Consider the following 121896-nt stretch of genomic DNA (forward strand, 5'->3'; position numbering starts at 1 on the left):
CTCTGGGTATGGGGGGTAGATCTTATACTGCTGCAGCCAGGCTAGAGGGGACTCATCCCTCCAGGTGAGACACCCCTCCCACCTGGATATATGGGAGGAGCTCTTATACTGCTGCAGCCAGGGTAGAGGTGATTCGCCCCTCCAGGCGGCAAACCCCTCCCTCCTGGGTGTCCAGGGAGCTTGTATAACACAGCAGCCAGGGTAGAGGGGACTTGCCCCTCCATGTGGGAGACGCCTCCCACCTGGGTGTCAGGAGAGCTCATATACCACAACAGCCAGGGTAGAGTGGACCAGCCCTTCAAAGCGGGAGACACCTACTACCTGGGTGTCTGGGAGAGCTCCTATACCTCCACAGCCAGTGTAGAGGGGACTCGACCCTCCAGGCAGGAGACCCCTTTCACCTGGGTGTCAGGAGAAGCTCCTATACCGCTGCAGGGTAGAAGGGACTCTACTCTCCAGGTGGGAGACTCCTCACTCCTGGTTGTCATGGGAGCTCCTATAAGGCAGCAGCCATGGTAGAGAGGACGCACCCCTCCAGGCGGGTTACCCCTCCCATCTGGCTATGGGGGGGTGCTCATATAGGGCTCCAGCCAAGATAGCGGGGACTTCCCTTACTAGCGGGAGACAACCTGGTTGTCAGGGGAGATCATATACCCCTGCAGGCAGGGTAGAGGGGACTCCCCACTCAAGGCGGGAGACCCCTCCCACATGTGTTTGGGGGGGGAGCATGTATATCGCCTTAGCCAGGAAAGGGGGGACTTGCCCCTGGGGGAGCTCCTATACCACCTGGGTGTCAGGGTGAGCTCTTATACCGCCACAGCCAGGGTTGAAGGGACTCCCGCCTCCAGGCGGAAAAACCCCTCCCACCTGGGTGTCTGGGGAGCTCATATACCCCTACAGCCAGTGTAGAGGGGATTCGCCCCTCCAGGGGGGAGACCCCTCTCACCTGGGTGTCCTGGGGGGGTCCTATACGGCTTCAGCCAGGGTAGCAGGGACTCTCCCCTCCAGGCATGAGACCCCTCCCAACTTGGTGTAGGGGGGAGCTCCTATACCCCTGCAACCAGGGTATTGGGGACTCCCACCGCCAGGTGGGAGACCTATCATAACTGGGTGTCTGGGGGAGCTTTTATACCGTGGCAGCCAGGCTAGAGGGGACTCGCCCCTTCAGTTGGGAGACCTCTTCCACCTGGGTGTCTTGGGGAACTTCTATACCACTGGAGGCAGGGTAGAGAGGACTCGCCCCTCCAGGCGGGAGACCCGTCCCACTTGGGTGTAGGGGGGAGCTCGAAACAGGAACAGCCTGGGTAGAGGGGATTCGCCCTTCCAGGCGGGATAACCATCCCACCTGAGTTTCATGGGGAGCTTATACACTAGAGGGGACTCGCCCCTTCAGGCCTGAGACCACTCCCCTCTGGGTAGAGAGGACTCACCCCTCCAGGCAGGAGACCCATCCCACCTGGGGTGGGGGGACCTCGAAACAGGAACAGCCTGGGAGAGGGGATTCGCCCTTCCAGGCGGGATAACCATCTCACCTGTGTTTCCTGGGGAGCTTGTACACCTCCCCAGCCAGGGTAGAGTGGACTCCCCTCAAGGTGGGAGACCCCTTCCACTTCGGTGTCAAAGAAAGCTAGTATACCTCTGTAACCAGGGTAGAGGGGACTCGCCCCTTTTCCACCATGTGACCAGCGCACTGGTTTCATTAATGAGGTTCTTGGCATAAAAGTTAACTAGTGAGATGGAAATAAACACACAGACTCAGTTACCTTTTTCTATGACCAGGTCCGAGATGGCTCCCCCTCTAGTTCCCATCTCGAGCCACCCGGTAGGGCAGCAAGGATTACTCAGGGCTAACAGGAGAGAGAGAGAGGGAGCACGCCAGGGAGTAGCCTTTTATTGGGAAACAAGAAATTCAGGGGAGAATTCCATCCAATGAAGGTTGAGGGGGGCCGCACTCCAAGGTCAGGGACAGTGATTGCCCCCCCCCCCCCCCCCCCGTCAGTGGTCAGTCACACCCCCACAGGGACAGGCTCTCGCACCAGGAGAGGGTCGGGAAAGCTGCGACACAGTTTAGCCAGAGCGCCTCAGACCCAAACTGGGAGTTGCCCAGTCACGTGTGAGAATGGCTCCCCACACCCCTTCAGGCGGGAGACCTCTCCCCTGTGAGTATAGGGTGGGAGATCTTATACTGCGGCAGCCAGGCTAGAGGGGACTCGCCCCTCCAGGTAAGAGACCCCTGCCACCTGGGTATGTGTGGGGAGCACTTACACTGCGGTAGCCAGGATAGAGGGGACTCACCCCTCGAGGCAAGAGACCCCTCCAACCTGGGTGTGTGTGGGCCTCATATAAAGCTGCAGCAAGGGTAGCAAGGATTCGCCCCTCAAGGCAGGGGACCCCTTTCACCTGGGTGTCTGGGGGAACTCCTACACCTCCGCAACAAGGGTGTAGGGACTCGCCCCTCCAGGCAGGAAACCCTTCCCAAGCTGGTATCAGGGGAGCTAGTATACCGCCCCAACCAGGGTAGAGGGGACTCACCCCTCCAGGAGGCAGACCCTTCCCACCTGGGTGGGTGTGTGTGTTTGGGAACTCATATACCACAACAGCCAGTGTGGAGTGGACCCGCCCCTCAAGGCGGGAGACCCCTCCCACCTGGGTGTCTTGGGTTGGCTCCTATACAGGCACAGCCAGGTAGCAGGGACTCGCCCCTCAAGGCGGGAGACCCCTCCCACCTGGGTGTCTGGGAGAGCTCCTATACCTTCACAGCCAGTGTAGAGGGGACTCGCCCCTCCAGGCAGGAGACTCCTTTCACCTGGGGAAAGCTCCTATACCGCGGTAGGTAGGGTAGAATGGACCCTACTCTGCAGGCGGGAGACTCCTGACTCCTGGTTGTCATATGAGCTCCTATAAGGCAGCAGCCATGGTAGAGGGGACACACCCCTCCAGGAGGGTTACCCCTCCCATCTGGCTATGGGCGGGTGGTATGCCGGGGTCCAGCCCTAGCGGGGTCCAGGGAGTCCTGAAGATGAGTGGCTTGGCGAAAAGATGAGACAGGAGTCGTTTCCTTGGAGCGAGAGAGAGAGAGAGAGAGAGCGATCTCTACTGAAGCTTTCTCTGGATCATCTTTTATTACAATTTTTCTCATCATTATAGATTCAGAATATGTCATTGATTATACAATTTCAAAACTTTGCCAAGACATTTCCTTAACCATAATGTAACATCAACTTACATTTTTCAGGATGTGACTTTTAGTTATTAATCATTAATAAAATACATCACTAATTTACATTTTTTCAGATTTTCCCAAGATGTACTATTTTCTTTTCTTTTTTTTTATTGTTGGTTGTTCAAAACATTACATAGTTCTTGATATATCATATTTCACACTTTGATTCAAGTGGGTTATGAACTCCCATTTTTATCTCCTATACAGATTGCAGAATCACATCAGTTACACTTCCATTGATTTATATATTGCCATACTAGTGTCTGTTGTATTCTGCTGCCTTTCCTATCCTTTACTATCCCCCTCCCCTCCCCTCCCCTCCCCTCCCCTCTTCTCTCTCTACCCCCTCTACTGCAGTTCATATCTCCCCCTTGTATTATTTTTCCCTTTCCCCTAGCTTCCTCTTGTATGTAACTAATGCCAAACTACGTAACCAGACTCTAAGTCTCCTAACCTATCATTAACCTTTAAGTTTTAAAGTACACCTGCACTTTTATTTCTAATCTAAAATTCCCATCTAAAAAGTCCCTTTAAATCTTATACTTAAAATATCCTAAAGTTTATAAACCATTCTTAAAACATATCAGAAACCCATACAACTAAAAACTTAAGAATTCTAAACCCAAGAATCTAAATAGAATAATACTTCTAACATTATTCTAAAAATATGCCTTATAAAGCTACTTTTAATTAATTCCTAAATTTATTCTTATAAAACTGGTTGAGCTGCTTTCTCAAAGAGTTTCTTTGTTTCTCAGTTAAGGTGCACTAGTTGTTATATCTTTATAATCTTTCTCAATAAAAAGTAAGTTCTAAACATCAGTCCACTTTCTGACAATATTAAATAAGCTCATCATAAATCCCTATGTGAAGTAAAAGAGGGTTTATAGAAATGAAAAGAATATATCCTTATATGTCTTAACTTTCCTAAATGTATAACATAACTTTCCTTAATCAAGAATGAAACTACATATGGTGGGTTTTGTACAATGAGCATAATGATTAGGTTTTCTAGGAGGCCGGAAATATGGGCTTGGGTTCTAATTGATATAATCAATGTGGTGCCTAAAATTCTCGTGACCTTTCGGAGAATGATTGTTGTCCATTATCAGTTTTGCCTCAATGTGCTGAGATAGTAGAGCAGCTTTCTACTTTGTCCTTGATATGCTGAGGGATAATAGAACAGCCTTCAAGGCATGAACTACCTGTTATGTTCTAGCCATCTGAAATTTAATTTGGTTTGACATTTAACATACTCATGCCTCCTGTCAGGAACATGAGCATGAAAATGAAAAGTCCCAATTACATAAAAAAGGGTCTCATGGTTTCCGTTTCCCACCAACCAGCGCGGCTTTGCCAGCATCCATCCTCACTGTGACCTTGTCAAGGCACTGGGAGAGCAGCTTTGCCAGCACTTATTTTCACTGTGACCTTGTCAAGATAGTGAGAGGGGGATCGCCTTCACCAGGGATATTCTTATACCGCTGCAGCCAAGATAGCCGGGACTCGCCCCACTAGGCGGGAGACCTCTCAATCTGGTTGTCAGGGGAGATCATATACCGCTGCAGGCAGGGTAGAGGGGACTCCCCACTCAAGGCGGGAGACTCCTCCCACATGTGTTTCGAGGGGAGCTTGTATACCGCCTTAGCCAGGGAAGAGGGGACTTGCCCCTCCAGGTGGGAGACACCTCACACCTGGGTGTCTGGGGGAGCTTGGATATCTCCCCAGCCAGGGTCGAGGGGACTCGCTGCTCCAGGCAGGAGACCCTTCCCAACTGATGTCAGGGGGAGCTTGTCTACTGCCACAACAAAGGTAGAGGGACTCGCCCCTCCAGGCAGGAGACTCCTATCACCTGGATTTCTGCAGGCAGGGTAGAGGGGATGCTACCCTGCAGGTGTCTGACTCCTCACACCTGGTTGTCATGGGAGCTCCTATACAGCAGCAGCCAGGGTAGTAGGGACTTGCACCTCCAGAGAGGAGACCCCTCCCACTTGGGTGTCTGGGGGAGCTTGTATTCCGCCTTAGCCAGGGTAGAGGGGACTCGCCCCTCCAGGCGGAAGACCCCTTCCACATGGGTGTGGGGGGAGGGAAGGCTCCTATACAACTGCCACCTGGGTAGCATCAACTTTCCCCTCCAGGTGGGAGACCCCTCCATCCTGGCTGTAGGAGGAGGCTCTTATACCCCCGCAGCCAGGGTAGTGAGGACCCGCCCCTCCAGGCAGGAGACCACTCCCACCTGTGTGTCTCGGGGAACTTGTATATCACCTTAGCTGTGGTAGAGGAGACTCCCCGCTCCAGGCGGGAGACCAATCCAACCTGGCTGTCGGCGGGAGCTCATATACCACTGCAGCCAGGGTAGAGGATACTTACCCCTCCTGAGACCCTTCCCACCAGGGTGTCAGGGGTAGCTCATATATCGCCACAGCCAGGATAGAGGGGACTCGCCCCTCCATGCTGGAGATCTCTCCCACCTGGGTGTCTGGGGGAGCTCTTACACTGCCACAGTCAGGGTAGAGGCGACTCACCCCTCCAGGTGAGAGACCCCTCCCACCTGGGTTTCAGGGGAGCTTCTATACCTCCGCAGCCAGGATAGAGGGGACTCAACCCTCCAGTCGGGAAAACACCTTCACCTCGTTATCGGAGGGAGGGAGCTCAATTACGGCTGCAGCCAGGGTAGAGAGGACTCGCCCCTGCAGGTGGGAGCCCCTTCCCACTTGGGTTCCTGAGAACTCTTATATGGCACCAGACAAAGGAGAGGGGACTCGCCCCTCCAGGTGGAAGACCCCTCCCACATGGGTGTCAGGGGGAGCTCTTATTCCCCTGCAGCAAGGGTAGAGGGGACTTGACCCTCCAGGTGGGAAACCCCTCCCACCTGGGTTTCTGCGAAGAAGTTGTAAACCCCTGCAACTAGGGTAGAGCAGACACGCCAATCCAGGTGGGAGACCCTCCTACCAAGGTGTCTGTTGGGGGGACTGTATATAGAACTAGCCAGGGTAGAGGGGACTCACCCTTCTAGGTGGGAGACCCCTCCCAACTGGGTGTTGTGGGACCTCCTACACTTCCCAGCCAGGGTAGAAGGGATTCAACCGTCCTCCTCCCACCTGGGTGTCTTAGGAGGTCATTCATTGCTGGAGCCAGGGAAGAGGGGACATGCCTCTCCTGGCGGGAGACTCGTCCAACTTGGGTGTCAGGGAAAGCTAGTATACCACTGCAGCCAGGGTAGAGGGGACTCGCCCAGGGTAGTGGGGAGACCCCTCTCATCTGGGTGTCAGGGGAAGCTTGTATATGCCTGCAGCTAGGATAGAGGGGACACACCTCTCCAGGCAGGATACCCCTCCCACCTGGATGTCAGATACATCTAGTATACCACTGCAGCCAGGGTAGAGGGGACCCACCCCTCCAAGTGGTAGACCCCTTCCACCTGAGTGTCCTGGGGAACTCCTATACCACCGTAGGCAGGGTAGAGGGGATTCTAACCGCCATGTGGGAGACCCCTTTCACCTGGGTGTCAGGGAAAACTAGTTCACAAATGCAGCCAAGGTAGAGAGGACTCGCCCCTCCATGCGGGAGACCCCTTTCATCTGTGTATGGCGGGGAGCTCTTATACTGCCACAGCCAGTGAGGTGATTTGCCCCTCCAGGCGAAAGTTCCCTCCCACCTGGGCGTCTGGGAGAGTTTATATACAGCAGCAGCCTAGTCAGGGAATGCTAGGGTAGAGGGGACTAGCTAGCCAGGGTAGAGGGGACTCGCCCCTTCAGGCAGGAGACCCCTCTCATCTGGGTATGAGGGGTGGGGGAGCTCCTATACTGCAACAACCTGGGTAGAGCGGACTCTCCCCCCGAGGCGGGAGACCCCCTCCCACCTGAGTATTGTGGGGAGCTAGTATACCACCCAAGCCAGGGTAAAGCAGATTCGCCCTTCTAGTCGGGAGACCCCTCCATCCAAGGTGGCGGGGGAGCTCATATACTGCCGCAACCTGGGTAGAGGACTCGCCCCTCCAGGCAGGAGACCCCACCCACCTTTGTGTTGGGGGAGCTCCTATACTGCTGCAGCCAGGGTAGAGGGGACTTGCCTCTCCAGGAAGGAGACCTCTCCCACCTGGGTGTTGCAGGAAGCTTGTATACCACCTTATCCAGGGTAGAGGGAACTGGAGGTGCAAATCCCCTCTACCCTGGCTGTGGTGGTATATGAGGACCCCCAAAACGCAGGTGGGAGGGTCTCCCACCTGGAGGGGTGAGTCACCTGTACCCTGGCTGTGGCTGTTTTGAGCTTCCCGCGACACCCAGGTGTGAGGGGTCTCCTGCCTATAGGGGTGAGTCCCCTCTACCCTGGCTGCAGTGGTATAGGAGCTCCCCCTGACACCCATCTGGAAGGGCGAGTCCCCTCTCTCCTGGCTATGGTGGTATATGGGGAGAAAGGGGTGTAAGGGGAGCTGGTGGCACAGGGAGAGGAGGGCTCAAGACCCAGGTTCCCTGCTGGGTGTCAGGATTGAGGAGCAGGGCCTGGGCTGAGGGAGGCCAAAGCCCCCAGGCAAGGGGCACTGCTACCTTTTCCCAAAGGGAGCCCACAGGGCCAGACATCCCAGTTCCAGCCCCTGACCCTGGTGAGCATCCTGGGAAAGGGATCTGGAAAAGGGGCCCAGCATTGTCAAGGACAGAGGGCCCAGCGTGAAATGCTGGAGGAAGGGTGTTTCTGAGGTGCCAGGCAGGACCGCAGAAAGGATCCCAGGCTAGGGACCTAGAGGGGGGCCCAGGCCAGGGGAGAGCAGGGAAGGGTGGGAAAGGGCAGGCGGGGGCAGCACTAGGGTTCTGAGGTGCAGGGAAGCCAAGGGGAGCTGGGAAGTGGCCCCAGAAAGGGCCTCAGTTCAAGCCCAGGGAAGCACGGAGCAAGAATGGCCCCCAGAGGCTCAAGTGGCAAGCCAGGCCAGGGAGTGGAGAGCCAAGGGCCAGCGCTGGAGCAGGGGGCTCAGGACAGTGGACAGGCCTGGGGAGGGAAGGCAGGGAATCCAGTAGGGGGGAGGCAGGTTGGAGGCCCAGCGCCACTGCCAGGTGTCAGGGTTCCTGGTGCTGTCCCAAGGGCCTAGGGAGAGCAAGTAGCCCAGGTGAGGGTCAGCGTTCTTTTTCCCATAAGGCGCTCTGGCCCAGATGAATATCAAGGGCCAGGGACCAGGCCAAGGGGGCCTGGCAAGGGTTGGGGGCTGGGAGGAGTGCAATGGGAGGGCACAGTGGGGGGTTGTGGTGGTTGCAGAGAGGGGCAAGAGCTAGGATGCAATCAAGGAGCCCAGGTAAGGGACTGACCCCACCAAAAGGTATTAGGGACCCAATGAGCAGGAGGCCCGAGCTCCAAGAAAAAGCGCTAGAGGAAGGAGAGGTAGGATCAGCGCCAGGATGAGGAGACAGAGGGCTGCACAAAGGGCACAGAGGGGAGCGCGCTACGGGGCCAAGGCAAGGGGCCCCCAGGTCAGACGCTACAGGAAGAGACGCCACAGAAAGCCACGAAACACAAGTAGCACAGTAAGGAGCTCAGGCTGGCAGCCAGGCCAGGGGACTGTAGGGCAAAGGGTCAGGGTGAGGGAGGGCTGGGTTGGCTTAGGGGCGACTTCAAGGCTAGAGGGCAGGAGAGGGAAGGGAGGGGATCACCCATCGCAAGGTCATCGCTAGGCCCAAGTCCACTGCCGGTTGTCAAGTTTGGGTGGCAAAGGGGGCCCAGGAGAGGAGCAGGGCTGTTTTTCTACAGGGAGCCTTAAGGGCCCAGAGGCCAGCCAATTCCACTCCTCTGTCCCAGGTGAGTAGATCCTCAGGGAGAGAACAGGACCAAAGGAGGGCAATGTGAGAGATACATTTGGTCTGTGGTTGAGGGGGTGGGGAGCCAGCAACCAATGGAGGAGACCAGGCTAGGGAGAAGCAGGGGGAGGGGAGGGTCCTGGCAATGACAAAATACCACAGTACAAGGGGAACAGAGAGCAGGAACAGGAGGGGGTGCCAAGCAAGGAGCCTGAAATCAAGGGACAGGGACAGTGTCCCTGAGAAGGGTGACCGGGGACTCCAGCAAGGAGCCAGGCCCAAGAATGGGGACCCAAGTGCCAGGACCGGTCCTGGGTCCCATGAAAACAGACATGTCTGGGAGGGGAGCAAGGGGAGCAAGGGTAGTGGGTGGTGAAGGGAGAGGAGGGCTCAAGGCCCAGGTTCACTGCTGGGTGTCAGGATCGAGGAGCAGGGTCCTGGCTGAGAGAGTCCAAAGGGCCCAGGCAAGGGGCACAGCTACATTTTTCCAAAGGGAGCCCCCAGGCCAAACACCCAGTTTTAATCCCCTGGCCCTGGTGAGCATCCTGGGAAAGGGATCTTGAAAAGGGCCCAGCAGGAACAGGAACAACAGGAGGGATGAAAGAGGGTACAACGTGAAAGGCCAGAGGATGGATGTTGATGGGGTTGGGGCTAGGACTCCAGAAAGGAGCCCAGGCTAGGGACCTACAGGAGGCCCCAGCAAGGGGTGGGCAGGGAAGGGCAGGGCCAGGCAGGTGGGCGGCAGGGTTCTGAGGTTCAAGGAAGCCAAGGGGAGAAGGGTAGTGGCCCCAGCCAGGCCCACAGATCAAGCCCAGGGAAGCAAGGAGAAAGAAGGGTCCCCAGGTTCAAGCGAGGAGACAGGCCAGGGAATGGAGAGCCATGGGCAGGGGGCTCAGGACAGTGGACAAGACTTTGGAGGGATGGCAAGGAATCCGGCAGGGGGCAGGCAGGCTCCTGGTCAAGGGCCAGTGCCATGTGTCAGGGTTCCAGGTGCAAAACCAAAGGCCCAGAGAGAGCAAGGGGCCCAGGCAAGGGGCAGGGCTCAGTTTCCCATAAGGTGCCCTGGCCCAGATGAGAATCCAGGGCCAGGGACCTGGCAAAGGAGGCCTGGCAAGTGAAGGGAGTCAGGAGGAGGGCAATGGGAGGGCACAGCAGGGGGTCTTGGTGGGTGCGTGGGGGGATAAGACCCAGGACCCAAGCGAGGTGCCCAGGCAAACGACCCACCTGACCAACTGTGGATGGGGACCCAAGGAGCAGGAGACCTGCAAGCACCAGGGGAAAGCATGAGGGGAAGGGAAGGAAGGGCTGCACCTGGACCAGGAGACAGAGAAAAGTGCAAGGGGCACCTAGGAGAGCACGCTGGCAGTCCCAAGCAAGGGGCCCCTAGGTCAATCCAGCAGAAAGAGATTCCGTGCTTCACTAAGTGACATGAGGAACACTCTCAGAGGCGCAGGTGAGCGCCAAGGCCCGGGGGCCTGGAGCGCAAAGGGTGAGGATTAGGGAGGGCTAGGTGTGGGTAGGGGCAGCATGCAAGGTGAGAGGGCAGGGAAGGGAAGGGAGGAGATCTCTCAGGACTGGGTTGGACCAAGTCACATGTTAACTGCCAGGCCTCCAGGTTCAGGAGGCGAAGGAGACTCAGGTAAGGAGCACTGCTGTGTTTCCCATAGGGAGCCTTAAGGGCATAGAGGCCAGGAATTCTACTCCTCTGCCCAGGTGAGTAGATCCTCAGAGAGGGACCTGGACCAAAGGAAGGTCAAACGGGCACTGGTAGGGATACCTAGCATACGAAGGTTGTGGGGGTGGTCGGTTAGCAGCAAGAACCCATTCAAGGAGCCAGGCTAGGGAGAAGCAGGGAAAGCGAAGGGTCCCAGCAGTGCCAGGATACCACAGCACCAATGGAACAGAGGAGAGGCACAGGATGGGGCCAGTAAAAGGGGCCTGAAACGAGGATCAGAGGCAGGGTCCTCAAGAAGGGCAGCCAGGGCCTCAAGCAAGAAGCCAGGCCGGTAATGGAGAGCCAAGTGCTGGCACCTGGGGCTGGGTGACTGAAAAGGAAAATGTATGGAGAGGGAAGGGAGGGGAGAAAAGGAAAATGTATGGGGAGGGAAGGGAGGGGAGAAAAGGGAGCAGGTGGGACAGGGGGAGGAAGGCTGAAGACCCAGGTCCACTGAAGGGTGTCAGGATTCGGGAGCAGGGCCTGGACTGAGGGAGGCCAAAGGGCCCAGGCAAGGGGCAGGGCTACGTTTTCCCAAAGGGAGCCTGCAGGGCCAAGAGGCCAGGTGGAGTCCCCTGGCCTGAGTGAGCACCCTGGGAAGAAGATCAGAAAAGCTGGCAGGCAGAGTCAGAAACAGGAGGGCCAAAGGAGAGCACAGCATGAAGGGCCCCGATGGGTGTGGGTGGAGTGGGGGCTAGGACCCCAACAAGGAGCCCAGGCAAGGGACCTAGAAGAGGGCCCATGCCAGGAGAGACCAGGGAAAGGCGGAGTCGGTAAGGCGGGCTGCACTAGGGTACTGCAGTACAGGGAAGCCAAGGGGAGCAGAGAAGGGGCACCAGCAATCGGCCCTCAAACAAAGCCCAGAAAAGCATGGAGCAGGCTAGCTGGCAGGGGAGGGAAGGGAGCGGATCGCTCAGGGCTGGGTTGGAGCAAGTCTCATGTTAATTGCCAGCCCTCAAGGTTCAGGCTCGGGAAGGGACACAGGCAAGGGATGGGGCAGTGTTTCCCATTAGGGAACATTCAGGGTGCAGAGGCCAGCCAGTTCTACTCCTCTGCCCCAGGTGAGTAAAACCTCAGAGAGGGACCTGCACCAATTGAGGGGAAAAAGAGGGCACTGTGAGATGATATCTCGAGAGCGGAGGTTGGCAGTGGGTTTATTGGGAGCCAGGACCCATTGGAGAAGCCCATTAGGAGAGAAACAGGGGGGAACTGAGGGTCTGCTCAGTGCCAGGATACCACAGCACCAGTCCAACAGATGGAAAAGTATAGGAGGTGGCCTGTAAAATGTGCTAGAATGCAGGGGGACAGGGACAGGGTCCTCCATAAAAGTTGCCAGGGGCTCAAGAAAGGAGTAGGTCCTAGTAATGGAGAGCCAAGTGCTAGCACCTTGGGCTGGGTGAATGAAAAGAGAAATGGATGGGGAGGGGAGGGAAGTGAGAAAGGGGAGTGGGTGGCGCAGTGGAATGAAGGCTGAAGGCCCAGGTCCACTTCAGTGTGTCAGGGTTTGGGCACAGGGGACAGGCTGAGGGAGGCCAAAGGGCCCAGGCAAGTGGCAGGGCTATGTTTTCCCAAAGAGAGCCCCCAGGGCCATGAGGCCAGGTCAAGTGCCCTGGCCTGGGTGAGCATCTTGGGAAGGGGATCAGGAAAGCTGGTCTGGCAGAGACAGAAACAACAGGAGGGGCCAAAGAAGGGCACAGCCTGAAGGGCCACAGGATGGTTGTGGGGGTAGGGGCTAGGAGCCCAGGCAAAGGACTTAGAGGAGGGCCCTGGCCAGGGGAGAGCATGGAAGTTTGTGGCTGATAAGGCAGGTTGCACTAGGGCACTGCAGTACAGGGAAGCCAGGGGGAGCAGGGAAGGGGCCCCAGCAAGGGCCCTCAGACAAAGCCCAGAAAAGCATGGAGCAGGCAGCAGGCAGGGGAGGGAAGGGAGGGGATTGCTCAGGGCTGGGTTGGAGCATGTCTCATGTAAACTGCCAGCCCTCAAGGTTCAGGCACTGAAAGAGACCTAGGCGAGGGTAGGGAAGTGTTTCCATTAGGGAACAATCAGGGTACAGAGGCCAGACAATTCTGCTCCTCAGCCACCAGTGAGTAAATCCTCAGGGAAAGACCTGGACCAAAGGAGGAGCAAAAGAGGATGCTGTGAGGCGATACCTGGCAAATGGAGGTTGGGGGTGGGGTTGGTGAGCAGCCAGGACCCATCAGAGAAGCCCAGGTTAGGGAGAAGCAGGGGGAACGGAGGGTCCGGGCAGTGCCAGGATACCACAGCACCAGTGGAACAGAGGGGAGGTACAGGAGGGGGCTGGTAAAAGGGGCCTGAAACCAAGGGACGGGAACAGGGTCCTCAAGAAGTACGGCCATGGGCTCTAGCAAGGATCCAGACTCAAGAATGGAGACCCAATGCCAGGACCTGGGCCTGGTTCACATGAAAACAGACCAGGCTTGGGAGAGACAAAGGGGAGTAAAGGGACGGGTGGCACAAGGAGAGAAGGGCTCAAGGCCCAGATTCACTGCTAGGTGTCAGTATTGAGGAGCAGGGACCAGGCTACAGGAGGTCAAAGGGCCCATGCAAGGAGCATGGCTACCTTTTCCAAAAGTTGGCCCACAGGGCCGAACACCCAGTTCCAGGCCCCTGGCCCTGGTGAGCATCCTGGGAAAGGGATCTGGAAAAGGGGGCCAGCAGGGACAGGGACAACAGGAGGGCACAGCGTGAAAAGCCAAAGGAAGGGTGTTGGTGGGGTGTGGGTCAGGACCAAGAAAGGAGCCCAGGCTAGGGACCTAGAGCTGGGCCCAAGCCAAGGGAGAGCAGGGAAGGGCGGGGCCAGGTAGGAGGGCGGCACTAGGGTTCTGCAGTGCAGGGTACTCAAGGGGAACAGGGAAGCAGCCCAAGCAAGGTGCCCGCAGTCTAATTCCAGGGATGCACAGAGCAAGAAGGGCCACCAGACAGTCAAGCAGGGAGCCAGGCCAGGGAATGAAGAGCTAAAGGCCAAGGCTGGGGCAGGGCACTCAGGACAGGGGACAGGGCTGGGAAGGGAATGATGGGGATCTAGTAGGGAGGAGCCAGGCTCTAGTGCACAGGGCCACTGCCAGGTGTCATGGTTCTAGGTGCCGGACCAAGGGCTTAGGGAGAGCAAGAGGCCCATGTGAGGGGCAGTGCTTTGTTTCCCACAAGATGCCCTGGCCCAGATGAGAATCAAGGGCCAGGGACCAGGCCAAGGGGGCCTGGCAAGTTCCGGAAGGACTGCGACAGGAAGGCATGGAACAGGGTCGTGGTGGTTGTGGAGAGTGGCAAGAGTCAGGACCCAAGCAAGGATTCCAGTCAAGGGACCAACCCACCCAAAAGAGGACTGGGAACCCAAGGAGCAGAAGGCCCACTCTCTAGGGGAAAGCGCTAAGGGAAGGAGAGGAAGGGGCCGTGCTAGGATGAGGAGATAGAGGGCAGTGCAAAGGGCAAGCAGGGGAGCTAACTAGGGGGTGCAAACAAGGGTCCCCCAGGTCAAACCCAACAACAAGAGACACAGGAAGCCACTCCACACAAAGAACTCAATCAGGGGCTCAGGTGAGCAGCCAGGCCCGGGGAATGGAGCGCTAACCATCAGGGTTAGGAGAAATGGGTTGAGGTAGAGGCAACATGCAAGGCTAGAGGGCAGGGGATTGAAGGGAGGGGATAGTCAGGGCATGGTCAGCACTAGGCCTTCAGTGGGCAGTGGCCAACCAATTCCACTCTTCTACTCCAGATGTGTAGATCCTCAAGAGAGGGACCTGGATCAAAGGAAGGCACTGTGAGGAGATATCTTGTGTCTGGAATTGGGGGGGTCAGTGGGGAGCCAGGACCCATTCTTGGAGCCTAGCCTAGAGAGAAGCAGTGGGAGGGGAGATTCTGGGCAATCCTAGGATACCACAGTACTGTTGTAGGGTCAAATGAGGCAAGGCACTGAAAATTGCAGGAAACAGTTTTATGCAGCCAGGCTCAGAGGGCACAGCTTTTACTGTAATCAATCAATCCCATGAGCCCCGATTTCAGGTAGTTTCAGAATTTTATACCCAGCATGTAAGGGGAGGGGCTCAGAAGTTCACAGTCTGCAGAAGTTCACATAAAAAAAAAAACAGCTTTTTGTTTCACTGTTTTGGGCAAGCTAACTCTTCAAGGACAACGCCTGAGAAGGGGAGAGCTTCTTTTCCCCATTTTTCCTCTCCCTGCCAGTTGTTACCATGGAGCCCAGTTGGTAACATATCTTAAAAATGTAGACATCTCAGTGAAGCCCAGCTCAAGGCCAGTAGCCTTGTTTGCACATTTGTACAAACTACTATACTGAATATGCTTGTGAAAAACTAGTAAGAGGGGTCCCGCAGCTGGAGTGCTGGTATCTTCTCTGCCACTGGCCAAGTAAAACAGGGCAACAGGAAAATAGGAAATTTATCTACATTGAACTCTTTTGTAGAGACTCTTTTGCTGAAAGTCCTAAAATCAGCCATGGTGAAGAGTTCTTTAGAATCCTAGGGAAGACTTTTCTGTGGAGAAATGGGTTGCCACTTCATTTCCCCCCTTTAATGATGCTCCCCATAAATTAGTGCTTTAAGTTTAAGAGCACCATTACCATTAGATTGGATTAAAGCCTTATATAATGTCAAAACCTTAGTTGTTTTCATCCTTTCAACAGCAGCTTCTATAGTGTTTTTAATGAATAGTGGAGCCAAATATGGGAGCAATAAACAGGTTAACAGCAGAATATTCACTATACCAGTTAAGCTTTTAAATCTATCAAGAGTTGACAACCATCTCCCAAAAGCGTGTTTGGGACCCAAAGTTTAATGCCCTTGTAGGTATGAACTAGCACATGTGCTAGTTCTCTTGTGTTGTTGGCTACATTCTTAACTCTTTGTCTATTGTCATTCATTTGGATGCAACAATTTGAGCTGTTGAACTCTCCACATATTTCTCTTTCCTCAACCAGTAAGTAATCTAATGCCAAGTGGTTTTGATAGCTAGCCACTTGCATCTGGTCTGTTGTGTAGCTAGGAGGTCAAAGGCTGTGGCAATCTGATTAATAATCATTTCTAGTACAGCTTGTAAGTGAATAATTCTGTTTTTTTTTTTACTCAGGGTCCAGTCAGTAGCAGTTACTGTTATCAAACCAGTAGCAAAAACCAGAGAATTATGTTTATATCTAGAAGCAAGGGGGTGGCAATGCATTATAGTATAAGAACTATCTTAGAGGTTGAAAGAGTTCATTAGTCCTGATGGGAGGTTCATCTTCCACCGTGCATTTTTCAGCCAGTCACTCCCATGAGACTGAAGCAGGGCCATAGTCTCCTCAAGCTTCGGCCGTGCATTTACCAGTCAGTTTTCCAGAGTGACTGGAGCAGGGATGTTGTCCTTCTGACCCTCAAGCTTCTCCGGTGCTCCTTTTTTTTTCCTAGCTATTCAGCTTCAAGGGCATAGCAAGCATCTGGAGTGCATATGCAATCCGTAGCTGGAGGCTTGAGTCTGGTGTAGTCAATCCAGGGACCTATTTCTGCAAACTTAACTGCAGTTGGGGTGGATAAAATAACAGGGAAAGGGCCTTTCCAAAGAAGTTTAGGTGTTTCAATATTCCATTCTTTGACCTGGACTCAATCTCCAGGCTTGAAGGAGTGTGCACCTGTGGTCAAACTTAGTGGCAATCTTTTTCTAACCCATTGGTTGAGAACCTGTAAAGTTTTCCCTAAGGCCTGAAGCTGTCATCTCAGGGTGAATATCTCAAGATCTTAAGTCTCCCAATAATCCCCTAATAAGAGGGGAGCCTCATGTACATTATCTTATAAGGAGAGAATCCAGTCCTCTTAGTGAGAGTGGATCTAATCCTCAACAGTGTAATAGGGAGAAGTTCATCTTAATGTAAGTGAGTTTCCTGACACAGCTTACCCAATTGAGACTCAAAGTCCTGTTCATCCTTTGAACTTTACCAGAACTCCACAGCCTATAGGCAGTATGTAACTTCCATCTGATGTTTAAACTCTTGGTCAGTAATCATATCACCACTGCCCAAAAGCTGTCCCATTGTCTGAGTCAATTAATAGAAGCATCCTAGTTATCTCACTAGCCTTTTCAGGGTGGGTGGGTAAGGCTTCCACCCAGTCAGAGTAGGAAGACACAAAAACCAAAATTACTTATAGCTCCGTGAGCGTGGTAGTTCAGTAAAGTCTACTTCCAAGTCTTCAAAAGGTGCTCCTCCTATAGTCTGGATTCCTGGTGGGAGCTCTGGCCCCTGACAAGGATTGTCATGAGCACAAACTTCACATTGTTTTCAGATCATCCTGGTGATGTTTGTGAGCCAGGGGACACAGAAATGTTGACTCAGTACTGTCTCAAGTGCTGTATGTCCAATGTGTTCTCCTGTGGAACTGTTTGATAAAGGCTGGGGCTAGAATCTCTGGGATGGCTCTGCTGGCCATCAGAAAATCTCCATCATCCTCCTGGGAGAAAATTTTCTTTTTCAGTCTTAAACCATTTATTTTCATGTTGGGAGTATATTGGCTCCCATTCTGTTAGATAGTCAGCCAGGCAGAAGGGCAGCATTTAAACCTGGGACTGGATTTTCTTCTCATTTCTTGCCGACAGCTAAACTGGCCTCTCTGTCAACTCTCTGGTTGGCCTGGAAACCACCACTGTGGTGACCTTGGCAATATATAATCACAACTCTCAGTGACCTTGGCAATATATAATCACAACTTTCTTGGGAGCCCACAGTGTATCCAAAAGTTTAAGAATTTCTTGCTCATACATCATGCCTTTTTCCCCTCCTGAGTTAATTAGCCCCTTTTCCTTACATAAAGCCCTATTAACCTGAAGGATAGCAAATACATATTTTGAGTCTATGTAAATATCCACACAGACTCCTGCTGTCAACTGAGGTGCTTGAGTCAAAGCTATAAGTTTTGCTTTTTGTGGCAGAGGTTCTATCTCGACAGTGGAGTCCAGAGTGACCACTGCATATCCAGCAAAACATACCCATCTTTTATAAAACTGCTTCATCTGTGAAGTACTCCACATCAGGGTCCCTGAGGGCTGGTATGCCAAGTGTGGTCTGCTGGAGAACATTTCATCCATGACTTCAATACAGTTGTGATCAGGTTGTCCAGGTCCAATGGGCAGCAAGGTTGCTGGGTTTAGAGTCTGGATGACTTCCACACGGATACATGGGTTTTCACATAACATGCCCTGGTATTGACCATTAGTCAACCAATATTGTCCTTTGTCCTCTAACAATGTCAAAACTGAATGAGGAAGCCTGAAAACCAATTTTTGTCCCATAACCAGTTTATCAGCTTCCAACACCAGAAGATCTGTGGCTGCAAGGGCCCATAAACAAGGTGGCCAGTCTTTGGCTCCAGAGTCCAGCTATTTGGACAGATGTCCATGTCAAGACTCCTACAGCCATTCCAGACTGTTCATGGACGTACAGAAAGAAAAGCTTTGTGAGGTCAGGGAGCTCTAGTCCAGATGCACTGGGAGTGCTTGTTAAATGTCCTCAAAGGCCTTTTGCTTAGTTGGCCCCCATATTACAGGATCCCATTCTCCCCCCCATGTGGCTTCATAGAGGGGCTTGCAATAACTGAAAGTTGGGGATCCATATATGGGTGAATCTAGTAGCCCCCAAGAATTCTCTAGCCTGATGTCAGGTTGGAGGGAATGGAATTGAGCAGATCATCTGTTTCTTTTGAGGCCCAGGGGCTATTGTCTGTTCTGTTGCTGAGTCAGATGATAACCAAAGTATTTGACCTTTTTCTTGATAGATATGGGCTTTTAAGTCAGAGTCCAGTGCTGTCCCAAGGATGGTGTACTCAAGCCCCTGGGAGGAACTGCCATTTAGGGAAGGGGAGCTTACATAGATCCTTTGGTGCTTTAAGATGCAGAAAATTTTTTTATTATCTCCTGATGCAGGATCTTGGCTGCTGGGATTCTCCAATTCTCAAGTCTAATGTAAATCTTAGCAGAGATTGATGACCTGGGACATCATTTGTATAAAAGGCACCTATGCCAATCTTGCCGTAGGCTGTCTGCCAAGGTTGGAGGGCAGGTTTCATGCAGGTCCTGGTGTGGCAGCCACATTGTGCTCACCTAGGTGTTGCTCTTTGTCTGCATGGCTTTCTCCTCTTGTCAGGTGGGAGCCTGCTCTAATTGTATATAGTAGCTGTCCCACTTGTGTTTTTGTTCACTGTGCCTGGGTGCATGGGGCTCTGTGGCCCTTTCTGTTGGTGGCTCACAGCGTGTGGCTTGGAGCCAGGGTGGCATGACCTTTTGGAGTGGGCACTCTATGGCCCATTATTGGCTATTAACATGAATATATTTCTGGTTCATTTTGGGGCTTACCCGTCATCGGAAAACTGACCTTTAGGCGTCAGCCTTCTGTCTTAGGTTGATACCACTGCAATTGGATCATACCCGTCACTGACTAACCATATGTTGAATTGGACAACCTACCAGGCACGGTTCTTAAGCCACATTGCTTGTTGTTTAATTAATCAAAAGGGGGGAGATGCTGAGAGCCATTAGCCAAGTAGGTATGACAATCTCCTTGCCAGCGTACCCCATGTTGCTTAGTGGAAGGACTCGTGGAAATAGGACTTGCCTTAGACATTTTGCAGTGACATTGCATGTAAGGTGACCTTGCTCAAGGACCAGGGCGGATCCGGGTTTAGGGCGGATCAGGGTTTAAGGCTCTCCTTGGATTTAGGGCGTTCCCGGTTTAGGACAATCCGGGTTTAGTGCAGTTCCAGGTTTAAGATTTTTCCTGCTGGGAAAAAGGCGTATCCTGACATTGTTTTATTATATGTCTGGCTTGTTCCTTAGTTATTTTAAAACACTTTTGTAAAGTATTAGCATTGACATGGAACCTTTTATGAAAATTTATAACTTCTTCTATTGTGGAGAAAATATGTATGTCATGTGTAGATTTATCTGCTAATTCATTGCCCAAACTAAGGGCTCCAGGAAATCCTGTATGTGCCCTGATATGTCCTATAAAGAATGGATCTTTTCTGTCCCAGATTAGACATTGTATAGTGGAAAACAAAGAGAAAACAGTAGAGGAAGGGGAAATCCTACCAGCATCTTCAAGGGATACTATAGCATTAACTACATACTGACTATCAGAAAATAAATTAAATACAGAATCTTTAAACATCACAAAAGCTTGTAATACTGCATTAAGCTCTACCTTTTGAGCTGATTATTTGGGTACTAAAAATGTAAAAGTTTGATCAGGGGTAACTATTGCTGCTGTACCATTATTTGACCCATCAGTGAATATATTTGGAGCATTCATGGTAGGGTTTGGGTTTTTTTTGTCATTTTTGAAAAAACTACAGGATGTGAAGACCAAACAGACAACAAAGGATTAGATGGTAAGTGATTATCAAATGAAACATTAGATTTACACATGATTATTGCCCAAGTATTCAACTCATTAGCTAACTCATCAATTTGATCCATAAAATATGGAGTAATAATTTTATAGGGAGAAATCCCAAACACTCCCTTTGCTGCTCTAATTCCTTTGAGTATTAATTGTCCTACAGCCTCAGGATACCTAGTAAGAAGAGTGTTAGGAGAATAAGATAAATGTATCCATAATAATGGACCTTCTTGCCAAAATACTCCTGTAGGAATATTTTTTGTTGGTAGTACAATAAATAATAAAGGCAAACTTATATCAGTTCTATCTAAATGCATATTTTCCATATACGTTTCAATAATTTTTAATGCCTTTCTTCCTTCAGGCGTTAACATGCAGGGTGAATTTGGATCTGATGGACCCTCTAGGTTATCAAATAAAGGTCCCAACTCTCCTGATGGTATTCCTAGATAAGGCCTTATCCAATTTATGTCTCCTAAAAACTTTTGAAAATCATTAAGTGATTTGAGTTGATCTACTCGTATTTGAATTTTTGGTGGACGGACCATGGTTGAGGATAATAGAACTCCTAAATAATTAATTGGAAAATTTAATTGTACTTTATCATTGCTATCTCTAGAGTATAATTTTTTAATAAGTTTGTAAGTGTGGCATAACATTCTAGCAATGTATTTTTATCTTTATGTGCTAATAATACATCATCCATATAGTGAAATATTTGTAGTAATATTTGATTTGATTTCTAAGTGGCTGGATTGCTTTGTTAACATAAATTTGACACATAGTTGGACTGTTAGGCATCCCTTGAGGGAGTACTTTCCATTCATATCTCTGATCAAGAACTTCATGATTCAGTACAGGGATAGTAAATGCAAAATGTGGACTATCCTCAGGATGAATTGGAATTGAAAAAAAACAATCTTTAATATCTATAGCTAAAACATACCAGGTTTTTGGCAAAGCAGACAATTGGGGAATCCCTGATTGAGCAGGTCCCATAATAACCATCTCATTATTAATGGCTCTTAAATCTTGCAATAATCTCCATTTACCAGGTTTCTTTTTAATGACAAAAATGGGAATATTATGGGGAGATACGGAAGGTTGTATATGTCCCTTCGCTAATTGTTGTTTGACCAGGTCATGGGCTACTTGTATCTTTTCTTTAGTCAGGGGCCACTGAGGAACCCATACTGGTATTTCTGATTTCCAAGTAATTTTGATTGTCTCAGTGGCCCTTTCTGAAAACCCAATCCATGTCTATTTATTTCTTGATCTATTTGAATTGGTGCTGTTATACCTTGTTCTTGTTCTCTTAATCTTTTTTCTTTCCTAAAGCCTTGTCTAGCCCTAGTAGTGGGCGCGTTAGGATTGATGTTATTTGTTAATGTCAAACCTAATTGATCTAGGACATCTTGTCCCCATAAATTTATAGGAAGATGATCCAATACATATGACTGTATAGTTCCTTCACATCCTTCAGGATCCTTCCAATCTAATACCATTGCACTTCTATGGGGATTAGTTGCCACTCCTAGGCCTTGAAGCATTTAAGTGACTTGTTGTAATGGCCAATGTTTTGGCCATTCTTGACGAGATATGATGCTAAGGTCAGCTCCTGTGTCCAGTAGCCCATTAAATTCATGTCCTTGAATATTTAGTTTTAGCATTGGGCAAGAATCTAAATTTAAAGACAGCATAGCCCAATCCACATCTGTGGAGCCTAATGACCTGGAAACTCTTTCTACAGTATAACTGGAAAATTTATCATGTAGGCTGGGTATTATTAGTAACTGTGCTATTCTATCTCCTGGTGAAATTACTGATAAAGCTCTTGGAGAACTAGCTATAATTTTTATTTCACCTTCATAATCGGGATCAATTACCCCAGGACTTATCATAAGTCCTTTTAGTGAACTCTGTCCCAATTAGAAGCCTACTGTTCCTTGGGGAAGAGGTCCTTTTACTCCTGTGGGAATGATTTGAACTCCCATCTCTGGAGTTAGTACTGCTCTGGTGGAGGTGCAGATGTCCAACCCTGTGCTCCCTCTGGTTTGTCTGATGAGGGATTTAATGGATAATGTGTCCTGGGCACTACCTTGATGGTGCTGCTGGGTTCGTCCATTGCCCCATATATTTGTGGTTGTAGGCCCCGGAGCATTGGGCCCCCCCAGTCCGTTTTTTGGCAATGGAGCCTGATGCTTTTCTCCACTATATCGTGGGTAAACACTTGGTCCTTGTCCATTTTTTGATAACGGAATACCCTCTATGGTGGTTTGAGAACGGCATTCGTTAGCCCAATGTCTCCCTCTATGGCATCGTGGGCAAATACCCGGTATTCTATTTCTTTGATACCTAGTTTTGTTAAACCCTCCTCCTATGGGGCAACTCCTTTTAAAATGTCCTGTTTGTTCACAATTATAGCATGTTTTTGGCCTGGCATCTAAAGCCTGTTGTACTGCAGCTGCCAAAACTTGCTCTTGTTCATTAATGTCTCTACATAATTTAATATATGTGTTTAAATCTTCATGTCTCCATGGTCTAATGACCTCTCTGCAATAACGATTTGCTTGGTCATAAGCCAGTTGTTTTATTAATGGCATTGCTTGTTCTGTATCCCCCAAAATTCTGGCAGATGTTTGAATAAGCCTATCTACAAATTCAGCGTAAGGTTCATTAGTTCCTTGTATTACCTTAGATATTTGTCCTTGTAAATCTCCATGCCCCTGTAAAGTCTTCCATGCCCTAAACGCATCTACAGCAATTTGTGTGTATATGCCAGGATTATTTCAATTTGTTGCCATTGACCCTCGTAAGGTCCTTTTCCTAACAACATATCTAGATTTCTTTGAGTGTAACTGCTGCATTTTGCCTAGCTGTCTCCGTGCAAAATTCCTCATTGGCAACCTTCCATAACAAATATTGTCCTCCATTTAGCACAGATCGACACATATTAGCCCAATCTGCTGGTGTCGTGTCCAAGTTGGTAATGGATTTGACCATGCTTACTGTGAAGGGTGCTTGGGGACCATAGGTTGTTACAGCCTCCTTTAATTGCTTCACTGTTTTGAAATCTAAAGCATGGTGAATTCGTTGCCCTCCTGCCTGCTCAAGTACAGGGCATGCTAATCTTTGAGGTCCTGTCTCAGGATTCCGTCTATCAACTACGGGGGTTGAGGGCCACTCAGCTGTCTCTATAGATGGAGCTGTTGGTTGAATTACGTTCTCTGGTGATAGAACGGAGTTAGTAGCAGCCTCCTGTTGTAGCTTCCCCCCACCCCGATGGTTGTTTTTCCTCTAAGCTTTCTTCCTTTAAATTTTCTTCCTCTATCTGACTAGCTCGAGAGACCTTCTCTTTTGCTTGACCGAACATGTTTTCTACCATAGTCTGGACCTCTAACAATTTACTTAACAGTCTTTTGGTTTGTTTTTTACTAATTTCTAATCTACTATAAAGGTAACGCAACCCAACAAGATAACATAAAACAAAACCGAAACAGAATGAAACAAAAACGGAACAAAAAAATCGTTTTGTCAATTTTCTCTTTCTCAGGACCAAACAACTTCAAACCTTGAGCCAACCATTTTTCCCAGTTTGCCTGAGAAAGTTCTAGGCATAGGCAGCTTGAAACAAAAACAAAATAAATCAAAACAAGGACACATTGTTTCTTGAAGTGGTCACCCATTCTCTCGCCTTCCCTCAGGGACGAGCAATTTTACTTACCTCTGGCTTCAGGCGTTCCCTGAACAGGTCACCAATTGCCGCAGTCTGGCTGGGCACAAAAATCACAAGCCACTCAAACAGGAACAAATTTTATTTTTGAAACTCCCGCCAATGCCCTGTATGCTCCCGGGAAATATGCCGACCCACACGCGGCCTTCTCCCTGACATGCACCAACAGGAAATCCCTCCTCCGGAAATCCCTCCTATCGCACTTCTCCAACTAATGGGAACTCTCCAGGAGTCCCATAGCAGGCCGTGGCAGACAGCAGGGGTCTAATATCCATTTGAATGCAGATCTTAACATAATCATATCATCTCAATGGCTTGCTGCTGTCACCTTTCAACCAAAAATGCCATGCATTATTACTACTTGGCTATGGCTCTTAGCAGCCCCTCCTTTCAGTTTCTTCCCACTTGCTCAGAAGTTGATGATTGATGAATATGGCAGGGGTCCCATAGACAAGCACAACTTCAACTGATGCACAGGACCCAGCGCCCCAGGAGGGCTCAGCAGCTGAGAGCCCCAAAATGAACCAGAAATATATTCATGTTAATAACCGATAATGGGCCATAAAGTGCACACTCCAAAAGGACATGCCATCCTGGCTCCAAGCCACACGCTGTGAACCACCAACAGAAAGGGCTACAGAGCCCCATGCACCCAGGCACAGTGAACAAAAACACAAGTGGGGCAGCTACTACATACAATTAGAGCAGGCTCCCACCTGACAAGAGGAGAAAGCCATGCAGACAAAGAGCAACACCTAGGTGAGCACAATGTGGCTGCCACACCAGGACCTGCATGAAACCTGCCCTCCAACCTTGGCAGACAGCCTACGGCAAGATTGGCATAGGTGCCTTTTATACAAATGATGTCCCAGGTCTTCAATTTCTGCTAAGATTTACATTAGATTGGAGAGTTGGAGAATCCCAGCAGCCAAAATCCTACACTGGGAAATAACAAAAAATTTCCTTCATCTTAAAGCGCCAGAGGATCTATGTAAGCTCCCCTTCCCTAAATGACAGTTCCTCCTTGGGGTTTGAGTACACCATCCTTGGGACAGCACTGGACTCTGACTTAAAAGCCCATATCTATCAAGAAAAAGGTCAAATACTTTGGTTATCATCTGACTCAGCAACAGAATAGACAATAGCCCCTGGGCCTCAAAAGAAACAGATGATCTGCTCAATTCCATTCCCTCCAACCTGACATCAGGCTAGAGAATTCTTGGGGGCTACTAGATTCACCCATATATGGATCCACAACTTTCAGTTGTGGCAAAATCCTCTAAGAGGCCACAAAGGGGGGAGAATAGGATCCTGTAATATGGGGGCCAACTAAGCAAAATGCCTTTGAGGACATTCAACAAGCACTCCCAGTGCATCTGGACTAGAGCTCCCTGACCTCACAAAGCTTTACTTTCTGTACGTCCATGAACAGTCTGGAATGGCTGTAGGAGTCTTGACTCAGGTGCTGGGGACATGGACATCTGTCCAAATAGCTGAGCTTTGTAGCCTAAGACTGGCCACCTTGTTTACAGGTCCTTGCAGCCACAGATCTTCTGGTGTTGGAAGCTGATAAACTGGCTATAGGACAAAAATTGGTTTTCAGGCTTCCTCATTCAGTTTTGACATTGTTAGAGTACAAAGGACAATATTGGTTGACTAATGGTCAATACCAGGGCATGTTATATGAAAACCCATGTATCCATGTGGAAGTCATCCAGACTCTAAACCCAGCAACCTTGCTGCCCATTGGACCTGGACAACCTGATCACAACTGTATTGAAGACATGGATGAAATGTTCTCCAGCAGACCACACCTGGCATACCAGCCCTCAGGGACCCTGATGTGGAGTACTTCACAGATGAAGCAGTTTTATAAAAGATGGGTATGTTTTGCTGGATATGCAGTGGTCACTCTGGACTCCACTGTCAAGATAGAACCTCTGCCACAAAAAGCAAAACTTATAGCTTTGACTCAAGCACCTCAGTTGACAGCAGGAGTCTGTGTGGATATTTACACAGACTCAAAATATGTATTTGCTATCCTTCAGGTTAATAGGGCTTTATGTAAGGAAAAGGGGCTCATTAACTCAGGAGAAAAAAGGCATGATGTATGGGCAAGAAATTCTTAAACATTTGGATGCACTGTGGGCTCCCAGGAAAGCTGTGATTATATATTGCCAAGGTCTTCGAAAGGGAAACACTGTGGTTTCTCAGGGCAACTGGAGAGCTGACAGAGAGGCCAGGTTAGCTGTCTGCAAGAAATAAGAAGAAAATCCAGTCCCAGGTTTAAATGCTGCCCTTCTGCCTGGCTGACTATTTAACAGAATGGGAGCCAACCTACTCCCAACATGAATGTAAATGGTTTAAGACTGAAAAAGAAAATTTTTTCCCAGAAGGATGATGGAGATTTTCTGATGTCTGGCATAGCCATCTCAGAAATTCTAGCCCCAGTCTTTATCAAACAGTTCCACAGGAGAACACCTTGGACATACAGCACTTGAGACAGTTCTGAGTCAACATTTCTATGTGCCCTGGCTCACAAACATCACTTGGATGATCTGAAAACAATGTGAGGTTTGTGCTCACGACAATCCTTGTCAGGGGCCAGAGCTCCCACCAGGAATCCAGACTATAGGAGGAGCACCTTTTGAAGACTTGGAAGTAGACTTTACTGAACTAGCACGCTCACGGGGCTATAAGTAACTTTTGGTTTTTGTGTCTTCCTACTCTGACTGGGTGGAAGCCTTTTCCACCCACATTGAAAAGGTTAGTCAGATAACCAGGATGCTTCTCTGGGAAATGATTCCCAGATTTGGTATCCCTATAACTATTGGCTCAGACAATGGACCAACTTTTGGGCAGAGGTGATATGATTACTGACCAAGAGTTTATACATCAGATGGAAGTTACATACTGCCTATAGGCTGCAGAGTTCTGGTAACGTTCAAGGGAAGAACAGAACTTTAAGTCTCGATTGGGTAAGCTGTGTCAGGAAACTCACTTTCATTGTGATGAACTTCTTCCTATTACACTGTTGAGGATTTTTTATGTGAACTTCTGCAGACTGTGAACTTCTGAGCCCCTCCCCTTACATGCTGGGTATAAAATTCTGACAGCCTGAACTCGGGGTTCATGGGATTGATTGATTACAGCAAAAGCTGTGCCCTCTGAGCCTGGCTGCAGCCAAATAAAACTGTTTCCTGCTATGTTTGGTGCCTTGCCTCATTTGTCTTGACAACAGTACTGTGGTATCCTGGCACTGCCCGGACTCTCCCCTTCCACTGCTTCTCCCTAGCCTGGGCTCCAAGAATGGGTCCTGGCTCCCCACCAACCCCCCAATTCTGGACAAAAGGTATCCCCTCACAGTGCCCTCCTTTGGCCCAAGTCCCTCTCTAGGATCTACTCACCTGGGGCAGAGGAGTGGAATTGGCTGGCCTCTGCCCTTGTAGGCCTATTGCTGACCTTGCCCTGCCTGATCCCCTTCCTTCCATCCCATGCCATCTAGCCTTGCATGCTGCCCCTACCCCAACCCAGCCCTGACTGTTCACTCTCCAATCCCCAGACCTGGCCGCTCACCTGAGACCCTGATCGCGTTCTTTGGGTCACGTGGCTTCCCATGGGGTCTCTTGGTGTTGGGTCTGACCTGGGGACCCCTTGCTTGGGTCCCCTAGTGCACTCCCCTCCTTGCTCTTTTTGCGGCCTTCTGTATCGTCATCCTAGCACCGCCCCTTCCTCTCCTTCCCCTAGAGCTTTCCCCTAGATAACAGGCCTCCTGCTCCTTGGGTTCCTAATCCTCTTTGGGTCGGGTTGGTCCCTTGCCTGTAATCTTTGCTTGGGTCCTGGCTCTTCCCCTCTCCACACCCACCACAACCCTGTGCCATGCCCTCCCGTCACCATCCTCCTGGAACTTGTCCCTTGCTAGAACCCCTTGATTCTCATCTGGGCCAGAGCACCTTGTGGGAAACAGAGCCCTGCCCCTCACATGGGCCCCTTGCTCTCCCTGGGCCCTTGGTCCTGCACCTGGAACCATAACATCTGGCAGTGGTGCTAGCACTCGAGCCTCGCTCCCCACTGCTAGATCCCCAGCCTTCCCTCCCCAGCCCTGTCCACTCTCCTGAGCCCCCTGCCCAAGCCCTGGCCCTTGGCTTTTCAGACCCTGGCCTGGCTCCTCAGTTGACCCTCTGGAGGCCCTTCTTGCTCTGGGCCCCCTAGCACGGGGATTGGACTGCAGGCCCCTTGCTTGGGGTGCTTCCCTGCTCCCCTTGGCTTCCCTGCACTGCAGAGCCCTCGTGCTGCCCTCCTACATGGCCCCACCCTTCCCTGCACTCCCCTGGTCTGGGCCCTGCAATAGGTCCCTAGCCTGGGCTCCTTGCTGGGGTCCTGGCCCCCACCCCACCAACACCCATCCTGTGGCCCTTCACGCTGTGCCTTTCTTTGGCCCTCCTGTCGTTCCTGTCCCTACCAGGCCCCTAACCAGGACTCTAACCAGGGCCAGGGAACTAGACCTGGTTTTTTGTCCCTGCTGGCTCCCTTTAGGAAAATGTAGCCCTGCCTCTTATCTGGGCCCTTTGGCCTCCCTCAACCCAGATCCAGCTGTCCAACCCTGACACCCAGCCAACAATGGACCTTGGCCTTGAGCCCTCCAATCCCTGCACCACCCGATCACCTTTCTCCCCTCCCTCCCCTTCCCAGCCCGTCCCTTTTCATGCAACCCTGGCCAGGGCCAAGACACTTGGCTCTCCATTCCTGGGCCTGGTTCCTTGCTGGAGCCCCCTGGCCATCCTTCTGGAGGACCCTGTCCCTGTCCCTTAATTTCAGGCTCCATTTTGATTCCGAGCCCCCGCTGTGCCTCCCCTCAGTGCCTCTTGTACTGTGGTATCCTGGCACTTCATGGACCCTCCCCTCCCTCTGCTTCTCCCTAGCCTGGGCTCCTCGAATAGGTCCTGGCTCCCCCTGACTGCCGCCCTATTCTAGAAGAAAAAGATCCATTCACAGTGCCCTCCTTCGGCCCTCCTTTGGTCGGTCTCTCTCTGAGGATCTACTTACCTGGGGCAGAGGACTGGAACTGGCTGTCTTCTGTGCCCTGAAGGCTCCCTATGGGAAACACAGCCCTGCCCCATGCCTGGGAACAGGAGAAGAAGGCTAAAGGCTCAGGTCCACTGCAGGATGTCAGTGGGGCCAGAGCTGAGGGAGGGCAAAGGGCCCAGGCAAGGGGGTCCTTCAGTGGACCTGGGCCTTTAGCCTTCTTCTCCCTGTGCCACCCACTCCCCTTTTTCCCTCCCTCCCCTTCCCAGTCCTGACCCTTTTCATGCAACCCTGGCCAGGGCCAAGGCACTTGGCTCTTCATTCTGGGCCTGGTTCCTTGCTGTAGCCCCCAGGCATCCTTCTCAAGGACCCTATCCCTGTCCCGTGATTTCAGGGTCCATTTTCGAGCCCACTCCTGTGCCTCCCCTCTGTTCCCCTTGTGCTGTGGTATCCTGGCACTTCATGGACCCGACCCTCCCCCTGCTTATCCCTAGCCTGGGCTCCTCAAATGGGTCCTGGACCCCCATGACACCCCCCAAATCCAAAAGGATGGGATCCCCCACAATGCCCTCCTTTGGTCCTCCTTTGGTCCTGGTCTCTCTCTGAGGATCTACTCACCTGGGGCAGAGGAGTGGAATTGCTGGCTTCTGCACCCTGAACGCTCCCTGTGGAAAACAGAGTCCTGCCTCATGCCTGGGCCCCCTTTGCAGCTGGAACTTTGACACCTGGCAGAGGACTTGAGTCTAGGGCCGACCCTGCCCTGCTGGATTCCCTCCCTTCCGTCCCCTGACCTCTATCCTTGAATTCTGCCCCTGCCCCAACCCACCCATCCTTAACCCCTACCCTTCTTGCTCCAGTCCCCAAGTCTGGCCACTCACCTGAGCCCCTGACCATGTTCCTCTTGTTGTGTGGCTTTGCGTGGTGTCTCTTGGTGTTGGGTCTGACCTGGGGGCCCCTTGCTTGGGCCTCCTAGTGCCTTCCCCATCATGCCTTTTATGCTGCCCTCTGTCTCCTCATCCTAGTGTGGCTCCTTCCTCTCCTTCCCCTCAGGCTTTTCATGGAGCACAGGACTCCTGCTCCTTGTGTCCCTAACTCTCTGTTGGTCAGGTCGATCCCTTGCCTAGTATCCTTGCTTGGGTCCTGGCTCTTGCCCCTCTCTGCACCCACCAGGACCCCATGCAATGACTTCCTGTGTCATCCTCCTGGCCCTTGTCCATTGTAGTGCTCCCTTGCCTGTTTGGTGGCCTTTGATTCTCATCTAGGCCAAGGTATCTTATGGGAAACAGAGCCTTGCCCCTCACATGGGCCCCTTGCTCCCCTGGGCCCTTGATCTTGCACTTGGAACCCTGACAGCTGGCAGTGGCACTGGCACTCGAGCTTGCCTCCCCCATGCTGGATAGCCTGTCTTCCCTCCCGAGCCCCGTCCACTGTCCTGAGCCTCCTGCCCCAGCCTTGGCCCTTGGCTCTCCAGTCCCTAGTCTGGCCCCTCGCTGGCGTTGATTATGGGCCCCTTGCTTGGGCCACTTTCCTGTGCCCCTTGGTTTCCTGCACTGCAGTTCACTAATGCTGCCCGCCAGCCCAACCTTGACCTTCCCTGCTCTCCCCTGGCCTGGACTCCTTGCTGGGGTCCTGGCCCCCACCCCACCAGCACCCGTCCTCTAGGTCTTCCCACTGTGCCATCCTTTGGCTCTCCTGTGATCCCTGTCCCTGCCAGGCCCCCTTTCCTGATCCCTTTCCCAGGATGCTCACCTGAGCCATGGGAGTGGACCTGGCCTCTTGGCCCTCCTGGAGAAAAACGTAGCCCTGCCCCTTGTCTGGGCCCTTTTGCCTCCCTCAGCCTGGTCCCTGCTCCCAAACCCTGACACCTATTCTTGGACCTGGGCCTCGAGGATTCCTCCCCCTACACCACCTACTTCCCTCTCTCCCCTGCCTATTCTCTCAAGCCCTGCTGGAGCTCTGGAACGTGGCTCTCCTTTCCTGGGCCTGGCTTCTTGCTTGAGCCCCCAGCTGCCCTTCTTGAGGACCCTGTCCTTGTCCCTGTCCCTGTCCCTTGATTTCAGGGCCTTTGCTTGTGCCTTCTCCTGTGACTCCCCTCTGTTCCCTTTGCTATGGTATCCTGGCACAGCCCAGACCCTCTGCTACCCCTCATTCTCCCTAGCCATGGCTCCTCCAATAGGTCCTGGATCCCCACCCACCCAGCCACTCCCGCTCCCACTTCCGGACCCTGGGTTTCCACACACAGTGCCCTCCTTTGGCCCTCCTTTGGTCCTGGTCTTCTCTGAGGATCTACTCACTTGGGGCAGAGGAGTGGAATTGCTGGTCTCTGTGCCCTGAAGGCGCCTGCCCCTCACCTGGGCACCATTTGCTGCCGGAACCCAGACACCCAGCAGTGGTTGTGGTCCTTGCACCAACTTTGACCTGCATGATCCCCTCCCTTCCCTCCCCTGCCCTCTCGCCTTGCATGCTGTCCCTACCCCAACCCAGCCCTCCCTAATCCTGACACTTTGCACTCCAGTCCCCCAGCCTATCTCCTGGCCTGGGTCCCTGACCACTATCGTCGTGTCTCATGCTGTTGCGTGGCATTGCATGGTGTTGTGTGACTTCACTTCGTGTCGGGTCGGACCCAGGGGCCCCTTGCTTGGTGTCCCTTGCACTGACCGCTATCTCCTCATCCTCACGTCGCCCCTTCCTCTTCTTCCCTGATTTCCCCACTCGAGGTTCCCCTGCTCCTTGGTTCCTCATCATCCTAGGTCAGGTCGGTCCCTAGCCTTGGCTCCTTGTTCGGGTCCTGGCTCTCACCCCTCTCCACACCCACTGCCACCCTGCCCTGAGCCCTCCCGTCCCCTCCTCCTGGCCCCTGGCCCTTGCCAGGCCCCCTTTGCCAGATACCTGGCCCAACATTATTATCTGGGCCGGGGTGCCTTATGGGAAACAGAACACTGCCCCTCGCCTGGGCCCCTTGCTTTCCCTGGGTGCTTGGTCCTGCACCTGGAACCCAGACACCTGGCAGTGGCCCTGAGCCTCCATGCTGCCTAGCCCCTGCCGGATCCCCTGTCTTCCCTCCTGAGCCCTATCCACTACCCTGGGCCCCCTGCCCCAGTCCCAGCCCTTGGCTCTCCACTCCCTGGCCTGGCTCCTCCCTTGAGCCTCTGGTGGCCCTTGTTGCCCAGCTCGACCATGGGCGTTTACTACAGGATCCTTACTTGGGCCACTTCCCTGCTCCCCTTGGTGTCCCTGCACTGCAGTCCACTACTGCCACCCACTTGACTGGCCCCGCTCTCTCCTGGTCTCCCCTGGCATTGTCCCTCCTCTAGGTTCCTAGCCTGGGATCCTTGCTGAGGTCCTGGCCCCTACCCCACCAGCACCCATCCTCCAACCCTTCACCCTATGCCCTTCTTTGGCCCTCCTTTTGTCCCTGTCCCTGCCAGGCCCCTTTTCCTGATCCCTTTCTCAGGATGTGCATCAGCCCAGGGGACTGGACCTGGCCCCCTTGGCCCTCCTGGCTCCCTAGGGGAAAACGTAGCCCTCCCCCTTGCCTGGGCCCTTTGGCCTCCCTCAGCCCAGGCCCTGCTCTCCAAACCTGACACCCTGCAGTGGACCTGGGCCTTGAGCCTTCCTCCCCGTGAGCCACTCACTCCTCTTTCTCTTCTCCCTTCCCTCCCCAGCCCTGCTGGGGCCCTGGCATGAGGCTCTCCATTCCTGGGCCTGGCTCCTTGCTTTAGGACCAGGCCGCCCTACTCCAGGACCTTATCCCTGTCCCTGTCTCTTTGTTTCAAGCCTCTTGCTCGCGTCCCCTCCTGTGTCTCCCCTCTGTTCCCCTTGTGCTGTGGTATCCTGGCACTGCCCGGACATTCCCAATCTTCTGCTTCTTTCTAGCCAGGGTTCCTCTAATGGGTACTGGCTCCTTACGCACTCAGCCACCCCCGCCCCTGCTTCCAGACCCAGGGTTTCCCCTCACAGTGCCCTCCTTCGGCCTTCCTTTTGTCCAGGTCCCTCTCTGGGGATCTATTCACCTGGAGTAGAGGAGTGGAATTGGCTGGCCTCTGCATTCTGAAGTCCTCCAATGGGAAACACTGCACTGCCCCTCGCCTGGGCCCTCTTCACTGTCTGAACCCTGACACCTGGCAGTAAACGTGGGCCTTGCACCAACCTTGGCCTGCGCAATTCCTTCCCTTCCCTCCCTGCCCTCTCGTGTTGCAAACTGCCCCTAACCCAACCCAGACCACCTAACAGTTACCCTTTACTCTCCATTCCCTGGGCCTGGACGCGCAACTAAGCCCCTGACAGCAATTCTCATGTTGCATGGTGTTGTGTGGCTTCGCTTCATGTCCAGTGTGACCTGGGGGCCCCTTGGTTGGGACCCCTAGCGTGCTCACCTTGATGCTCCATGCACCTTTCTCTGTCTCCTCATCCTCATGCAGCTCCTTCCTCCCCTTCCGCTCATGCTTTCCCCTGGTGCTCGCAGGTATCCTGTTCCTTGGTTCCCTCATCCTAGGTCTGTTGGGTTGCTCCTTGCCTGGGCTCTTGGCTTGGGCCTGGCTCTCATCCCTCTCAGAACACACTGCGACACCAAGCCGAGCCCTCTGATCACCGTCCTCTGGTTTCCCTTCCCTAACCAGGCCCCATTTACTGGGTCCCTGGTTCTGGATTTTCATCTGGGCCAGAGCGTCTTATGGGAAACATAAGACTCACCTGGGCCCCTTGCTCTCCCTGGGCTCTTGGTCCTGCACCTGGAACCCTGACACCTAGCAGTAACACTGGGACTTGAGCCTGCCTTTTCCCTGTCCAATCACCTGCCTTTTCTCCCCAGCCTTGTCCACTGTCCTGAGCCTGCTGCTCCAACCCTGGCCCTTGGCTCTTCATTCCCTGGCCTGACTCCTAGCTTGAGAATCTGGTGGCCCTTCTTGCTCCACAAGTTTCTGAGCTTTGACTGCGGGGCCCTTGGTGGGGCTGCTTCTCTGCTCCCCTTGGCTTCCCTGTACTGCAGTTTCCTAGTGCAGCCCTGCCTTCCTGCACTGCCCTTCCTTGCATTCCCCTGGCCTGGGGCCTCCTCTAGGTACAAAACCTGGGCTTTTTGGGGGGTCCTAGTCCCCACAACACCCACACCGGTCCTCCAGCCCTTCAGGTGTGCCCTCCTTTGGCCCTCTTGTCATCCCTGTCTTTTCCAGGCCCCCTTTGGCAATCCTCTTCCCAGGATGCTTACTGGGGTCAGGGGAATAGACCTGGCCTTTTGGCCCTGCAGGCTCTCTTTGGAAAACCTAGCCCTGCCCCTGTCCTGGGCCCTTTGGTCTCCCTCAGCCCGGGCCCTGCTCCCAAACCCTGACACCAGGCAGTGGGCCTGGGCCTTGAGCCTTCCTGCAGCTGCGCCACCCAGTCTCCCCTCCCTCCCGTCCCCAGCTCTGTTCCTTTTCATGCACCCTGAACCCTGACACCAGGCAGTGGCCCTGGGTCTTGTGCCAGCCTTTTCCTTATCAAATCCACCCAGCTTTGTCTACTTTCCTGAGCTCCCTACCCCAGCCCTGGTCCTTGGCTCTTCATTTCCTGGCCTGTCTCCTTGATTGAGCCTCTGGTGGTCCTTCTTGCTCAGTGCCTCCCTAGACTTGGTGTGCAGGCCCCTTGCTAAGGCCCCTTCCCTGCTCCCCTTGGCTTCCCTGTACTGCAGTACCCTAGTGCAGCCCCACCTTGTGGGCCCTGCCCTTTGCTGTTCTCCCCTGGCATGGGGTCTCCTCTGGGTACCTAACCTGGGCTCTTTCTGCCAAAATACCCATACCCATCCTCAATCCTTCAGGCTGTGCAATCCTTCGGCCCTCCTGTCATCCCTGTCCCTGCCAAGTCCCTTTTCACGATCCCCTTCCGAGGATGTTCACATGGGCCAAGTGACTGGACCTGGTCTCTTGGTCCTGAAGGCTCCTTTTGGGAAAACCTAGCACTGCTCCTAGCCTGAGCCCTTTGGCCTCCCTCAGCGAGGGCACTGCTCCCAAATCCTGACAACAGGCGGTAAACCTGGGCCTTGAGCCTTCCTTCCACTGTGCCACCTGCTCCCCATTCTCCCCTCCCTCTCCTACCTATTCCTGTCTGTTTTAATGTACCCAAGCCCAAGTGCTCCCACGTGGCTCTTCATTCCTGGTCCTGGCTCCATGTGAGAGCCTCTGGGCACACTTCTCGAGGACCCTGTCCCCATCCCTTGGTTTCAGGCCCTTTTTTTCTGCTTCCTCCTGGGCCTCCCCTCTGTTCCCCTTGTGCTGTGGTATCCTGGCACTGCCCGGACTCTCTGCTCCCCCTGCTTCTCTCTAGCCTGGGCTCCTCGAATGGGTCCTGGCTCCCACTGATCCCCCCCACCTCCGCACACCAGGTATCCCCTAACAGTGCCCTCCTTGATCCAGGTCCCTCTCTGAGGATCTACTCACCCAGAGTAGAGGAGCAGAATTGGCTGGCCTCTGTGCCCTGAATGCTCCTATGGGAAACACAGTCCTGCCACTCACCTGAGTCCCCTTCGCAGCCTGAACTTTGAGACCTGGCAGTTAACATGGGACTTGCTCCAACCCAGTCCTGAGCGATCCCCTCCCTTCCCTCCCCTGCCCTCTCGCCTTGTATGCTGCCCCTACCCCAACCCACTCCTCCCTAACCCTGACCCTTTGCGATCCAGTCCCTGGGCCTGGCCGCCCTCCTGAGACCCTGAACGCATTCCATGTGTCCTTTGGCATAGTGTGGCATCTCTTGGTGTCGGCTCTGACCTGGAGGCTTCTTGCTTGGGCCCCCTATCGCGCTCCCCTTGGTACTCCTTATGCCTCCCTCTGTCTCCTGGTCCTTGTGCAGCACCTTCCTCCCCTTCCCCTCTAGCTTTTCCCTGACTCTTGCACGTATCCTGTGCTTTGGGTCCCTCTTACTTGTGGGTTGGTTGTTCCCTTGCCTGGGCTCCTGGCTTGGGTCCTGGTATTCGCCCCTCCGTGCACTCAACGTGACTCCCCTCATTGGCCTCCCCTCACCCCCCTCCTGGCCCCCTTCCCTTGCAAGGCCTCCTTTGCCAGGTCCCCGGCTTTGGATTCTCATCTGGGCCAGGGTGCCTCATGGCAAACTGAGCCCTGCCCCTCGCCTGGGCCCCATGCTCTTCCTGGGCCCTTGGTCCTACACCCAGAACACTGGCACCTGGCAGTGGCCCTAGGACTGGGGCCTGCCTCCCCACTGCTGGATCCCCAGCCTTCCCTCCCAAGTCCTATTCACTGTCCTGAGCCCACTGCCCCAGTCCTGACCCTTGGCTCTCCATTCCCTACCCAGTCTCCTTGCTTGAGCCTCTGGTGGCCCTTTTTGCTCTGTGAATATGTCTCTGGGGTTTTTCTGAGGGTCCTTCACTGGGGACGTTTCCCTGTTCCCCTTGGCTTCCCTGTAGTGCAGTACCCTAGTGCTTCCCAGCCTGTCCGGTCCTGACCTTCCCTGCACTCTCCCCTGGCCTGAGCCCTCCTCTAGGTACCTAACCTGGGCTCCTTGCTGGGGTCCTGCCTCCAACCCCATCCACACCCGTCCTGCAGACCTTCAGGCTATGCCCTCCATCAACCCTTCTGTCATTCCTGTTCCTGATCCCATTTTCAGGATGCTCACCTGGGCCAGGGGACTTAACCTGGCCTCTTGGCCCTACGGGCTCCCTTTGGGAAAATGTAGCCCTGCTCCTTGCCTGGGCCCTTTGGCCCCCCTCAGCCCAGACCCTGCTCCTGAACCCTGACACCCTGCAGTGGACCTGGGCCTTGAGCCTTCCTCCCCCAATGGCACCTGCTCCCCTATCTCCACTCCTGCCCCTCCCCATCCATATCCCTTTTCATTCACCCAAGCCCAGGCTCTCCATTACTTGGCCCAGCTCCTGCTTGAGACCCTGACCGCCCTTCTCGAGGACCCCGTCCCTGTCCCTTGGTTTCAGGCCCTATTTACTGGACCCCTCCTGTGCCTCCCCTCTGTTCCCCTCATGCTGTGGCATCCTGGCACTGCCAGGACCCTCTGCTCCCCCTGCTTCTCCCTAGCCTGGCTCCTGGAATGGGTCATGGTAGTCCACCCCACCTCCGCACTCCAGATATCCCCTCACAGTGCCCTATTTTGCCCCTCCTTTGGTCCAGGTCCCTCTCTGAGGATCTACTCACCTGGGGCCAAGGAGCGGAATTGGCTGGCCTCTGTTCCCTGAATGCTCCATATGGGAAACAGCCCTGCCCCTCGCCTGGCTCCCCTTCACAGCCTGAACCTGGAGACCTGGCAGTTAACATGGGACTTGCTTCAACCCAGTCCTGAGCGATCCCCTCCCTTCCCTCCCCTGCCCTCTCGCCTTGCATGGTGTCCCTACCCCAACCCAGCCCTCCCTAATCCTATCCCTTTGTGCTCCAGTCCCTGGGCCTGGGCGCTTGCCTGAGACCCTGACCATATTCTTCATGTCCCTTGGCATAGCATGGAGTATCTTCGTGTTGGATCTGACCTGGGGGTCCTTTGCTTAGGCCCCTCAGTGGCTCCCCTACGTGCCCCTTGCGCTTCCCTCTGTCTCCTGGTCCTCGTGCAGCCCCTTCCTACCCTTCCCCTCATGTTTTCCCCTGACACTCATGCATGGGGTCTCCTGCTTCTTGGGTCTTTCATCACCATAGGTCGGGTGGGTCTCTTGCCTGGGCTCCTGGCTTGGGTTCTGGCTCTCATCCCTCCACGCACCCACCCCGACCCCCGACCGTGCCCTCCCGTCCCCCTCCTCCTGGCCCCCTTCCCTTGCCAGGCCTCCTTTGCCAGGTCACTGGCCTTGGATTCTCATCTGAGCCAGGGCGTCTTATGAGAAACAGAGCCCTGCCTCTAACCTGGGCCCCTTGCTCTCCCTGAGTGCTTGGTCCTGCACCAGGAACCCTGACACCTAGAGGTGACCCAGGTCCTGGAGCCTGACTGCCCCCTGCTGGTTCCCCTGCCTTCCCTCCCAAGTCTTGTCCACTCTCCTGAGGCCCCTGCCCAAGCCCTGGCCCTTGGTTCTCCTTTTCTTGGCCTGGCTCCTTGCTTAAGCCTCTGCTGGCCCTTCTTGTTCCATGCTCTTCTGGGCTTTGTCTGAGGGCCCCTCCCTGGGGCCACTTCCCTGCTCCCCTTGGCTTCCCTGTACTGCAGTGCCCTAGTGCTGCCCTAACCTTCCCCGCTCTCCCCTGGCCTGGGCCCTCCTCTAGGTCTCCTGCCTGGGCTCCTTGCTCGGGTCCTGACCCCCACCACCCTGACACCTGTCCTGGGGCCCTTCAGACTGTACCCTCCTTTAGCCCTCCTGTCGTTTCTGTCTCTGCCAGGCTCACTTTCCTCATCCCCTTTCCAGGATGCAAACTCGGGCCAGGGGACTTGATCTGGCCTCTTGGCCTTGCAGGCTCCCTTTGGGAAAACGAAGCCCTGCCCTTGCCTGGGCCCTTTGGCCTCCCTCAGCCTGGCTCATCCTGACACCCTGCAGTGGATCTGGGCCTTGAGCACTCCTCCCCCTGTGCCACCTGCTCCTCTTTCTTCCCTCCTGCCCCTCCCCATCCATGTCCCTTTTCATTCACTCAGGCCCAGGTGCTAGCACTTGGCTCTCCATTACTGAGCCCGGCTCCTTGCTTGAGCCCCTGGCCGCCCTTCTTGAGGACCCTGTCACTGTCCCTTGGTTTCAGATCCCTTTTGCTGGCCCACTCCTGTGCCTCCCCTTTGTTCCCCTCATCCTGTGGTATCCTGGCACTGCCTAAACACTCTGCTCCCCCTGCTTCTCCCTAGCCTAGGCTCCTGGAATGGGTCTTGGTAGTTCACCCCACCTCTGCACTCCAGGTATCCCCTCACAGTACTCCCTTTTGCTCCTCTTTTAGTCCAGGTCCCTCTCCGAGGATCTACTCACCTGGGGCAGAGGAGCTGAATTGGCTTTCCTCTGTGCCCTGAATGCTCCCTATGGGAAACACAACCCTGCCACTTGCCTGCATCCCCTTCGCAGCCTGAACCTTGAGGCCTGGCAGTGAACATGGGACTTGCTCCAATCCAGCCCTGAGAGACCCCCTCCCTTCCCTCCCCTAGCCCTCTCACCTTGAATGGTGTCCCTTCCCCAGCCCAGCCCTCCCTAACCCTGACCCTTTGTGCTCCAGTCCCCGCGCCTGGGCGCTTGTCTGAGTCCCTGACCATGTTCCTCATGTCCCTTGGCATACCATGGAATATCTTTGTGTTGATGCCAATGCTACAAATATGGTGCCTATACTTCAAATGTCAACTGGAGTGGAGTAATGAGCAGACCCCAGCAAAACTTCAGGAGTTCTATACCAGAATGGTACTATCTTATGTGTATATACCCTAATAGTTATTCTAGAAGATCTGGAAAGCCAAAATCAGCTAGTTTCATTGTTCCTTCACCATAAATAAGAGGTTTTAAGTCTCTGTGAAGAACTTCTAGCGTGACAAAACATAATACCTTGAAGGATTTGATACAAATAACTCTTAACAAGTGAAGAATCTTTGAACTGACCAGAAGGAATAGAATCCAAGTATTTCTTGAGATCCATAGAAAGGAATTCAATAGAGAAATTTCCTGACTTGCAGTACTAGGAAGCCCTACCTCTTCACCTTCTAGTCTGATTTTCTTCATGGCTACCACTTGACCTGTTGTTTTGTGTCTACCCTTATATACAACTCCATAAGTACCTTCCCCAATTTTCTCTATTTTGGTATGGTCTTCCACAGTTACTCTATAGGTAGGATAGATCCCATCTTATTGTCCCATGATGGCTACAGTGGCAGCTACCATGTTCATAACTCCACACTCAACTTCCAAGCACCAGCTTTGAAGCCAAGTGCCCAAGGTCACTAGTTTTAATATAAAATACAATGATGACCAAAACAGACTTCACTCACTTAGACTTTCCTATTGCTGATAGTCAGTCATCCCTTGAACCCCCTACTAGGGCTGCTGCATTTAGATCACCACATAAAATTTCTTCACCATATGCAGGATATTGAATTTCCTCAAGCTATATGTTTGTCAGTCCCAGCTGTCCTGGAGCTCTTGGGCCTTTCATATACCTCCCATGATGTCCCTGGTATGATGGCCATTCCCAGGACTACTAGTGGCATACTTGCATACTTGTTACATGTGTCATCAATGTCACATTGTGTGTGTGTATGTGTTGCTGGGGATTGAACCCAGGGTTCAATTCATGCTAGGCAAGCATTCTACTACTGAGCTATATCCCCAAGCCCCATATCATGAATCTTGGTACTGATCTTAACATACCACATAGGCAATTTATCCTATTTTGAGTATATGGTAATATACATCACATAAATATTGAGTTTAATAAGAAAGAAACTGCCTTGGTTTGGTGGCAAATGCAAATTAAGCTCAGCTAACAATAAAACATCTAAGCGCTCAGAGACTTTATGGAACAGTGCTTCATGCTAGACTGTCCAAACATCAAGCAGTTTACCTTCCGTGAGAGGGGCAAGACTAAGTTCTAAAGATCTCAGATACCCTCTGAATATTATTAAAATGCCTGGCTCTAAAAATGTCTAAAATATCTTTCCTCCATCATCCACTCTGAATCTTCCCAACATTCCTCCTTCCATTAGAGTGGATGATATGAAGTTGGATGTTAGTAAAGCCTTTTAAATTCTTTCAGAAAAATCACAAAATGCTGTTTGATTTATTCTTTATTGCCTCTATAATTCCATCCCTGTCATGATTCCATAATTTGTCTCAATTGTTTTCTCTGAGTGGGAGCTCCTATTTCTCATTTTCTGCCTCTCTATATATTAGGCTGCTTCATTCTACACTTCCATTCCAGGGGTGGTGGCACACACCTGTAATCCCAGCTAGTTGGGAGGCTGAGGCAGGAAGATGGCAAGTTGGAGCCCAGACTGGGCAACTTAGTGAGAAATTTTCTTAAAATAAAAAATAAAGGGCCTGGGCTGTAGCTCAGTGGTAAAGTGCTTGCCTGGCACATGTGAGGCACTGGGTTTGATCCTCAGCACCACATAAAAATAAATATATTGTGTGTCCACCTGCAACGTACAAATATTTTTAAAATAAACAAATAAATAAAAGGGCTGTTGCTATAGCTTAGTGCTAGAGTGCTCCTGGGTTCAATCCCCAATACTGCAAACAAAAACTATACTTTCATTAGGCAATTAATATCTCCACCTGTCCCTATACCTATTACTAGCATCTCTTGAACTTATTTAATTACTTTTTTTTTTTCACTGCCCATGTTTTTCCTTTGAAGCTGTGTGCTCAGATCAGGACATTCCTCCCAGGTACAGAGTGATGATCTCCTCAACCACCTCCCATTATGGGTTTTCTCCTTTCAAATCTTCTCATTGATGACATCTTCAATTTCTTTTTCCATTTATACTTGATCTCTTTTCTCTTGGCTTTCCAATGTCATTTATTCTTATCTTAGTTTTTTCACTTTTTTGCTGCCTTTTATAATGATTGCTTTATTCAACCAACATAAGTGGAAAAGGGCTGGAAATGAGGGTAATGAAAGTCTGAATTTTAAGTAAAAATGTAATTTTGAAAGTTTCACTTCACTGATTCATTGTGACAATCTCGAAAGAGCGCCCTCATAAAGAGGAATGAACAGTTTGGAGATGTTAGGTTACTTGGTCAAGCCCAGACAACTGGAAACAGATGGAACTGAACTTGAAATAAAGTATTCTTGGCATCATCTTCTGTGTTCTTTCCACTACCATGTTAACTTTTTTCAAGGTGAGCAAATAAGAGCCATTCCTGCTGAATCTGTCTTATTTGTTTGGTACACATAGCAGCTGCTAGTTTGGTTTTTACATATACATTTGAATGCCTTTTTATTGGGCCTACATTTGTCAATCTTCCAATGTTCCCTCTAACCCCTGTGGTCACCTTGAAACAAAGAATAAAACAAAAAATAAAAACTATTTCTTGACTTAGCTGCGGTTCCAAGGAAGCTAAAACTGGTATGTTCTCTGGCTAGCACAGCCCAGCTAAATCTACATATGTATATCACCTGGCTTTTGTTTCTATAAATTGTAACTGCTTCTGTGGGACCATGATAAACCCAGCCTAATTCCCTCTTAAGACTGGGAGCCATTTCATCACAAAAGCATGAAAAGTTGATTTCAGCTTTAGCATAAATTACTGCGATTTCTAAACTTGCTTGAAATGCCTGCCCGTGCCTTGAACTCACCCATGCCTGGCTTTCCCTGGCCAGATAATGACCCTCTCTGAAATTCTAGTGGCGCCTCGTAAATTCTGATGTTGGGATCTAAATTTACTCCCTATGTGCTGGACCATTAATCTACTACCTGCCTTTATATTATGCTTGTCAAAATCCTGTTATCTGTAAGTTCTTAAGACACTCCCCGCCCCTTTTTGCAACTTTCTGTGCTTTAAAGCTGCCCTCCTAGAGAGCTGTGGGGCTGTCTTGTTCCCAGGGGTTTTGGGAGAGACAGCCCCAGCCAGTAGGAATTACAAGCTTGCTTTAATTTGATTTAAATTGGAGTCGGTGGTCTTTTCTTTGCCACATGGTTTAACAACCATCAGAGAAAAAAATCTTGCTGTTTCTCCCCAGTTTGATAAAACTGCATAAAATTCATTTTTGTTCTTCCATTGTTTGTTTATTTCTTTCATGGGCAGATGGCAGGCAGGTCCCTTGGCTTGGTAGCCAGTAACAACGTCATATATATGTACACGTGTGTGTGTGTGTGTGTGTGTGTGTGTGTGTGTGTTGCAAGGGGGCAAAACTGCAACATATGCAGTCAAGGAGAGAAATAAAGAATGTCTACATGCTTCTGCCCCTTTCAATGCTTTATTCACTCAAATTGCTCAATACAATTTCACTCTATAGGTTCTTAAGGACAATCCTTAATACTAGGCACTGCAATAGACAATCAATTCACAGCAAACAATTCTAGATTAACTCTAAGCACTGCAAACACACTTAATCATGACAGGCTAATGACACACATTCCCTCTGCAGGCTAAGTTCAAAAGTCTTTAGCCTTAGGCTTTAAGTCCAGCAGATGCACACTCACTCAGACCACAGTGATCAGGTCTGAGTGAACCAAGGCAGGCTTTTCCTGGTGTGGAGTGGATGACCCGTTGAGAAGGGGGTCGTAGGGAGGAGTTGCGGCTCTCACCATGGTCCAGATGAGGTTTTAGAGTTTGAGAGCAGTGAGGATGGAAAGAGGATCAGGAAACGATGACAAGTGACAGGATGTCAGGTCCTCATCAGGCTCTCCAGCTCGATTGCATCCTTGTTTCAGCTGGCTGAATTCCTGTTCACCAACTCTATTATTTATACTAAATTTTGGGGCTTTTGACCCCCATCCTTTCAATCTTTATCAGCTACCTCAGTATTTCTCCTTGACATCATTTACCCTGGGGTCAGAAACATCCAGCCTGCCAGAGGTTTCATTCTATTTATCAGAGTGAGGGGAAGTAACTTGCTTGAGGCCATACTGGAGGGATCTGTTGGATGTACCTGGTGAGACTGCAGGTTTTCAAACTGGAGTTTAAAAAATGAAGTTGCTTAGGCTCAGGCCTAAGGCCATCCTCAGAGAGAGAGAGAGACAAACAGACAGACAAACTTACTTTCCTGGCTTTTAAGCCCTGAAAGTTTCTTCAAGCTCAGTATGGAATATCTGCTCACCAAAATCAAGAAAGCTGAGCTAAAAAGTCATAGCTAGGGAGTGCACTAATTTTACTATAAGGGTTAAAAAGAAGAAAAATGATTGAAGCTTTCCCTATTGTCAAAAGGATAAAAGGATAAAAGGATGAGATATTTTTCCTTCTTCCTTTACTTTGAGGATTTTCTTGGGGGCGGGGGGGAAATCTGTAATTACATTACTTCCTCTGTGTCTCTGTATATATATAAAAATTAAATAAGCCTCTGTCAGATACAAACATGGGATCTTTTTCTTAAGGTTCTGGGACACAACTTTGAAAGGTCAATATCAAGAAAGATGGTCCTCCATCTCCTGTCACCAAGGAAGTTATCCAAAGTGGCTTGTGCCAAGATCTAAGAATCTTCTTGTCAGAAAGGGAGGGGGGAGCGGGTGGAGGGGGAGCAGGTGGAGGGGGAGCAGGTGGAGGGGGGGGAGGAGGAGGGGGGAGAGGGAGGGGGGAACGGGGAGGGAAGGAAAGGAGGAGCAGGGCAGGGGTGAGGGGAGCGGGGAGGGGAGCAGGGAGGGGAGCGGGGGGAGGGAAGCAGGGAGCGGTGGGGGGCTAGAGATAGTTTTGTTTTTCCTTTGGGTAAAGGCAAATAATTAACACGGCCAGCCACCCCAAGGGTGAACTACCGAAGAATGAGTGGCAAACGGTGCCCTCTTACAGGAGAACATGCACGTAACGGGTTGCATCTGCTTGGCTACATAAAAGGTATGATTTCCATTCTTTGCAATCTCATTAATAGATCATTTGTGATGCTCATCCTAGTTTGGACGGATACTAATAGATTAATAAAACTCCTTCCTTTCTACATTTTTCTACATTTGTTATTTCCTGAGATGGCAGGAAATTTAATTTTAAAAATTTCCTCGACAAAATCAATTTTTTTAAGTCCCCCACCAGTACAAGCCTCCCTCTGCTCCCATCTTCCCATCTGCTCTCAGACTAACTCCGGAGTCTTTGTGGCTGGGACCCACATTGAGGCTCGCTGGGAAAAGGCGGTGAGATAACGCGATCCCTCGCGGCGAGATAACGCGAGAGCCACAATTCCCTGCGTTCCCTGCGCCCTCGGCCCGGCGGCGGCTTCTTCCGGTTCGCAGGCTTCGGAAACCGAAAGGACTGTTCCTGGGACACTGCGCCGAGACCGGTTCACCTTCACCTGTGCAGAGCGCCAGCTGACCCGAGGAGGAAGCCAGGCGAGCAGTGGAACATGAACGGAAGGGTGGATTATTTGGTCACTGAGGAAGAGATCAATCTTACGAGAGGACCCTCAGGTATGTGCGGGACTTGACTCGGAGCAGGGGACTTGAGGGTGTAATTGCAGAGCAGACATTTGTTCTGCTAACCCGGGTTTACCTGGCCTCGGGGCAGGCAGGCCCCAACCTCGAAGTTCCTGTAAGCTTTCAGGCACGTAGGAAAAATCTTGGCATCCATCGTTAGTCAGATAACGGGTCTGAGGACTCGGCTTCATAATCTAGTCGGTTTACCACATGAGTTCACAGCCAGGAAGGGATTCTGTCAGCTAACGGTGCTAGACAAAACGAGAAAAGTCCTGCTTCTAAGCCAGCATATCGCGGATACCATCCCCTTCCTACCCTTGTCTGCTCGATTTCTGTTTCTGAGGGACCGGTTATTTTTTTTACAAAAGCATCCAAACTTGGTACTACTCCAGAATTGTTCAGGGGTTTTAATTTTTGCTCTTTCATTAAAAAAAAAAAAAAAAAAAAAAAACCAAAACGCTATTTCCTAGGCCCCATCTTCAGAGTATTGGATTCAGTATGGATTTTGGTTTTTGTCTTTTAAACTGAACATCTCATGTGGTTCAGATATAGCTAGATGCTCACTTACCTCTTTTCCGTGACACTTCGTTATGCTGTGCTTTTGACATGACTACAACTGCCTTTCTTGACGTTGGTTGCCTTTTCTATAAGGCGGTTTAGTTTTTCCATTAAGAGTTTTAGATTTAGGATTACACTACCTAGGGCCAAATCTTTATCTAGCCTCTTACTAACTTTGTAACTGATGCAAGCCTTAATTTCTCCTCTGTAAAATGGGAATGGTTACAGAATATACTCCTCTGTAAAATGGGAATGGTTATAGAATATATTCAGAGTGTTGTGAGAGTGAAATGAGTTAATCTCTGTAAAATATTTAGAACATTGTCTGACATGTGTAAAGCAGTGTGTTTGCTACTGTTGTTATTGTTAATGGATGAATGGCTAGGTGACAGTTAAGTCTTGCCAAATACTGTATTTCAAGTGCCTCTAATCAAGTACTCTGAGTTCTCTGAAATGTCCTTTCATTCTTTTCTCATTGCCACTACCTAGAACCATCCCTCACCTTCTCTTATGTGGAATTTTGCAATAGTTTACTCACTACTAATAGATCATTCTTTATGAAACATGACGTTCAGATTTATCCATATTTGTGTCTTCCTTCCTGTTGTTTAAAAAAAAGTGGGGGGCAACAGGCAGTTGATCTTATGTATAAGATCATATCATAACTTACTGCTTCTCCCAGATTAGATCCTTCCTAATCATTCAACATTCTACACAATTTATAGATTGTCTCTCATATATTGCCAAGGTCTTTGTTTTATCTCCTATCAAGGAAAAGATGGAATGGCTGTTATCCCTTGTTTTACAAATGAGGAAATCTTGACTTTTTCATCATACAGCTCTTATGGGACAGATTTAAGAATTGGATCCAGGTCTGCATGAGTTAAAAATCAAGCTCTGAAATACTAGAGATAATTTTATTTTGTTTTGTTTTTGTTTTCTCACTGAAGTCTCCTCTCTCTACTAGGAGGTTTTCTAATTTTTTAACAAAAATGTATATTTCAGCCAGATATGTTAGTTTTAGGGTGTGGTAGCACACACCTGTAATCCCAGTGGATCTGGAGGCTGAGACAGGAGGATCACAAGTTCAGAGCCAACCTAAGCAACTCAGTGAGGCCCTGTCTCTAATAAAATACAAAATTGGGCTGAGGATGTGGCTCAGTGGTTGAGTGCCCTGAATTCAATCCCTGGTGCCCCCCCCCCAAAAAAAAATATATATTTCATTTCTTTCTTTTTTTTTGGCTAATGCTTTGTCTAGTGCATGACACAAAATGATCAGTAAAGTAAATGACCAAACTGATATATTAGAATAAAATAATGGAATGTGTTTCAGTAAAAAGAACCAGCAACAAGGTTTTTTTAAGCTTTTGCAAGGTCATAAACAGTAGATAACAATTTGAAAAAAAAGAATGAGGTTGGGCATACTGTGTTACAGTGATGGCTAGAAAATTAGCTAAGATACAATAAATAAGGGGAAGAAATAGGTGGAAAAACTCCACGGAACAAAAGAGCTCTGAAGATTAGTCTAAAGGTCAGAGCATGGTGGTGCATGCCTATAATCCCAGCAGCCTAGGAGGCTGAGCAGGAGGATCAGAAGTTCAAGTCAGCCTCAGCAACTTAGGCCCTAAGCAACTTAGCAAGAACCTGTCTCAAAATAAAATATAAAAAGGGCTGGGGGTGGGGTGGGGAGAAGGATTAGTCTAAAGGTCTTTTCAGAACAATCCTTAAGAACATCTAGCCATTATTTGGGGGAAACAGAAATGAAAGATAAGTGGATAGGTGCATCCCACTTTGTGGAGCCATATGACTAAGTGGATTATATTCGAATAATTGTGAAATTATTTATTGAAGGAAAGACAACTAAGATGATAGAAATGTTAGTTTTAGAAGACTCAAAATTAAAGTAAAACTTTAAAATTTATTTACTGTTTGTTACATGTCTACATATGATTAAGAATTTTTGATACTGAAGGACAAGAAATGATTCCTGTACAATAGGATATTTGTTAGTCAAAAGAAAATGAGGGGCTGGGGTTGTGGCTCAGTGGTAGAGCGCCTGCCTAGCACGACATGTGAGGCCCTTGGTCGATCCTCAGCACCACATAAAAATAAATAAATAAATAAATAAATAAATAAATAAAGGTATTGTGTCAAACTGCAACTAAAAAATAAATATTTTTTTTAAAAAAGAAAGAAAATGAGACTAAGCCAGGCAGGGCAGGCCTGTAATCTAAGTGGCTTGGGAGGTGGAGACAGGAGGATTGCCAGTTCAGAGCTAGCCTCAGCAAAAGTAAGATGCTAAACAACTCAGTGAGACCCTGTCTCAAAATAAAATACAGAATAGGGCTGGGGATGTGACTCAGTAGTTGAGTGCCCGAGTTCAATCCTCACTACAAAAAAAAAAAAAAAAAAAGAAAGAAAGAAAATGAGAATAAAAGTGTCACTGAAAAACAAAAATCAACTAAAGGTAAAAAACCCTGTATGGATGATGTATTGTTAATTACTTAAAGTACAAGCATTAAATGTTTCAATCAATCAGCAGAATGGAATAAAAAAGATCCAATGATATTTTGTTTGCAACAGATTCACATTAACACTAGAGATACAAGTAGATTTATAATGAAAGAATGAAAAAGGATATTCCATTCAAAAGATTGCTGGAATGACTGTACTAATTTCACACAAAATAGATTTAATGTGAAAAAAATTACAAGACACTCAGGGACATTACATAATAAAATTTTTATTGGTTCTTTTTAGTTATACATGACAATGAATAACATAGACAATAGAATTCATTTTGATATAATTATACAAGCATGAAATATATCTTATTCTAGTTAGGATGTACATGTGTGATGTACATGATGGTGGGATTGATGATGGTGTATTCATATAAGTACATAGGAAATTTGTTTTGGATTTATGACACTGTCTTTCCTTTTATCCCCTCTCTTCCCTTTCTCCTTCTTTACCTTATCTCCTGAACTTCTGTTTTCTCCTCTTCCCCCTTATTGTGGTTAGTATACACATATCAGCAAAAGCATTTGACCTTTGGTTTTTTGGGACTGGTTTATTTTACTTAGAATAGTTGTCTCCAGGTCCATCCATTTACTTAGAAATGTCATAAAGTCATTCTTCTTTATAACTGAGTAATACTCCATTGTGTATGTATACCACATTTTTTTGTCCATTATCTGTTGAAGAGCGTCTAGGTTGGTTCCATAGCTTAGTATTGTGAATTGTGCTGCTATAAACATTGATATAAACATCACTGTAATATGCTGATTTTAAATCTTTTGGATTTAAACCAGGTGTGAAATAAATGGGTCAAATGGTGGTTCTATTCCTAGGTTTTGAGGAATCTCCATACTGCTTTCCAGAGTGGTTGTACCAATTTGCAGTCTCACTCAATGTGTGAGTGTACCTTTTTCCCCACATCCTTGCCAATATTTATTATTACTTGTATTCTTGATAATTGCCATTCTGATTGGAGTGAGATAGAATCTCAGTGTAGTTTTAATTTGCATTTCTCCAATTTATAGAGATGTTGAACATTTTTTTCATGTATTTATTGACCATTTGTATTTCTTCTTTTGGAAGTATTTGTTTAGTACTTTGCCCATTTATTGATTGGGTTATTTGGTTGTTTTAGTGTTGAGCTTTTTGAGTTAAAGCTTTGTATATCCTGGAAATTAATACCCTATCTGAGGTACAGGTGGCAAAGATTTTCTCTCATTCTGTAGGCTCTCTCTTCACACTCTTGATTGTTTCCTTTGCTGTGGAGAAGCTTTCTATTTTGATATCATCCCATTTATTGATTATTGATTTTACTTCTTGCACTTTAGGAGTATTGTTAAGAAAGTCAGTTCCTGAGCTGACATGTTGGAGTGTGGGCCTACATTTTCTTCTAGTAGGTGCAGGGTTTCTGGTCTAATTCCTAGGTCTTTGATCCACTTTGAGTTGAATTTTGTGCAGGGTGAGAGATAGGGGTTAAATTTCATTTATGTAGGGATTTCCAGTTTTCCCAGCACCATTTTTTGAAGAGGTTATTTTTTTCCAATATGTGTTTTTGGCGCCTTTATCAAGTTTGAGGTAACTGTAATCTTGTGGGTTTGTCTCTGTGTCTTCTATTCTGTTCCCTTGGTCATCTTATCTGTTTTGGTACCAATGCCATACTGTTTTGTTACTATAGCTCCGTACTATAATTTAAGGTCTAGTACTGTGATGCCTCCTGCTTTGCTTTTCCTCGCTAAGATTGCTTTGACTATTCTGGGCCTCTTAATTTTCCAGATCAGTTTCATGACTGCTTTTTTTTTTTTTTATTTATATGAGGAATGTCATTGGAATTTTGATGAGAATTGCATTGAATCTGTAAAGTGCTTTTGATAGTATGGCCATTTTGATATATTAATTCTGCTTCTTCAAGAATGTGGAGGGTCTTTCCATCTTCTGAGATCTTCCTCAATTTCTTTCTTTGCTATTCTGAAGTTTTCATTGTAGAAGTTCTTTACCTCTTTTGTTAGAGTAATTCCCATGGGACTATTGTGAATGGGATAGTTTTCCTAATTTCTCTTTCAGCTATTTGTTGTAATATAGGAATGCAGTTGATTTTGGGGTGTTAATTTTGTATCCTGCTACTTTGCTAAATTCATATATAAGTTCTAAATGTTTTCTGGTGGAGTTTTTTGGGTCTTCTGAATATAAGATCATGTTGTCCGCAAACACATATAGTTTGAGCTCTTCTTTTCCTACTTGTGTCCCTTTAATTTCTTTCTTTTGCCTAATTGTTTCAGCTAGAGTTTCAAGGACCACGTTGAATGGAAGTGGTAAAAGTGACCACCCTGTCTTGTTGCAGTTTTTAGAGGGAATGTGTTCAATTTTTCTCTGTTTAGAATGATGTCAACCTTGGATTTGTTGTATATAACTTCTACAGTGTTTAACTATGTTCCTTTTTTAAAAAAAAAAAGTTTATTTTTTAGTTCTAAGTGGACACAGTTTCTTTATTTCATTTTTTTTAATGTGGTGCTGAGGATCAAACCCAGTGCCTCACACATACTAGGGGAGTACCCAACCACTGAGCCACAACCCCAGCCCATGTTCTTTTTTCCCTATTTTTACATAATAATTATTAAAAAATCAGTTCATCAGAAAGAATAATAACTGTAAACTTACATGCACTAAATAACAGAGTCCCAAAATACATGAAGCAAATGTTGAAGAATTCAAGGGAAAACAGATGATTTTACAGTAATAGTTAAATTTTAGTACTCCAGTTTTCAGTAATAGGACTGTCAACAGATGAATAAAGAAATACAGGACTGAACAACATTATCAGCAAATTAGACCTAACAGACATACAGAACATTCCATCAAATAATGATAGAATTCCTTTTTTCAATATATGATATTGGATTAACTAGACATTCATTTGCATAAGAATGAGTTTGTATCCTTGCCTTATGCACTATATAAAAATTAAAAATTTATGAATACCTAAGTTTAAGAGTTAACACTATAAAACTCATAGAAGAAGAGATAGGAAAAATCTTCATGACATTGGATTTGGTGATGATTTGTTGGATATGACAGCAATTGCAAAGACAATAAGAGAAGAATAAGAAATAGGGCTTCATCAAACTTAAAAATGTTGTGCATCAAAGGCCATTATCAGGAGTATTAAAGACAATCTACAGAATCAGAGAAGATATTTATTATTTCTGATAATAATTAACAAGCAGAATATGTAAAGAACTCAAATTCAACAAAAACAAAACAAATTAAAAATGAGCTAAGGACTCATCTTCCATAGAAGATGTACAAGTGGCTGATAAACATATTCAACATCACTAGGCATTTGGGAAATGCAGATCAAAACCATAGTGGGATGCTACTTTACACCACTGGGATGACTATTATCAAATAAATAACAAATCTTAGGAAAGATGTGGAGAAACTAGAGCCCTATGCTTGCTAATAGGAATGTAAAATGGTACGACCACTGTGGAAAACAGTTTGGCAATTCCTCGTTTCATAAAACATAGGATTACCCTGTTTTCTAATACTTCCACTTCTGTATATACCCAAAATAATTGAAAGCAGAGACTCAAACAGATGATTGCATACCAGTATTCATAGGAGTATTATTCATAGTAGCTAAAATGTGGAAATACTCCTAATGTCCCTTGATAAATTTTTAAAATTTGGTATATTTAATCAGTAGAATAATATTCAACCATTAAAGGAAAGAGATTCTGATACATGCTATAATGTGGATGAACCTTAAAGACATTCTACTAAGTGAAATTAGACACAAAAGAGAATTATATTATTCCACTTATGAGGTATATAGACAGAATACATAATAGAGGTTGCCAAGATGTGGAAGGAGGAGAGAATGAGGAGTTATTGTCTGATGGGTATAGAGGTGGGTATTTTTGTTTACTGGTTTTGTGAGTGTGTGTGTGTGTGTGTGTGTTTGTGAAAATTCTGGATATGAATAGTGATGGTTGTACAATATTGTGAATGTACTTAATGCCACTGAATTATATAATTAAAAGCCATTAAAACTATAAATTTTACATTAAGCATGTTTTACCATAATAAAGATTTTGTACCCAATAGTTATTTGATGTCTGATAAAAATTAGTGGGATTGATTTTGTGGTAGAAAAAGTTTCCATGTAGACAGAAGGACAAATACAGGGTTTGTCAATCTAGTGCTCATAACTCAATTAGTGATTACAATCCTTGATGTTAATTGACTATTTTGTTTCATTATTAATTATTTCTAGATTATATCCAGAACAACAGGTTGAACAGTTATTTTACTTTATAACTTTAAGACTTTATAGACAAGAATCTGAATGAAATGCAGGGTTTTTCCTTCTCTGACCTAAAGATAAGCAGTAGGAACCTACTACTATGACAAAACTCCAGTCTTTCTTCTGGAATATATTACTGATAGGGACTGTACTCAACCACTATCTTAACATTGTTTTTTTCAGAGCTAGCTCAAAGACCAGCTGGCTCCCAAGATAGCAAGCAGTGCTTAAAAGACTTTTTTCTAAAATAGTACATTTTTCTACAAGGATACAGTATGGCAAAATGGTTAAAAGCTTAGACCTTGGCATCAAACAGCCTTACTTGGAGTTTTGGCTTCACCAAAAGCTTTGTGACCTTTTGTAAAGTTGCCTAATCGCTCCATAACTCTTTTTTGGGGGGGTGGGGTACTGGGAATTGAACCCAGGGGCATTTAACCACTGAGCCACATCCCCAGTTATCTACCCTTACCTCCTGACCCTCACCCCTCTCTGTTCTTTTTTCTCTATTTCATTAGAGACAGGGTCTTGCTGAGTTGCTTAGGGCCCTGCTAAATTGCCTAGGCTAGCTTTGAATCCTCCTTCCTCAGCCTCATGAGCCACTGGGATTACAGGTGTGTGCCAACTGCATCAGCCTTCATAACTCATTTTAAAAATTCATCTGTATGGAAGTATAATTTATACTATATTACTTCATAGATATTAAATACTCAGCAAATATTAACTGTTTCTGTTGCTGTTGCCTTTACTTATAAATGGGCTCAGGGTCCAGACCTGTAGTCAGGAGGAGTCTAGAAGAATGTGTTTCTCATTTAGCTTTCCAAGGTTCTTCTACTAAATACACTTTCTTTTCCTCTCAATCCTCTAATGGTATCATTCTGTACCACCTGCAACCTTTCCTTTTTTGGGAGTGTGTTTGGACTGCTCATCAAAATTAGAGACTGAGCAACCCATTTTAATTTTGTTATATTTTAAAATTTATTAGCATATTATAACTAGAGTTCACTAAGCAATATTTTTCATTCACTCGGTTTTTTAAAACATTTGCTGAATCCCAGTCTTTTCTTTCTCCCATTGGCCTTCATCCTTTTTGGACCTTAGCTCCACAACATACTATTGTCATCAGTATGTCCCTCTCTGGTCTTATTTTTACCCTCCAAACCTAACCTCCACCCTGTATGTTCTTCCCTTTGAGTATCTACTCTGATATGTCTTTACATGCACTTTGTAAACAGGTAATAGTTTTGTATTTACTTATGGGAAGATATTATGTTGTGAATATCAACATGACATTTTAAAACTCTACCCATTTTTTTTAAATTATTTTTTAGCTGTCAGTGGATCTTTTATTTGTTTGTTTTATTTATATGTGATGATAAGGATCTAACCCAGGGTCTCACGCGTGCCAGGCAAGCGCTCTACCACTGAGCCACAACTCCAGCCCCCTATCCATGTTATTTTAATATGATTATTAGTGCTTCTAACTTTTAACTGTATTTTAATCTGTTTTCCAAAAGATGAACATTTAGATTACTGTCAGTTCCACACTACACACAATGTCCCGTAGTAAACATAGTTTTACATTAATATTTGTAGATGGGATGATAATATGTGTCCAAACTGGCATGATTTTGAAATTGAAAAGGAACACTTAATAACATTGGGGCAGAAGGTGTATACCACGACTTCCAGACAAACCAGAGTATGTGAACACCCTATTCATGAAAGATTTTTCTAGAATATAGCTAATAATCAGAAGATATGTACTAGATAGGCTTTCTCCTTCCAGTTGTTTCACATTGGCATCTGTTCCAGTTTGTTGATAAAATATGCTGGATGATTGTTGCAAATTTAAAATATCACCCTTGCCAGAAAATACTCCTAAGGGTGATTTCTAGGTCACAGGTCATACTTAATTTCAATAAGTTCTAATGTAGTCTTTTCCTGTTTATAGGTGGGTGGACTTTTAAATCTGTCTAACCATTTTTCAGGAGTTCTCACATTTGTACTGTGTATTTATTCCTCCTTTTGCAGCAAAACTATATAGTTTTGGTAAGTAGCCATTACTAGTTTATTGATGACTACTCCTAGAACCTTACTCCAATATAACAACTATTGTGTATTGTATAAAGAAATTTTTTCATATTTTATGTTATTGGGTCCTAGTATTACTCTTTGAGGTAGAGAGGGCAGAATTTTTAATCCTTGTTTTACAGAAAAGGAAGCTGAGGATCAGAGATAAACTGACTCACATTTCTGGTAAGTTATGGAGTTGAACTTGGAATCATTTCTTTTATTTGCTTCTACAGTATTTAAAAGGGACAGGCAAAAAGATAAACTTCTGTTTGTGATTAAAACAGGGATTGTCCAGTTTAGCTTTGCCTTATTCAGAACCTAACACGGTACCTGACATGTGGTAAATAACAAATGTGAACAAATAAACTGGGATTATCTAGGGATACACAGGGTCCAAATTTAAATTTTAATTTTAATACTGGGAATTGAACCCAGGGACTCTTGTGCATTTGTATGCTAGACAAGTGCTGTCCTATTGAAGTATATCTTTGAGTTGAAACACTGTTACGGAGACTTCCATTTATAGTAGCAAGGCTTTGAGTTATAGATGAGCTCAGTTCTGTAAAAGTGGATGAAGAGGGCTTTACATCTTCCCAGGAGTTCTCATTTTAAGTGGTTTGGTTCATTTATGACAGAAGTTAGCAATGAGTTATAAATGTACCTATATAATGTGATATTAAGGGGTGGGTAGTAGAATGTGCTTGTTTATAATAAGTCTCAGTAAGATTTCTTCTACTTATCTTCTTTTGGATACTGTTCTATTGCTTTAAATAACCTGTGGCAGAGTTCCTTCTCTTGCTAACTGTTGTAATGCATTTGGCTACTTAATACTTGCTTTCTTTTCCCAAGATCCCCAGAGACAACAGCATTTTGGTGAGACTCCAACCATACTAAGGATGTTGTATTTCATTGAAAGATTTTCTATAAATAGTTTGTCCCAGGATTGGGACAGGCTGATTGGCCTCATCTCCCTTACCCAAACCTGCCATTGTTCTGAAGTCATTTCAGAGCCTTCCATAATCTAGATCTGTCTACCTTTTCACTTCATCTCAAGTTATCAGAACCTCCCTAACACCCCCATCTTCTATGATACAAATCAAGGGTGAATCTTTCATCCTACCAACAGGGAAAACTTTTTAGAAAGCCCACATATTTTTTTCTTTTTAAGTATGTGTTTTCGGGGCTGGGGATGTGGCTCAAGTGGTAGTGCGCTCGCCTGGCATGCATGCGGCCCAGGTTCGATCCTCAGCACTACGTACAAACAAAGATGCTGTGTCTGCCAAGTACTAAAAAATAAATATTAAAAAATTCTCTCTCTCTCTCCCTCTCTCTCTCACTCTTTCTAAAAAAAAAAAAAAAAAAAAAGTATGTGTTTTCACATTTTCTTTATCCATTAATCTGTTGTCTTAAACAGATACTTAAAGAGAGGCTAGTAGTATAAAGGTGTCTATGCCTATTCCTTCCAGTTGCACCAATGCGTTTTGTTTTTTAATTGTTTCCAAATTATCTCCCTTCTCTGTATACTGTGGCCCTGAATTGTACCAACCAGTAGTTAACATAAAGAAGCCCCTAAAGGAGTTTTGGAGTTTCTTTTTCCTATTTTTCCTTCCACTTTTTTTTTTTTTTTGGTACTGAGGATTGAACCCAGCGGTGCTTAAACACTGAGCCATATCCCCCACCCCCCCTTTTTTTAAATTCAGAGATAGGGCCTCACTAAGTTGCTGAGGCTTGCTTTGAACTCATGATCCTTCTGCCTCAACCTCCCAAGCCACCGGGATTACAGGTGTGCATGGTGGTGCCTGGCATCTCCACATTTTTTATTGTTGCATTATGGTTATACATATTGATGGGATCTGTTGATGGACACCTAGGCTGATTGAATAGTTTGGCTATTTTGAATTATGTCTTCTTTTCTTAAATGCATAGGTAAAATCCCTTTATGACAATGGTTTCTATAGAGTGAAATTCTTTCTACAGCTTAGTGGTTGGTCCATGGAAACAGCACTTTGTTAGCTTGCTAGCTTTGTTTGCTCAGCTAGCTTGTTAGCTTGCTTGCTTTCTGTATTTTATTATAATAAGAACAGTTAAATCTACCCTGTTGACATATTTTGAAGTGTCTGGATCTGTCTACATTTTCACTTCATCTTAAGTTATCAGAACCTTCCCAATACCCCCATCTCCTATGATACAAATTAAGGGTGTATCTTTCATCCTACCAACAGGGTACTTAATATTGTATTATTAAGTGGGATTTGGAGGGGCTGAGGTCTCTCACAGCTAGTGTGGAATTTGAACACATCCCTAGTACTTCCTTACATTGCATTTTTTGTGTGTGTGTGAGAGAGAGCAGCTTTCAAAGTTAAACTTGTGTCAATCTGTAAGTAAGTGTTCTATAGCAGATCTCTAGATCTCATTCATTTTGCATAACTAAAATTTTATACCCATCCAAAATAGTTAAACTCATAAAAATGAAGAATAGAATCGTGTTTTCCAGGAACTAGAGGTTTGGCAGATGGGCAGTTGGTAGTCAGTAGGGAATCAGTTTTATCCAAAGTGAATAAAATTTGGTCATGACTATACCCAAGTATACTTGAGATTAAAAACAAAAAAAAAAAACGGGGGAGGGGGGGAGATTTTGGTTCTATGTCTACCATGAAGCATCAGTTACCTTTCTGGTTTTGAGGTTTCCTACCAACACGTATCCATTGTCCTCCTCCCATAACACAAAATGGAAAATAATAAATGAAATTCCCAAGATCACTTCTTCCAAAACTGCCATATACAAATTCTCCAGAATCTTGAGAGAAGTATGGAGGGGAAGTTATGGTTGGAAATCTCTTTCTCAATTAAGAACAATTCACTTCATAATTGGTTAAAAGCTTAGGTTCTTATGAACGCAGCTAATCCTGTTACATTAATACTAGAAATGCCAGGAATGCCATCACCAGGATCAAAATCAAATGTGAGCAGAACCACTTAACATCTTACAGGAATGACTATATTCGTTAATTGTATGTAGATCTTTCTGTATGTATTCAACAGGTCATCTTGATCTCTGTGTTTGTATTTTCAGTCCTACCTGACCTGAGTGGGAACTTGGTATTCTTCACCTTAACTCTTGAACTTCACTGACCTTGCTTATGACTATTGTAGCTGCCTCACAGTCTTACTAGCCTCTCCTCCCCTAGGCCTTTTCTCTCTCTTTACTTCTCTAATCCCTTTTCTTTCTTCTTCACCCCCATCTCCTTCATTCCTCCATGATTTTCTCAGGGCTGGGCTTCAACATCGTCGGTGGGACAGATCAACAGCATGTCTCCAATGACAGTGGCATCTACGTCAGCCGCATCAAAGAGAATGGGGCTGCCGCCCTGGATGGGCGGCTCCAGGAGGGTGATAAGATCCTCTCGGTGAGAACTGGCTTCTGCCTCCTTTGCTGTACTTTGCTCCGTAGTTCTTAGGTCCTGCCCTAACCCCTTTCTTAGAAAGATTCCTGCCTACCTTTTTGGATCTGGATATATCCAGATTATATAGTTGAATGGGACAAACCTTGCTCAGTCTTCCAGCTCTACCATTGGGCTTGGAGGATAATATGATCTTTAGTTGACAGACATGGCAAATTAAACCCATAATATGAAGTTACTTGCCCAAGTTCCAAAAATCATAAATCAGAGAGAGGTGAAGGACTGGTGTGGGGAAGAGATTTAAAACCTACAATTTTCATCATTTTTTCAATATTTTATTACCTCTTTTGCTAAAAATTAAAAAATGAATTTGTATTTTTTGGGGGGATTGTTAGCCTCTATAAATTGATTTAGTTTCAAAGAAGAAAAGCAGAAATTCAGTGTATTTTCTTACCCATTATAGACTCAGAGCTCTTTCTTACCCATTATAAAGATGAAAAGTTGGAATGCAGTTTAACTTTGCTATTTTATCAACTGTGCTCCCATTTCATCCTGCTAACCCAGTATCAAAATAAATTAGACTTAGCCTATAGTAAATCAGAATACTGGCAAAATAGAATTTTAAAACTATTAAAATGCACAGCATACATCTGGCCTCACTTTTCATTTCTATTCCCCATCATTGGCTATAGTATCACAGTATCTTTGGTGATTTTTTTTTTGTCTGTCTTTTGTTTTGTTTTGTTTTTGGTGATCCTGGGGATTGAACCCAGGACTTTTTGCATGCTAGACAAGCACTCTGCCAACTGAGCTATATCCTCAGCCTGGTTAGGTGATTTTGTAGATTTTTTTTTTTTTAAATTAAACTCCAGGGCTAGCTAAAAAATAACCAGCTAATTACTAGTTGTAAATGATACAGTTGATTGTTATAAAGAATGGAGGAATGTTGTGGGGGGTAATTTTTACATTCTTTGGAGTTAGAGGGGGCTTCAAAGGGCTAGACATAAATAAATGGAAATTTGAACTAGGTTCTTTCTTTATGGAAAAAGCCCCTACTTTCTTCTTCACTTGGGCCATAGACCATGAGCCCATGGTCTGAAGAAGAGAAAACTTTTTTTTTCTCTTATGAATGAGGCACAAAGGTTAAGTTGGGAAGAGACTGAAATAGATGGATGTAATTTAGGTTAAGAGAAGTCTTGATTAAAAAATTAGTCTAAGAGACTTAATTTTGAATCTGCCTCTATAAGATAGGTATATCCCTTTAAAGACTTTGTTGTAGTTTTGTTTAGAATTTTCCCTTTTGAATTATATCTCATGCAGTTCAGTTGAATAGTGATTAAAGGACATATGTGGGAAGTCTCCTGGTCCTCTGAGTTGTCAACTTATTAGACACTTCTTTGCCATCCAGGCCATTTTATAGTAATATGTGTAGGCAGAGATACAAAGAAAACAGAACGTCCATCTCTTCTTCGCTTGATATCTGAGTATTCAAGAGATCAGGCTCAGCAGTAGTTCTGAATACCTCTTAAAGAAAGCTTTATGACTCCACTTAGTCCCCAGAAAATCAGAACACATAGCTATTAGAGATATCTAAATTAACACAAAAATCTTTTTTTAAAAATGTGTCCTAACTGATCCAGAATATAATCTCATGGATGGCTTTATTTCAGTCCATCTCACTGTTTTTACTGTGTTCTAGCCCATTAAGCTTCTCCTAGGTGCTGTTGATTAACCTTGTAAGATGGAGACAGGGATAATCTACCTTTCATCTCAAATGTATATTGAAGAGTTTAGAAGCACATGATGTCCTATGGCTCCCCAGAGAAAGACATCCTAAAAACTGTGAATCAACTTGGCAATGGTACAGTAAGGAAAAAGAGTGGGTGGTTAAAATAAAGTTATAGCATGTAGGTAGGATCTATGTGGTTTAGTAATTTGAAACACAAATCATAATCTCAGACAGGCTCTGTGATTAAAGAAAGACTTGAATAATAAAGGGGTTAAGAAGAGAACTATAGTATTTGAAAAGCTTTGGTTAAATGTATATCATTGCAAAATGAAAACAATGAGAAGTTTTTAAGCATTAAATGACAAGTAGCATTTTTAGAACTTCAGACCTAATCTTTTTTAAAAAAATATCATCTTTATTGGCTATATGATATTTCTTTCTTTCTTTCTTTTTTGGTACTGGGAATTGAACTCAGGGGCACTCAACCACTAAGCCACACCCCCAGCCCTATCTTGTAAAATTTATTTAGAGACAGGGTCTCACTGAATTGCTTCATGCTTTGCTAAGTTGCTGAGGCTGGCTTTGAACTCTTGATCCTCCTGTCTCAGCCTCTGAAGTCTCTGGGTTTACAGTATGTGCCACTGTGCCTGGCAGACCTAATCTTGTTTAATATTATAATAACCCTATTAGGTGGATATGATCATTATGCCCATTTTGCAGCTATGGAAACTGAGGCTTGATGAAGTCAAGCAGCTTGCCTAAGGCCTCACAAATAATAAGTGTTGGGGAACTAAAACTGTGGTCTGTCCTAACTTGAAGTCTCTGTTCTTATCCATTGTGCCTGTATGGCCAGTTAACAGTAGATGGTAATCATACGCATACTGAAATTAGTCTTTCTCTAGAAGATGGACTTTTTGGAAGGTCTCTGAAGTTTTAAAATAGGGCTGGGGGATAGTGATGGGTAGTGAGAGATTACTGTCAATGAAAGAAAAGTAGATGATTAAAAAACTCAGCTTTCCTAACTTTAAAATTTATAGTAAATAGGATTTTACTTTATCAAAACACATGTTGAAAAAGAGAAGGGAAAATGTCAGGGGACAGAAAGGCAGAAATAGAAAACAGGTATGCAGGAAATAAGACAGAAAAAGATGGAGACATGTAAGAGGAAAGGGCAGCATATTCTCTCTAGCTAGGCCTGCATTCCTTTGACTTCAATTTCCCATCTAAGTTTGCTCCAAAATTTTCTTTGTAGATCCCTTTCCTTAACAAACACTGTGGAACAGTCTCTGTTACCTCACTCATCCATGGCATCATATTCCCTCTCTATGCTTAAGTTAACCCATTAGGCCATAACCATGAAATGGTTTCATCTGCTTAGCTTACTTCATCCTTTAATGTACTTACATATTCATTTATTATTGGCTTTGATGTCTCTATGAATGACTTTAAATTATTAGCATATATTTCCTTAAAATTTTTTTTTTTAGTTGTAGATGGACACAGTACCTTTACTTTATTTATTTTTATGTGGTGCTGAGGATTGAACCCAGTGTCACACACATGCTAGGCAAGTGTTTTACCACTGAGCCACAATCTCAGCTCCAATATATTTCCATTTTTTAATGGATTTTTCTATTCTCCTGATATGGGTTATTTTTCCATGTTTTAAAATGTGCCTCACTTTTTTCTAATAACTTTTGTGAGATAATCAAATTAAAAATATGTTCCTTGGCATACATCCATTTTAGATAATTAATAGAAGTATCATTCAGTGACCTGTAAATTTTTTGAGTTATTATTGACTATGTTTTTATTCTTTCCAAGTAAAACCCACATATTGTCTTGATTTCAAGTTCTAAAATTGAATAATTGCATGGTATATCATGTAGTGCCCTCTTTTCTCATCAAAAAGTAAAATTTAATTTTTTATGATTGCTATGTATGATTTCAACTAAAAAAGAAGAAAATTTTAAAACTAATCAATGTTAAATAATTTTTTAAAGGTTGTATTGTATGGGAAACAAAAATAGTTATTAGTAATGGAAGAAAAGACCTGAAGGCTGGAAATTCCTTCCTTCCTTATTTATTATTTAAGTGTGTGTGTGTGTGTGTGTGTGTGTGTGTGTGTGTTGATGAGGATGGTTTCATATTAGATAGGTTACCATGGAAGCTGGAGAAATTTTCTTTTTTGCTTAAAAGAAAAAAAAGAGTAAACTCTCTGATGTTTCTTATTTCCTCTGTCTACCTAAATGAAAGGAGGTAGATAGCTAATAATAGTGGATCTTCTGTAAATTCTCAATATTTTTTATGAAATTCAGGGTGATGCAGCTGGCTTATTACACTGCATAGATGCATGCTCCTCTTTAACCAAACCATTTATAAAACAAAATAGTACAGACTGGGCCATTAGCCAACTGCATTTCATATTCTGTTCAAGTACAAGTCAATTGGGTGAAAGAGTTGGTTAGTTACCATTTATCAATTATTGTACTTGATGGCCTTTCGAGCATATGTCGGGGCTGTGGAAAGTTATAAAGAAGATGAAAGTCTGGTTTCCATTTAGATTAGCAGTTGGGGAATGACCTAGCAGAAACCCCATCTAGTTAGCTATACAGACATTGAAATATACAGCAGAGTCCTTTAGACAAAGTATGTCTACAGAAGAGTCTCTGTTCTTATCTCTGAATCTCTAGCACTGAGGCTTTTTATAACTGGCACAGGTTAAAGATTTAACTTAGTAGTTCAGTGAGTGAATCATTCCATTATAACATACTGACTCTTTTGGTTGGGCCTGACTAATTGGATTTAGATAACTTTTTTTTTATTCTCTCATCTTTGAGGAAAAAAGAGACAAAAATATCCACAGTATTGTCTAAGATTGATGCTCATTAAATTGGGCTCATTCTTTCTTTATGGCCCCACATCTATCCTGTAGTGAGAGCTCCTGTTTTGGATTATCCTGAGGCAATTTGAAATTCTTAATCATCCAAGAAAACTAATTTTAGCTTAGTTTATTTCCTAAAGCAGGAATAGGAAGCACATCTAGAACAGTAGTTTGCCAGTAGTCAGAGTTAAAGCAAAAATTTTGTGTTAACCCATCAGTTATTAATTAGAACACCACTATCCTGATTCTCCAATAATTCACTTGGTAAATATTTTTAGTACATTGTAAACTTGTTATTGGGTTCAATAAAAATTATGCCATGAGTTAAGGAAGCAGCAGTAGCAAGTTAACAATTCTGAGATTACTCAGCTGAGTAGCTCTTGGTATTAAAAGTGACATCCAGCTGAGTGTGGACCTGTAATCCCAGTGGCTCTGGAGGCTGAGATAGGAGGATCATGAATTCACAGCCAGCCTCAGCAATTTAGTGAGGCACAAAGCAACTCCATGAGACCTGTATCTAAATAAAATACAAAATAGGCTGGGAATATGGCTCAGTGGTTGTGTGCCTCTGAGTTCAATCCCCAGTACCCACCCCCCAAAAAAGGCAGTCCAAGAACCAGCAGTCTGTTTCACCTGGGAATGCAGAATCTCATTCAGACCTGTGAATCAAAATTACATTATAACTTTCCTGGTTGGGTCTCTGTAGTTTAAGAACTACTGTTGTAGGCAAGTATTTTTCAAAAATTTAAAATTATGTCCTATAATAGGAACTATATATACTCCGTATTCATCAAATTGGAATAAGCATATATATTTGAAATAAAAGTTTAAGAAAACTACTTTTCTGTATGTGATAAAATCCAGTATTTTATGTTTTCTTCTGATTTCGTTTTTTAAAAATTAAATACTCCCTTGACCCAATGGATTGATTTTACAACCTTCTGTACTGGGTCTGCAGACTCATATTTGAAACTTCAATACTTCAGTAAATGGAAACTCATCAATAAAACCTGTAGATGCATGGGATGTGTCTTAAATAGGATAAGTAGTCTACGAGTGGAGACCAGTTGAAAGACTATTGGAGGTAGTTTAGATTAGGATTCACTCAACTTCAAAATCACCCAGAGGTTGAGAGCTGTTTTCTGCATTAGTATGTATGGTGATAAAGAAAGAGAATTCTGTAGATATATATGGTAAAATTTATATAATTTTGTAGCTAAGCAACTAGAAACTATAAAATATTTAGGAGAGAGAAATATTAGAAAGCAAATTCAGATTTGTAGTAGAAATTATGTTGTCAAGGGAGAAAATCATAGTCATGACTTGTTTATGAGGTTAGTTTATCTTGGGTGAAGGATGAAAAATTTTTTTTTTAAAAAAGAAATTTCCTTTGCATTTCTAGAATTTCTGTTATTTTAAAAGGGTTTTATTTTTGGTACTGGGAATTGAACCGCTTTACCACTGAGCTCTATCATCAGCCTTTTTTTATTTTTATTTTTGAGACAGGATCTCACTAAGTTCAGGACCTTGCTGAGTTGCTGAGGCTAGCCTTGAACTTGTGATCCTCCTGCCTCAACATCTTGAGTCTCTGGAATTACAGGTGTGTGTCACCACACCCAGCAAAAGGGTTTTATTTTTAAAATAGTAGTTAGAATAATTCTTTTATATTAGAATACATTTAGGCTTTACTAAGAGTCTGAGAGGCCTAATTGGCTTTTGCCCTTTATAGTACCTTTTTTTGCCTAATATCATCAAAGTCTTTCTTCCTTGTTAGAAGGAGGAGGTTCAAATGAGGACCAAGATTGTTCACTGAATCATTGGCAGATAGAGCTATTATTAGACTTCAGACCTTTCAACTCTATGATACTGAGATTGTTGTCAGTCAGTCTTCCTGCAGGGCACACTTGTAGCCAAACTTCAGGAAAACATGACATTTCTTATGTTCAAGTGTTGTACAAACTGCTCTTCGGGTGTTATAAGGCTTCTAATGATGAGTTGAGATACAACTACTTCAAGTTACTCAAAGTAGATTGTAAAATGACATGAGGCAGAGTTCAGTTTGAGCTTTAAGAGCATTATATATTATGGAGATCCAAAGAAGTAAACAAGTCACATCTAGTGAAATTATGAAGAAAGACTTTGTCCATGAAGTGGCATTTAACTAAGTAAGTTGCATTTTTAAAATTTTAATTCTACTTTAGCATATATAAATGAATAAAAATACTAATATTTAAAGACCTATGTTTTATACATGTATAAAGTTAACATTAAATACTGACAAAATTATAAAATCTAATTTACATCATTAATGAGATAGTGAAATGTTGCTGAAATGAGATCCTTGCTTACAGTGTAAATTTGTGCAGGTCAGTGTTTTAAAGTGAAGGTTTGGGGGCCAGGATGCTCGAGTTGGAATCTTTGCTTTGTTACTTCCATTATATGTGCTCATAGATGAGTTGCATAGTTTCTCTGAGTTTTTGCTTTATCACTTAAAAAATAGAAGTTCCTAATATAAAGGAACCATTGTAAAGATTAAATGAGTTAATGTAGGTAGAATGACTAGGAAGCCCAAACATAATGATAAATGTTAAATAATTTTTCCTGGAATCATTACTGAACATTATGGCAAAGATTATTTTAAGCTCAGTATTCCTACCATGAATGTCATGGAGTGATCCAGTTATTCCACTTCAATTCATATTACTGTGAAACTTTGCTGTTGAGACTAATTTGGAGCTGTGACATCATTTGACATTTGCTGACAGGACTGCATTATTAACTTATTTGTATGCTCTAATAGAAAATACCTATTTTTTTTACAATGAGAAATATAGTTAATATATGGGCTAGATTACATAAGTGGGCATTCTCACTACAGTCAGTAATCTCACACCTATTCTCTCCCCTAGGAGTTAACTAGAAAACTGGGTCATTGAGAATTCATTGTAAAGTTTCTCCCATGTGGCCTATCTCCCTCACTCCCAAAAAAGGCATAATCAGAAGTTGTCTTGATAATGTGAAATCAAGGTCTGTCAACTAGAAGAAAATCCTGTATGTTTAGTCTATATTATAGGAGCAGGACTGATCCTTTTTTTTTTTTTTTGGTATGTATTTCTGTTTATTGGCTAATATGAAATGTTTGCACAGTATCATAAACCAAACACAACCCTGCCAATATCCACATATGCATATGGCTCAATATTTAACAAAATCTCTATAAATAACTCATTCATGAGGAAAAAGGTAATTTAAATGAACCTACAATCTATATAAAACACTGAAGAACTTGGTAGTGATGTGGGGAGTAGAGGGAAACAGAAGGTTTGGTGATCTCAGTGTGGCAGGGCTGTGTGTTGGAGAGAGTAGTGCTGTAGTATTTGACACCCTTACCAAGCTTGGATTTGAGAACCTTGGAGGAAAAAGTTCCTTTCACAGACTACCTTTGGTCAAAATCCAAGTCAACAAAACTCCTACTCTTTGCCAGCAAACACTGCAGGACTGATCCTTTTAAAGATCAATCTTGGAAGATAAGTAGAATTTTGGAAAAGAGAATAGCATTTAGGTGATGAATATAGCTTAGCATAGATATGAATGTTTATATTTTAGGTCCTAGGGGTCAGTAAGCTATGCATATCTTGGACATAGGATATATAAAGGAAGAGAGAGATTAAACTGAGAAAGTGGGTTAGAGCCTTTTCCTGGAGGACTTTGCATACCAGTTTGAGAAATCAAGTATGCACTCTCCTTGCTCCCCAATTTTGTTTTTGTGTCTTAAACAGCAAAATGGTATTGACATTTTAGTGTGAACGGGTGGTCGTAGCAATGAGAAGGAAGTCAGGAAATTTCTAGTTTTGTGGGAAGTTACCAAGAGGCTTTGGATATGTTGAATTGAGGTCTAGTAGAGCATTGAGGTCAAGTATAAGCATTCAGCAGGAAATTGGCAAATCTCAAAATAAAAGCAGGATAAAAATTGAGAGTTATCTTACAGGTTATAGTAGGAATTATGAAAGATCATCATGAGACAGAAGGGTTGAAGGACTCACAATGAGGAATACTAATTTACTTTAAGAAGAAGGAAAGGGAGAAGAATCAGAAAAAGAATAATTTAAGGACTAAGAGACCTAAGTGTACATGATCCAAGATAGGAGAAGATTACAAAAGGAAGGAGTTGATCTGAAGATTGAGAAAGAGTTGACGATTGGAAATCACTGCTGACCTTCAAGAGAACATGTTCCTCCCGACTCATATATTATTAAATTATAAAGGAATAAAGAGTGAATGGATTCTGAGAGAGTGGAGGCAGTGCTTGCAACACAGGTCTTTAAACAGTTTGGCAATGAAAGACGTGGCCAGGCATGGTAACACATGCCTATAATTCCAGCGTCTTGGGAGGTAGAGAAAAGATGATTGCAATGTAAGGCCAGCCTCAGCAACTTGGCAAGATCTTGTCTCAAAAAAAAAAAAAAAAAATTAAAGCCCTGGGGATATAGCTCAATTATAAACACCCCTGGGTTTAATTGTCACTATCACCAAAAAAAAAAAAAAAAAAAAAAAAAAAGATGTGAAGAGGGTGGTAGTGGATTGTAAGAAATAATTGTATTCTTTATAGAGGAGAAATAAAGCAATTGAGAGGAGAAAATAATAGAATATGAACAAGTACTTCACTATATGGTTTATTCTTGATAAAGGAAATAGATCTAATTTAGAAATTAGGGGAAAGGAGCAGTGAGAGGATATCAAGAAACTAAAGAGGATGATAAGAAAAGGGGAAGAGTGTGAGAAATCCTCACTATTCTCAAAAAAGATGAGATATGAATCTGCTGAGAGGAGAGAAGATTGGAAGGGGCTTTGATGGTGGAAAAGGTGTAGAAGAGACACTGCTGTATATTTCTTAGTGGGTTTGTTTGATGAGTAGAGTGTTTTAAGGATAAGCCAGACTCAGCTAATGTGAATCTATCGTAGAGTTACTATCTTTCTCTAGGAATATTCAACTCAGTGATGACAAGGAAAGTAGATGTAGTACGTTTCCCAGGACTGGGAAGATGTCAGAAGATCTTGAGGACAACAAATTGTAATGATTCATTAAGTGCTTGGTTGAAGTTACAAATGCAACCGTGAAGATGGGTAAAAGTACCAGTAAAATGCGTAAAAAAGTTTAGATTCTGAAGTTAAAGAGGAAATCCACTAGAGGACTAGGAAGTATAAAAGGAGTAGAAATTGAAAGGTTTTTAATAGTTTTAAGTTTTTAATAGTTTTAAGTTGAAGCATATCTAATGTTAAGTCTTAAGTGTGTGTCAGTCAGTTGGTAACAAAAGAGGAGTGGAGTTGGAAACTATAAAGAGAACAGACAGCCTGAAGGGCAAAAGTATTGGTAAATTTACCAAGGACATTAGCAGGAAATAGAATGCTATGAATCTCTTGGAGAAGGGAGATGAGAGAATTGAAAAAGTCAATAGCTTGAGCTTCAATCAAGCCAAGGATGGTTGGTGAGTTAGGGTGGTAGAATAGTAGCATATGTGGACAGTAGAATGCAAGGATACTCTGATTCTCCTTCCATTATTTAAAAACTAGCCCTAGCTCCTGTACTCACTAGTCTCACACAGCTTCAATTGTTGCATCAATGAAAGCAATATAAAAATGCTATTTTCTTCACAGGATGAGAGAATTAAGATAACATATACAAAGCATAGATAAATATGTAAATATTCTTACTGCTATTGCTGTTGATAATACTGATGTGTACAAAAGATCTGTAATCTTGTACACATTTTACTGTGCTGTGTCACTGGGTACAGCATAGGATAGATATCACTTGTGGCCAGTGTCATTCCTAACCATAAATAGTATCAATTCCAGTATTCCTCACATCATTTACCTTTAACTGCCAAGAGTAGCCTATGTTTAAATGCCCTTTTTAAGGTTTGTATCATCACAGAAATATGGTGTTTAGTAAATTTGAGGATAGGAATGTCTATGGAATCCAGGAAAATTGGTCACAATAAAGTAAGCCCAAGAGAATGTGCCAGTATAGATTTATATCAAAATAAATTGTGGACTGGGCGTGGTGGTGCCCACCTGTAATCCCAGTGGCTTGGGAAGCTGAAAGTGAGACACTAAGCAACTCAGTGAGACCATGTCTCTAAATAAAATACAAAGTAGGGCTGGGGATTTGGCTCAGTTGTCAAGTGCCCCTGAATTCAATCCCTGGTATCTATCTATCAATCAATCAATTAATTGTGGGAGAGTTTCATAGAATTATGTTTCCAGATTTAAAATTGATAATGCTAAGGATTAGGAATATCAAGAATAGGGTTATAACCTAGAAGATTGTTTAGTTATAGGCTAATTCTCTAGGAAGACATACAAATATAGTAAAAGAATCCCAAGTGTCAAAACAGGACAGGCATAGAAACTGGGAAAAAGGAGAACCCATTTTATTTTTATGTAGGTTCTCTTCCTATGGCCCACAGAACCTTAGCTGTAGGAAAACAACTTTGAAAATGGGGGGGGAAATGACTCTAAGTAATTTTGCCTTTGTTCCTAGCCCTTTGAATTTGCCCTGAAAGAGTTGGGGTTTTTTTGTTTTTGTTTTTGTTTTTTTAGTTTTGGCCATATGAAAGTAAGTAGATTGTTGACTTATGAGATTAGCTGTCTGCTTCTCTTACTATTCTCCCTCACTGTTTTTGACAGGTAAATGGTCAAGACCTAAAGAACCTGCTACACCAGGATGCGGTAGACCTCTTTCGTAATGCAGGCTATGCTGTTTCATTGAGAGTGCAACACAGGGTAGGTGTCACTTGCAGCCATTGGGTTTTTGCACCATCCTTGTGAGTAAACCTGTGGGTGGGTTTGTGTTTTGTTTTGTTTTCTGTCACTACTTTGAAGAGCTTGTTTGGCACAGGCAGGAGTTCTCTGGTTCTTCTGTTTGTCATCAAAAGAAATTCGTAACAGTATGCTTATAACCCAGATCCTGCCTTCAAGGTTACATTCTTTAAAGATAAAGCTTAATAGTCAAATTTAAATAGTTGAGGGGGAAAATCACCTTTACATTTTGTTAGGGAAAGAAGCATATACCTGCCCTGGAAAAATCTTAAACAAGATTCTGGACTACAAAGATGGTATGTTTCCTGGATCCCTCATTTACTTTCCCTATCACTGCCATGAACCCTTCTCTACCAACTTGATAACTCTTGACAAAAGCTATCATGCTCAAAGGGGAGTTCTAGGAAAAAGGAAATGGAATTCAAAATTGGGTTAAGACAATATCTGTCCCTCCATCACTTCTTATTTCCTAGTGATTATAATTTGTATGATGAATATGAAGGGTACTTAGTAGACAGTTCTTCCCACAGCACCAAGAATTTCTAAGTGTATTCACAGTACAGGTTCACTGTGCCTTTATAGTTATTCCTTCTTAAATTGGTATATTCTTTGCTTTACCTAGTGACTGAGTAAAGAGAGGCTATAGAAGTTTGAGAAAAACTTGTAAAAAAAAAAATGGAGAAGGAAAAACACAAAAGCTGAGCTTGCACCTAGTATTACAAACAGAATGTGGGTATAATGGATTAGAAAGCAGGTTGATAAGCCTGGTGTAGTGGCACAGGCCTATAATCCCAGGAGGCTGAAGCAGGAGAATCGCAAGTTCAAAGCCAGTCTCAGCAACTTTAGCGAGACCCTAAGCAACTCAGTGAGTCCCTGTCGCTAAATAAAATACAAAAAAGGGCTGTGGATGTGTCTCAGTAGTTAAGTGCCCCTGGGTTCAATCCTTCAATACTCGGTACCCACCCCAACAAAAAAAGAAAAAGTTGATAAGAGACAGTATTGGTCATCCACTGCTTGTGCCTTGACTCTTCTGTATTTCTAAAGTATGGGAGAAATTTATGTAGTAGGTAAAGGCAATTAAATATAGGCATATACTTAAGATATAATTAGGATTCTTTTCAAAGGTGTGTGGGAAGTGCTTTGCAATGTTCAATTTAGGGAGTATTTATAAATAACTCCTAATACAACAGATCCTGCTGTTCAAGGGAATTGGCCCAGTCCTAAAATACATGTCTTCCTATTGAGTATACTCTCTCAGAACATCAAGAAAGAAATGAAATGTGTAGAAGTAGGATAGAGGGTATAAAAGGTAGTTTGTGTGGTCTTACCTTTCAGATGGAGGGGTTAAAGTTTCATAGGTTATCACAAGGAGGTATCTAACAAGATAGCACCATAATCATTGCAAGTTAATTATTAAAAGTTGATATTCAGAAGGGCCACCCTGAAAAAAATGCAATAAAGAAAGATAATCCAATCTCAAAAGGATTATTTAGGCACTGAGAAATTATAATAACTAGTATTATAATTTATTATTACTCACTTACCTCTCATTCTTTAACCTCTCTTCCATATAGGTTTCACCTTAGTGTTATAAATTAGGGCATGAAGGACAAGACCTCATCTTAGGAGGGAGGGGGTACCTTCCAGGAACTGAAAAACATTTCTAAGTGATGGCATTGCACCTTTGTTTACATTTCCTTGATCTGCTCTTACTGCATTCTGATGACTAATAATCATATAAACAAACATTCCAAGGAAGATATTCTCCTCCCTTCTTCTTAGTAATATCCAGGTTCCTCATAGGATAAATAGGTTTCATCTCATAACTCCATTTTCCTGATATGAAACACATGCAGTGAGATGGAGGCAGTACAGAAACTGAGTACATCTGACTTGCCCTTGGGGAACCCTCAGACCTATTTTTTCCTTAAACATCTGTGTCTACGGTGCATAAGCTCAGGACAATAGGAAGTGCTTGAGTTTACCACTTTGGGTGCTCTACAGACTACAACCCTGGGTGATGTGTCAACATGACATTTCAATTGTGGTAAACACTGTAGTCACTAGAGTTAACATTTTTCTTTCCCTTCCAGTTACAGGAGCAGAATGGACCTATAGGACATCGAGGTGAAGGGGAGCCAAGTGGTGTTCCCATAGCTATGGTGCTGCTGCCAGTGTTTGCCCTCACCATGATTGCAGCCTGGGCCTTCATGAGATACCGGCAACACCTTTGAAAGTCTTGCTGTCTTCTAGTGCTCCCAGTGAACTTACATTTCTTTTCTCCTCCTTCCCTGCTAATGTCCTGTATCTTTCCCTCTCTGCATAGCCAACACGTGATTTAAAGTGACTGATTCCCACCCAGAACCTTGCTATTCAGAAGCTCCAAGTCTTCATATTCTAATGGGAGAGTAAAGGTATTGTTTGAAGGAAAGCTGAAGAAAAGACTTGCTTAGAACAAATGAGGAGTTATATATTTTACTAGGACTTCTAATAGAAATTCAGCTACCACCCAAAGATGGAACGGTCTAGTCTTCTTGTCATCATGGGTCACACTGTTTTATTAGCTGCTGTGTCTTGAAGGCAAGCTGTATGACATAAGAGGAAGAGAGGATTTTTCTTTTTTAATGATCTTCCTTAGGAAGTACTTGTGGCCTTTATTTAATTTCCAAATACATTTTTGGTGCCTATATTGAACACAGAAGACTAAGAAGAGCTTTTTACTTTTTTAAAAAAGTGAATACATATATATATAATACAGATACATATGCATATATGACAGTATAATATTGATGCCTTATGGAAAATTAAAGAGGTGAGAAAACTGCTCTGTGGTTTCTAGATTTCTGAATATAAGGGCTAATCTTAATTGAAGAACTTTTAAACAGCTATTTGCAGAACATATGTAATGGGAACTTTCAAAGGATATGCCTAATCAAAGTCATTTAAAAAACAATAATTAAAGCAACTAATTAAAAATCAGAACAATATTTCTTTTCATACTAGCTATGATGAAGTAGAGGTAAATTTGGTATAAGACAGTTCTGCTCAGGTCAATCAGTTCAAAACTTTGAGGTATAAAGATAAGTCTTACCAATTTGTGGCTATACTAGTGGTTTTTTTTGATACCTCACAGTACTGTTAAAGGATCAGTGGGGATGATTGTGGTCAGGGATATATGGCAGTGGGACCAAACCAACCCATCAAGACAACTTCTGAAAGGACAAAAGATAGTGCCTTCAAGGAGGCATCTGAACCCTCTCAGGCAATCTACCAATCTTTTTGGTTTCTAGTAACAGGAAAAAACCTGAGAAAAGGAACTGCCTCCTGGACAGGATAGGCATGAAATTAGCTCTGTTTCTGATTTAGGGAATATGAGAAGGCCTGAATTACTAGCTTTTTGAAATGCTCCAAACAATGAGTGTGGCTTTTAAAACATTAAAATAAGCCATTTTTCAGAGACTGGGAGGAAATGAGTTTTGTTTGTTTTAGGGTTAGGGATATTTGATGGCTGTTTCCTGGGGAAAGCCTGGAAAGAAAATATGGATGAATGGATGCTAGGGAATACGGGGGATATTGGTGACGTGGACCCATCTTATTTAAGTGTTGGTTTTAAAGCACTGAGAATAACTGAACTAAGGCTTAGCCTTAGAAAGTCATTCCCATTCTCCAAATATACCAGCCAGACTGGAGGCTTTATATCATTGTGACTTAAGATGATGAGGAATTTTCCTCAGGTAATAAATTGTATCCAGTTTTTAGCATGGACAAATTAAGAGTTATTTAATAAAATTGACGGGACATCAGCTTTGTTGAGATGCTCTTACAAAGAAGTGAAATATTAACTTTCATCCTAAAGGGTTTTTTGGTTCCAGTTGGGAAGAGAAAGCTTTAAATGGAATTAGACACATAAACAGGGGAGTGTAAGTTGGTGTCAAGTTTATATTGCAGGAAGCAAAAGAAAAAAGTTAGAATTGAAGCACTTGAGGAAAGGGCACAAGTTAAGGACTCTTAAATAAGAGTTCACAGTCTAGTTAAGAAAATTCATAAATAGATGAAAAGTTTATTGTCAGATTAATAATAATTGAAAATAGTAATGAAAAGAAATAGGACCATGGAGAACATGAAGCAGCAATGAAGATCTACAGGTGGTCATCAGTTTTATTTTCTAGAGAGTTCAGAAAAGGAAATCTGTCTTTTAATAGCATCGGGCTAGAATGGAAAGGGAAGACCTTTTAAAATAAAAAGTTCTAGTAAGATCTTGCCTCTGGGTCAATTATTAACATAGGGAGAAACATGCTTTAAACAATCCTAACTTATGCCTTCCAACCTGAACTGTTCAGTACTTTTTGAGACTCATTGTAGGTTCCATAGAGAAAAAACAACAGTATCCAGTTATTATTTTAACCAGCCCACCATGAAGGCACAACTTCTGGTGCTTTCCCTATATCTGATGGCAAGGCATGTGCAACTACTTCTATGGTGGCCTGTTTAACCTCCCAGTATTCAACTCAGGGTTTAGACATTAATTCATGAAAGACCTTGGGACATACAAAGTGAAGCAAATGGAAAGCAGAAAAGAGATTTGCTTTTTTACTTGTTAGTATATGTAAATAAAAAGCCACCTATCCCATCATCAGTAGTTTTGCTTTGTGGTAATAGGATTCTTATGCACTTATATTACAGGTTTTCTTAGAAATTAAATAGCATTTAAAGACCAAAATATTAAAGTTTGATGCAAGTATTGCTATTTATTATGTTCTTCTAATTCTGTGGAAAACAAATTATTACCATGGATGAGGTATCAGAATCCATTATATGTTGTAAAAAATTCATATTCTTTATAGATTGAACCTAATATTCCTAATACTTAATACTGTTTTTAATATTCCTACCACCTAAATTATAATGAAAGCTTTGAAAAACAGGATGCAGGTATTTTTAATGCCCTGTACTTTAAAATATTTCTCATACTTGTCATGTTTATACATGTAATTTTCATTAGATGGGCTGCTTTTCTTGTGAAGCATTAACTTCTGTGCAAACATCTTAGTGTAATCATTGGTCCATCTAGCTATGTATAATGGGAAAAGGAAGTTAATATTGGTTTTTCATTCTGTGCCAGGAACTGTACCAGTGGTGCTCAAAGGGAGGTTTCTGGACAAAAACATCACTACTGGGAAACTTGTTAGAAAAGCAATTTTTAGGCTTCATTCTAGACCTACTGAGAGTCTCTTGAGTGTGGCAACCAGCAGTCTGTTTTAATAATCCCTCCAGGAGACTGATTGGTACACTATTTATATCTCACAGCTCTGAGATCTAAGTATTGCTATAAAGAGACTACAGATTACAGAGTATTTTCCTAAGATTATAGAGGTGGTAATAACAGGATTTAAATTTAGGATTTCAGGTACCAGCATCAGTTATATATATAGCAACCAGCAATCTTAATAATCCCTCCAGGAGACCAATTCATGCTTAAGTTTGAGAGGTTACCACTCTGTGTTAGTAATTTTCCTTTTTTCTTAGGTGAGAATCACCTGGAGAGCTAGTGAGAGTAATTATGACCAGGCTATACTTCAGAGCACAATACGGATAGTAACATACAGGGCTAGGACTCAGGCAGCAATAAAACAGGTTTATCAGGCAATTCCGGTTACAATCTAAGTTGACAATGTTCTTTGGCAATTGGATTTAGACACTGTTTAAACTACTAAATTACCTACAGGCTTTACTCTTGCCCCAAACCAATAACTTCCCTTGGGCCATTTCAGAACCTGATATAGATGTGGATTAAGTAGAACATTCTTTCACTCCTGATGTGTTAATGAGAAACTATTCCACCTCCAGCAAAATGTATGATTAGTGTTTCAGTTCATGCATCCATTTAGAACCAAATGAGGGATTCCATCTTTTGGGTCCCCTTCTTCCTCCAGGAAGAAGTCTTTTCTACTGTCCTTTAATAAAGCTTCTACTTTCCACTCTTAAAAAAAAAAAAAAAAAAGAAGAACCAATGAGAGAATATTGAAGCTAAAAAGGAACCAGAAGGATTATGGAATGAATTTGCCTTAGAAATAAGGAAATCAATGTTTAGAGAGGTAAGCTAATTTAAATTGGTCAAACTTTTTTAAAGTCTGTTGCAGAGGTACCCTATAAAATATGTAATATATGTTGTAGATGGACACAATACCTCTATTTTATTTTTATGTGGTGCCAGAGATCAAACCCAGTGCCTTATGCATGCAAGGCAAGTGTTCTACCACTAAGCCACAACCTCAGCCTTGCAGAGGTCCCCTTTTTCTCTCATCTTTTCCTTTTGAATGTGTCCACTGTATGCATATATACAAAAGTCCTTTTTAATTTCAGTCCTCATCCATCTTCTCTCTTTTGAACTTTGAATGAAGACCAGAAGAACTGATAGCTGAAGGGTATTAACAAGCATCATGATTGGAATGGGAGATTTCATTGAACAATCTGAGAGACTTAATATTCAATTGGATGTGTTCTTCTAATAGTGCTAGAGACATTTGGTGTTTGGTGATGGATGTTGCTTTTAAATTTTAAAATGTACTTAAAAGAAATGAAACAAGAAACTATAGACTGTCAAAAGTGTGGAGAAGTTGAATTCCTATAGTTTATGTAGAGCCAATAAAGATTTTGTTCAAACCATATTCTGTGGAGATTTATCTTTGAACAGATGAGGATTTTTTTTTCTTCATTCAGCAAATAACTAATGAGTATTGCTCTGTTAGATGCTGAAGATACAAAGATAAACTATTGCTTTCTAAGCTGAAACAGTTCAGCATCTGACAGTGGGGATGTTGATGTTAAATTATGAAATATTACATAGAAGTCGACAATTGGATTTTGAAGCTCTCTACCTTTTTTCCTACAGTAGGTTTAATGTTAGCTGCTATCCCAGGGCACACCCTTTTTGCTGTTCGTCTTTTTTGGGAATGTATCAGGGGTTGAACTCGGGGGCACTCGACCACTGAGCCACATCTCCAGCCCTATTTTGTATTTTATTTAGAGACAAGATCTCACTGAGTTGCTTAAGGTCTCACTTTTGCTGAGGCTGGTTTTGAACTCCTGCCTTAGCCTCCCCAAAAGCTGGAATTATAGGCATGCACCACCATGCCTAGTGCTGTTCCTCTTTTAACTGCAAATATTTTTGAGACCAGCACTTGCATCCAAAAAGACAATCAGGATCAAAAGGAAGGCATATTTTAAGGAATCTGTTCTGGTTGGAACCAGATTCTTAATTGCTATATTCTCTTGTTTAGTGTTAGTATTTACAAAACGTGTGATCTACTTACCTTCTTCACTTGATAGCATAAAATTATTAAATTATTAAAAAGCATTATGGCTGCTAAGGAATCAAGTTATAGCAAACATTAATGCCTGTTCCTAAAAAATTTCCTCATTGTTAATGTTCTCTATTCTCCTAGGAAAAATAGGGAAGGGAAGAGGGCTGAAGTAGATTTTCAAATGCAATGTAATCATTAACCAGCAAGGTCATTTACAAAATAACTTTGTAAATTTATTGACAAATCACAGGAAAATGGGTGATCCTTCTTCCTTGATTGAAGATTCTCAAATGAAGACACAGAACTGTATCCCATTTTAATGCTGTATCTGCAGTGCTGCTTTGATTGTGAGTTTCTTATTACTGTATACTTGTGAATTTTACCTTCAAGCTATGATAGTTCTTAAGAGGTTATTTTCCTCATGAGCCTTGTTTTGTTTCCTTTCTTCTTTGATTGTCATGTTACATTGCATTTCTGGATGTACACAGCAGTTCGTTTTTCAAATCAAGTAAATGCCCAGTAATCCCTTGGAAAACATGTCAATGTAAAACCACAATATCTATTTCACTATAGATTAAATGTGTTAATGAGGCTATCAGATTCTATGATAATCTCAAGCTTTGCTATGTGATATCAGATATAGCAAATGAGATAATACTATGTCTATGTCTAACTATGCCTATTAAGTGAGCTATGGCATTCAATAAAAACTTGAATTTGTCAATGAATCTTTACAGTCCTTTTCATCACCTTATTTAGGAGACTGATTAAATCTCCTTATTTTTCTGCTACCTTCTTAGGTTAACACTTCTGGCAGAACAATGGAAAGAGGACAGATATCAATGGTCAATTTGAGGCTTAACTTTAACATATGAGATAAGGAATAGAATATTCATGTATTGCAAATAATAAAAATTGGCAAACGGACTAACTAACAGTTATTGAGCTCTTACCAGTATTTCAGTTATTGTTCTAAGTCCTTCACATGTATTCATTTAAGTCTCATGACTCTATAAGATAACTGATATTTTATTGGCCAAAGCAAGTCATGGCCAAGCCTGGAGTCACTGTGGAAGGGGGACCTTAACCCCACCTCTTGATGGAGGTAGTGCAGACTATGGGCATTTATGATCCACCACATTAAGAAACTAGACTCAAGGAGCAAACTTTTTCTTTTTCTTTTTTTTTTTTTTTTGGTACCACTGAGCCACATCCCTGGCCCTATTTTGTGTTTTATTTAGAGACAGGGTCTCACTGAGTTGCCTAGTGCTTGCCTTTGCTGAGGTTGGCTTTGAACTTTCAATACTCCTCTCTTAGCCTCCCTCCTGCCTCAGCCTCCTGAGCAGCTGGGATTACAGGCATGCACCATCACGCCAGGCACAAACATTTTTTACTTTGAAGAGCCAGACCTTGGGTCTTTGTACTTGTGAAAGCAACCATGGACATATATTTAAGCAAAAAGGTATAATTGTTCTTGTAAAACTTTATAGTCATGCATCACTTAACCAGCACACATTCTGTGCATAATTATCCAATTTTGTCATTGTTGCAAACTTATGTAATTATGCAAACCTAGAAAGTACAATTATTTCTCCTAGGCTACAAATTTACAGAGCATATTATGTACTTCATACTATAAGCAATTATAACATAATGGTAAGCATTTGTATATCTAAACATGGAAAAGATAGAATAAAAATGCAAGGTGACAGGAATTTTCCAACTCCATTACCATTTTATTGTGCCATCATCCAATATGTATTGTTGTTGACTCAAATATCATGTAGTATGTTACTATAGTTCCCCAAACAGTAGTCCTTGTTAATTTATTGTTTGAGGATCAATGCCAAAACCTATTGCAGATTGAAACTGGCCTTAAGGAGTAAAAATGAGAGAAGTTTCCCCAATGTTGACTCCTTTGAACCCCAATTTGAAAAGCATTGACATTTTCTAGAGTAACTCTTTTTAAAAATTTGTCCTCTAAGAAATAGGAACCAGGGAAAGTCCAACAATTTTCCCTATTGTAATTTTGGAAGAGGTGAATTGTGACCATTTTTAGACTTGACTGTGGGCTCTCATCATGGCCAAAACATTATTCAGGATTCAAGGATGCACACAATAAAAGTAGCTATGTTGACTATATAATTATTTCTTTTAATGCTTAAAATATACCAATCAAATCAAAATTATTTCTCCCTATTTTAAAAATAAGAGAAAAAAAGAATTTATAGAGAAAAGTTTCTGTTTCCAGTTAATAATTATGTTTTGAGAGTCAACATTTGAAACTAGCACCAGAACTTTCTGAACATGTGCTATGTGAAGAGCCGTGAAATTTCGTTATGATTGCACAGACCACCATTTACTTCACTTTTCCATACTGCCATTTTTTCCATGTCTTAGATCAGTCTACTTTTTTACCCCCACCCCCAATACCCCAAAATCCTATTTCTGGGGAGGTGGATTTGAGACCTACTCTCCTGTCTTCACATGTGGTCACCTTGTGAATAAAACTCTGTTTTTTGAAAAATTTGTTTCAGTTATTGGTATATTGATGAAAGCAAAATCGGCCTGGTTCAGTAATTTTATTTGATTTTTGAAGTGGTTACTTGAAGAAGTGATTACTTTGAGGTATCAAGTTCTAGTTTTTATTAGAATAATGTGCTTTTTGTTTGTTTTGCAGGAAACTGTGTACAATGATAGTTGGCCAATCTATTTTAAAGCTAGTGGTGGACAACAAATGTATTCAAACAATATAAAATGCACATATATAGACAGGCCATTTTTTTAATGGTTTCCTTTTCAAAAAGTTTGAGATTAAAATATACTTGCTCTGGAGTCAAACATTTGTATTTCTAAATTGTTTTCTGGAAATTAAAAATACTGCAATAAATAAAATCCTGTTTCACCCTTGATTTGTATCATGAAAGCACACATTCGCCTACCCAAAAGGAAACCATCATTAAAATAGTTGACAATATTTAGGCAGAAAAAGCTTTCAGATGAAATTTTAGGCTTGTAACAACCAGAAGGCTAGAGTTCCTGCTTTGCCCCACCTGATGATATCTACTGTAACTTAGGTAGTAGTACACTTTGAGACACTGCACTCTGAATTCCTTACAGAGTCATTAGTCTACAAAAGAGATCTCTAGCACTTTTGTGCAAAATAGTTAACCTTTTATTCTCTCTAAAATGTAACAGAAAAGGTTTTTGCTTGGTTTGGAAATCACAACGGTATTCTTAACTATGTAGTATATTATAAGAAGCTTTTACCATTTATTTTTAAAAGTTATAAATTATGATTTAACATTATCAGGAAGTCATGAAAGACCAAAGTGTATTAGGCATGGTTCCATTTATCTTTTAACTTATACCCCATAAAAGTAATATGGCAATAGAGGATTAATTCTAAAACTATAATGGTTGTTATCACTGTTACAAGAGGAATGTGAACTAAAGGAGAAACAGTTGATTTTCTAGTTGAATAATTTCAAGAACTTGAGTTTAATTGGTTTCAAGTTGAACTGAAGTCTCAGCTACTTTAATGATAGCCATAGAAATTAGATTGGGGAGAATGACTAAAATATTATATCTTTTGTGGCATATTGACCTTGAAGGGTTAGAAAAACATTCAAACTTTAGTTCCAGTTTCTGGAAATGTAGCAGAAGTCATCTACACTGTGTTAAAATTTGAAGCCAAAATGAAAATTGGATTTATTTAGGGAAAGCAGAGCAGTGGTTTTCACAATATAGTCCCTGGACCAGCATCTTCAACATATCCTAGAAAGTTGTTAGAAAAGGAGATTTTCAGGCCTCATCCCTTATCTCCTGAATCAGAAACTCTGGTGATGGGGCTCAGCAGTTTGTGTTTTAGTTCTCTAAGGGATTTTGAAGCACACTGGGCTGGAAGCAGAAAATGGAAAAGCACTAAAGAGTTTAAGGTTTGCAAGGCTAGACAAGAAGTCCCAGTTCAAAAGGATCTTGGAAGTGAAATAGCCCGAGTAGAAAGTAATTGATATTTTCAAATTCTACAGGAAGGTTGGTTCTATGTAGGATATTTGTATACAAAGTGTGGCCTTGTACAAGCCTTTAAACCTTGCTGAGTCTCAGCTCACTATAAAATGAATCATGCCTCAAATCTTAGAATGATTTTCAATTAAATTGGATAGTAGGTATCAATGGCATTACAAATCCAAAGATTCATGAAGTAACTAGTCTTTTCATACAATAGCCATGAATTTTGGATGTAATTTGTAAATTAATTCAGTGCTAAAATTCTCAAAAAGGACTAATGTTTTCAAAGTGCTCCCATGTACTATATACCTGGATAACTTTCTTAGATATCAAGACTATACAAGTCCTCAGGGACTGGCATGGGTGGAAGAGATTTCTTTTATCCCAGATATAAATTTTTATATCTTCCCATGTGTGACAGTTAAAATGGTTGAATCAACTTTTGACTGTTTATGAACACTGGAAACACAGAACTTGTTATATTTTGGGGAAAGCAACAGATTCCAAACTGATGAGAAATTTGTTCTTTTTGGGGGTGAGAATTATAAACTGACAACAAGTTATCACTTATTCTGATTTACCAGATGGAAAAACTGAGGTATACAGTAGTGATGTTTAAGGTGAGCATTATGTATAGACAATAGAGTTTACCACAGAAATAGTATGACTTGATAGGTGCTTAAATTCCTCATTGCCTCCAAATTTGTGCCCTGACAATCTGCCAGGATACTTGAAATTCCTGCTATTATATTTAAAGTTATTCCTTCAAGGTTATCAAAATTCTCAATGAATGCTTGAGACTAGAGACCTAGGGTCACTTCAGTTGGATGTGTGCCTTATCTGAAAAGGGCTTATCCAGAATATATGTATATAATTTATAACTACTATCTGGGTGCAGGGCTTTGATAGAGTAGGATCCAGTGGGTAATTTTTATGTAGTGAATTGGTAGGATAATGACTGGAGTTTGGAACATCTGTCTTGTCTTCTAAGATCTGAGGGAAAGTGGGAAAAGTAATATATTTGTATAACCTGAATGTTGCACATGAATTTTGAAATATCAAAGGGAAGTGAAGCTGGGCATGATGGTGCACGCCTATAATCCCAGTGACTCAGGAGGATCTCAAGTTCAAGGCCAGACTCGGCACCCTAAGTTACTTAGTGAGACCCTAAAATTTTAAGAAGGGGTGAGGATGTAACTCAGTGGTAAAGCAACTCTGGGTTCCATCCCCAGTAATCCCGTGCCCAAACAAAACCAAAAGGAAGTAAATAAAGTGAAGATTCAACTCTATGTTATATACTTAACAATAAATTCTCTAATCCTGCAGCCCCATATGGTCATATCTGCACAGAGCTGAGTTAAAAGACAAGCACACACCAACCCAAAATACAGTATAAAGAAACACCAACATTAAAGGAGATCCTGTTCATAAACCATAGCAACCCTGTTTATAAACCCATTTCTTCAGTTCTAAATTCTGCTCCAGACTTTCCCCACTAATCTACGTAATTTCCTATTTGCCTGTATAGTTTAACTAAACCTTTTATGCTAAGGCCTCCCACCTTTCTACTGCTTCAGTCCCCACATTTGCAAATTCTCTTTTCCATAGTCAAGTGGGGTGAGGCAAAGAATTAGCCAACAGTCACTTTATATCTTGTCCTGATCACTTCCAAGTCTCCCTCAGCTCAATGCAAATGATGCTTCTCTCCTCAAGTTTCATATTCAAACTGGAATATTATTCCCATTCTCCTGTTTTCACCTTGCTTATATGCTAGTCCAAGTGATAATTACCTAATATGCTAAAAAATAATACAGTGTGACAGTTATGTGAGATATCAGTAAAAGATTACTGGAGCTCTGAGGAAGGAATGATTTACAATGGAGAGTAAGAGACACTTCAAAAACTTGTGTTCTGGGAGCTGCATACTGAAGACAGAAATTCATGGAATACTCAAGAAATAGTATGGCCTTCAGGATGAAATATGGAGTGAACAGTGGCAGGCCACAGTCACATTAAAAAGGGTCTTAAATTTCTTGCTAAGGAAATTGAAGGAACACTAAGTAATCAGATTATGTCTTCAGCAGTGTGAAGAATCTTTAAAATTTGACCCTAGTCCTATAGACATGGGAGTCACTGGAGGAGCATAAAGGTAGATCTGGCATTTCTCCTCTGGAGAAATTCATTAGGGGGCTGCTTTAGTAGATGGAAAGATGATAACCAGGAACGCGTCAGTGACAGGGGCAGATAGAAAGATTTCAGGAATAGTATGGGAGACGCTCATTGCTCTATGTCATCTGCACTCGTAGCTGAAGCTTTCTCTGATTAATTCTGGCAAATGTCACCGTGGTTACTTTGTTCACTAGGCTAGCTATCACAGTACTTTAGAGATGTATTCATTTATGTGCTCATTAGATCTCCAATCTCTTTAAGACGGGAATATCTTTTCATCTGTATTCCTATAGCCTTTCAAGGGCACGCAAAAAGGTATTGTCGTGGTTGAATCAGTGGAAAATAGGCTTTCATAAATGACTAAATATTGGAGGCTATCCCACAGGTCCAGCATTAGCATTTACATTTCGGTGAAACTTGGTAAAACAGCGATTACATTCAATCTAAACTTTCTAGCGATTTACTTTAAAAACTTAAATTTTATAGGTAGGCATAGACTATAGAGTATTAGCTTCAAAAAATGGGGGTTTTTTTTCTTCTTTTCCTTACCTGAGTTTATCGAGTGACTGTGCCAGAGAGTATTCCAAGACATTAGACAAGACCCAGAATATGCGAGGTACTGGCCTCCACACCAATTTGATGGGGATCAGGAACCAGATTCAAGTCCCTAAGCTCCTTCAACGTCACGGAACTAAAGCGGTGACTCCCCACTTTCCGGGCGGTCGCGGGAGTGTGTTACCATGAATCGATTAGTTCTGCCTGGTAGGACCGGAAACCAGATAGCAAAGGAGAGATGGTGAGGCTGGAACGCCTTCCTTTGCTCAAATTTACGAGACTTCACTGGGTCTGAGCGGAGGGGCGTCTCAGCGAACTGGAGAGTTCAATCATGGTTGCACCAGCAGTGTTGCGTGCCTTGCGCAAAAACAAGACCCTTAGCTACGGAGTCCCGATGTTGGTGAGTGGATTTGTGGGCCCGAACTCTGGAGGGGGCGGGGGGGGGGCGGGTTCCTGGTTGGCTGGCTCCAGCCTGCTAAAGTCTATACGGAAGTCCGACGGCCGAGATTGGAAAGGAGTGGACTAGCGACAGGTTTGAGAGCTTTCAGGCAGTGTTTCCTCGTCTTCTTGCCCCGCTCATAGTAGGCTCTCCGGTCCCGCTTTTCTCTGGTAGAGCGGGGTCTGTGCGGCCTCTTTTCCATCGGGAACGCGATTGTTACTGTCCCCATTTCTCGGAAAACTGTATCAACCAGAGTTTTACTCAAGCCCGGATGTAGCTAGCTTGTTTTAAGGGTTTTGTGATGAATCATATAAGGTCTTGTGAATAAAATGTTCAGTACGGTGTCTGCCACCCGTGATGACACCCCTCAAATGGTCACTGTGTTAGTTAATATTTCTAAAGCACTGTAGCTTATATGGTTGCTTTGAATTCTGCTCTGAGTTCCCGTAATGTCACGATGATAAAATTCAAACTGACATAAGACCGATCAGAGCTGGAATCCCGACAGCTACTTTTATTTGCTGTTGAATCGTGTACAATTTATTTCGCTTCAGCAAACCTCTATGTCATAGTACATGAAATCACGTAAGTCAAGCATATGAAGAAAAGCCGCTTTAAAACTACAGAATAGTTTAATACTTTGTTATGGATATTGACACAGGTGAACTTACCAGCTTCTGCTGTTAAAGCAGGACTAAATTTCATCTTTAGAAAAATTTTTAATATGCTTTTAAAAGTTTAAAGATAACTGTCTTTGTAAAAATAACATAGTAATTACATTGCTGTAGGTTATAGGGCATGTATATAAAAATGTCCTCTGCCATTTGAAAACACTGAGATTGTGGTCACTGACTTTGAGTTACCAACATGTTACTTTGGAGGCCAGTTTGAGTTTCTTACTTTTCAAAATTATCAAAGAAAGCCAAAACCACTGCATATTGAAGTACTGTCTAGGGTCTTTCTCCTTTGTTTTTAGTTCATGAACTTGAAAGTACTTCAGTAGCTTTCTTCCTGAGTATATAACTGTAGATTGCTTTGTATGTTTGTATTGGCCCTAAACATGTAAATAATTTTGTAGAGAAAAATGCTGTATTTAGGGTTTTTGTTTTGTTTTGGTACTGGGGAATTGAACTCAGGAGCACTCTGTCACTGAACCACATCCCAGCCCTCTTTTGTATTTTATTTAGAGACAGGGTCTCATTGAGTAGCTTAGCACTTCGCCATTGCTGAGGCTGGCTTTGAACTCTTGATTCTCCAATCTCAGCCTCCTGAGCTGCTGGGATTACAGGCATACGCCACCACATCAGCAGTATTCTTCCTTTTTTTTTTTTTTTCTGTGAGCATTTTTAAATTTTATTTATTCTAATTAGTTATATATGACAGCAGAATGCAAGACAATTCATATTACACAAATAGAGCACAATTTTTCATGTCTTTGATTGAACACTATTCGTGTTTTCATTCATGTACTTAGGGTAATGATGTCTGTCTCATTCCACCATTTTTCCTACCGCATTCCCCACCTTTCCTCTCCCTCCCCTTTACCCTATCTAAAGTTTGTCTGTTCCTCCCATGCTCCTCCCCATCCCCATTATGAATCAGCATCCTTATATCAGAGAAGTAATTTGGCATTTGGTTTTTTGGGATTGGCTTACTTAGCATTATATTCTCCAACTCCATCCATTTACCTGCAAATGCCATGATTTTATTCTCTTTTAATGCTGAGTAATGGTCCATTGTCTGTATATACCCAAGTTTCCCTATTCATTCATCTACTGAAGGGCATCTAGATTGGTTCCATAATTTACTATTGTGAATTGTGCTGCTACAACATTGATATGGCTGTCCCTGTAATATGCTGTTTTCAAGTCCTTTGGGTGTAAACGGAGGAATGGGATAGCTGGGTCAAATGGTGCATCCATTCCCAATTTTCCAAGGAATCTCCATACTGCTTTTCATATTGGCTGCACCAATTTGCAGTCCCACCAGCAATGTATGAGTGTTTCTTTTCCCCCACGGTCTTCGCCAACACTTATTGTTGTTTGTCTTCTTAATAGCTGCCATTCTGACTGGAATGAGATGAAATGTTAGAGTAGTTTTGATTTGCATTTCTCTAATTGCTAGAGATGTTGAACATTTTTTTCATATGTTTATTGATTGATTATATATTGGTGAAGGTGTTCCTGTACCCACTGTCTTGACAGGGTCTCAGCGTGGGGGATGCTGTGGCAGGGCCACACCATCTGGAAACTGGAACCATGGGGAATGTTAAGTGTTTTGTTTATGATACTCATGATATGGATAATAGGGCATATGTCAATCAATAATAAAATTATGTGTTGCCTGAGATTGCAGGAAAATTCCCAGAAAGAGACTAAGGATTCAAAATTAAAACATGCCACAAGGTGTGTTTCAGTATCTCTCAGGATACAAACAATAGTGTTATTCCTCAAGAAATTCAAATTGAGGTTCCTGAGAAAAGCTTTAAGAGTTTATACTAAGTCATCCGTTCTAAAGACACAACCTGTGCAACATACATTCCCCCCACCAACAGACCCCTCCTTTGCCTTACACAGGAATTTATGATGGGAATGGGAAACACATAGTTAATATAAATGACAAATGGGTTGAGGTGCAAAGCCTATCCTTTAGTTAAAGATTACAAAGATATAAGAATTGGTGTACTTTGACCAAGGATCCAGGAAACTCTTTAAGAAAGCAATTAAATAGGTCATATGAAAAAAGGAATTTACCTTGGAAATTAAAAATAAAATAATGTAAAATTAACATAGATATATTTTAGAGGCATTTCAGAGTAGTAGGGTTTTTAAGTAATAGACTTTCACTTTTTTAAGTGCCTTTTACTGGGATTTTAGTTTAGAAGTAAGAAAACTTACTATTTATCATAACTATGCTTAAAAGTTAAAGGTTAATGAAATAATTATAGGTATGCTTTAAAGTTAGAAGTTAATAATAGGTCCGGAGACATGTAGTCTAGTTGGGTAGCCTAGCACCTAGTGATTGAGGTGAAAATGTAAAAGCTTAATCATGATTGGCTAAGGTTACAGGAAAATATTTTGAACAATGTACATAATATCTTAGGTATCTATCAATGTATGTCAGAAAAGATTGTAACTCTTGAAAATTATATAAGTCAAAGAAGTTTTGGGCTTTGAGGTTATTCATTAACTACCTGAAAAAACACCTGTAAAAAAGGTATAAAAATAAAGGCCCCTTTAGGGGCAGCAGTTTTTTTCTGGAGGCTGCTCTTAACTTACAACCTGTCATCCCATCTCGTTATCTTTTGCCAACGCTACTCCTCCTTCAGGACCCCTGGATCCCCACCAGGGCTGGACCCCAGCAGTATATCATCTTCTGAGAAGACTCTGTTCAGGTCCTTGGCCTGTTTATTGATTGAGTTATTTGGTTTTTTTGGTGTTAAGGTTTTTGAGGGCTTTATATATCCTAGAGATTAGTGCTCTATCTGATGTGCTTGTGGTAAAGATTTGCTCCCATTCTGTAGGCTCTCTATTCACCTCACTGATTGTTTCTTTTGCTGAAAAGAAGCTTTTTAGTTTGAATCCATCCCATTTATCGATTCTTGGTTTTAATTCTTGCACTACAGGAGTTTTATTAAGTTGGGACCTAATCCGACATGATGAAGATTGGGGCCTACTTTTTCTTCTATTAGGTGCAAGGTCTCTGGTTTAATTCCTAGGTCCTTGATCCACTTTGAGTTGAATTTTGTGCATAGAGAGAGATAGAGGTTTAATTTCATTTAGTTAACGTGTATTTCCAGTTTTCCCAGCACCATTTGTTGAAGAGGCTATCTTTTCTCCAGTGTACGTTTTTGGTTAGACAACTCATTTGAGAAGTTTTACTCCAAATAGAAATAAAGAAATAGATGGTGGGAAAGTAAGATCAAGAAAAATTTGTTAATAAGAAGGAGAAATAATAGCCTTTTATGATGATTCATGAAGAACTGAGCAAAATTTTGATGATACAGAAGAGGAGAAAAGTGATTAATCAATATTCTTTAGTAGATAAGAGAAGATGGAATCCAGTACAAAAATGAGATATTTAGAAGTGTGGATTTTAAGATAACAGTGGTGGCGCAGTACAGTTCATATGGCAAGTCCCAATATTATGATAGACTTTACAACCTCAGGGCACAACCTTCCACAGAACTGTCACTTCAGGTGGAAGCTCTGGGATTTTCAAACCAACTGTTGCTTCTGAACAACTCGTTACAAATTCATGTGTTCCCTGTACTTCCTCTTGTTCAGTATTGACTATAATGACACAGAACACAGGGGAGCTCTATTCTCACAATTGCTATTTCCTTATAAAGTTTATTAATTAGGACTAGTCAAAAGAAGAGACACATAGGGCAAGATCTAGGAGGGTCCTGAATGTGAAGCTTCTGTCCTCCTTTGTAATCACAGCATGTCACCCATCTAGCACATGGATGTGTTCACCAATCAGGAAGCTCAACCAAGCCTCAATGTCCAAATTTTTTCGTGGGGTTCATTATCTAGGCAGGAATGATTAGACTTTGTGTTTAGTCTCCACCTCTGTGCTCCCTTTCCTGGAGGTTTAGAGGTCAGGTTGATATCACTCAGCGCAAAGCCATAGCCTTCTAGTCACTCAGTTGATCTTTCCAGCATGACCAGCCTCTCTCTATTCTGAAACTGTCTAGGGGCCCACCTTGCATCACTTCCTTAATGTTTGTGTCCCAGCATTCACCATAACAAAGACAGTCCTATCACTCAGGAAATTCCAAGTTTGAAACAACTTCCAGAAACCCAGGACAAAGACCAAATTCTTTCTTATGCATTATGTGGGTTCTGTGAATGAATAAGTCCAGGAAAGCGATGGTACCCTGAACTAGGGTATTAGAACATAATATAGTAAGAAATTGTCAGATTCAAGAAATATTTTGAAAGTAGAGATAACAAAATGCAGAGATGAACTAGATAGGAGATATGAACTAGGAGCTTAAGATAACAACAAAGAAGTTGACTTCAAGAACTGGGTGAAAGTAATTGACATTTACTGGGATCATAAAAGTTGGTTAGAGGTGGGTTGGGACAGAAAGAAGGTTGGGGTAAAGATCTTTTATGTTTATTTGTATATACTTGTTAGACTTTGAAGAGAAGTTGTCAAATAAGAAAGCAGGTATTCAGTTTGGTATAATAGTTCCCACTGAAAACATACATTTGGAGGTTTGGGCCATAGAGGCTATTTAAATCAGTGGAAATGAATAACATCACCTAGGGTCTCAATGTTGGTTGATAATAGGCAGAAGGAGTGAAAACACTTAGCCTTTGGGGGTACTCCAACATTGGGAAGAAGGAAACTGAGAGGAAGTAAGAAAACTAGGGGTATGCATTCTCATATTGAAAGTAAAGGGCAAAGTTACTTATGTGATGAATTTCTTACATGTTGACATTGCAGGTATTATCCGCTTAACATATAACAGATATTTTTTCCTGATTTATTGTTTTTTGTATTTATGTTCTTTTTGTTTTATTTGTCAGGGTAGAAGTTTTAAACTTTTATGTGGGCACATGTATTGGACTGAAAAATTCATGGCTTCAATGTCTTGTTGATACTCCCTTCAAAATTGTAAGAGCTTATAATTTATAATGTCCAATACTTTTTATATTTAATTCTTTAATCAGTAGTATAAGTACAATAATATAAAAAGTAAGATAGGAATCAAACTTTTTTCCAAATGGCTAGACTTTTGCAGCTTTAGAATGGAAGATTAAGGCCAATTAGAAGATGGTAAAACAGCAGTGACAATTGAGGGATTTTTAAAAACTTCACCAAATTCTAAAAAGTGTGGCATATTTCACAGGATTCCTTTATCCTAGATAAGAAAATGAGAGAATGTTTTCCAGTTGGCTTATTTTGCAAAATCATAAAATGGAAAGAATCCTGGACTTAAAGAAATAGGTCAGAGTTGTATTCCATGTTTACCATGAGGAGTCATGTTAAAAGAAAAATTTCAGGACTAGGGTTGTAGCTCAGTGGTAGAGCGCTTGTCTAGCATGTGTAAGGCACTGGGTGCAATCCTCGGTACTGCATATAAATAAATAAATTAAGGCATAAAAAAAAAGAAAAACTTAAAGGAAACAAATTTTACAGTATTTGAGCAAACAAGGTTCATGAATCAGGCAGCATTTAGAACCAGAAGAGGTTTGGGAATTTCCCTTCTTTGACCTGGGCAGTGAGTATTTATAAACAGAACAAGGAAATGAAGTACAGAAATAGCTTGATTGGTAACAGCTAGGCATTTGCTTTTGAACATGGTCTAATCAAATTTCTGTTTACCTACTAAGTTAGAGTGATAGGAATTGTAAGAATAGAAACAGCCTCAGGCCAAATTTAATATAACAATGGGCTAATCATTTAGTTAGCTGGGTTTTTATTTTTATTTCCTCATCTGTTAAATGGGTTTTCCCCCTTAGCAAATAGGTCTGTTGTAAGGATCAAGTAATATTTGTTTGACATGACATAATTTAAACTATAAGACCAAGTACAGGTTATAAGGTGCTAATTTTGGTATTTGATAACAATGTAAATTTTTCCAGGACTGTTACAGTAGCCTCCTTTGTCTGAGGTTTCACTTCTGTGATTTCATAGTCAAATGCTATCTGAAAATATTAAATGGTAAATTCCAGAAATAAACAATTTATGTCTTAAGTAGCTTTTGTTATAGTATATTATCATAACTGTTCTATTTTATTATTAGTTATTGTTGCTCATCTTTTATTGTGCCTAATTTATAAATTGAACTTTATTATAGAGATATATGTATAGGAATAAACATAGTATATGTAGTGTTCAGTATTATCTGAGGTTTCAGGCATCTGTGGAATGTCTTTGAATTATATCCACTGCATCAATTCTGAAAGGAGGACTAATCTATAGGATCTGTAGTCTGTCTCTGCTGTTGTTTAGATAAGTAATTTGTGCATAAAATCTACTTTTCTGTTTTGTTTAACTGTTTCCTTTCTTTGTTTTAGTTGCTGGTTGTTGGAGGTTCTTTTGGTCTTCGTGAATTTTCACAAATCCGATATGATGCTGTGAAGATTAAAGTAAGAATTGTAATTGGAATTTTACTTGTGTCTGTGTATATGTATATTTTGGTTTAGAATTAAATGTTCCGAGTATTTAGCAATCTAAGTTTGTCTTGTTTTTCAAAGCCAGTATTCAGTCTCTCTGAATACCTCAGCACTTTCTTATTCTTTTTTTCGGTATTGAGAATTTAACCCAGGGGTACTTTACCACTGAGCTATATCCCCATCCCTTTTTATTTTTTATTTTGAGACAGGGTCTTGCTAAATTGCTTAGAGCCTCACTAAGTTGTTGAGGCTGGCTTATTTATTTATTTATTTATTTATTTTGGTACTGGGGATTGGACCCAGCGGCACTTAACCACTGAGCCACACATCCAGCCTTTTTTTGTATTTTATTTAGAGGTAAGGCCTCACTGAATTACTTAGGGCCTTGCTAAATTGCTGAGGCTGACTTTAAATTCGAGATCCTCCTGCCTTAGCCTCCTGAGCTGCTGGAATTATAGGTGTGCACTGCCACTCCTGGCCTTTATTCTTCAAGATATCATTAATAATCACATGGTTTAAAAAAAAAAATAAATAATCACATGGAAGTGATTGATGTAAAGAATTTAGTAATCTTTCTATCTGTTCACTAGGAAATTTGAGATATCATTAGCTTTCTCCCATATATTGGTTTAGTTGTTTTTAGGATTTAGAAGGGACTAAAGAACATGGATCAAAAATCTTCATTTTTCTCCAATTAAAATTAATTATTTAATATTAATATTAGTGATTGTATTAATTATATTGATTCATATCTTTAGTAATTGATACTGAAAAAAAGGAAAAATTATCTTTTATTATAAGTAAAGATACCTGCCTTTTTATAGTGTCTACTTTGTGCTAGGACTGTATTAGCTCCTTCATTTTACATGTGAGGAAAATGGGCTTTCTAAGACTCAGAAAACTTAAGTATCTTGCTTGAGGTCATGTGACTGTATTGGGGTACAGTTAGGATTACCTTCTATTATTACACATATACTGTCAAATCCATGCCAGGTGTTATATAAGAACTCGGACACAGTCATTGAGAAGTATGTAGTTTTTATTTGTGCCACCTATTTGATATGGGAAGCTTTTTACAAGTAATATATATATATATATCAATTTTCAATTTAGAAATGTCTCTCTTGCAATGGAGTAAAGAGGATGGATGGGGACAGGGAGAGCAATATAGAAGGGAAGAGATTGCTTAAAGAGATTTGTTAGGTCTCTGTGGTATCAGAGTACATAAACAATAATGGTACCCAAAATAAAGCATTCAAAATGAAAATAAAGAAAAATGAATGGGTTCCAGAATAAATTATAGCAGCAAATTGATTGTATTTGATACACAGTGTGATGTATGTCATATGAATATAAGAGTAATTCTAAAATGTTTCAAAGTTTTGATTTTGAGGACTGGATAAATTGTGGTGCTAGTTATTCAGCTAAGAAGAGAATGTGGGAGGTTGAGATAAAAGGAGAGGCCTAGAGGGTGGGGGCAAAATAAAGAGAAGAATGTAAGTAAGGTCAAGACAATGAGGTTGGTTGAAGTTTGGAAGGTGATGTCAATTGAAGTCAAGAGAATAAGGTTAAAAGAATGAGGTCAGGCTTTCTGCCCCGGAATGCTGCTGAGAAAGTATCATTAAAGTACTGCCATCTTGTCTAAATCAGAGTACCCTTAAGAGCCTGGACAGCTGCAGAATCTATTCTTTGGAGGGCTAAGCTTTGAAACAACTGATGAGAGTCTGAGAAACCACTTTGAGTAATGGGGAACACTCATGAACTGTGTAGTAATGAGAGACCCAAACACAAAGTGCTCCAGGGGCTTTGGTTTGTCACTTATGCCATAGTGGAGGAAGTGGATGCAGCCATGAATGCAAGACCACACAAGGTGGATGGAAGAGTTATGGAACCAGATAGAGTTGTCTCAAGAGAAGATTCTCAAAGACCAGGGGCCCACTGAAAAAGATCTTTGTTGGTGGCATTAAAGAAGACACTTAAGAACATCACCTACAAGATTATTTTGAACAGTATGGGAAAAGTGAAGTTATTGAAATCATGATGGACCGAGACAGTGTAAGGAAGAAATCCTTTGCTTTTGTAACTTTTGATGACCATGGATAAGATTGTCATCAGAAATACCATATTGTGAATGGCTACAACTGTGAAGTGAGGAAAGCCAGTGGCTAATGCTTCATCTAGCCAAAGAGGTCAAAGTAGTTCTGGAATATTTAGTGGTGGTCATGTCATGGAGGTGATTTTGGTGGAAATGACAATTTTGGTATGGAGGAAACTTGAGTGGTTGTGGTTGCTTTGGTAGTGTCCATGGTGGTGGTAGATATGGTGGCAGTGGGGTTGGCTACATTAGATTTGGTAATAACAGAAGCAGTTTTAGAGGAGGTGGAGGCTATAATGATTTTGGGCAGTTAAAACAATCATCAAATTTTGGACCCATGAATGGTGGAAACTTTGGAGATAGAAGCTCTGGACCTTATGGTGGTGGAGGCCAATACCTTGCTAAACTGTGAAACCAAGGTGGCTGTGGCGTTTCCAGCAGCAGCAGTAGCTTTGGCTGTGGCAGAAGGTTTTCATACTGCCAGGAAATGAAACTCAGCAGGAGAGGAAAGCCAGAGAAGTGACAGGGAAGCTACAGGTTATAGTCAGCCAAGCGCAGTGGTGTCGGGGCCTAGCTGCTATAAAGAAGACAGTACTCATTAATAATCATGTTTATGGGCAACAAAACTCAAGGACTGTATTTGTGGGACTAATTGAATAACAGATTATTTTAGTTTCTGTTGTGTGAAAAGTGTAAAGTATTCCAACAAAGGGTTTAATGTAGACTTTTTTTCTTTTTTTTTTTTTTTTGGTGACCTATGCTGTTGATTGCTAAATGTAATAGTCTGATCATAAATGCGTCTTTTAAAAAAAAAAACAGTGAGGTCAGGTCTATATGTAGGAGAAGGATGAGAGCGCAAGGTTGAGGTGAGAAAGATCAGAGGACAAGGCCAACTGAGATTGAGAGGTTGAGGGTGGTTGATATTGTGAAGTCTAATTCAGATGAAAACCAAAGAATTCAGTGTTTGGTTGAGGCTGAGTTCAAATGCCTTAGCAAGGATGAGGTAGGCTGATGTTGAGAACCTTAAGGGTTGAGATCATAAGATTAGTTGAGATTGATGGTAGTTGTAAGGATTGAGAGGTTGAGATCAATGGGGATTTGGCTAAGAGGGCAAAATTGCTGGGTCCAAGGCAGATTGAGACTAGGGTCTAAAGGACAAAGTCAAGTTGATTTTTTTTTTTTTAATTTGTTGTTCCAGGTATCAAACCCAGGGCCATGTGCATGCTAGGTAAAGTGCTCTACCACTGAGCTACATCCTCAGCACTAAACAAAATCAGTTGACAAGACCAAAGGAGAATGAGTTCAGTTGAGAAATTGGGAGAAGGAGAAAGAAGACAATAATGGTATGGAGTGACCAGAGATTGTAGTTTTTGGCTGAGACTGTAATCATTTTCATACTGAAAATTTAGCATCCAATGACAAGAAAATTCCTGCTTTTCAGTAATGGGTATTGAAAGTTGAGAGAAAAGTAGAAGACCCACAAAAACAGTAAGAATTGAAAGAAGCATCTTTTCTTTTTTAGTGTGATGTATATATGGCAGTTTGTCTGCCCTCCGTAGGGGCTATTGTTTTTTCTCCTGAATGCTGATGGTAACAGTCGTGGATCTACGATAATGAATTTTCCATTGTTGGATCATTCCAAGTGATATAAGTGTGCAGTTTAAGTAAATTGTTTTCATACTTTGCACTTGTTAATAGTAACAGTCTTTGACTTTGCCTATCTATTGTGCTTTGTAACAAGGTAGTGGCTAGTTTAATTTTTAACATTTTCAATATTGTGACTATGTTTTCTAAGATTTAGATAATGGAAATGAGAACAATTAAAATACTACTGTGAATGTGATCCAGACATCACTGAAAAAGAAAGCTAAATAAATCTGTTATTTTAATGACAGGTGAAAAGGACACATATAATTGGATTTAGGAGTTAAATAACCAAAACAGAGCAAACAACACAATGCAAAAAAGAATTAAAATTGGGCATATTGGAGACAGGGATGTGAAAACACATATGAAGACTGAATCTCACATATCCAGGGTGAGACAGGCAAGTAGGCAGGTACATATGAAATCATTCATAAGTTTATTTATCTCCCCCCAAAATAAAATACTCAGTGTAAAGTAGCAGATGCTCAATTGACTTGTGCAGACCATGCTAATAAGAACATTTATTTTCTACTGTCATGTATAAACTAAAAAGAACAAATAAATTTTTTTTTTTAAAAAAAAGAGCATTCATTTTGTTTTCCTTGATTGACCTATAAAACTGGCTAAAGTTACTTTTTAAACTTTTTCCCCATTTTTTGGTACTAGGGATTTAACCCAGGGGTGATCTGCCACTGACCTACATCCCTAGCCCTTAGTATTTTTTATTTTCAGACAAGGTCTCACTAAGTTGTCCAAACTGGCCTTGAACTTGCCATTGCTTATCTCAGCTTCCCAAGTTGCTGGGATACAGGTGTGCACGGTAGTAGCTAACTACATTTTTCTTGAATCCTTTTCTGATTCAGAGATTAGAACTAAAATATCCTTGGGTGAACAAAAGAGGAAATTTTAACACCAGATCTGTTTATCCCCTACTGTAAAGAGCTGATTCTGTAAAATCTGACCAAGCATTATGCTTTCTGTTTTGTACCAAGTGATGGTCTGAGTGATAGCACATAAATGTTTACCATAATCCTTAAGTACTCTGATTTGGGGGAAAAAAAATGGAATTTCAAATTGTCTTCTGATTTCTTTGAAAAATTTAAATGAAATCATGTTAAAAAAAAAATTGTCAGTGTCTTATAAAATGTTACTTTTGCCCAGTTTTGTCTCTACTTCTTTTATGGGACTTCACCGAGATGCATATTAGACTACTTAAGTATATCTAACATTCTTTTATTTGGCTTCTTCCCCCCCCCATTTTTTTTTTTAATATTTTGACTTGTATATGTTCTGTTGTTTCATCTTCTAGTCACTAAACCTGTCTTTTGCTTGTTCAATCTCTTATTAAAGCCATTCCTTGACTGTGGTTTCTTACTATATTTTCTTACTTCTGAACTGTACATTTAATTTTTATTAAAATTAATAAATTAAAACATTCCATTACTTTGGAGAAATTTTCAGTGGTACCATATTTTTATACACTTTCTCTGTTAATGTCTTAATATATATGAATTGTAGTTACTTTAAAGTCCTTTTTCCAACATATGGATCAAGATTAGATGTATAGCCAGAAATATGAAAAATTGTGTTCTATATATGTAATATGAATTGCAATGCATTCTGATGTCATATATAACAAATTAGAATTAAAAATATTAGTTAATTTAAAAAGATCAGATATACTTTTATTGTCTACTATTTTTTATTTTTTGACAGTATGACTATCTTTGAACATGCCTTTCGATTTTTAAATTTAATTTTTAAATTAAACATTAAATATTGGTCATTGGTTATAAACAGCTGTAGAGATAGTGTTGTTTTCTTCCAGAAAGATTGCTTTTTTGTTTTGCTAGGCATATAGAGTGGGGTGGCAGTCCCCCTAATATCTGGGAGTGATCCAGGTCATGGCTTGGTTGTAGTTTAAAATTATGACTTAGTCTTTTTCGATTTTTCCCTCACACCTAGGATGCAGCACTATATGACTTTCAGTTGGGACTTCAGGATATTTAGCTTTACTTTTCAAAGATTTTCCAGCCTATTTGTATAATCTTAACTTATGAGTTTAGAACCTCTTTGAGGGAGATCACTGTTCTGAGTTCTTTTATCTCTATTTTTTTATTGTTAGAAGCCTGGATCAGCAGCCATCTATCTGGTTTCAATCCTTAGCTCTTATTCTATAGCTCTACCAGATTTGGCATGTGTGCCCAAGGACAAAATAGACTTTCAACCTCAATTCTCAGTTCTTATGAAATCCTCCCCGCAAGTGTGTCTTTGCTTCTTAATCCCCAAGAGACTCAGGTCATATAGTTTTCTGGTTTTGTTGCAAATTACTTTGATATCAGTGGACACATTTTTAATCATTTATAAAAAAACTAAAGGCACAGGAAGATGGTTGATCAAAATGTTATATAATCTACTCTTTATGCAACATTCTAGTGGAATCCTGGATATACCTCTAGCTTACTAATTGTTCTTAGAGTCTGTAGAATCATCACTGATCAGCTATACCTTTTAATTTAATTTATTGTTGTTTATTTTAGCAATCATACTCTTCTAGAAACTTTTCCATATACAAGTAACATAGCATCAGCTCCTGTGTACCATTATGGAATCTTAATATTTTTATAGCTATCCCTTTCTTTCTGGTCTGTGGAAGGTGTTATTTTTGTTTTCAAGTGCAGTAATATATTTACTAACATTTTTAATATTATTTTTGTGTAACATAATTTGGGTTGGTGGTTAATAGTGTGACCTCTCAAGGCAAAGGGCCAATATTCACTGCTAAGCACTACATTTTGACCAGTTATTCCAATTCCCTGTGTCCTATTTTCCTTACATGTAATTATAGAGATATAGATAATACTTATAGGTTTTATGAGGATTAAATGAGATAGTACATTTCAAAATGCTGTGCACATAACAATGCTCAATAGATATCAGCAATTGTTAGTTGTAGTGGTGATGGTAGTACTGCATTAATATCATTTTGTGACTGGAATGGATGGATGGTTGAGGTTTTGCCATGTGTTTTAAGTTGGCTGTATTATCCCAGTCATCCCTTCTGTAACTTTTAAAAGTGGAAATAGACTATAACAAATTTAAGTAACTTATTGTTCTTCTTTCTTTTCTCCAGATTGATCCTGAATTGGAAAAAAAACTGAAAATGAATAAAGTATCTTTAGAGTCAGAGTATGAGGTACGCTATGTTAATACTCTATGTTTTGAAACTGTCTGCCTTAAGATAAACTTAAATTACTAATACAGGAAAAAATATTTATTTTGAAATCTGGTATTTGATAAACTACTTGGGACCAGAAGTGTTTCAGATTTTGGAATTTTTCAGATAGACTCCTAGTTGAGCATCTCTAATCTGAAAACTCAAAATATGAATTAGTTTTCTTCTTCCCACCCAGACTCTCCTTCTTCCCTCCCATTCCTCTGTCCCTTTCTTTTTTCTGTGCTAGAAATCAAGCCGACTACCTCACACATGCTGAGATATACCCCAGCCACAAATCTGAAAGTTTTAAGCATCATATCAGTGCCCCAAAAGTTTCTGATTCTGGTTCATTTTAGATTCCATATTTTGGGCTTAGGGATGCTCTTTATGTAACAGTTTGAAAAGAACATAAAGGTGGATTCATATTTCATACTCTACAAACAAATTCCACAGAGGTCACAAATTTTAAAATAAAATATGAAAGGTATTAGGATGGAAAAAATTGCAGATTTTCTTTATTGTGTCATAAAAATTCAGCCTAACAAAATGTTGTACATAAAGTCCCAAGTTAAATAAGAAATTCTAAAAATGTTTTTATCTTATGGCTAAGTAATTTATTTAAATATGGAAAGCATCTAAATCAATGTGTAAAAGTTCAACTCAGTTGGTCAGTAGGAACATGGGCAAAGCATGTAAGGAGTTCAGAGGAAAGGAAATACATATTTTTAAACATATGAAGAGATGCTCAACATACATAATAGGTATACAGTTAATTAGGGTTATAACATGGTGTCATTTTTCCACCTAAGTGATCAGCACAGTCAAAAAGTTTAATGGCACATTATGTCACGGAATATGGTAAGGGAGTGTGTTCTTCGTCTTACTTGGTTCAATTTTTTGTTTTAATTTGTTCATTTTTTACTAGATCACACTTTCCTGTTTGTATATCTGGTCCTATTTGGTTGAGAGGTATATGTGATGAATAATATACTGAAGAAACTTCTTATGTTTTTCATTTTACCAGACAGTTTAATTATTGGCTGATCACTTCGAATTTGATTTGTGCTTTGTAAGGGAGAATCTTGGAAAGACTACTGTTTCCTATGCCCCTGTAACTTGATGTGGGACTTATTCTGCAGTCTCCCCAGAGGCTCTTGTCAGGATTCGGTTTTAAATTTTTTTGGAGTGAACCTAAAATGGATTTTGAAAAATGCTTATTCCTAAAAGACAACTTTTTAGATGTCTTACCTGTATGTCAAGGTAGCAGCAAGGTAATGAGACATCTCCATTCAGGCAGAGCTCAAAATTCAGAATTCCTAACACTACTTTTTCTTGGCATTTCTTGAGTCTGTTCCACACTCAGTACTGTGGCAGTTGGATATTAAATGGTAAGTCTTGAGTGATCTTGCCCAGCGCATATATACAACCTGTGGTTCATCCACTTTGCATGTTTTGCAGAATTTCTAAGAAACTTTTTCTTCCAAAGATCTTTAAAGACTGGACACTCTCATGTGGATTTGTTCTGCCAACATTGCCTCTTATTTAAGAATGATTTAAAATTGTCTTATGCATATATATCTTAAGTTAAATGGATACTGGCCATTACTTTAGAAAATCTTTTCATATCTTTAGAGCATATAGACTCCTGATTTTAAAAAAGCAATGTTTTCATTCACTCATTCGCTGTTTTTTTGGCCCAAAACTGTAACTCGCTACTTGAATATCTACTAGTATTATGCCAGTAGTGATGCTATGAAATGCTTGTTTTGGAGGACTTCTAGTCCTTTTAGAAGTCATAAAATTTTTAAAATAAAGACTCCACATAGAACATTTGGTTCTACCTTTTCATTATTACTTTTATAAGAAATTAATTCCCAAAAGGTTTAAATTACTTGCTAAAAGTTATGCAGCTAGTTAGCGAAAGAGTAATGCTTAGAATCCAAATGTCAAGATAGACTTATCCCATTTTCCTCATCTTTGGATATTATTCTGTGTTCTCTCAACTTGTTTTTTTATCTTGTTCACTTATTCCAGAATGATCAAAGTTAGCAGTTATGTAAAAATAACTGTCAGAGTGGTAGTTACTAGAGGAGGGAAGAAATGTTTCTGATCTTCCCTTTTATCCTACCTTCATTTCTGTGTTTGAGAGACACTTAATACTAAACAAAGATAGGATGCCCCAAACTGTTGTTGGAACAGTTTTGATTGATAAAAAAACTTTTGTTTATGGTAACTATGGGAAAAGACTTTTCATTCTTAAGCCCAGGCTCAAATAAATCATCTTGATTTCTTTTCTTCCTTATACAATATTTTAGGGTCTCTACCTGTGTTCTTCTTTCTTTTTAACCATCACCCATGCTAACCCTTTTAGTCTTTTATGTTAGATCAGCATTCAGATTTACATTTGTTTTTCCAGTTTCCTCCCTTTGTGCTCTTAAAAATAAATAAGGTGTGTACACTCTTTCTGTATTAGTAGTTTTATTATGGGGGAAAGATAGGCATTAACATCAATGCCTATCAAAAAAGCTACAAATCCTAAGAAACATGGCAGTTTTTTAGTTATTATGCTTGCTTTTTCAGTTATTATTTTTGCAGTTGATTATTTGCTAGCAATTTAATTAAGTGCCTGTTGAATTCTTTCTATTCATTTGATCATTAATCAGTGATGTCCTAATCAAACCTGCAGGGCTCCCGCACTAATATGTGTACTTTTTAACTTTTGTGATTCTATAGAAAATAAAGGACTCTACTTTTGAAGACTGGAAGAATATCCGAGGTCCCAGACCTTGGGAAGATCCTGATCTACTCCAGGGTCAAAATTCAGAAACCCTTAAGACTAAGACAACATGACTATTCTTCTCTTTTGTTTGTTTGTTTAAATATTATCAACTGGATACACTTCTGATCCAGTGGGGAAAAAGTTCCATACCTGCAGAAACCTGGAAATAAGTAATCTTATGGCAATAATCTTGATTAAAAAGTCAAGTACAGATCTTTATACTTTGCAACTAATCCATTTGCAAATGAAGGTATCAGCGGTGAGCACATCTATATACCTTTCAATAAAAATGTGAATATTGTTACCAAAGTGTGTCATGTATTTCACTCTGCAGCTAGCCACTTGTATTTCTTTTCTATTAGCCACTAAGGCAATATTGGTTTTTTTTAATTTTTAGTTTTTGGTATTAGGGATTGAACCCAGGGGTGCTCTGCCATTGAGCTACATCTTCAACCCGTTTTTTTTAATTACTATTTTTTATTTTAAGACAGGGTCTCTCTCACTAAGTTGCTGAGACTCTCATTGAATTTCTGAGACTGACCTCAAACTTGTGATCCTCCTGCCTCAGTCTCTGAAATTGCCAGGATTACAGTCAAGCGCCACCATGTCTGGCCTAGAGCAATAGTTGCTACTTATGTAGCAATGAGAATGGCTTGGATCCAATTCTCAAAGTAAAATCAAGCAGTAATTTTGTGTTAAAAATCTAGGTAGGAAAGTAATTGTGGTCATGATTCAATAACAGTGTTAGTTTTATTTATAGAACCTTATATAGTATGCTAATCAGTCTCCAAAGCATCACCTGATGATTGTATTGATACCATTAAACATGTTAAGAAAATTATGTAATTCTTGGTTGAGCCAAAAATAATGATATTGTTGAGGTAATCCACAAATGACTACAATTTGGCGAATATTGATTTGATGTATACTTTATGCCTTAACATAATTTGCTTGCAAATTGACCCTAGTTTTTTGTTATTATTGTTGTTTTGTTTTTTGGTACCAGGGATTGAACCCAGGGCCCTGCACTTAACCACTGAGCCACATCCCTAGCCCTTTTTATTTAGAGACAGGGTCTCACTAAGTTGTTTAGGCAAGGCATCACTAAATTTCTGAGGCTGGCCTTGAACTCAAAATCTTCCTGCCTCAGCCTCCCAAACCGCTGAGATTTTTTTTTTTTAATCTTGGGTTTATTATATTATCCAATCCCTAGGCAAAAGGTTGGGAAGTTGTTTCTTTTTCTTTTTTTTTTTTTTTAAACTCATTTTCTTCTTTTTACCCCTATTTTGAACATGCGTGATCCCCTATTTTCTGGTATTTTCATGCTAAGTTCTAAAAGCCTAAAGTCTCAATTAAAATATTCCCACCATAATTGCCAACAAATCATAAGTCCATGCTGCCTTTCCCCTAATCAAAATTTGTATTCTTTTGAGCAGTTAGTTTTAGTAAAAAGCAGATAAACATATTACCTGGTAATAATAATCGGTGATAGAGATTATCCTTAAGCCTTAGTTATTTGGAGGAGAAATGGTCAAAAGGTGGTGGTGGGGGGAACCTCCACCAAACCTAACAAAAAAGTAACTCAAAAGTGTGCCACTGACTTAAATGTAAACGTATAAAACTTGGGAATGAAACAAGGAAGTCTTCTGGACCTAGTGAATAATTCATGATTAATAGTTCTTACCCACCCCCCCAAAAAAAAATCATAAAAGGAAAACTTGACAAATTGACCTCATCAAAATTATAAACTTTCCTTTCCTAAAGACTGTTAAAAAGTGGTCATCATTACCCTAGGTACATGTATGACAGCACATATGGTGTGATGCTACATCATGTACCACCAGAGAAATAAAAAGTTGTGCTGCAGTTGTGTACAATAAATCAAAATTCATTCTGCTGTCATATATACCTAATTAAAATAAATAAAATAAATTTTAAAAACTGTTAAAAAGGATGAAAAACTTGCAGATTGAGAGCAATTATTGGTAAAGACCTATAGAATATATCAGGAACTTTAGGAACATAACAGAAAAAAATTCGATTAAAAAATAGGCCCAAAAAAAAAAAAAAACCCTCAGATTTCACTGAAAAGGAAGTATGAATGACAAGCACATGAAAAGAATGTTTGACATCATTAGGCACGAGGTGAAATGTTAAATTTACACCACAATGAATACTACATATCTGTTAGAACAGCTAAAATAAAAAAAAAATAGTGGCAATACAAATACTGTCAAAAAACCTAAAGGAACTACATCTCACATATTGCTGGGATCCTGTTAAATGGAACAAGTGTTCTGAAAAATTGGCAGTTTCTTCAAATGCAGTATAACCGAATTCTGCTTTCCTGTTTGATATATAAGAATCTTAGAAGTTGAGCCAAAAAATAAGTACCCTCCTAACAACTACAACAAAAAGCTAAAAAATAAACATCAGTTCTCCTTTGGTCCATCAGAATTGAGGTCACAGGAAAAACCACCAACCTAAAAACTGGTGACAGGTAAAGAATTAATTTTCCTGGAGTAGAATCTGCCTAGAAACTACTGATGGAACAAGTATCAAGTAAGAGTATTCAAAGAGGAATTGACTAATAGCTGGAAACAACATGGCCTAATTTGAGAGAAAAACAGATGGAGGCCAGTTTGGGGAGAAAGGGACACATGAGTTTTCCCTTCAGGGGTCCCACCAGGTTCTCACAGTAAATATCAGAGGAAAATCCTATTGTATTTCCAGCAGGAGTAGGGGAAAGTGACCATTTTGAAATATGACCAGAGAATTTGGTTTTCCATAACAAAGGCCTGGTCTCAACAGAAACTTTTGCTAAATAAAGCCTAATCACATTGGACTTCATATGAACCTAACCTACTAGGAGAATGGAAATACTGAACTCCAGCCCTCTTCAGCCTTCCTGTTTCACCTAATAGGGATTGGAAGATAGGGGAAAAGATTGAGAAGTGCTTGCAAAGATCAGAGCCCAAAAGGCCTAGTTTCAATACAACAACAACAAAATCATCATCATCATCATCATCATCATCATCATCATCACAGGACTGTGATTAGTAAAGCACTACTTATCCCCATTTCTACTCCATCACTAAAGGCCTAGTCACTGGAGCTCCTTTTGCCCAGTACATTGTATCCAATTTTCAGCAAAAAGAAAAGAACACATTTTGGAGAGATAAGCATCAGACCTACTACACTCAGATATGGCAGTGATATTGGAATTATCAGACTGGGAGTTTGAAATAACTATTATTTGCCACAGTCTGGCTGGGCACAAATCACAAGCCAATGAAGCAGGAACAAACTTTATTTCTGAACTCCAGCACACTCCACACACCCGGGAAAAATGCCGAATGCCACGCCACGCGGTTCCTCCCGGGACACACTACTTCAACAGGAAATCCCTCCTCCAGAAATCCCTCCTACCGCACTTCCCCAACCAATGGGAACTCTCTGGGAGTCCCAGAGCTCCAAAGTAGCAGGCTGAGGGGGACAGCAGGGGTCCAATATCCAATTGAATGCAGATCTTAACATAATCATTATCATCTCAATGGCTTGCTGGTGTCACCTTTCAACCAAAAATGTCATGTCACCTTTCAACCAAAAATGCCATGCATCATTCCTACTTGGCTAAGGCTCTCAGCATCTACCCCCTTCTGTTTAATTAAACAATAAGGAATGTGGCTTAGGGACCATGCCAGTTAGGTTGTCCAATACAACATATGGTTCTTACCCGTCATCAGATAAGCTGACCTCTAGGCATCAGGCTCCTGTCTTAGGTTGGTACCACTGCAATTGGATCATACCCATCACTGACTACCAGTCCAGCATACAGCCATACTTGTGGATAGGCCTTTGCACCAGTGTGTGGGGGGGTGAGGTTCTTTGCCTCACCTCTGTTGGCCCCAAAATTTGGCCTTGGTGCCATTGGGGGGGTGAGGTTCTTTGTCTCACCTCTGTTGGCCCCCAAATTAGGCCTTGGTACCAGTGGGGGAGTGAGGTTCTTTGCCTCACCTCTGTGGGCCCCCAAATTTTAGACTATCACTAGCAGAAGGGAGGAGTATACAGAAATGCCATGACACTAAGCCAATTGACGGCTCCTTTGAAAAATTGTACCACTGGTGATGCCATCAGCAAAGATACTCCAGCATTACCACAATTCGCTGTACCAACAGATAGTTCACCATGCATACAAGTGATACATAGTCCAGGCAAGTTTTGCAAGCACTTCAAAGTGGAGGAATCTATCAATATGTCCATTTACTCCAAAAGTAAATCGACTCCTTGATTGAGCATTACTTGTTGAGTTATATTCATTGATGCATCATATTATACAGTTTACTGTGATAGCTATCGAAGAAACTGTAGTTTGGTTTTATCTTTGTCTTCACCAGCACTGGGATGAAGATAGGAATTTTGGCAATGATAGCTAAAAAAAAAATATGTAACATTCCAACAGGTACTAAGAAAACAATTTTCTGAACAATTTACATTATCCTGAACAGAATTATTAAATATAATGAAAAGGAAAGGTGAAAGTAAACAAACAGTTTATTTGTACACATATTAAAACAATCCTCAACAGCTGCTTACCCAATTTAAGTTAAACCATTAAAATAACGTGAATAAAAAAAAAAATTCGGATCCTTTTTTTCATGAGCACTCCTCATATGCACACACAGACATACAACAAAACCCAAGTGTGCACACAAACGTACAACACATAAGACAATAGTAAAGGCCTTGTAGCTTTACACAGGTGAAATCTCCATTGCAAAGTTTAAAAACTCCACGGTCAAAAAATAAAACTGATCAGAAAAACATTAACCTAGGTCTGTATGAGCTCAAAAAATAGAACTTTATGATGTGGAAAAATGCAATAATAAAATAGATATTGAAAAAAGCATCCTGGTTAATCACTGTCGCACATGTTAGAATAGCCAAGCTGGAGCTCTGGATATCAGCTGTTATGCATTTGAGTCAAATCACCTTTTTTTTTTTTTCCGTCCGTAGAATTTGCTTTGGTTAGTTTCTCTGGAATCCAAATAGGCTGTTGTTCTCCCTGTGGAAACACACAAACAGAACCCCGACTCCAGACAATCACTGGGTCAGGACCTTTCCATTGTCCTGTTAGAATACCATTCCAAAATACCTTAGGCTTATGTACATTTTTTGGATACATATTCCTTTCCGCAGCACTAAGCCCTAATGAATCCAAATTTTAAAAGTTTAGAGTAAAAAGGGTTATTTTAAGTTTATCTTTGGGGGATATATACCCCTTTCCAATTCCCTCTTTTTGCTTTAATAAGTACATTTTAATAGTTTGATGAGCTCTTTCAACTATGCCTTGTCCCTGTGGATTGTATGGGATTCCTGTTATATGAGTAATGCCAAATGATGAGCAAAATTGTTTAAAAGAGGTAGAAGTATAACCAGGACCATTATCGGTTTTTAACTGTTTTGGAACGCCCACAGTGGCAAAATTTTGTAAGCAACGAGCTATAATATCTTTAGTTTTTTTCCCCGGCATGAAGGGAGCCCATCAAAAATCCAGAAAAAGTATCAACTGTAACATGCAAATATTTTAATTTTCCAAATTCTGGCAAGTGTGTTACGTCCATCTGCCAAATATGGTTAGGTATCAATCCTCTAGGATTGATTCCAAGATTAACTTGTGGTAAAAAGGTCACACAATTTAGACATTGTTTTATTATATGTCTGGCTTGTTCCTTAGTTATTTTTAAACGCTTTTGTAAAGTATTTGCATTGACATGGAACCTTTTATGAAAATTTTTAGCTTCTTCTATTGTGGAGAAAATATGTATGTCATGTGTAGATTTATCTGCTAATTCATTGCCCAAACTAAAGGCTCCAGGCAATCCTGTATGTGCCCTGATATGTCCTATAAAGAATGGATCTTTTCTGTCCCAGATTAGACTTTGTATAGTGGAAAACAAAGAGAAAACAGTAGAGGAAGGGGAAATCCTACCAGCATCTTCAAGGGATACTATAGCATTAACTATATACTGACTTTCAGAAAATAAATTAAATACAGAATATTTAAACATCACAAAAGCTTGTAATACTGCATTAAGCTCTACCTTTTGAGCTGATTGTTTGGGTACTAAAAATGTAAAAGTTTGATCAGGGGTAACTACTGCTGCTGTACCATTATTTGACCCATCAGTGAATATATTTGGAGCATTCATGATAGGTTTTTTTCTTGCCATTTTTGGAAAAACTACAGGATGCGAGGACCAAAAAGACAACAAAGGATTAGATGGTAAGTGATTATCAAATGAAACATTAGATTTACACATGATTATTGCCCAAGTATTTAACTCATTAGCTAACGCATCAATTTGATCCATAGTATATGGAGTAATAATTTTATTGGGAGAAATTCCAAACAATCCCTTTGCTGCTTTTATTCCTTTGAGTATTAATTGTCCTACAGCCTCAGGATACCTAGTAAGAATAGTGTTAGGAGAATAAGGTAAATGTATCCACAATAATGGACCTTCTTGCCAAAATACTCCTGTAGGAATATATTTTGTTGGTAGTACAATAAATAATAAAGGCAAACTTATATCAATTCTATCCTAATGCATATTTTCCATATATGTTTCAATAATTTTTAATGCCTTTCTTGCTTCAGGCGTTAACATGCGGGGTGAATTTGGATCTGGTGGACCTTTTAGGATATCAAATAAAGGTCCCAACTCTCCTGTTGGTATGCCTAGATAAGGCCTTATCCAATTTATGTCTTCCAATAACTTTCTAAAGTCGTTAAGTGATTTGAGTTGATCTACTCATATTTGAATTTTTGGTGGATGGACCATGGTTGAGGATAATAGAACTCCTAAATAATTAATTGGGAAATTTAATTGTACTTTATCTATTGCTATCTCTAGATTATAATTTCTTAATAAATTTGTAAGTGTGGCATAACATTCTAGCAATGTGTTTTTATCTTTATGTGCTAATAATACATCATCCATATAGTGAAATATTTGTAGTTCAGGATTTTGATTTCTAAATGCCTGGATTTCTTTGTTAACATAAATTTGACACATAGTTGGGCTGTTAGCCATCCCTTGAGGGAGTACTTTCCATTCATATCTCTGATCAGGACCTTCATGATTCAGTGCAGGGATAGTAAATGCAAAATGTGGACTATCCTCAGGATGAATTGGAATTGAAAGAAAAACAATCTTTAATATCTATAACTAAAACATACCAGGTTTTTGGCAAAGCAGACAATTGAGGAATCCCTGATTGATCAGGTCCCATAATAACCATCTCATTATTAATGGCTCTTAAATCTTGCAATAATCTCCATTTACCAGATTTCTTTTTGATGACAAAAATGGGAGTATTATGGGGAGATGTGGAAGGTTGTATATGTCCCTCCACTAATTGTTGTTTGACCAGGTCATGGGCTACTTGTATCTTTTTATTCAGGGGCCACTGAGGAACCCACACTGGTATTTCTGATTTCCAAGTAATTTTGATTGTCTCAGTGGCCCCTTCTGAAAACCCAATCCATGTCTATTTATTCCTTGATCTATTTGAATTGGTGCTGCTATACCTTGTTCTTGTTCTCCTATTCTTTTTTCTTTCCTAAAACCTTGTCTAGCCCTAGTAGTGGGCGCATTAGGATTGATGTTATTTGTTAATGTCAAACCTAATTAATCTAGGACATCTCATCCCCATAAATTTATAGGAAGATGATCCAATACATATGGCTGTATAGTTCCTTCACATCCTTCAGGATCCTTCCAATCTAATACCATTGCACTTCTATGGGGATTAGTCGCCACTCCTAGGCCTTGAAGCGTTTGAGTGGCTTGTTGTAATGGCCAATGTTTTGGCCATTCTTGACAAGATATGATGCTAAGGTCAGCACCTATATCAAGTAGCCCATTAAATTCATGTCCTTGAAAATTTAGTTTTAGCATTGGGCAAGAATCTAAATTTAAAGACAGCATAGCCCAATCTGCACCTGTGGAGCCTAATCCCCTGGAACCTCTTTCTATAGTATACTGGAAATTTTATCATGTAGGCTGTGTATTATTAATAACTGTACTATTCTATCTCCTGGTGAAATTACTGATATACCTCTTGGAGAACTAGCTATAATTTTTATTTCACCTTCATAATTGGGATCAATTACCCCAGGACTTATCATAAGTCCTTTTAGTGTAGAAGAACTCTGTCCCAATAATAAGCCTACTGTTCCTTGGGGAAGAGGTCCTTTTATTCCTGTGGGAATGATTTGAACTCCCATCTCTGGAGTTAGTACTGCTCTGGCAGAGGCGCAGATGTCCAACCCTGCACTCCCTCTGGTTTGTCTGATGAGGGATTTAATGGATAATTTGTCCTGGGCACTACCCTGATGGTGTTGCTGGGTTCCTCCATTGCCTCATATATTTGTGGTTGTGGGCCCTGGAGCATTGGGCCCCCCAGTCCATTTTTTGGCAATGGAGCCCAATGCTTTTCTCCACGATATCGTGGGTAAACACCTGGTTCTTGTCCCTTTTTTGATAAGGGAATACCCTCTATGGTGGTTTGAGAACGGCATTCATTATCCCAATGTCTCCCTCTACAGCATCGTGGGCAAATACCCAGTATTCTATTCCTTTCATACCTAGCTTTGTTAAACCCTCCTCCTATGGGACAACTCCTTTTAAAATGTCCTGTTTGTTCACAATTGTAGCATGTTTTTGGCCTGGCATCTAAAAAGCCTGTTGTACTGCAGCTGCCAAGACTTGCCCTTGTTCATTAATGTCTCTACATAATTTAATATATGTGTTTAAATCTTCATGTCTCGATGGTCTAATGACCTATCTGCAGCAATGATTTGCTTGGTCATAAGCCAGTTGTTTTATTAATGGCATTGCTTGTTCTGTATCCCCAAAAACTCTGGAAGCTGTTTGAATAAGCCTATCTGCAAATTCAGCGTTAGGTTCATTAGCTCTCTGTATTACCTTAGATAAATGACCTTGTAAATCTCCATGTCCTTGTAAAGTCTTCCATGCCCTAACTTCGTCTGCAGCAATTTGTGCATATATAGCAGGATCATATTCAATTTGTTGCCATTGACCCTCATAAGGTCCTTTTCCTAACAACATATCTAGATTTCTTTGAGGGTAACCGGCTGCTGCATTTTGCCTAGCTGTCTCCATGCAAAATTCCTCATTGGCAACCTTCCATAACAAATATTGTCCTCCATTTAGCACAGATTTACATATGCTAGCCCAATCTGCTGGCATCATGTCCAAGTTGGTAATGGATTCGACCATGCTTACATTGAAGGGTACTTGGGGACCATAGGTTGTTACAGCCTCCTTTAACTGCTTCACTGTTTTGAAATCTAGAGCACGATGAATTCGCAGCCCTCCTGCCTGCTCAAGTACAGGGCATGCTAATCTTTGAGGTCCTATCTCAGGATTCCATCTATCAACTACGGGGGTTGAGGGCCACTCAGCTATCTCTATAGATGGAGCTGTTGGTTGAATTATGCCCTCTGGTGATAGATCGGTGTTAATAGCAGCCTCTGTTGTAGCTTTTTCCCTAATAGCCCCTTTTCCTTTAAATTTTCTTCCTCTTTCTGACTAGCTCGAGAGACCTTCTCTTTTGCTTGATCTAAAATGTCTTTCTCCATGGTCTGAACCTCTAACAATTTACTTAACACTCTTTCCGTTTGTTTTTTACTAATTTCTAATCTACTATAAAGATAATGCAAGCCAATAAGATAACACAAAATAAAACCAAAACAGAATGAAACAAAAAATCGTTGTATCAATTTTCTCTACCTCAGGGCCGAACAACTTCAAACCTTGAGCCAACCATTTTTCCCAGTTTGCCTGAGAAAGTTCTAGGGATAGGCAGCTTGAAACAAATACAAAATAAATCAAAACAAGAACACATTGTTTTTTGAAATTGTCATCCATTCTCTCGCCTTCCCTCAGGTGCGAACAATTTCACTTACCTCTGAGCTTCAGGCGTTCTCCACTCAGGCCGCCAAATGCCACAGTCTGGCTAGGCACAAATCACGAGCCAATGAAGCAGGAACAAACTTTATTTCTGAACTCCACCAGCACCCTCCACACACGCTCCCGGGAAAAATGCCGAACGCCACGCCATGCGGCTCCTCCTGGGACACACTACTCCAACAGGAAATCCCTCCTCCGGAAATCCCTCCTACCGCACTTCCCCAACCAATGGGAACTCTCTGGGAGTCCCAGAGCTCCAAAGTAGCAGGCCGAGGCAGACAGCAGGGGTCCAATATCCAATTAAATGCAGATATTAACATAATCATTATCATCTCAATGGTTTGCTGGTGTCACCTTTCAACCAAAAATGCCATGTGTCATTCCTACTTGGCTATGGCTCTCAGCAATTATTAATATGTTAATGTCTCCAATGGAGAAACTATATAACATGCAAGAACAGAATGATAATGGAGAAACAGCGGCAGTCAAAAGAAAATTCTAAGACTATATACTGAACAGAAGAATGCCTTTGAAAGGATTATCAATAGAGTGGACATATGTGAGGAAAGGGGAGGAGAGGCAAAGAAAATAGATTCACCATGCTAATACTAATCAAAAGAAAGTTGGAATCACTATTAATTTCAGACAAAGCCTACTTCAAGAAAAGTGATGATGGATGAGAGAGGCATTATATAATGAAAAGGGGTTCATTCTCCAAGAAGACATAATCCTTAATGTATATGTGCCTAAAAATTAAGCTGCAAAATACATGAGGCAAAAACTGACATAACAACAAAAAATATATAGGTAGACTATTATAGTTAGAGACATATAATTTATCCATAATTGACAAATCCAGTAGGCAGAAAAATCATTGGGGACATAGTTGAAATAAAGAGCACCATCAGTCAACTGGATTTAACTGACATGTATAGAGTACTTCATACAAAAAAAAAAAATTATATATATATATATATATATATATATATATATATATATATATATATATATATTCTCTTTAAGCTCATGTTGAACATTAGTCACAGTAGGCAACGATAAAACAACTTCAACAAATTTAAAAGAATAGAAATCAAAGTATACCTTTAGAACTCTATGGAATTAAACTAGAAACCAATGACAGATTGGGAATTCCAAAATAACTTGGAGATTAAACAATACTCTTCTAAATAGTACATAGGACAAAGAAGAAGTCTAAATAAAGAGAAATTCAAAATATTTTGTACAAAATGAAATTGAAAATACAATTTATCATAGTTTGGTGAGGTGAAAAGTTTCTTTGAAGCAAGTTTATAGAATGAATACATACATTAGAAAAAAAGGGGAAACCTAAAATTATGGGTCTAAGTTTCTACCTTAGCAAAGTTAAAAAAAAATATTCCAAGAAACCAGAAAAAAATGAGTGAGAAAGGACTAATAAAAAACAGCAGAAATCAGTACAAATGAAAATAGGTGATAAAAAATTTCAAGTAAACTAAAAACTGGTTCTTTGAAAATAAATAAAATTGATAAACTTTAGCCAAACTAAGAAAAAGACAAATTACAAATATTATAAAGGGGGGCCATCACTACTGACCCCATAGACATTAAAATGATAAAGGAATAATATGAAAAATACTATGTTCAAATGACCTACATAAAGTGGATATAAATTTCTTAAAAGATACAATATACCAAAACTTACACAGAAGGAAGTAACAACCTGAATAGCCCAAATCTATTAAGTTGAATCAATAGTTACCTTTCAAAACACAAAGCACCAGCCCAGATGGATTCTCTGGTAAAGTCTACCAAACATCTAAAGAAGAAATTATGCCAATTGCTACAATCTCTTCCAGAAGACAGAAGCAGATAGATTATTTCCTACTTCATTCTGATGCCCCATCCTAATACCAAAGCAAAAAAATAAATTTACAAGAAAAGAAAATTCTCATGAATACAGATGCAAAATAATAAAATATTAACACACCTTTTTCAAGTGAGATTTCATCCAGGTGTGCAAGACTGGTTCAACATTCAAAAAACATTATGATCTATCACTTTAGGCTCATTGGGAAAAATTATGTGATCATATCAATATATGCAGGAAAAGCATTTGAAAATTCTAACCCCCATTCATAATTCAAAACTTTTAGTAAAGTGGGAATGGAGAGGAACTTCCTCAACATCTATCAAAAAAATCTCTAACATCCTTAATCATATGTAACTGAATGCTTTCCCGATAAGATCAGAAACAATGCATGAATTTTCCCTTTCATCTCTCCTATTTAGTAAGACTATCTTTTTTTCACATGTGACATAATTGTCTATATAGAAAATCCTAAAAACAACAATGACAAAAACTGGAACAAACAAGCAATTATATGATGGGTGCAGGATATAAGGCTAATATATAAAAATCAGTTGTTTTTCTTATATATAAGCAATGAACAATTAGAATTTGAAATTTTAAAAATGCAATTTGCATTAGCACACAAAAAAACCATTGGTATAAATCTAACAAAATACAAGATTTAGATGAGGAAACCTGCATACCTCTGATGAATGTAATCAAGAAAGAGGGAGGGAAATGGAGAGGTGTTCCATGTTCATGGATAGGAAGACCAACTAATATTATTAAGATTTAATTCTTCCCAACTTGACCTATACATTCAACACCATCCCAATAAAATCCTAGCAAGTTATTTTGTGGATATCCACACACTGATTCTTAAGATAGTATATAGTATTCTCTAAATAGTACTTTTCTATTTTACTGGCAGAGCAATTCAGGAGGGCATCTTGAAGAGAGTTTGGGTCATTCATGACTTCTTATTTCCCCGTTAGTACACTGGCATTGAGTGCTTATCGATAGGCTTAAGGGCCCTGGGGTTCTAACTTTGCCAGATCACAAAGGGTTTTAATTTGTAACCTGCAGCATTGTTCCCCAACAAAACTTTTTTTCTATTCTTAAAAACTTAGAAACTTGGCCTTGACTTGACTTCCTTACAGATGAAACTTTTTCAGCCATGTTGAAGATTTGCTCTGGCAAGTACTTTTCCTTCACTATCTGCATAAGTAGAGCTTGCAATGATTGTTCCACTGCCTTCATATCAGCACTCAAAGGCTCACCACTTGCTTTGACATTATGTAATGTATAATGATGCTTAACTTGTTTAAACTTTCCAAAGCTAGGAGTAAATTCAGCATTGTAGTTGGGTCCAGCCTTTCTTTCAACATTGCAATCAAACTTTTGGCTTTGGCTGTGATCAATATGCTGCTGAGAGCATGTTTCTGTGTCTAGTCTTCAATACAAGACATTAGAAGTTACTTGATATCTGATATAGTTCTCCTCAAGTTTTTATTACTCTCATTGCCTTCAATCCTTTAATAGCTCTGTCACTTTACTTGTTCTTCAAGATTGTATGCATGGTGAAATGGACATTCCTGAATGACAAGCACTAACCATCACTGGTTTTCCCCTTCATAGTTCTTCATTCATTTAATTTCATTTCATTATCAGGTAAAATATGGTTCCTTACTGTCAACAGTAGCGGTGGATTTTGTATGCTTAAGGGCTATAATGAACACAATTTGAGATTCACATCAAGCACAAGAGAAAGCTCACCTAGCATGTGCGAGACCCTGGGTTCAATCCTCAGCACCACATTAAAAAATAAATAAATAAAATAAAGGTATTGTGTCCAACTACAATTAAAAAATAAATATTAGAAAAAGAGACACAGTAAACATGAGATGAGGCTGATGCCAACATAGTACAGCATAGTGTTCTATAGTAAATTTTTTATAAGTAGAAGTACTTTTTGGTTTTTTTTGGTATCAGGGGCACTTTGCCACTAAGATACATTCTTAGTCCTTTTTTTAAAAAAAAAATATATTTTTAGTTGTTGATAGACCTTTATTTAATTTATTTATTTATATGTGGTGCTGAGATTTAAACCCAGTGCCTCACACATGCTAGGCAAGTGCTCTACCACTGAGCTACAACTCCAGCCCCCTATCCCTTTTTAAAAATATATATTTTATTTAGAGACAGGGTCTCACTGAGTTGTTTAGGGCCTCGCCAAGTTGCTGAGGCTGGCTTTGAACTTACAGTTCTCCTGCCTCAGCCTCCTGAGCTGCTGGGATTACAGACATGTGCCACTGCACCCGGCTGAAGTACTCTTAAATGATGATAAAAAGCAGTATAATAAATATGTAAATCAGTAACAGTGATTTATTATCATATCAATTATATTTTATGCATAATTATATTGTACTTTGGGGGGCCACTGAGGATTGAACCCAGGGGCACCCTACCACTGGGCTAGATCCCTAGTCCTTTCATGTGTCTTATTTTGAAACAGGGCCTTGCTGAGTTGCTTAGGACTTTGCTAGGTTGCTGAGGCTGCCCTTGAACTTGTAATCCTGCCTCATCCTCCTGAGAAACTGGGATTATAGTTGCACCACATGCCCAGCTGTATTGCTGTACTTTTACATGGCTGGAAGTGCAGTAGGTTTATACCAGCATCACCACAAACATGAGTAATGCACTGTATTATGACACTACAATGGCTACAGTGCCACTAGGCAATAGGATCCATTATAATCTTATGGGAACAATATATATAACATTATATATACAGTCTATCATTGACTAAAATGTGATTTTGTGGTGTATGAACATAAAATCTAAATGTCAATATTTTCAAATGTTAAAATTAGTTTCATGTTTAAAAATATATAAATGTGTACCTGAAAACTTAAGCAAAAAAGGGTAATATATTAATATCCTTTTAACTTACTTTTTTAAAGCAGTTTTAATTTTATAAGAGGCTTTCCCATTAGTGGTCTCCTGGCTTTACAGTAAGTATGTCTCTATATTGGAAAGTATCTGCAAAAACATTTTATATATATTGTTGTTCAACAAACATTTTATTCAGTTTATTTCTGTTTTCAATGTATTCTGTGAGACTGTTGGGACTAACATCCTTTTTTCCAATCTACATATAAGGAAAAGAGAAGTCAGAGAAGGTACTGACTTGCTTAAATCATCACCTATTACAGAGAAAATCTTGGCCAAAATCCAAAGTGTAGAAATACATTGGCATTTTCTTTATTTATGGTGGGACTGTCCCAATCATTCTATAGCAAAGCAGTGGGGGTAGGAGAAATCATACTTCAATCCTACCAGTCCGTGGCATAAGTGGCATTGGGCTAGAATTGGATGTTAGCTGGGGTGTAAAGGGTAGGGCTGAGTGTTAGCACACTGTTTGATATAATGAGGCCTAAAAAGCAAGGCAGCTTTTTAGCCAAATTCTGAACTTAGTTTTCTCTATAGAATGAAAGTAGGATCCTAGACACAGTGGAGGCATTAGGATCTGCTAAGACTAAGCCTCAGGCAGAGAATTCTTCTTTTCCAAGTATTGCACTCCATTTCTCCTTTCTCCTCTTTCTACTAAAGACAGTGGTTTCTGGACTAATGTTACCTTTTTCTGTTTTTTCCTAAGAGATGATGAGGAATTACTACATACCTTTAAGCTGTTGACATTTTTTGTCTCCAAGAGTTCTTGGGAGCACTTCAATTAAGTGTAGTTGTTTGCTTGTATTCCATCAGTATCTTTTGAACTCCCTGCCCTAAAAGAAATTTAGCTCTAACACATAAGTATTAATAGTCAATGTAAAATTTACTAAAGATTTCATAGGGAAGAGAGGAGACAAGTTTATCCTGCCTCATATAACTCTCAGTTCAACAAATGCCTTTACCAATTTCTTTTCCCCACCATGTCCATATATGCTGTACCACTCATGGGTACCATGTTCTCTTCTCACTTGTCCATTTCCCTATATAGGGCTCTTGATGGATCTTTTTTTCTGTTTCTGGATCTTTACTCATTGTAACCAGTACCCTCCAATGTTACCCTCTCCCACACTCTTCTCCCAAACTCATTAATAGGTAGAAAACTTCATATTTTCTTCAGCTCCTATAAACTAGCATACCCATCCCCATATCCTCTGAATATAACATAGTGAGGAAAGTTACCTTCTACAAATGGAATATAAATGGGAATAGTTATCTTGGGAAAATTATTTAACTACTTGGTGCCTCATTTTCCTCAAGTGAAAATAGGAATAGTAATAATAGCAACATTGTAAGGTGAATATGAGTTAATTTTATAGAGTTCTTAGAATAGTGACTGGCATGTAGAAAACATTTGATAGATGTTAGCTATTGTTAATACAAAATGGGAAAGCATTTTTAGTATCAAGTTATCAAAATGTCATACTTAGCAGGCTATTCAACTTGTAGCAGTTAATCCTATGTGGAGAGTTCTATCTGAACTATCTTCAATGTCTCTTTTCTGTAAACATCAAAATTCAGTGGAAAACCATACTGGTAAAATTGGTAGACCTGAATTAGGATTTTTTTTAAAGAAAAAGAGAGAGAATGATTGGACTCGATTCTATCATTTACAAACTTTGTAGTATCAGACAAATTATATAACCTTTTTGAATCTTACCTCATCTGTGAATGGGACTTGTATAGTTGTATATATCAGTTCACCTAGGTGAAGTGTGCATAAAACTCAGTAAGGAGGCAAGTAATAAGGGATAGCTAGTAATGAGTGGTGATTGTTATGAATTAGTACAATAAAAGTCTGCTGACGGATATTCTGATATATAGACATTGCTCCAGGTAATTCAGGCTTTAAAAAAAATGTCTCTAATTTGTTTTGTCCTGTATCCTGTTGGAAGTATCACTAGAGCTCTTGAAGGAGAATGGACAGGTGGTTTCCGAAATCCACTGGATGGAAGATGTTTGTGTGTGTGCCTTTAGATTGTGAAATTAGAGACCGGGCTTTGAGAATGTACTTTACTCTGTAATGCTCCCAACAGAAATCATCCTGGTCTGGGAAAGAGTCACTTCTCCTACCACCAGATGGCGTATTAAGACTATGCAATACAGTAGTGTTTTGCAACTAGAACCCTTGGGTGAAGTCAAGCTTTTACTAAGACAGTACCCTGACAGGGAGTCTCAGAATCACGAATTTTCAGTTTTTCTCTCTGAAAAACCTTTAGGCACAGTGAGGTCAAGAAATACATGACTGGGTAGAGCGCTTGCCTGGAGAGGCACCGGGTTCGATCCTCAGCACCACATAAAAGTAAATAAACAAAATAAAGATATTTTTTTAAAAAAAGAAATACATGACTGTATGAATTGCATTAGCTACTGCATCCTCTTTGTGTGGCGCCTCCTCCCTAAAGAATACCTAATGCCTACAGCTCAGCAGAGCCTCACAAACCCTGGACTCCAAAAAAAGAGGCCAAAGAGCTGTGGATTGTATGTTTTCTCTTATGTAACAACGAAAAGCAAAATTTTTTAGTGACCTGAAAGTAGAAGAGGGACTATTAGGGACTAGGAAGAGGGTCAAAGCTTAGAGAAGGTCAGGAGAGAGCATAGGACCTGACTGATGCATGTATAAAAATATCACAGTGAATCCCACTGTTTTTGCAATTAATATGTGTTAATAATAAAAATTAAGTCTTTCACATATGATGCTCTGAGAATCTACTAGCATGTGTCTGAGCTGGGCTCCAGTACCTTCTTTCAGCTATTTTGTCTTCCTTTATGCTTCTTGTCCAGCTTTCTTCTATTCCTTCTCAGCTCCCTTTTCCTTGTCTGGGTATATTGATTATAAGAAAACAGGGCTCCTTTCTGTCAGATGCCTCTAGGCAGTAAGAATCCTCCTGTTGGTCCCTTAGACCACCTGCTCCAGAACTATACTGACTCATGGACACATGTGCGCACGACACACACAAACACACACACACCAGCCAGTCCCTGGTGGTTGATGCATAGGAATGGGCCATCTGACACAGCAGTCTTAGGAGATAGCTCTGAGCCTGCCTTCAGCATAAGTCACCATTCTATCACACTTGAAGAGGACACATTTACTCCCATGCACAGAAGTTACTATGTGTTTGAAAATAGCATTTCCTTGACCTAGGGAGTCTTTTGGGCAAGTCAAAAATCCTCAGATTTGGGAGATGTTGGAAGAACGAGGTAAAAAACAAACAAACAAACAAACAAAAAACTCTAAAGCATACACTGGATACTGGTGTGAGACCATGCTCAACACTCAAAATTCTCAGCACTGCTATGGTGGACAAATCTGGCAGAGAAGAGTTGGCAAGGATTAATTAATGCAATAACTACTAAGTGACTTCTGTGAGCCAAAGAACAACCTCTCATTTGAAATGCAACAATGTTAAAAACAGAATAAGATCTCAACCACACAGAAATTGCATTTGTATACATAGATTTAGACATTAAATTATAAATAAATATATGATATGATATGTCAATTTTATAGGCAAATTAAAAAGTGAAGATAATGGAAGTTAAGAGTGTAGGGAGAGGGGAACAGTAGGTTGCCATTTTAAATAAGGTGCTAAGGGTAGATTTTATTGAGATAATATTTGAGTAAATATTTGAAGAAGGGAACAGTAAGAATATAAAGTAAGAAAGTGCATATCTGGAACAAGTAGGCTCCAGGCTGAGGGCATCTTTGGTACAAAGGTCTTGAGGTAGGTATGATTAGAGGAACATAGGAGGTAAGAAGGGGTAAAGACAAGTATGTATGTGAAAAGTAACAGGAAAAAAAATGAAGTGAGAGGTAAAGGGAGGAGAGAAGGTGCAGATCAAAGGCTTTGGTGACCGCCGTAATATCTGGTTTTCTCTGAAGGGAACGGTGGGACATTGGAAGGTTTTGAGAAAAGCATAACATAATCATACAAGAAACTCTCTGGTTTCTGGGTTGAGGCGTGTTTTTTACTTGAACCAAAGGCCTCCTTCAGATGATATTACATGACACTTTAAAGAAGCAAGCTGATAAAATATGGAGATGTGGCATAGGGCAGCGAAAAAAGTAAAGTTCAAAGCCAGTTATGGAGTCAGCTATGGAGAGGTTTCTTTTGAATAATCCTGTGCTGAAATTCCATAAACACTTCCCAAAATTCAGTAAGTCTTTTTTTTTTTTTTTCAGGGATTGCTCATGTTTGTGCATTAGAAATTATGCCAAGGATGTTAAATAGGCCCCACTTGGAACAGTGCTGACTCCTTTGTAATGGGAAACACAGGACCAGAAGCCTTAATACTTCAGCTCACTGCCTTCGGCTCACTCCAACTGCTTTAAAGCAAGTAAAGTGCTTCACAGCATCATGTTAATCAAGGCAATGACAGATGACTCTTATTAAAACCATTTACATCATTAAATGAACATTCATCAGTATTTATCATAGTTTAGGGGCTTTCCTAAATGCTAGGGATTCAGAGAGCAAGATTCTGTCCTGTTTTCATATTGCTTATACTCTAGTTGAGGCACTGATTTATACATTAAAAGCTGTATTTTTTAAAAAAATTTATTTTTTAGTTTTAAGTGGACAAAACATCTTTATTTTACATTTTACATGTGGTTCTGAGGATGGAACTCAGCGCCTCAAGCATACTAGGAGAGCACTCTACCACTGACCACAACCCCAGCCCCTGGAGCTGTATTTTGAAGTTGTGGAAATTCATGGAAAACTCAGGCAACACTGTTTCCTCTAGAATATAGTATAAAGTGAATGGGAGACAGTAGTAGACAGGTCGAAGTTACATTACAAAGGGTGTTAAAGTTACTTGCTAAGGAAATCAGAAAACACTATAGTCAAAAGCAGGAGAATCCCATTATCTTTATATCTCTTAGTTTTCAACAGTGTCAAGATAGAATTGAGAATCACAATGAAGTTTGCTTTTCTTTCCTTTGTATTTGACCTGCAGTCCACAGTGTAGAGTTCTGGAATTTCTCCTCTTGAGCTCCATAGGGAGCTACTTTGTCTAGTGGAAAGACAAGGGATTAAAACGTGAAGGTTTCGGAGAGGTAGAAGGATTTCAGAAATAAAGCATGAGAGATGATACTCTATGTTCCCCGAAACCTCTATGACCATGTCAGATCAAATAGTGCTTGATCGGTGACACTCATCCTGACAAATGGCGTATGCGGCTGTTTCTTAACATTGTACTTCATTTGTGTGCTTGTCAGGTGCCAGCTTCTTCGGGAAGTCCTGCCCAATACTTCTTGAGCCTCCTTGCTCTTTCCAGTGACACGCACAAAAGGGAGGGCTGCTCCGTGGTTAAATGAGTGAAAAATAAGCATTTCCAAATGATGGAAGATGACAGGCTATCCTCTCACCATGTAAGCATTTGCATTAACAGTTCACTGATGGGAAGACGATATCTGGTTACCATCCAGCCTCATCTTTCTCAGCATTAGAAAAGTTTTTCTTTTTAATTAGTTTGGAAAATTTCCTATCCCTCAAGTAGACTTCGTAAGAGGCTAGAGAACTAGTTTCAAAATACTTTTTCCCCCTTAGCTGATTCTATCGAATGGCTGCGCCAGGGAACATTCTAAGAAGACAGTAGTCAAGACCCAGAATGTGGGAGGTACGGACTTCTATATCAATTTGATGGTGATAGCGAAACAGATTCAAGCCCCGCAACCCCAACAGTGCACCTTGTTTGGGACCCGCAGCCCCCGCTCCGGGGCGGACGCAGGAGTGTGTTAAGACGGATCGATTGCTTTTGCCTGGCGGAGGCGTATCGGGAGGGGACTGGGCCCCGATTGGCCCAGAAAAGGCCGGAGGCCCTTGACTCCCTTCTCCTGGGACAAGCTTGAGGCTCTGGGACTCGGCAGGCCCCGCTGAGCCTCTGAGGCAGGTATCCCGCCAGCTGGAGATGTCGTCCCGTTTGCACCCAGGGTGCTGTGCGCCTTGCGCTAGACCAAGGTCCTGCGCTACAGAGGCCCTAGAATTGTGACCGATTGGAGAGGGGAGAGCGAGGAGGCTCGAGAAGTATGGGGCAGGGACTCCGGAAGGGGTGGGGCCTCCTGCTGGCAGGATGGAGGGACCGGGGAGCTGTGTGTACGGTGTAAGGGCAAGGTGAGGGATGCTGGCCTCCAAGGATTTGGAGTTTTTAGGTGGTTCTCTTTCTCCTCGAGAGTGAGAGACTTGTAGGAGATAACAAAATTAAACCGACATTAGAGCCTGATTTCAACCCAGCTCTAGCCGGTTACAAAGTCTGCATTTTTCTTATCACTTAACGTTTCTCTGATCATTGAACCAAATGTAGCTCCTTATGTTGGACATCTCCTGCGCATCGGTTTCTTAGTTTGTAAAATGTGCTTGATTTGTATTTCACATTTGAAACCACACATGAAGTGTTTATCCCAGTGTCTGTCAAATGGTAGGGCCTCCCAAAGTGATAGCTGTGTTATTGTTTATTTGTATACATACTTGTAGTATATTACTGTTCGTATGATCTTAGACTTTGTTCTTTGTGTGTTGTGTCTTGTTGTATATTGAGCTACCCAAAATAGGAACTCTCTCTCTTTGTTAATTAAGGGCATGCAGGTTGACTATGGTGTA

At 42.0% G+C, this 121896-nt stretch overlaps 2 protein-coding genes and 2 pseudogenes across 3 annotated transcripts; 3 read left to right on the forward strand and 1 right to left on the reverse strand.

The window, feature by feature from the left end:
- Window positions 1-39005: 39005 nt before the first annotated feature.
- Window positions 39006-44725, reverse strand: LOC143394643 (cyclin-dependent kinase 1 pseudogene; annotated as a pseudogene).
- On the forward strand, window positions 44577-77123 carry Synj2bp (synaptojanin 2 binding protein). Of its 2 annotated transcripts, XR_013090749.2 has the most exons (5): window positions 44577-44787; window positions 57518-57654; window positions 68952-69047; window positions 71177-75178; window positions 76638-77123. XR_013090749.2 is itself a non-coding variant. In XM_076850290.2 (4 exons), exons 1-4 carry the CDS (start codon window positions 44724-44726, stop codon window positions 71315-71317), a joined length of 438 nt encoding a protein of 145 aa, XP_076706405.1. In that variant the 5' UTR covers window positions 44577-44723; the 3' UTR covers window positions 71318-77123. The 2 variants fall into 2 exon arrangements, 1 of the variants encoding a protein (XP_076706405.1); XM_076850290.2 differs by having other exon boundaries at window positions 71177-77123.
- Window positions 77124-83327: 6204 nt separating this feature from the next.
- On the forward strand, window positions 83328-100741 carry Cox16 (cytochrome c oxidase assembly factor COX16). Its single transcript, XM_076850291.2, has 4 exons — window positions 83328-83522; window positions 90596-90667; window positions 97570-97632; window positions 100387-100741. Exons 1-4 carry the CDS (start codon window positions 83454-83456, stop codon window positions 100501-100503), a joined length of 321 nt encoding a protein of 106 aa, XP_076706406.1. The 5' UTR covers window positions 83328-83453; the 3' UTR covers window positions 100504-100741.
- Window positions 92209-93312, forward strand: LOC143393465 (heterogeneous nuclear ribonucleoprotein A1 pseudogene; annotated as a pseudogene).
- Window positions 100742-121896: the final 21155 nt, after the last annotated feature.

Source organism: Callospermophilus lateralis, chromosome 3, assembly GCF_048772815.1.
Source record: "Callospermophilus lateralis isolate mCalLat2 chromosome 3, mCalLat2.hap1, whole genome shotgun sequence".
Taxonomy (NCBI): domain Eukaryota; kingdom Metazoa; phylum Chordata; class Mammalia; order Rodentia; family Sciuridae; genus Callospermophilus; species Callospermophilus lateralis.

Coding starts and splice junctions, on each gene's coding strand:
- Cox16 (XM_076850291.2), top strand. CDS start 83,454: ATGGTTGCACCAGCAGTGTTGCGTGCCTTGCGCAAAAACAAGACCCTT. Junction 83,523..90,595: donor GCTACGGAGTCCCGATGTTG/GTGAGTGGATTT, acceptor TCTTTGTTTTAG/TTGCTGGTTGTTGGAGGTTC. Junction 97,633..100,386: donor CTTTAGAGTCAGAGTATGAG/GTACGCTATGTT, acceptor GTGATTCTATAG/AAAATAAAGGACTCTACTTT.
- Synj2bp (XM_076850290.2), top strand. CDS start 44,724: ATGAACGGAAGGGTGGATTATTTGGTCACTGAGGAAGAGATCAATCTT. Junction 44,788..57,517: donor TCTTACGAGAGGACCCTCAG/GTATGTGCGGGA, acceptor TGATTTTCTCAG/GGCTGGGCTTCAACATCGTC. Junction 69,048..71,176: donor CATTGAGAGTGCAACACAGG/GTAGGTGTCACT, acceptor TTTCCCTTCCAG/TTACAGGAGCAGAATGGACC.